General features: G+C 36.6%; 6 protein-coding genes and 1 pseudogene across 8 annotated transcripts; 4 read left to right on the forward strand and 3 right to left on the reverse strand.

Moving 5' to 3' along the window:
- The first annotated feature begins 19,645 nt into the window (after positions 1-19,645).
- LOC125471558 (acyltransferase Pun1-like) lies at positions 19,646-21,259 on the forward strand. The gene has a single exon (XM_048572112.1). It carries the CDS (start codon positions 19,724-19,726, stop codon positions 21,140-21,142), a length of 1,419 nt encoding a protein of 472 aa, XP_048428069.1. The 5' UTR covers positions 19,646-19,723; the 3' UTR covers positions 21,143-21,259.
- A 25,011-nt stretch (positions 21,260-46,270) lies between these two features.
- On the reverse strand, positions 46,271-50,829 carry LOC103964201. 3 transcript variants are annotated; one of them, XM_048572119.1, is made up of 5 exons: positions 50,673-50,829; positions 49,613-49,840; positions 48,698-49,108; positions 48,479-48,549; positions 46,271-47,171 (listed from the first exon to the last, which is right to left on the reverse strand). In XM_048572119.1, the coding sequence occupies exons 4-5, from the start codon at positions 48,496-48,498 to the stop codon at positions 46,520-46,522; spliced, it is 672 nt and encodes a 223-aa protein (XP_048428076.1). In that variant the 5' UTR covers positions 48,499-48,549; positions 48,698-49,108; positions 49,613-49,840; positions 50,673-50,829; the 3' UTR covers positions 46,271-46,519. The 3 variants fall into 3 exon arrangements, with proteins under 3 accessions (XP_048428076.1, XP_009375376.2, XP_048428079.1); XM_009377101.3 differs by lacking the exon at positions 48,479-48,549 and having other exon boundaries at positions 46,277-47,171; XM_048572122.1 differs by lacking the exons at positions 46,271-47,171; positions 48,479-48,549; positions 48,698-49,108 and having other exon boundaries at positions 49,529-49,840.
- Positions 50,830-50,958: 129 nt separating this feature from the next.
- Positions 50,959-58,080, reverse strand: LOC103964222 (annotated as a pseudogene).
- A 45,459-nt stretch (positions 58,081-103,539) lies between these two features.
- Positions 103,540-105,355, forward strand: LOC103964221 (acyltransferase Pun1-like). The gene has a single exon (XM_009377129.3). It carries the CDS (start codon positions 103,675-103,677, stop codon positions 105,106-105,108), a length of 1,434 nt encoding a protein of 477 aa, XP_009375404.2. The 5' UTR covers positions 103,540-103,674; the 3' UTR covers positions 105,109-105,355.
- An 11,170-nt stretch (positions 105,356-116,525) lies between these two features.
- Positions 116,526-118,254, forward strand: LOC103964220 (cytochrome P450 714C2-like). The gene is made up of 4 exons (XM_048571855.1): positions 116,526-116,802; positions 117,169-117,395; positions 117,546-117,776; positions 117,853-118,254. Exons 1-4 carry the CDS (start codon positions 116,526-116,528, stop codon positions 118,252-118,254), a joined length of 1,137 nt encoding a protein of 378 aa, XP_048427812.1.
- A 546-nt stretch (positions 118,255-118,800) lies between these two features.
- Positions 118,801-121,158, reverse strand: LOC103964200 (cytochrome c oxidase-assembly factor COX23, mitochondrial). Its single transcript, XM_009377100.3, has 3 exons — positions 120,997-121,158; positions 119,446-119,522; positions 118,801-119,158 (listed from the first exon to the last, which is right to left on the reverse strand). The coding sequence occupies exons 1-3, from the start codon at positions 121,085-121,087 to the stop codon at positions 119,111-119,113; spliced, it is 216 nt and encodes a 71-aa protein (XP_009375375.1). The 5' UTR covers positions 121,088-121,158; the 3' UTR covers positions 118,801-119,110.
- A 10,029-nt stretch (positions 121,159-131,187) lies between these two features.
- Positions 131,188-135,372, forward strand: LOC103964219 (rac-like GTP-binding protein RAC2). The gene is made up of 7 exons (XM_048572129.1): positions 131,188-131,634; positions 131,773-131,860; positions 132,693-132,802; positions 132,958-133,021; positions 133,383-133,447; positions 133,554-133,619; positions 134,020-135,372. The coding sequence occupies exons 1-7, from the start codon at positions 131,491-131,493 to the stop codon at positions 134,116-134,118; spliced, it is 636 nt and encodes a 211-aa protein (XP_048428086.1). The 5' UTR covers positions 131,188-131,490; the 3' UTR covers positions 134,119-135,372.
- The last annotated feature ends 8,807 nt before the right edge of the window (positions 135,373-144,179 follow it).

Genomic DNA, 144,179 nt, shown 5'->3' on the forward strand with positions numbered 1-144,179 from the left:
TAGCTCCTTTGCTCTTCTGGGTTCTTCTTTGGCTACCTCTAGATTTAAAAAAAAAAAAAAATTCATAGAAAAAACCCAACTGGATTGAAACCGAACCGAAAAAACCCAAAACCGAAAAAAATCAAACCGAAAAAAATCAAACCAAACAGAACCGAACCCACCTCTATCGAGATGTACTGGGCGTCACGTGAAGGTGATGTAGCCAAGTGCGCAACAAAAGTGGTAATAATAAGAATATGCGAATAATTAAAAACCAAAACTAAACTTATTTAACTAGAGATAATATGTAAGTGTGTGAAAGTGACCAAGTATAAGATACACGCATATCAAAGCATAGGTAAAACAAAAGTGTAGTCGAACTAACTAAGTACTACTTATACAAACAAGGAGAAGATCCCTACTTTTATTTATGGAAACGTCACAACCGCCGTGTAGTCCTTGTGAGCCACCAAAGAAGAACAGCTACCTAGAACTTGGAGGGGCGCAAAATAGAAGGATGAGTGGGCAAAAACAAAGCATTTGAAAACCTATTTATCTTTATGAACATAATAACCCCTTTCCGTAAAACCCGTATAGTTTCCAGAAAATACTACTGCGTAGGTATGAAAACCAATGCACAAGAGCAGCGAAAACTGAAGTATGCCATGTCATAATATCTCAGCAATAATAATTGTAAGCCAGGTGTAAAACCAATATAAAATAGTATACCAGTTGGAGTCACCTAATGTGACCTGTACGACTGGACCTATAGCTCATCAACATATGTATGCGTATGCGTCGAAGTCACATAATATGACCTGTATGACAAGCTGGGTGTAAATAAGTACGCTCAAGTGCTACGATCACGTGAAAGCTGTGCAATAGATCACTGGTCACCTACGAGTTGGAACTACCTATTGTGGTCTGTACGACAAGCTAGCACCAAAACTTGGATCCGAGGTAAACGTGCGGTGCGGGAGGTGAACAATCATGTGAAAGTTGTGCCCTAGCCTCGGGCGGGAGCACTAACACCGAGGTGCAGCATAATAAGTTCTAACTTACTTGAAGCTTACCTGAGCCTCAGCAACATCAAATAGTATAATTCACAATTCATACTAACGCAACAATATAGTAATAAGAGGTATAGACATGGCATACAAGGCATAAATTCATTTAAAAATGTTTTCTGGAAATCGTAAAGCATATACTATAACAAATGCTCACTCACTGATAAGTAGCAGGATCGTAGCCCCCTAGCTTCTCTTGTCCACGCTCGTCCTTGGGGTATGTCTCACCTTATACGAAATAACTAATTTAACATTAATTCGATAGCACATAAGCAAAGCCTAGGATTAATTCTTCATATGTTGCTCAAATGGGATGTTTGAATATACCAACGTGATTTACTCAACAACACGAAGATCCCCAAATTTTTTACAAAATTTTTTGGATGTCGGACGTGCCTTTACTTGCTGACCACGCGCAGGCACTTGCCTAGCACACGGGACAGAAACCCTAATGGCGTTAGGAATATTCCATTGAAATAGTAGAATATTTTGTTAAATTCTAACGGTGTTACCTGATGCCGTTAGAATATTCCGCCAACTTTGATGGAATATTCTTCTTCTTCTTTGGTGGACCTCGTCAGTCTCCGCTGTCCATCGCCGTCTGGTTCACCGGTTTCTGGAAAATTTTCCAAAGCTTATAACTTTGTCATTTCTCAACCAAAATCCATGAAATTTATATGGATTTGAAGGTCTTGAAGAGTAGAACACATTCGTACCTAATAAAAGTTCAAAATCCAATGGAAAAATGGTCTGAAATTCCCTTGATACTTCCGGCCAACTTTGCAACCTTCCGAACTTGCCTATACTAATGTCCACTTCACTCCAAAACTACTTCAGAGGGTCAGGAAAGTTGGGTGAATACCTTTCCAAGCCTTAAAATCTCGAAACCACATCGGGATCGCATCAGAGCAAACTTGACTCCTCGCTAGAGCTTCTGGTTTTTCACGTTCCTGTCGTCCATTCGATGAGCTAAGGGTATAGCTGAGTTCGTGAAGTCGAGAGGAGAATGATGGTGGTTTCCAAAGGCTCGATCCATGAGAGTTTGATGATGATGGTGTATGTGGGTGTCACGGTGCAGAGAGAAGAAGGAGAGGGAAGGCTCGAGAAGAAGAGAGAGAGTGTGTACGTGTGTGTGTGTCCTCCTGATTGGGCAGAAGAAGAAAATGTTAAGCCTTGATTGGGCTGCTGTGAGAGAGGGAATTATGGTGATTGGTTTCTTATTTTGGTATGTTTACACTCTATACGTTCGTAACTTCCTTGTTACAACTCCAATTCAGCCCTAACTCATGTCAACAGGCTCGTGACGTTGAGTACCATCTAATTACGATAGCGAGGAAATTAATTTAAAACTACATATGTACATCCACATCACTAAGCCAATGAGGACAATATCATCACTTTACACACTAGGGGAGAAAATATATATAATAATTTGGGACGGGTCGTCACATTGGCGATATTGCTTCGACTCTCGATAATTTCTTTCGCTAGGGGTGAGGTCTTGTCTTCTCTAAACCATTTGTACAAGTTTGATCTTCTTTGTAATTTTAACAGCAGTGGACCACTTGTATGATAATCCTCTTGTCTTACGTATCTTTTGGCATAAAGAACTTTCAATCCAATGAATGTTCCAAATTAAACGAACTCGAGAAATAAAATAAGCAATAGAGCAAAACACTTTTGTAAGTGATGTATAAAAATATTTGCATGTACATAAATTAAATCACAAAAATTAAAAAAATTAAATTAAATTACTTAAATTGATAAAAATTAAATTAGTGAAGAAAATACCTTCAAATTTGTTCTTCACCGATAATCGTATACAACAACCCTATAGAAAACAAATTTAATTTTGTTAGTTTAAATTCACAATGGAAATTTTGTAATAAAAATCATATCGCTTACTAAATAGAGCAAGATAGATCGAGGAAAAGAGATGAGATCGAGATTGAGGTGGAGGTGAAGGTGGAGTTGGAGATGGTGATGTAGGGAGATGGACGGAGTGAAGGACGAATTTGAGAGAGATGGAAGGGAGATGGAGGGAGTGGAAGGTGAATTTGAAAGAGATTGAGGGAGTGGAGGATGAACATGAGAGATGAAGGAAATTGGAGATGAGGCAGCTGCTGCAAATAAAAGTTTGCAGTTTCTACCTCTCACGGCTGGGTATTCTTATTATAAACACAGAATCTTTGTGTGACGAAGACTTCGTCACGCATTCATAAACCGTCGATAAAAAATCTTAACCTAATTCAATTTATGCAATGAAGGATTCATCGCGCAAATCATATTCGTGCGACTAATGTCCAATTTGTCCAGCGAAAAACCTTTGTGTGACCAAACAGACTTTTGTCGCTCAATCTACCTTTACGCGACAACAAACCTTCGTTGCGTGTTATTTATTTATTTTTTTAATTTAGTTAACGTGGACTGAATTTTTACTAAATTAAAGGCAAAAAATGAGATACTTAAATCCCCCGTATAAGGTAAATCAAATTAAGCAAATAAATACTGAAAGTAAATATTGAATCCAAATACAAATTAAAAAAATATTTAAAGCTACCATCCACGAATGTTAATATAATCCGACTACATACTAGAAAATTATTTAATTCGTCCATAACATCTAAATAAAACACCTACGTGGTGGTTCTTGTGCATTTTGGTTGGCGTCACGTTTCCACTCTCGGTAATGCCTCTAGAATATGTCATCAATGGAATTAAATTACTAATTGGCACTTATTGATAACTCATCCAACAAAGACTTCTTCAGGTCCTCCGACACTTTTTTTCAAGACGCCCACTCCGTAAGATATTTGTTCCGCAATAATGCCTTCATGTCGTGGACAAGCATGGCATGCGTTTTCCACTCGTATTCCTTAAGTTGCATATCATAGTGGGATTCTTCCGTGGTCTAATGTTTTCAATAATTTTTTATGGCCCTCGTTTTCACGAGACAATACCCTTATTTTGTCCCGCAAAGGACACTTGAGCGACGAAAGCTACTTCATCGCCTAAAGTTGTCAAGCAAGTAATTTTTTCCACTAGTCTAATAGATCTTCTCAGGTGCCTTGATGTTTGTCGATTGATTGAGTAAATTGTTGTACCATTCTCTCTTCTATGCATGTTCGGTTTTCTCACATTTATCTTTTCCATGCATGTTGTACCATTTTTGGTTCTAATAATTTTCTACTTCTTGTTAGGGTTTGGCTTCATGTCCCCTCTAACTTATTCTATTTTTATTTTTTTCTTCTTCAATATATTCACAATAATGTCTTTTTTCATGATAACAATGCTGGAGAAAGTGACATTATTGTTTTAATTAAAAAATAAAGAACATCATGATCATCATGGAGGTTTTTGATGATCAACCGTGTTTGTAGCATTTGAGTGGCCCATCTCTTGGACGATACTACCCATTGCAGTGAGATCTCCTAACACAAACGAAGAAGGACCTAGAATTCCTTGCTTTTAGAGATTTGACTGTATCCCTTTAGGCCTCAATACCAGATTTTCAAAGAGATATATCAACACCAGATTTTCAAAGAGAGATAAGAAAAAGACCAAAAGCCCGCTCAGCATTACTGACAGTACCACATTTGCTGCTAATGCACCTGCAGCTACTTCTGCTTCTGCCCTTTTTTTACTCTGTCTTAAAGTTGTTTCTTATATGTGGTGTTGGAACTTGTGTTTTATGTGGGACTTGGAGTCTCACATCGCCCAAACCTTCTTTGAACATCACCTTTATAAGTGAGTGAACTCACTTATAGTTTGAATTGAATTGGGCCAAAGCCTTGGACCTTGAGTCTTAAACTTGGAGAGTTTGGGTATATATATTAAATATCAAAGATGGGCCTTGGGCCTCTTGGGCTCGGATGGACGAAAAACACAAGTTACGTTTTTTATTTTTTGGATTTAGTTTTTTCCAAAAGGATAAAATTGATTGAACAGTTACATTCAGTTTTTATTTTTTAAAAACTGATAAGCATGAACGGTTGTATTTGATCAATTTATGCCATTATATATATATGGCAATAAAATCAGAAACCGATGATCAATTTCATTTTTCCTCCCTCCATATTTCACAGAGAAACGCTCAATCAATTCGCCAATAATCCAAGTTCGTGTGCAAGAACTTGGATTAGATAGTTGTATCCTGCAAGATAGACGTCCATTTGAACTACTGCACTGGTGTAGGGGCGTATTTCTGTCTTAGGAGATTGTTACTGCAAACCTCTATCTTCCTAACCAAGTCAGTATTTTGTGGTTTATTAATTTAGTTTTATTAATTGTTTATATTGTAAAATATATATATATATATATATATATTGTATCCTTGTGAAATTTCTATTCGAAATAAACTGTGCAATTGTTGTATAATATATACTTAACATATGATTGGTTCTAGCAGAACTGAACTATTATGATATGAAATGATTGAACTTTGTTAAACTGGTTAAGGCTACCTTTGAGTTTACCATCAAAGTCAACCTTTTTTTCGTAAGCTTACACGCCAACCCTTATTTCTTAAACAAAGTACTCCAAATGGGGGCAAAAAAATAAGGAGGAAGACTCTCTAACATTCTATTCACATTCTCTTCCCTCCTCTCCTTTGACATTTTATATTTTATCTTATTGTCTTTATAAAAAATATTAATATAAAATGTTGATGCGACTTAATCGTAACCGTTCAAATAAGGGTGATGGAAGAAGAAAAAGATTAGGAGGAGAGAAAAGTCTCCTCCAAAAAATAATCCACACGCCACATTTTCTACTGCAGATTTGGGGGGAAGAGATCTTATGACAACATTATTATTATTATTATTATTATTATTTTTGTTTTTAAGTAAAATAGTAGATCGCCTGCCCTGGTAAACGCTCATAAGGTCCTTGCATCATCTCATGTTAAATTTTAATTCCGAATCTCACAAGACTACATAAAATACAATACTTCGAGAGGGATGGATGTATTGAATTTTGATGTTATTATGTTTACCAACTCTTTCCGCATATCTTTGAATGGTTCGGATATGTATTTGGAATAGTTTATGATGAAGCAAATGCTTCTTCCATCCTTTAAGTGAATATATTGTCAAGTGTTGCGAGAGAAAAGTTAGACGCTTTACAATTGACACTCTACCTTCTTTTTCGATACATACAAAGATAAATTTACATTAAATGATGAAGGGTATAAATTAATACTCTATTCTAAATTAAACTAAATTATACGGATACATGTGAGAATGACATGTATTGAGAAGGTATATGATCAAGTGAGGGTCAACACTTGCTCACAAGGAGAGATTTTTCAGTGTGACTTGGCACACAGGGTCATACATCATGTGTCACTATACAAATGATGTAATATGTGTGTTAAATGGTTAATAATATATAAAAAAAAAATTTCCACCACTTACATAAAAACACGTGGTATACAACCTGTGTTCCTGTCACAATAAAAAGTTTCTCGCTTACAAGAGCCTAAAACGAAAACAAATCCAACCGTCAGATGCTTGTTTCTAGTTTATTTTTTGGGTCTATGTGTTAATTTAATTAATCGGACGCACATCAACACGGGAAATATTTAAAGGGAAAAATGGTCAGCGGATGTTAAACCATCTCTACGGTTTTTTATAAATTATCTATATCTATATATATATCTATATATATATATATATATATATATATATATATATATAAAGTCAGAACACTAAAATGGTGAAGTTTTCAAATATACAAAAAATGCCCCTCCAACACGGGAAATATTTAAAGGGAAAAATGGTCAGCGGATGTTAAACCATCTCTACGGTTTTTTATAAATTATCTATATCTATCTATATATATATATATATATATATATATATATATATATATATATAAAGTCAGAACACTAAAATGGTGAAGTTTTCAAATATACAAAAAATGCCCCTCCCTAAGAGTGCTACTAAAATCACCTCGTTGTCATATTTTTCCATCTACCTTTTAACGAAAACGTTAATCACATATTTATCCTTTTAGCAAAATACTTTTAAATCCATATTTACAAAATCGTTATATTTAATTTTAATTAAATAAATTAAAAGAGAATAAAGAAAAAATAAAACTAAAACTAACAAAAATAAAAATAAATCCATCAGCCTCCCAAATCATCCACCATGGACCAACGACTATCATATCCCCAATCATCCATCACCCTCCCCAACCACAAACACCACCCGATTCTCCCTTTGAATTCCAATCCTACACCTCCACCCTCTCTTCCTATTCTCATGTACGAACAACGACGACAACCTAGATTTCCAAATTGAAAAATACCCAATTCCAATTGGAATATAAATCCATTTGGAGCAGTTTGCCTCTGTATTAGAGCAATCTCCCCCATGTTTCTCTCTCTTCACTTTATGTGCTTCTCTCTTTATCCCCCTTCTGTTTCTCTCTCTTTCCTAAGGAGATGCTACCAAGTAGGTGTCAAAGGTTTTGGTTTTTGATGAGGGGTTGGGAGGAGATTTAGGGTAGTGGCAATTACAGAAGCATGTTGGTTTTCTTTAAACACATATTAATATTACTCTTTGAAAAAAAAAATAAATACATTAGAGGTTGGTGGAGGAATAATTTTATAATTTTTTATGACGGGTGAAATTATAATGTGGGTGTAGAAATAGAACAATGAGTTGAGTTTATCAGCACTCCTCTCTAATTAGAATGTTAAAATGAACTTCAAATGGTGAACTTTCAGTTTACCAAGAATGCCCCTCTCTAATTAAAATGTTAAAATGAAAATTAATTAAAAATTCTCAAAAATAAAAAGATTCTTACTTAGTGGGCATTTTTATGGTTTCTTTCTCTGAATTTTTAAAATAATTATAAAATCAGTATTTTAAATAAATTAATTAAAAATTCTAAAAAATAAAAGATTCTTACTTGGTGGGCATTATTTATTGTTTCATTCTCTAAAATTTTAAAATAATTATAAAATCAGTATTTTAAATAAAATTAAAAAATAAATTAAGATCAGTATTTTAAATAACTTTGGCAAGGCGTAGGTCTGGTAATTTATGACATGACCCGTTAACCCGACATGAAACGGCACCAAACTAACAAATTATCGGATCGACACGATAATGAATCGAGTCGTTATCGGGTAACCCGATAAGTACTTGTTAAGATAATGGGTTAGTCCGGGTATACACGTGGGTAAACCGATACACGATAAACAAAATATTAATTTAATAATTTTATACCTCTAAAAATACTATCATAATTATATATATATATATTAAATTAAATTTAGAAAATTTGAAAAAGGAGGTAATATATTTTAGGAAAAATTAGGTTACCATCCCTTTTTTTCCTACCCCATTGATCAAAAACTTATTCCCTTTCAATTTTTGATCAATGTCCTTAGATTTTAATAAACGTCATTAATTATTTCAATATAAAATATTTTTTATTTCTAAATATATTCATTAAGTTTTTGAAACGTTACATTTGGTATATTTATATTTATGGCTAAATTTTTTTATCATATATTTTTATTTTTAGTTTGTACCCATGTTTAATTTGAAACACTTTTTTTTTTTGTTTTAATTCGTACCATTTTTCTTTTCAGTTTTAATTTGTACCCATATATTAATTCCTTTTTGTACCTATATTTTTTAAATTTTTATTTTTATTTGTACCCATATTTTTTAAATTTATTTGTACCCATTTTTAGTTTTGCTAAATGTACCCATGCTAATTATATCTATTTATTGATGTTTTAAAATATATCAATAGTTATTTTTAAAATATGTTAATAATTATGCAGGTACATTATTTTTTTGCTATAATTTTTGTGAAGATCAATATTACACTAAAATTGTTTTTAAGTATTTATTTATAATTTAAAAATATTATTTGAATTTGTTTAAATTTCACGATTTGTTGGACATTAAATGCATAAATGCATGAGTTAAATCTCTTAAATGAGGCTAAGGACCTCGATCAAAATATCTAAACAAACAAGGTTTCAGTCTAACAATTAAGTTGATTAGGGACCGGAATCAAAATGGTCCTATATTTTAATATATTTTTATAGGTATGATACTTTGTTTTATTTCCTTTCATAATTATTTTGGTAAACTTCTCATAATTTGAATGGTTTTTCTATACTTAGTTTATGAGGAAGAGAGTTCTGATGTGGAAAATCTTACTAAAAACATCATCAACATAACTCTCGAAGGTAATAAATCAAGCCAAAGTTCCAATACAATTCTCCCATTGTGATCGACGAAAATTGAAGGATTTTGTAAAAGGAATAACATGCAAGCTTTGAGTTCATTGGCAAGGTTTTAACTTTTGAGAAAGGCTTTGCAACCTTGAAAAGAAAAGCTCCTTCACTTTACATGTCCTTGCACATTAGATTTTTTGTAGTAGACTAGTAGTGTACTGGTGCTTTTTTATTAGGCTCTTATTTTGGAGTGTAGATGTAGTACTTAACGACAAATGTGTTTTTATGTTTTGAAGTAATATTGAAGTGACAATTGATGTGAGATTTATACGCACACAAATTAAACCCTCTTTTTATCAATTGTAGTGAAGAATGTAAGTAGGGATCGTTCTGGACCGGGGATTAGGAGGGATTGTTAATCACTTGGAATTGACTCAAAAACGTAGAAACACAATATAAAACACTTTACTAGACTCAAAGAATGGAAAATTAAACTTTAAAACACCAAAACAAACCAAAAGACTCAAAACAGCCCAAAAACACTCAAAACTGCCTTAAAAACACAATCTGGGCAGTTTTGAACACTAGACACAACTTTGGACGAAAATTGGTTTTAACTTGACCTAAGACACTTAAAAACACAAACTAAAGTGATTTCTAACTATTATGACTCAACAAAGTAAAGGGGGATTTTGATTTTGACGAATTTGAAAACAAAACTTAAAACTTTGTAAAACGAACAGATTTTAAACGAATTTGGATTTAATGAATGGATGGGAAGCTAGCTAAGGGGTTCATCTCCACACATGTTATACTTGCACACAAAACGATTTCTAATTGCTTTTCAATAAACCATGAATTCTCAACGCCCCAGATTAACCGTGAATTGCACTAATTAACCCTCAGATTTTCCTAACGTTATTGAATTGGATGATTGCATACGACAACCCAAAACATTCCCCACAAGTCCCCTACATGATTGCATAATAGAGATACAAGCAAGAATCATTAAGTTCTATGAAAACCATAAGCATTGACGAAGCACTTGTTACTATGATTGCATGAAACTTATGCCAAGAATTTACTTAACGCGATTGAGATCATCAACCTTTACTACTTGTGAATATAATTCCATAACGATTAGGTGAAATTTCCTTATATCCTAGCATCCAATTTATGCATGATAATTAAGCGTGCACTCTCAACCAACACACACAAATCAATGTAATTCACATAGATAAGTAAATTGAATTCACAACTTATGAAACGCAATTAGAAGTAATCAAATCATATTGCAAGCATACACATGTGTTTCGAATCCCCCCCTAGCCAAGGGGGGGTTTAGTTCCTCATACGCACAAAACAAAGAGTATTGAAATTAAACATTGAAATCAAAGGAAAAGAAACACCTAGAAATTCCAGCGACGCGAACTTGAATTGCATGAACTTCCGAGCTTCCTTCTCCTCCTCCTTGGTGCGGCAAGGGTCTAGGGACAGGTTTTAGGGCCTTAGGTGTATGGATGTATGGTTATGGAGGGATGTCTAAAACTAAGGAAAGGGGTGTTTGGTGGCTGCGGCAAGGGTGTGGGGAGATTTGGACGAATTTCTGGAGTGAATGAAGGTATATGAGAGGTGGTCATCTGATCTAGGGGTTAATATGAGTATTTATAGGCACTTAAAACCCTAGGGTAATCAGATATGGACTTGAATAACCCAAATCCACTAGGAAATAGGCTTAGAAATCAGAATTAGAGAGGGATAATGCTTCCTAGGTGTGGCAGGTATGGGATAAGGTGATAAGGTTTCTAGAATGCCTTGCAAGGCAAGGGAAATCAGATTTCTAGAAGGGTTTGGGCGCCACCTTTGTAGGAGATAAGATAAGGTTCCTAAAATCATGCTTTAAGTGCCAAATTTGTAGGGAAAAAGAGATAAGGGTGCAGCACCTTCTTAGGGATAATGTTTAGGGCTTCTAGAAAGCCTAAAACTAAGGGGAATTGGATAAAACCCACGACAAGGATAGGATAGGGCATCTAAGGCTTCTAGAAACCCTCCAAGATAAGGTAAAGTGCATGGCATCCCTATAGGATTAGGATAAGGTGTCCTAAATGGATAAGGACTCCTCATTGTACTTGGAAACTTTGCCTATTAGGATTAGGAAACCTTGTCTTCATCATTCCTTCTTCATCTTGGACTCCTTTTCCTTCTTGGACTTGGAAAACTTCTTTGTTGCTTCACTTGAGACCATATGGATTTTGACTTTCCTACTTCAAGTAGGAAACCTTATTTGAGTAGGAATCTTCATTCTTCTAGGAATCCATCTTCAACTAGGAACCCCATTTTCATTAGGGACTTTCCTACTTCAACTAGGAAACCTTGCTCAAGTAGGAATCATCATCTTCAAGTCTTCAATTTCGTCCATCCTCTTGGCTCCAAGCATATGATGTCCATTCCAAGCTCTAATTTGCTCCAAAAGGCTCCAAAATGCATCCTTTTGCATACTTTGCCCTTAAAACCTGAAAATACATAAAACTAGCTTAAAAGACTACTTTACTAAGGAAAAACACTATAAATGCACAAGAACAAGCTAAACTAAGGTGCATAAATATGCTCCTATCAAATTCCCCCACACTTAGCTTTTGCTAGTCCTCGAGCAAAACAAAATGAAACAAAGTAAACAAACGAAGTAAAACGAGTAAAACACAACCTACACCTTCCAACAATCGCCTCAGGGATTTCCAATGCACATGACATGTTAAAAATGATTATTCCCACAGATTTTAGCCATCTTTACGCTTAAGCATTTACTTAATCATAGTCACTACTCATTAGTTCACAAATAACCAATTAAAACATGATTTTGAATGTAGTAACATGCCTTAGAGAATTTCCTCAATTCCTTACTAGATATGCGCTCAATTTTCACACAGATTTTCTGACCACACAGCCTATACTAGTTATATGTGAGAAGATAGATGTAAATATGAAAACGAATGCTCACATATATGTATGACAAAGAAAGCACTTTTCGGAGTTAAATAGCATGTTTATCAATATGATCTCATGAATGGAATGCTACTACTTAGATGCGAGAACCAGTGACACCATATGCTCGTACCAATTTTAAACTCCACAAATTGAAACACATAACACTCAAGATTAAAGTCAAGGGTTGTAACGGGGCTTGGGGTATTGGCTAACAAAGAAAGGTAAAGGATAAAACAAACGTTCTTTAAAGCAATTGTAAGCAAAGTAATGAATTTGACACTTAAACTCTCTTCAGATGGCCGAAATCAATTAGTACACACAAGGGAAGATTCATGCAACATTTAGGGTCTAATTCACTCTTTTGGACCCCTTCCTTCAACAACCCACACTTGTGAGTTCATTCTCACTTATTTTTCAACTCTTTTTCTTTCTTTTCAACACTTTTCTATTTTCTTTTGATTTTTCTACGAATTTCTCTTCTTTTCTTCTTTTTTTTTTTCTTTCTTTTGTTTTTTCGTGCCCTATCATCTTCCCCCACACTCGTTTCCTGCCATATATTGACCAAAGGAGTTCACCCTAAGTCGTGCTTTACTATCCTTTAAGAACAAAGGTATGGAAAGTCCTAATCTAGGCTAGGTGAGGATAATGTGGCTAACAATGAAAATAGGCTAAATAAGGCTCAACGGGGTTAAACCTACAAAAACACATGCATGGAATGATGGCTTTTTGGCTATGGTGGTAACTACTAACTTCATCTTGAATTTATGCAATTCAATAACATGTTTTGAATGAAATTGGCATGAGTTCTAGTATTTGGAACTAAATGATGAAACGCCTTCTAAGTAGTAACCAAGCAAAGAATAATGAGATCATGCAACGACTTTAGAAAACAAGAATGCACAGATTTGAACTCTCCAAATAAACGTTTAGGCTCAAGTCTCACAAGGTTGTAGCATTTGTTTGAGTTCCTTCCTTCAAGCATGTTACAAAAACTAATTTTTTCTTTTTGATTACATGTGAAGTCATAAGTTATAACCACAACCAAGCATGAACAAAGAGTAAATCAAACTTTCATCCATGTTAATCATTCTCTTTAACAGTCATGCAATTACAAACCGAATCCTCATCATTGTGTTGGAAGGTACCCTAAGACACAAACAAACACACAAAAACAACTTAAAACAACTCTTTTTGGGTTTTCAAAACAATTTTTGCAAAATTTTTTTTGTAAATTTTCGGATTTTCTGAACAAAAGACATAAAAACACTTCAAAACAGCCTAAAAACACCTAAAAACAGCAAGAAACAACATTTGAAATTATTGGTGACAAAACCCTACGAATTTGCATCAAAACACTTTGGTTACCCCCCCACACTTAAATCAAACATTGTCCTCAATGTTTCAAGCATAGACTCACACAATTAACAAACAAACAAACAAAACAACAACTAACAACCTAACATGGCAGAAACGAAATAGCAACAAAGAGAAGAGTTTAGGAACACAAATCTGGAATTGGAGTGCTTTCTCGGTCTTCCTTTGTTGAATGCATGGGTTGCCTCCCATATAGCGCTTGCTTTAACGTCGTACAGCCGGACGAAGACCTCATTTTAAGCTCCCTTAGTGCCCACGGCATGGAGGTGATTTTGAATGGGAGGTGATACTTGAAATGATCCGGTAATGGATTAAATTCAAGATTGGGTGCCTGAATCATCAACAACCTATTAGTATAAAACGAAATTGAAATTGGAGGAGGTGGCTTACCTATGTCCTCCAACAAGAACTCAAGGATAAACACATCTTCTTTGAATGTTTCGGGAACTTTGCACTTGGCCAGATTTGGTGTGAGGATTGTTCCTTGTCCTGTGTCATAAAATTCAACTTCTTTGGGGTTGTTTGTCGCAAGAACATCCTCTTTGATGAATTCTTGATATTCCCTACTTTTCACCTTTTGAAGGGCTTCCAATATGTCTTTTTCACTTTCTTCTTCCTTGGAATTCATGAACCTGCAAGGAATAGGGACATTTGGTGGAATGGGGTTAGAAATAATTAAATTTGGAACAACCTTACCTATGGTGGGCGAATTGGGATCTTGAGGTGGCTGCGGCAAAGGTGTTTCCACCCTTGTCATGGTTTTGTCCAACTCCTCTTGCTCAAATTGTAATCTTTCATCTTCCTTGTGATGTGATTTTGATGGTTGAGGGTCCGTTCCAACCTCTTTGCCACTTCTTAACGTGATAGCATCGGTGGTTTCAAATCCTCCCTTCGGATTTACAATGGTTGAACTAGGGAGTTTGCCTTGGTCACGAAATTGTCCTACGAACTCCGCTATCTGCCCAATTTGCTTCTCCAAGTTGTCCACCCTCTTGTCTTGGATTTGCCTCTCTTTGTTTTGAGTTTGGACTTCCTGCGTCAAAGTAGTAAGTAATTGAAAAATCTTATCATTATCACTTGAATTACCTACATAGCTTTGGGCAGGTTGTGGTGGCTGCATAGGTGTTGTATAGAACTCCTCATATGGTTGCCAATATTCTCCTTGTTGAGCCTCATTGACTTGGTTTTGTGAGCCCTGCACCGAAGAAATTAATTCATTAAGAACTTGATTATAATCTATTGACAAACCTGAGTTTGGTTGGGCATATTGTATATGAGGTTGTGGTGGATGCATAGACGTTGAATAGAACACCTCATATGGCTGCCAATATCCTTCTTGTTGAATATGTTGAGGTTCCCACCACATAGAGTTTGAATGATCACTCCAATCTGAATTATAAGTATTGGAAAACACGTCATTCCTTGATTGATTATGATCAAATGTACCAACTCTTTGCATTTGGGACCTTTCCATGAGCTGTGACAAAAGAGAAGCACTATCAAGTGCCATGTCTTGCTTCTCTAGTACCTAAAATCAACAAAACAAAACTAAAATATAGACAGAAACAAAATAAAACTAAAGAGGAAGTAATAATCCAAGGGATTAGCAAAGTTGCTAATCCCCGGCAACGGCGCCAAAATTTGATGTGAGATTTATACGCACACAAATTAAACCCTCTTTTTATCAATTGTAGTGAAGAATGTAAGTAGGGATCGTTCTGGACCGGGGATTAGGAGGGATTGTTAATCACTTGGAATTGACTCAAAAACGTAGAAACACAATATAAAACACTTTACTAGACTCAAAGAATGGAAAATTAAACTTTAAAACACCAAAACAAACCAAAAGACTCAAAACAGCCCAAAAACACTCAAAACTGCCTTAAAAACACAATCTGGGCAGTTTTGAACACTAGACACAACTTTGGACGAAAATTGGTTTTAACTTGACCTAAGACACTTAAAAACACAAACTAAAGTGATTTCTAACTATTATGACTCAACAAAGTAAAGGGGGATTTTGATTTTGACGAATTTGAAAACAAAACTTAAAACTTTGTAAAACGAACAGATTTTAAACGAATTTGGATTTAATGAATGGATGGGAAGCTAGCTAAGGGGTTCATCTCCACACATGTTATACTTGCACACAAAACGATTTCTAATTGCTTTTCAATAAACCATGAATTCTCAACGCCCCAGATTAACCGTGAATTGCACTAATTAACCCTCAGATTTTCCTAACGTTATTGAATTGGATGATTGCATACGACAACCCAAAACATTCCCCACAAGTCCCCTACATGATTGCATAATAGAGATACAAGCAAGAATCATTAAGTTCTATGAAAACCATAAGCATTGACGAAGCACTTGTTACTATGATTGCATGAAACTTATGCCAAGAATTTACTTAACGCGATTGAGATCATCAACCTTTACTACTTGTGAATATAATTCCATAACGATTAGGTGAAATTTCCTTATATCCTAGCATCCAATTTATGCATGATAATTAAGCGTGCACTCTCAACCAACACACACAAATCAATGTAATTCACATAGATAAGTAAATTGAATTCACAACTTATGAAACGCAATTAGAAGTAATCAAATCATATTGCAAGCATACACATGTGTTTCGAATCCCCCCCTAGCCAAGGGGGGGTTTAGTTCCTCATACGCACAAAACAAAGAGTATTGAAATTAAACATTGAAATCAAAGGAAAAGAAACACCTAGAAATTCCAGCGACGCGAACTTGAATTGCATGAACTTCCGAGCTTCCTTCTCCTCCTCCTTGGTGCGGCAAGGGTCTAGGGACAGGTTTTAGGGCCTTAGGTGTATGGATGTATGGTTATGGAGGGATGTCTAAAACTAAGGAAAGGGGTGTTTGGTGGCTGCGGCAAGGGTGTGGGGAGATTTGGACGAATTTCTGGAGTGAATGAAGGTATATGAGAGGTGGTCATCTGATCTAGGGGTTAATATGAGTATTTATAGGCACTTAAAACCCTAGGGTAATCAGATATGGACTTGAATAACCCAAATCCACTAGGAAATAGGCTTAGAAATCAGAAATAGAGAGGGATAATGCTTCCTAGGTGTGGCAGGTATGGGATAAGGTGATAAGGTTTCTAGAATGCCTTGCAAGGCAAGGGAAATCAGATTTCTAGAAGGGTTTGGGCGCCACCTTTGTAGGAGATAAGATAAGGTTCCTAAAATCATGCTTTAAGTGCCAAATTTGTAGGGAAAAAGAGATAAGGGTGCAGCACCTTCTTAGGGATAATGTTTAGGGCTTCTAGAAAGCCTAAAACTAAGGGGAATTGGATAAAACCCACGGCAAGGATAGGATAGGGCATCTAAGGCTTCTAGAAACCCTCCAAGATAAGGTAAAGTGCATGGCATCCCTATAGGATTAGGATAAGGTGTCCTAAATGGATAAGGACTCCTCATTGTACTTGGAAACTTTGCCTATTAGGATTAGGAAACCTTGTCTTCATCATTCCTTCTTCATCTTGGACTCCTTTTCCTTCTTGGACTTGGAAAACTTCTTTGTTGCTTCACTTGAGACCATATGGATTTTGACTTTCCTACTTCAAGTAGGAAACCTTATTTGAGTAGGAATCTTCATTCTTCTAGGAATCCATCTTCAACTAGGAACCCCATTTTCATTAGGGACTTTCCTACTTCAACTAGGAAACCTTGCTCAAGTAGGAATCATCATCTTCAAGTCTTCAATTTCGTCCATCCTCTTGGCTCCAAGCATATGATGTCCATTCCAAGCTCTAATTTGCTCCAAAAGGCTCCAAAATGCATCCTTTTGCATACTTTGCCCTTAAAACCTGAAAATACATAAAACTAGCTTAAAAGACTACTTTACTAAGGAAAAACACTATAAATGCACAAGAACAAGCTAAACTAAGGTGCATAAATATGCTCCTATCAACAATGTGGTATGTGCAAATTTAAGAAAAAAAATATTTTTCATAATAGGTAGGATCATTTTACCTGTTGGGTAAAGTGACCCAACCTGTTAAGATAATAGGTGTGACACAATACGATCTATTAAGATAACATGTGTTACACGAAAGTGACACGAAAAAAGGCAAACATGACTTGTTTGCCAGGCCTAGCAAGGGGCTAGTCTATATATTTAAATCCAGCATCCTAAAATGGTGAAGCTTTCTAAACCCCCAAAAGTACCTCCGTCAAAGAAAAAAGCAAAGCAGAATTTATAAATGAGAGGTCTTTAATTCGATTCTTGCCTTGTTAGCCTATTGTGAGGCTTAACCCCACTCCTCCACCCCCTTAATATACATAATATCGTTTGCTAAAAAAAAAAAATAGAGACAGTAAGCCACTTTCAGCATCGAAGAGACGAAAATAAAAACTACCTAAAGTACCTAACCCCCAACGGGAGCCGCCGCCCCCCTTGGATAGAACTCCACTCCTCCATGCATCTCCTTCCATTAGCAGAAATGATTATTTGGTGCAGATTTTTCTCCTTATGTTTGTTGTTAGTCAAAGAATGCCGACGAAGGAAGGAGGAAAATTTCCAAATTGGCGGACTGCAATTTCATATTGCAAACGATTCATGAGTTTGTTAACGCTACATCTTATAGGCCAATTTTTTTTTTTTTTTTAATTTAATAGGGGTGCAATGACTCATGAAATTGGGTAGTGTTGGATAATATAAACATTAGAATCATTGTACACATATAAATTCAATCAATTCGAGAATATCCATATGCATCAAACAAATATATCAATAAACAAAGTAGTAAATAGAAAATAAAAAAGAATAATTTGGCTTGTATATCAAGAGAGGCGTGTTTTTCACTGTTCTAAAGCCGTAGACGCCTTGTTATGTGCCAGTTATAATGGCTATCTACAACTCCAAGATACAACCCTTGAATTTTACAGAGTATTTAATCCATAAGCATGATTACAGTAGACAGCTGCCAAGTAGTGATCAATTGCCCATCGATGATAGAGATGAATAGGAGGATAATTGGGAATATAGAGGAGGATTACTGTAGTAGGAAGAAAAGGAAAATAATTGAACGTATCTTTTAGGTTTGAGGAATTCTTTATTTATTAAACTTTTTGTTAAAAAATAAAAATAAACTTTGTACACCATTTTGTAAAGGACATGCTTATCCGCATTAGACATGACACTGCATATTTATTGTTTTAAATAAATAAATAAAGGTTGAATTTTTGGTAAAATAAATTAATTAAATAACCAACAAAGAGTTGTTGTTTTTCTCCTTAGAATCCAAATAAGCCCAAACCCTAACTCCAGTAATAAAGTTCTCTTTTCTGCTTCATACAAGTGAGGAGAAAACAATTGTTGTGAGATATGCATTTAGTCTTTTTCAATCTCATGAATAGAAAATTGTATTTAGCCTCAAACATCAACAAAACAGAAATAAAATCTCATACATTATTAAAAAGAGCTATCAAATGTTGAATTTTCATTATTTGCAAGATGTTGGATTCTAAGAGCGTCTGAATGAGACTCTGAGGATGAGAAAAGGTTTTTGACTGCAGCCTACACCATGTTGGACATTTGTTGATGAGTTGCATGTAATATTGTTTGTTCAGGTTTTAATTACTCTCCTTTTCTATGATTTTTCATCAACTTGATATGACATATGTTCAGTTTTGTATTCTATGGTCATAATGTGTAATGTTGTTTTTTTGAGTAAGAATGTGTAATGTTGTTACAAAAGTGTAATGCAAATTGTGAAGTGTGATGTTGTTGCAAAATTATCTTCACAAATGAAAATATCAAAAATAAAGTAAAAATTTGTAAATCAAACCTAGTGTGTGATTAAAAAGGTGTAAGTAGCGGGTAGCGAGCAGAATTAATAAATGTCTCTCGTGTGCGTGTTAGTACGTGTAGATAGACTAGTATTAATTAATCAGATGCACATCTACACGAGGGGAACTATTTAAAGGGAAAAAATGGTCAATGGATGTTAAACAATCTCTACGGTTGTCTATAAATTATCTCCAAATCGCTCTGACAAACTACTTCCTCCTAATTCATTTTCAACCTTAATCTAGACCCCAAACCTCTCAAACCCTCATCTCCTACTCGATCAAGAATGGCAATTAGACATGGAACAATGCTCAGTAGTTGTGATATCGATTCACTGGTGGAAATAACCTCAAGAAAGACCATCAAACCATCATCTCCAACTCCTCCTCACAATAGAATTCTTAAACTCTCTCTTCTGGACCAAATTATGCCTCCTACTGTATATGGAACTATCCTATGGTTCTTCCCAAACCACAATGCTTCTGATTTTGCTTCCAAATCTTCAGAGAGTACTACAACAAAATCTAAGCGCTTGCAGGATTCTCTATCCAAAGCTTTAGTTCAATTCTATCCAATGGCTGGCCGAGTCAAAAGCCCCGCGTTAATTGAGTGCAACGATGAAGGGGCTCATTTTCTTGAAGCCCGAGTTAACTGCCAGCTTTCGGACCTTCTCATACAACCCAATCCGGAGTCACTCAACCACTTAATGGCCCAAAATGATCCTAAAACAGCCAACGAAGCTTTGGGATCTACACTTTTGCTTGTTCAAATCAGTGTTTTCAACTGTGGAGGAATTGTTATTTCTGTGTCCGCTTCACACAAGATTGCAGATGCAGCATCACTTCTCACGTTTGTGCGAGCATGGGCAGCGATAAATCGTGATGGAGTCCTCGAACTGCAATTGGGGACACCGGAGTTTACTGGAGGGTCTTTATTGCCGCCTAGAGAGCTATCCTTGCCGTCCAGCAAGGTAAATTTGGAAATCCCAACTCAAAGTTTAGTTACAAGAAGGTTTGTATTCAATGTCTCGAAGATAGTCAGTCTCAAGGAAAAAATTGGAAGTTTTGTCCAAGCCTTCATCCCATCAACCAGCCATCTTGTTTTGGCTATCATTTTGAAATGTTCTATTGCTGCTTCCCGTCAGTGCAAGCCCGAGAGTTCAATCAAGCCAACGGTGCTGTCCCAAATGGTGAGCTTCCGCAAAATAATCGTCCCGGAGATATCAGAAAATGTCATGGGGAATTGGTTTTGGCCAATTCAAGTGTTGTTCAAAGAAAATGAGATTGAATTACACGATTTGGCGAGCAAAATGAGGCAAGGATTGACAGAATTTCGCAATGAGAAGGCCAGCAGATTTAAAGGTGAGGATGGATTTTTGGTGATATCTGAGTGTCTTAGAGAGAGGAATGATATTAACAGCGTAAATGTTTATAGAACCTCAAGTTTGTGCAAACTTCCTCTGTATGAAATGGATTTTGGATGGGGGAAACCTGCGTGGGTCACCAGCCTAAGTGTCCTCAAGAACCTAATTTTGTTGGTTGACACAAAAGAGCAAGATGGTATCGAAGCTTGGGTGACCCTTGATGAACAAGAAATGGCCATATTTGAGTCTGATCAGGAGCTTCTTGCATTTTGCTCCGTCAACCCCAGCATTTGCCATTCAGGGTTGGTCCTGGGTTTTCCGAGGCCCATGGCGAAGATCTAAATTACGCTCTTTAGGCATTTGGTCTATTTTTATGTTAATGTTGTGAATATATTTTATATGATATTGGTTGTGTAAATCTATTGTAGATTCGTACATAATCCTATGAGATTTGGAAGTTTTTTCTTTGTACAAGTTGTATTACTTGGAGAGCAAGTTTCTCTCTCCCTACTGTTTGCCATAAATAAAGGCATAAGGCATTGAGAAGTAGAATTCCTCAAGGCAATGAGTAATATTGGGAATTCCAATTCAGTATTTCTTGCTGGTATTTCCTCGCACCCCTACAATAGAGCATCATGTGTAGATCCTGGACGTATGTCGGGATCGAAGCGTGATATTTAAACACTTAGGGGGAAGTGTTGTGAATGTATTTTGTACGATTGTGTATCCCTTGATACATATATTCATCTCTTTCATTAATTATATTTTGATGTTTTATTTATCTTTTTCTTCCTAACTTTAATGTATTTATTACATTTAATCTATTGTAGGCCTAATTTACTGAACTATATAAAGGACAGAGAGAGGGTGCGGCAGATAGAGAGAGAAGAGAGAGATGTGCAATTGTGAAGTGTGTGTGTGTGTGTGTGTGTGTTTTTTTTTTCTTTTTTTTTAGCCAATTGTGAGGTGTGTGTTGTATCACCCCATTGTGCCCTTATTTATAGTAGTAGGGAAGGTTAAATCCTTACCTATTAGGATTACAACTCTAATAGGAATTAAACTACTAAAGGGAATATACAAGATATCCTTAGGTTCATAGGATTTACATAATCACATTCCTAATCTAATAGGACTGTAACACTCCCCCTTGAGTGTATAAATATTCAAACAAATGGCGCATCAGGTCTTTAGTAATGAAGTAAGTACAGTTAATGAAGTCGTCGGCATAATGAACAAATGCGAGTCTCAAATCAATGGAAGAATGTATAAAAGGTAAAACTCACAAAACCTTGCTATGGTAAAACCTAATGTGGGATAAAAACCCATAGACTAAGGAGAAAAGTGAGAAGTTGCATTAAGTCAAAACTATACGTCTTCTGGACGCAAGTAGAAGAGCTCAGGGTATAATCAGCCCAGGATGGGTACCTAGTCAAAACCTAGTTAGGTAGCAAAAACCCCAATGGGAAAAATGCTCTTAATCGTAGGGAAAAAGAGTACATTAAGATCAAGTGAGTATACTTCTAGAGACTCTCCCTGAGTTTGATAGAACTTCCAAATGAGAACTACAAGCATTGCATATGAATAGTTAGGGATACCAATCCTTTGGACAAGCTTCTGGAAGGTTGACTTCGGCAGTGATGTAATGTAGAGGTTGGCAAGGTTGTCTGGGATTGACTTGCATGACTTCAATCTCTTTATGCTTTGCTGCTGTAGACGCAATATGTCTTGGTGTTGACTACATCGATGTATCATGTCTTGGTTGGGTTGATACATGCGGCATAATCTTCATGGATCGTGCGGTGGTCCAGCAATGTTTCCACGGTGGTGCGGCGGCGATGTCGCTTAAATCCCAATATTTTTTTTTTCGAATTCTAGGGTTAAAAACCCTAATTGCTTCTAAATTAATTTCGATACTTTGACTCACAAATTCCACATAGCATAATTGCGTATTGCATGAACAAGTATATATGTTGACAAAATAGAGGGAGGAGAGAGATGTGTAATTGTGAGGTGTGTGTTGTATCACCCCATTGTGCCTTTATTTATAGTAGTAGGGAAGGTTAAATCCTTATTAGGATTACAACTCTAATAGGAATTAAATTACTAAAGGGAATATACAAGATATCCCTAGGTTTATAGGATTTACACAATCACATTCCTAATCTAATAGGACTGCAACATAATCCTAGTTTTCATTTCATTCATCATAATATATTTTTTTTGTAGACATTCAAGTAAACTAATTTTTTATGTAATATATTCCTATACAATTTGTATTCTTCATTTAGGTACATTAATTCATTTAATATATTTCGGTACATCCATCGATACAGACATTTCGGTATACATTGTGATATTGACATTTAGGTACATTAATTCAATATAATGCATTTTAGTACATACATTTGGGTTCATTATAATATATTTCTGTATAAACATCAATTTCAAACATTTTGGTATAGTCATTCGTACATTTATGTGTTTACATATTATTTTTATGTGTCACTAAAATGTGCATATTAATAAAAACAAAATTGTAATGTGGATACATTAAATATAAATACACATTAAATAACAAAAATATAATATATATATATATATATATATGAATTTTAATAAAAATACATTTCAAATGATTAAAATTAATATGTAATCTAACACTATTTTTTTAATTGTAAATTTCTATCTTTTCGAGGACAAATGTTAAAAAACTCCCATTATAGTATTATTATAGCAAGTTCGATCCCTCGAGTTTCAATCCTCTCGTCTTGTATCGCTTTGATTCTCGCTTTTTCATCTCTTCTGCATCTTCTTTGGTTTCATTTCTCTAGTTGTAATCCCTTTTTTCATTTATTTTTTATTTTTTATTTTTTTTAAAGGGATAAACTGATGGCTTCACTACGACAGTCTATTTTTTCAAGGCCAAGAAGACTCACAAAAGTATTTCAGTCTCCTCCTGACCACCATCGTTTGATTCATTAGCGTTAGAAAATCGAACCAGGAAAAACTCACAGACTCATTCCAGGCTCTCCCTAGTTTATTCCTTGATGTTGGTTAGTTTTCAGCATGAGGTTTTATTTTAAGGAAAACTAATGAAAAAAACTTGAAAATTTGAGTTTTAACGAAAATGACAAAATAAATGATAAAGTAAATAGTATCAGGATTGACTTTTTAGTGTAAAAAAGTGATTTTTCGTTAAAGTGAACAATACCGAGAATTTTTCGTTAAAATTCCCTTTATTTTATTTTCATGTAGCTTCCGCTTCTATTCTTTCCTTGTTCTTGTTTCCATGTGTCGGTTTTAGTTTATTTTATTTTTCTTGGGTTTGGCAAGTGCTATTTCTATTTGTTAGTATCCTTTGTTGATGTTACGAATTCTTAGGGCCTGTTTGGTATCTTATTCAAAAAAATTTATTATTTCTCAAAACATTTCTTAAAAACATTTCTTGAAAACAGCTTTCTTTAAGACTCAAAAACTTGTTTGGTATGCGATTTAAAAATTTTAAATCTTACAACTTAAACTAGATAAAAAGATCCAAAAAGAGGGAGTCCTAGGAGAGGGAGAAAGAGGAGAGAGGAGGAAAGAAAGTTAGAGTTGATTGAAGGAAAGAGAAAGAAGAGAGAGGATCGGAGGAGATAGAGAAGAAAATGAATGAGAGAAAGAACTGAGATAATGAAGAGAACAGATTGGAAAATTGACAAAAAATGTCAAAAAAAAGAGGCGGACAAATAAAGAAGAAGAAGAAGAAGAAGAAGAAGAAGAAGAATAAGAAGAAGAAGAAGGGGAGAGAGAGAGAGAGAGAGAGAGAGAGAGAGAGAGAGAGAGAGAGAGAGAGAGAGAGAGAGATTTGGAGTGAGAGGGAAAGAGAGAAAAAAGAAATGAGTAATTTTAAGTTTAAAAACTATAAAAAGTCACTTTTTGTATTTTTAGAGAGTAGACTATATTTTTGAATTAGTCTTAAATTCAGTTTTTAAAAATAATCCTGCCAAACAAGTTTTTAAGGCTTAAAACTTGAAAACTATTTTAAATTTAAAAAGTTAAATTCAAGTAGAGTACCAACAGGTCCTTAGTTTCTTAATTGTCTTCATCATTACCGTACTGTGATGGTGTTTTCAAGTTGTCAACTTGTCATTGTGAAGGTAGAAAGAGCAAAAAAATGGGGTCAAACAAACATTGCCCTCTCGTGCTTTGTCTGGACAAGCATTGGCTGCATACGCTTGATCCAAGATGGATGATGACCGTGTCATCTTCAATTGACAACAGCATGTTGGACCTTTGATGAAAATGTATTGACGGCTGCAGTGATGATTTGTAATGATGGGGGCGCTAGTTTTCTTTCCATACACTTCAACGTTAGTATTGGTTTCGCCATTGACAAGTATATAATTAAAACTAAATTATCAATTTTGCACCTTAGATGTCAGGGGAGTTGTTACATTTCCAGTTTTAAATGAAGTTGCTCTAATTAATAGTTGACTTGTGTGTTTAAGAAACAAGAGTGGACTAATGACTATTATGGTACACCTTAACAGTAACATAATTCAATAAAAAATAATTTTGTTCTTATTGTAGAGTAAAAAATAATCAAGAAAATTATAAAGGTGACATGTGGACTTTTGGGTAAAAATAACAAAATTACCCTCGAGGCATACCGGGATTCCCACGCACATACAACGGACAATAACAGCTCAATCAAGGAAAAGTCAATGGTGATCAAAATGGTATTTATCCAAATCCCTCTCATTACTCGTCATCAAATCCTTATTCAAAAGGTAACTCCCAAATTTCCCATTTAAATTAGGATTAATTGCCACGTTAATTGCGAGATATTATTTCACATAATATCTCGCAATTATTCACACAATTCCACCATATATGTGAAGGAAGATTTGTGAAAAACATGTTCATTTAAGCAACATCAATAGCATGCAATTAACAATTAAAGGCGGAATCATGCTTGTATGCACTTAAAACAAAACATTTACCCATGAAATTCAAAGCCTAGTAGATAGGTGAACCAAGACTCAACTCAAAACAAAGTGAGTTGAGAAATCAATACCTTTGTAGATTCCTCTTTGCATAAGCAAAGGCTAATCACCCAAAGAGAGGGCCTTCATTCCTTGCATCTTAGATCCATGGATTTGGATGGATGAAAAGGTTTCTCCAAGTTCCCAAAATTGAGAACCTCTAATGATTCATCACCAAGGCATAATGAAGAAGAAATGAGTGACCTTGGAGGAGTTTGATTGCTAGATGATCCCTCCAAGGTGGCCTAAATTTTAGAGAGAAAGGAGAGCTTGTGTTCTCATCCTTTCCCCAAAAATTACCATATGTAAATTTTAGGCTATAAAGTCCTTTATATAGTCCCTTCAAATAAGTGACCTAATGGACCAAAAGCCCTATTCTTCTAACATGGCAAGCCTATAGGGTTTATTGGGCTTTCAAGCCCTTTGTTTATTCAAGTTGTCATACAACTTGAGTTAATGGGCTTGACATTCAAATCCCATTGGGCCTTGCGGCCCAAAACTAACCCGAGGTCTTTAACGAACTTATTCGTTTGATTAATTAACATATTAATTAATCCTAGCCTTAGATAAACAATTAAACCATTTAATTATTCTTACTCATCTCCGTTGTTTCTTCAAACTCTACCTTACTCGGTGAACGATCCATTAGGTTCCTTTTAGCGAGGCAGTGGGCGATTAAAACTCTTTCTAATCGATTGTGAATTGAAACTTACTTTCAATTCTCCCGTTAGTGATAATACACTTTTAGGGCTTCCACAAACCATGGTTGACGCCTAGCAGCATGTCATGGTTACCCAAGCTAATCAGAAGAGGTGGATAACCTATTCAGTTTTAGGATTACAAATGCAATACAGTCTTTCTCTAATACAATACTCTTGACCACATTGTTTGGTTTGATAGTTTATTCATGTCTACTATCCAATGTGAGTCTTGTGCTTATATGATTACCTTGAATGTGATTTGGAACACATTCCTAAATCTCATTCATACTTTGGCCAAAGATTCTTAATCATATCATAGAGTATTCTCCCTCAAACAGTTTGAAGGTTAGAGATCCCTTGTTGCGCATTCACTTGCCTCCATGGCTAAGTGGCTTAACCCCAACGATGCCATGGACACCCTCATGATGGAGTGACTTTGACATAATCAAAGATTAAGGACCTAACCACAAGACAACTGTGATGCCTCAGGTCAAAAGACTAATTTGCATTATCCCAACCATGAGTTCTCATGTGACATGAATATGAGAACTCTTCGTTGATCGTGTTCAGTGAACTCATTCTCTATTGAGCACCTACGTACTTGTCTTGATGTCACACACACCAATGACTCGAGACTAGTCACTCTCCCTGAGAGAAGACATAGCACGTACTGATCTTAACGGACTGTCAATGCCCAATTGACAATCCTATGATCAGGAACGTTTAGGATGTGTCAACGAAAGAATGGTCTCATGAATCTAACTTCTTTAGATCGCATTCTTCCAATCACATATTCCTTGGACTTATCGTTTAAGCATATAACATTTATATGAGACGGCTCAAACAATAATGTTTGCCCCTAATATTAAACTAGATTAGTTTAACATGTGAAATGTCCATAAAGTATCATCATATGATTGGTTTTAGGGCACATTTCCAACAATCTCCCACTTGCACTAGAGCCAATCAGCTTAGTCATCAGTGATGATACCTCTTCTGTAGTCATTTCATAAATGGCTGAGTAGTAGGCCTAGACAATGGATATCTATATGTTATCCATAGAAGTAACCTTGAGAATAACGACGTCACCATTATACATGATTCTCAATCATGTGGTTCAGTCTCTCATTTGAGTTCGGACCTTGATGAGACCTTGATTCCCTGGCTTGAGCTATCGCCCCATTAGTGTCATACACTTTCTGGTTGGAACCGAATGGAGAGTTCATGAATGAACTTTCCCATCCAAACAACAATGTTGTAAGCTTCTATATGGCAATATATTTTGCATGCATGATGGAACACATTAAAGTCATTTACTTTTAACGTTTCCACCCAAATATCTCTTTAGTCATAATAAAGAGATATCTCATTATCACTTCATTCATAATGAAGAGATATTCTATTATGGATTAGATTCATAATCTAGATATTCTATGATGGATTAGATTCATAATCTAATACATTTACGCTTCCATTACGTTACTCTAATTCTTCCTCATTCTTGAGGAATCCATCCTTAGTATTTCTTAAATACCTAAGGATTCACTTGACAGTTGCCATGGTTCTGATCCTGGGCTTGCACTGATATCATCTTGTACCGTTCTAGGTACAACTTATATCAATGTTTTCATACAATATGTAATACATAAATCACGTTTCTGCGTATGCATAAAGGATTCTATTTACGCATTATTTCTTTGGGAGTCAAAGGGTACATTCCCTTTGAGAAGAACAACTTCCTAGTCTCATTAGAATTGTCATTCTAATTGAAGTTTATCATCATATAAGAAACTTCCTAGCATCTCATTGTCTATTTTAGGGATTGATATAATCCAATTATATCTTGAAATCTATCATTATAGATTTCCATCCCATGTATATAGACTATGTCTCCCATATACATTCTATCATTATAGAATGTTTAAAGTCATAACTTTAACGATGAAGAATTCCTTTCATTTTCAAAATTAATATATATCATGTATATATATTCAAATTTAGGAATATGATCAACTCCCACTAATCTTTTGTAAACCTAGTAAACAAAAGATTCATTTACATCTTTATGAGAAATCAAACAATTGATCTTTTCTCATAAGACGCTTATAGCTCCCACTAGCTTGCTAAGATCCATGATGGATGGATCTCTACAACTAACATGTCTTAGAAGTATATATCATATATATATGGGTAATTGATAATGTCCAACGAACTAAATCTTATTTATGTTCATTCTTCTCCTAATGGAGAAATTCAATATCTTACGATGCTACTTTCCTTGATATTTTTTTAAGGAAATTAATCTAAAGTGTTACTTTTTCCTTGGATCAAATCTAAGGATGTAAATACTTTAGACGTCTTACTCATCTACTTACATTTCTTGAATTCTTTGAAACCTTTTGCAAAGTATTCGGACTTGTGTTTATTCAAAATAAACTATAGTCCAACCAAGAGTGATCTTCGGTGAATGTCATACAACATGAGTAGTATTATGTTGTGGACAAGTGCCACTAACATCTAAGTGAATTAACCTTAACAACTTTGTGATTCTTTCTTCTTTCCAAAAGAATAAAGATTCGAACATTTCGCCTCTATACAATTTTAACAAGAAGGTATTGGATCCGGATCTAACGATCCAAAGCATCCATCTATGACCAACTCGTAACTTATGTTTTAGAGGTATCACAACTCAGTTAGGATTAGTCACTACTTTGCAACCTTTTGGGTTTTAAGCATCATCGTATTCTAAACAGTTAAACTACCACATCATCTCTACTATAGAGACAATTAATTAGATTACCATAATCTAAGCATTCATTAATAAAGATCAATGTTTTGTCAAACAAAACATTCATCCATCTCTACAACTGTGACGGAATTATGTTCCTTTAAAATTGGGACGTAAAGACAATCTTTGGTTTTTCCAATTTCTTTGGTAGTTCATATGAGGAAGTAAGTACAATCCGCTTTTGCAGAGATCTATATTTGATTCACGTTTCGAATGTGAAGTACTTTCTCTTCTCTCATTTATCTTCTACTTCTTATTAGCCACACTTTTACAACGATTGTAAAACATAGTTGCTAATACAGAATCATGTATTCAAGTAGAAGAACCAACTGTTTTGAATTATTCAAGAACATTTTACAACACCTTCGAAAGGTGTGTTCTTGACACTTGCAAGACATTTCTTGCAAATACCCCTTCCAATGTCCATCCTTTCATAAAGAAAGTTTGTTCCCTTGGAGTTATTTTGCCTTCTTCATTTGACTTCCCTTTTGATTACAATAGTCATGGTCCCTAAACTCCCACTATCTCTCTTGAAACTCATTTCAAATGTGTTATACACATCAAACGATTTGGAGAGCGTGCGGTTATTGTTCACTATATATTTTACAATAAACTTAGTGAACCATTAGGATAGGGACACAAAGGTGAAGTCCTTGCCTAGTTTCCGTCTCGTTAAGTGGTTTAACACTTCAACACTCAATGATTCAAAATCATCATAAGTCCATGTTGATGGACTATTTTTGTCAACCAACCATTATGTTCTAAACATAATTACAAACTTTCAAGAGTTGTTCAAGGCAACTCTCATTTCTTCATACAACAATTTGTAAGTGAAGAATCATGGCACATAAAGTGTCCATGCCCTTGTGCTTACTTCTCAAGTTCCTTGTTTATGTAACAAAGAAACAAGCACTAAAGTTTGTGTTGATTAAGGGTTGTTCAAAGCAACTCTTATTTCTTCATACAACAATTTGTATTTGAAGAATTATGACATTAAAAGTGTTGTCCTTCTCATGTTAGACTTATCTAACATATTCTTCCAATGATACATTATCAATAGGAAGATTGTGAGGATGAGACTACTTAGTTACATCTACAAGCCATTAAAGACAATCTATAGGATTGTAGAACTAAGTCCGGAAATTAAAGCATTCGGCTTTTCTTTGTCAAGTTTTGGATAGCGTTTGCAAATATATTGGTAAACAAATACATAACGAATATAAATTGATTGATTTTAAGCCATTTGATTCGGGTCTTTAAATCAAATAGCACCACCCACTATTTTTGGCAAATTCCATATCCCTCATCGGAATTCGAGAGTTTTGGAGGAAACTCTTAGTAGGGTATGGGAGGCTCACTATTACCAAGCCCACCTCACGATGATACGATATCGGCTAGCATTAATAATAATGAGAGAGTATGCTTACTCATTTGCATCTCTTGCAAGAACCCATCTTATTTGGCCTCTAGAGAATGTTGCCTCACAATGATATGATATCGGCTACATTTCACTTAGTTAAGTTATTCCCACCATGCTTAGTTCATGAAGGGGTTCAAGAATAGCCTCACAATGATATGATATCGGCCATCCTCGTTGCCTACACTCACCTCATCATATGCGTATAGACTCCTCCTGAGTGTAAGCATGCACTTTGTACTCCCCCATGATAGGGTGAAGCTGGTGTACAAGTCACAAACGATTGGAGCCTACCACGGTGGAAGGCCACGAAGAGATATTCAAAGCATCTCTCGCTTATCAACTTAATATTGATTTGGTTGAGGGTTTTTAGGTCTCATCACATATAAACATACATTTTAATCCAATTAAAACATTTTGGTCCTATTACAACTATTGGTCCATATGATTGATTTAGTAGTATATAATACTCCCACTATGCTTTTAAAACGGTTTTTAAAGCAAGACTATATGGTACTACTAACATAAGATTTGCATTCATTGATGGACTATATAGTTGCCTTAGGGCCTTAGGATGACTATGAACCTTTGATTCGATTCAACACGAGCCTAGTGTTGAATCTCGGTCTAGGGATGGTGATTGATTTTAGTTACGCGTTTAATCACATTAAGGTGTGTTGTCTTATTGGGCGTTGGACCCAACTACTCCAATTTCATGCATATCGAATAAAACAAGAAAGGAGTACTTCAAAGTAAATAAGAGCTTATGCTCTTTTACAACAATTGATCAAATCAAATTACTTTAAAGTAAAGAAGAGCTTATGCTCTTTTACAACAATTGATCATATCAAATTACAACCAAAATTTAATCTACACATTCCCATGGTTCAAACAAATTTGAAACGGCCTTTCACATAGCTCAATTATAGTAGGCTTAGGTTCATAATCACCCTTTCTTTAATTAATTAACGCTTTAACTAATTAAACTTGAATGCAACATTTTCATTTGGTTTTTGTATCCATAGAATTGATTTAAATGGAGCTAAATGAAATGAAAATCCAATTCTCATTTAAAGAGACAAAACAATTTTGTTCTCTACCTAATTTGGGCCAAAATGCTATGACCTCAACTTGTTTGGGCCATAGTGCAATTAACCTCAACTTTTGGGCTATTTTGCAAAAACTTAAACTTTTGGGGTCACTTTGTAAAAACACAAAAGTCCACTACTTCATGTAATTACAACTAGAACCCAAAAATTTTCACAAAAAATAAAACTTCATTAAAGGAGCAAAACAATTTGTCCTTTTAGTGATTTTGGACCTTTACGTAAAAACGTAAACTTTTGGGTCAAAATGCAAATACACAAAAGTATCAAAACTTTATATAATTGCACAAAAGCCCCACAAGGACCCTAATTGAGTAGGGTGGCTGATTTTGAAGCAAAGTAATAAAAAAAATTTCAAAGTTTTTTGTAAGTGGGGTGTGTGTAATGGAATAAATCATTACATACCTACCCACTAAAATTTCTTTAATTTTTCAAAACAAATATCTAATATATTTAAACATAAGAAATATTTCAAAACAAAAACTTTATGAAATAAATCAAAACTTTGAATCAAAACACCAAACCTTTTGTTCTTGGCAAGAACATATCAAGAACAATGAAGAACTTCCATGAAAACCCATAAGAGCTCCATGAACATTCTTCACCCAAAAACATACCAAAACCACTCAAACTTAAGAGAAATAACATACAACCATACTAGGGTACATAGGGGTTCCAAAAGTCACTTTAAAACACTTTTAACAAGTCAAACAAGAACCCAAAATTCCACCCTTTGGATTTGGCCGAATTTCCCCAAAAACATGGCACCAAATTTTAGCTCCAAAATTCATGCTCATATGAACTACATCTACAACATTTGAGATGGCAAATTTTCTAACAAAATTTACATTCAAAGAAGCAAGAATAAAGCTTGTAACAATTACAACATTCAAATCACAAACTATGAACTACAAAACCCAAAAGGATTCACCAACTACTAGACTTAGGCTCTTGATACCACTTGAAGGAAGATTTGTGAAAAACATGTTCATTTAAGCAACATCAATAGCATGCAATTAACAATTAAAGGCGGAATCATGCTTGTATGCACTTAAAACAAAACATTTACCCATGAAATTCAAAGCCTAGTAGATAGGTGAACCAAGACTCAACTCAAAACAAAGTGAGTTGAGAAATCAATACCTTTGTAGATTCCTCTTTGCATAAGCAAAGGCTAATCACCCAAAGAGAGGGCCTTCATTCCTTGCATCTTAGATCCATGGATTTGGATGGATGAAAAGGTTTCTCCAAGTTCCCAAAATTGAGAACCTCTAATGATTCATCACCAAGGCATAATGAAGAAGAAATGAGTGACCTTGGAGGAGTTTGATTGCTAGATGATCCCTCCAAGGTGGCCTAAATTTTAGAGAGAAAGGAGAGCTTGTGTTCTCATCCTTTCCCCAAAAATTACCATATGTAAATTTTAGGCTATAAAGTCCTTTATATAGTCCCTTCAAATAAGTGACCTAATGGACCAAAAGCCCTATTCTTCTAACATGGCAAGCCTATAGGGTTTATTGGGCTTTCAAGCCCTTTGTTTATTCAAGTTGTCATACAACTTGAGTTAATGGGCTTGACATTCAAATCCCATTGGGCCTTGCGGCCCAAAACTAACCCGAGGTCTTTAACGAACTTATTCGTTTGATTAATTAACATATTAATTAATCCTAGCCTTAGATAAACAATTAAACCATTTAATTATTCTTACTCATCTCCGTTGTTTCTTCAAACTCTACCTTACTCGGTGAACGATCCATTAGGTTCCTTTTAGCGAGGCAGTGGGCGATTAAAACTCTTTCTAATCGATTGTGAATTGAAACTTACTTTCAATTCTCCCGTTAGTGATAATACACTTTTAGGGCTTCCACAAACCATGGTTGACGCCTAGCAGCATGTCATGGTTACCCAAGCTAATCAGAAGAGGTGGATAACCTATTCAGTTTTAGGATTACAAATGCAATACAGTCTTTCTCTAATACAATACTCTTGACCACATTGTTTGGTTTGATAGTTTATTCATGTCTACTATCCAATGTGAGTCTTGTGCTTATATGATTACCTTGAATGTGATTTGGAACACATTCCTAAATCTCATTCATACTTTGGCCAAAGATTCTTAATCATATCATAGAGTATTCTCCCTCAAACAGTTTGAAGGTTAGAGATCCCTTGTTGCGCATTCACTTGCCTCCATGGCTAAGTGGCTTAACCCCAACGATGCCATGGACACCCTCATGATGGAGTGACTTTGACATAATCAAAGATTAAGGACCTAACCACAAGACAACTGTGATGCCTCAGGTCAAAAGACTAATTTGCATTATCCCAACCATGAGTTCTCATGTGACATGAATATGAGAACTCTTCGTTGATCGTGTTCAGTGAACTCATTCTCTATTGAGCACCTACGTACTTGTCTTGATGTCACACACACCAATGACTCGAGACTAGTCACTCTCCCTGAGAGAAGACATAGCACGTACTGATCTTAACGGACTGTCAATGCCCAATTGACAATCCTATGATCAGGAACGTTTAGGATGTGTCAACGAAAGAATGGTCTCATGAATCTAACTTCTTTAGATCGCATTCTTCCAATCACATATTCCTTGGACTTATCGTTTAAGCATATAACATTTATATGAGACGGCTCAAACAATAATGTTTGCCCCTAATATTAAACTAGATTAGTTTAACATGTGAAATGTCCATAAAGTATCATCATATGATTGGTTTTAGGGCACATTTCCAACAATATGTCCGACCACTATTCTCCAAATAGTGTCGGCCATTTCCCTATAAATAGCCATATTCTCCCACTAAAAAGCTAAGCCATTTGCTACCCACAAACTCCAAATTCGAAATTTACAATGACTAGAAATTCGGAATACACAACGAATGGAACTTCCTACGTTCAAGGATTTTGACCAAGCGATGGAGATCGAGGCATAGCCCCACCATGACAATCCACGAGGCTTAACACAATGGCTAGTGGAGCAGCACCACCCTTATGGGGAACCACCGTGGCAGCTACCACAGCAGCAACCACTGTGGCAACCCTTGGGTAGCCCTTTGCCTACGGTGAATAGGCAACCATGTAACAGCAAGCCTAGGCCCACACTACCTCGTAGTAGCAAACCCAGGCCTGCACCATAAGGCCACAAGCCCAATGCAAAGCAACCCACATTCAGTAGGCCCACGACGTTGTAATGATAGCTGAAGCCTAGGCAGTTGCTCAATTGGAGTAGCCCAGTACTCGCGGGCCCAAGGTCAGTGCGAGCCCAACATACTCCAAAGTTGAGCCCAAGACCTGCAAGCCCAAGGCACAACGTAGGCCCGAGGAGCACCAAGGGGAACCGAGCACATGTGCACTCCTATGGTTCGGTCCACTCAACCGTTATGACCCGCTCCGATAACCCAACCATCTCTAACGGTCCAACTCGGGGTCCAACCTACTCCTGTGGCCTTCCTAGCCATCCAAACCGGTCCAAGACTGGTTCAGCCGTCCCAGCTTCATATTTCTAGACTGACCATTGAACCGGGGGTATTTTCACCCCATTTCACCGTTGATTTGACATTTTCCAACTCAAATCTCACTCCCAGAGTCCTTTACACTTCCATTACTAAAGGAAACGCATATCGTCCAAGCTTTTCCAACACAAATGGCGAACAACACTTGTCTCGACAAGTCATAAGTTGACAAGTGCCTAAGCACTGTAAACGACCTTGGTGAATTAGCTCTTGTAGCCTGTCGTAGACGAGGTGTCCCGAAGTAGGACGAAGGCAGATAACGAACCTTTCTAGCAGCGTCCCGGCAAGCAACCACTCGACCAGTCACAAACCGAGCATTCTGGTAATGTACACTCTCGACTGGACCCCCGAGATAGCGTATACTTTTGTCTTAGCTCGTGGAGAAGCGTGCACTTTTAGTTAGGCCTACGGACTAGCATACATTCACAGTTGGGGCCATACTCTTATAATCAACATGAGCAACATTCTAGGCTAAGTGTTCATTTGCGGCTAGGCCTACAAGGAGCATCCTCCACCTTACATCGGAGTAAGTAGCACGACAAACGGAGAGAAGCAATTACTCAATCTGGCTCAAGTTCAACCGCCAACTTGCATGGAACTCGCTCACCTGCTAAGAACGTACCACATGCACTGCAGCCGCGACATAGACGAGTTGAACATATGGAAGAGCAGCTTAGACAAGTAGGTCACGACTGGGGGCAGCAATTGCACGATTTCCAACGCAACGAGATCATTGACAAGGCATTACGACGGGACATGACCAATATAAGTAGGTTACCTTTCACAAACGAGATCGAGCAGGTAGATCCTCTTATGTGCAAGATATTCGCCATCACTCTACGAGGTGAAGCGTAAGATTGGTTCTATACCTTGCCGCCATAATCCATCTGGAGTTTCGATGAGCTTACCTTGGTGTTCACCAAGGAGTATTCATCTTATAACTCGATTAATAAGAAGTTCGACCATTTGTTCAACGTTAAGAAGAACCCAAAGGAGTCACTGCATGATTATGTGAAAAGGTTCAAAGTAGAGAAGGCAAAGATAGTTAGATGCAACGACTCGATAAGTAGTGTAACTTTACAAAAAAGACTCCCAACAAACCACCCACTATTTGAAGAATTGGTCATGAAAGAAGATCTAACTCTGGCAGACTCTTTCGTTTTGGCAGAGAAGCGTGCACTTTGGGCAAGTCTTGGCAAGTAGACAAAGCACCCGAGCAACCTTGAAAAGAATCGGCAGTAGCTCAATGACCGATCCCCAACTAAAGGAAGACATGAAGCAATATAACAAAAACAGGCAAGAGGCCAAGTGCAATGATAAATCCCTAACTAAAGAAGGCTCGACGTCGAAGAACTATTCTAAGTTCTCGATCCTAATCTACCAAATCCTTTGCGACATCAAAAATGAACCATGGTTCAAGCTACCGAAGCAATCAAATAGAGATACCTCTAAATTGGACCACACCAAGTACTACACAATCTATCGAGGTCCTGGTCACAAAGTTAACAACTGCTGCACTTTGAGGACCTAGAAAAGCTGCGGAAAAAAGGTAAGGTCGACAGATACTTGGACAAGTCAGCTGCGTATCCTAGAAAAAACGCAGATGTCGAATAAGAGCTGTCAACCAAGACAATTCGGATCAATAACATCTTCCCTGAATCCGAGCACTTGGGGACCACCAATAACTCTAAGAAGAGGAAGATCCAGCAGACTCTACTAGTCGCACAGGTCCAGGCAGTTAAACACCTAGCCTAAACCCATCATTGGTTTCATCAAGCAGGATGCTGAAAGAGTCGATTTCCCACATGACGATGCACTAGTGGTATCTGTCCAACTAGCACACGCTATAGTCGACAGAATGATGACTGACAACAGAAATGGGGCTAACTTACTTCAGCTCTCAATAATTCAGAAGATGCGCTTAGAAAACACAATTATACACATACTAAGCCACCTATCTCCGTATAATGGGATTCTGGGGCGACCTTAGTTGATAAAACTGAACGCCGTAACCTCTGTCAAGTATCAAAAAATTTGATTTCGTATCCCGGGATGAGGAATCGGAGAAATCAAGTCTGACCAGGCCACATCTCAACGATGCAGTGTGAAAGTATTGAAGGAGTAAGAAAAAGAAGACCTTTAACCCCGTAGAGGCTACCAAAGCCCAAAAGGATGACAAAACTACCAAATAACAATTACAACAGATGTATCATGAAGATGGTGCCCAAAATCAATACGCCAACAAATGGGACGGGACGGAAAGCCGAAGAGGACATCGAGCACATCATTCTTGATCCCCAACAACTGGAGAAGACTGTTAAATTTGCTCACATCTAAGCCCGAAAAAAATGAAGGAACTCACTGCTTTCTTTAGGGAAAATGATGACGTCTTTGCATAGTCAACTTCCGACATGCCCGACATCGACCCCAAGATAGCTTGCCACAAGTTGCATGTCGACCCCACTGCCAAACCAGTGATCCAAAAGAGACAACATTTTCACACCTGAATAAGTGGCGATCATCAAAGTGAAAATCGAAAAGCTATTGGAGGCTAGGTTCATAGAAGAGGTAGCATACTCAACATGGCTTGCCAACGTCGTGCTAGTAATGAAGAAAGAGAAGGGCAATGGAGGGTTTACTTAGGCTACACCGACCTCAACAAAAGAATACCCAAAGAACCATGATCCAGTTCCCTGGATCGATCTACTTGTACATTCAACTTCCGAGAACCAGTTACTTAGTTTCTTGGATACATACTCTGGCTACAACCAAATAGCCATGCACGAGCCCGACAAGGAGAAACTGCGTTCATGTTCGAGCGAGGCACCTACTGCTACAAGGTCATGCCTTTTAGCCTTAAGTACATGGGAACCACTTACCAACGATGGGTAAATATGATGTTCAAGAAGCAAATTAGAGTAACCATGGAGGTCTATGTCGACGACATCATGGTGAAGGGCAAGCAGCAATCAGACCACATTGGTAACTTGGCGGAAACTTTCGACATCCCTAGAAAGTATAAGATGAAGCTTAATCTCGCTAAATGCACATTCCGAGTATTTTCAGGCAGATTCTTAGCGTACCTAGTAACCCAATGAGGAATCGAAGCACATTCCAAGTAGATTCGAGCAATCCTAGAGATAAAGTCTCCAACTTCCTTGAAGGAGATCCAAAGCTTGACCGGACGAGCAGTCATGCTCAACCGCTTCCTCTTGTATTCTACCGATCAATACAAGCCTTTTTTCAAAGCAATCACGAGGGCATAACGATCGTTTGAAACTAAGATATATAAAACCCAAAACAAAAAATTGATTAAGCAAGACAACACATAGTCTTGAATTCTTATTTCGATGGACTTCAAATGGATTGCAAAAATGCTTATCTTTCCTTGTCGATCCAAACAATCAAAAAGCTTTATCTTGTTCCTGGCCAATCATACCTAAAGTTTCGTAGTTTTCAACATTTAGTACATGAAGTATCTCATATGGACAATAACTAGACATCATGTGTCAATAAGGATCCCATGTGGATATTAAAAGTAAAAATTAAACATTACCAAAAACAAAAAAAAGTCTTCTTCCTCAAACCCCCCGACACACCCCTCCCTTCTCCATCCCTTCGTCGGCGCCGATGCACACTCGAATTCTCACCCGATTGCTCATCAGAGTAAAATCCCATAACCAAATTCTTAGCAAAGCTTCCAACCACAACCAAAACGAACCCAGTTACAGCCGTCGAGAAAACCTTCTCGAAAACCCTATCCGAAAAACTCGAACTCTCCAAACCCTTCCCCGATTCACTCTCATTCTTCATCTCCAATTTACATCCTCGAATCATCCCAACCGTCATGGCCTCAGTAATCCTACTCAGTGACACCGAGAACTCCTCCAACCTGGCAATTTTTGAAATCTGATTTAAACTTTGGCGCATTTCGTCCAAATCAGAATGCTAAATTCCTTCAAATCCCCAAAGACAACACCAATCGTCTCGGCTGAATCAGAGACCATTTCGCCCATAGAAATTAGGGCTCCTACGAGCTTCAGGAACCTCTTCCTCTTCCTGGCCATGTGGCAACTGGGCTAGCGCCGACGAAGGCGGATTGGACGCCCTGGAGTCGTAGAGAGAGGGAGAAGGTGAAAAAGAGTGGATCGGGTGGAGGGGATGGAGAAGACGAAGGGGGTGGAGGGGTGCTTAGGTGGAAGGGATGGAGGGGTGCTCAGGCAGAGGGGATGGAGGCGTAGAGCCGTGGAAGGGGTGGATGGAAAGGATGGAGAAGGGAGGGTGGGTCAGGGGCTTGAGGAAGAAGACTTTTTTTTTTTTTGGTTCTTTTTTTTGTAATTTTGTAATTTTTTTGATGTTTAGGGGCGTTTGTTGCGCCGGACCATCTTTTCCTACCATTTCCGTCCCACTCTTTTTCTCTTCTCTCATCGTCCCACCCTCTCCCTCTTTTTTTCCTCTTAGACCTCTCAATTCATGTCTCTTTCTCATTCCTGGTCAAACTCCTTATTGATTCTAGTCTCTATTTCTCTGTCCTCCCTCCCTCTCTAGCTATGCGTTGTTCGAACGGAACTTCACGGCTTCAATTTTCCTGACGAGTTGCAGGTTTCCCGATGTATTTTCCGGCCAACCCTCGTTAAATTGGATGAAGTTAGCACCGCCAAAAAATTCATCACCATCCCTGGACCGAGATCTTAGCTTTGAATGCTCGAATCTGTCATGGATTTGAAGAAGCCCAAACAGGCCGAAACTTCCAGGCCATTTTTCGGCCACATTTGACCACATTTTAGCCTCGATTCAGGTAAAATCGTAATCTTGTCACTCCCAGCTTCAATTTGGTATATTTTATATGAAAGTTGGTTGTGAAATGGATCTGAAAGAGAGTCGGAAAGTTAATGATTGATCTAGATGACCAGAGATGGCGAGTAGTTTGTCGGGAGTGGTCGTTGAGCATGACGAGGACGAGAAAGAGAGGATAGTCTTAGCTAGTCCCATGGTTATTAGGGGGTCTCGCTAAGACCCCTTAGTGAAGGGTTTTGTCCATGCTAGTCCCCTTTAGTCTCATTAATGTTAGTCCCAGCATGCAACAAACACAGTATTGGACTAATAGCTAGTCCAGTCCAGTCCAGTCCAACTTAGTGAGGGCAAACAAACGCCCCCTTAATGTTTAATTTTTCTTTTAATATCCACGTGACACCCAGTCATTGTTCATCTGAGCACCATATCATCAGTTAACGGGAAAATTAACAACTAGACTAGCGGATGTATGATATTGTCTCAAAATTAACACTTTAGGTATGACTCTGAAACGAAAAAAACGTACTAAATGTTGAAAACCACGAAACTTAAGAGTAGTAAACTAAGATTTATCTTATTTTTCTTTTATGTAAGGTGTACCCATTGTTTTTTTAATATAAAATGTACCCATTATTTCATATAAAACTTACCACTTTTTTGTATAAACAGTTTCAACTTTTTGTATATAAAATGTACCGTATAAAGATTATCAATTTTTTTGTATGTAAAGTGTCATTAATATAAGTAATGACAAATCATGGGTTTTATATAAATATAATTTAACTTAATGACAATTTATATATATGTTTATATAAGTATAATTTATTTTTAAATTTTTTCAATCCTACAAATCATGAATTTTATTTAAAATCTCATTTATATAAGTAAGTACAAATATCAAATATCAAATTCTAATTTAAAATTATAATAAACTACATAGAAATGCATTATTGTATCAATGTCAAAGACTTTGATCAAAAATTGAAAACCAATAAAATTTCAATAAATAAAAAGTTAAATATGGATCCCATCCAAAATCACCTATGAAAAAATAAAAGGAAGAAATGAAGAAGAGCGGAGGAAAAATGGCAGACGAGACGAGATAAATAAATAAAAGTTACACAAAAAGCAAACAAAAACTATTTCAAATCATTTCACTTTGAAAACTAAAACCGACTAAAACGGAAAAAACAAATAATTATCAAACAACTCCTAAATTTCTATCTTCGTCTTGCTTTGCTTTATGTCGACTTGGAACAACTCAGTAAAATTATTCAGTGGGTTCTTATCGTGCAGCAGGCTTCATTTTAGGTAAACTCCTTTCTACTTCAATCAAAGAACTAACATGCTATTTCATATCATTCGAAATTTGATCTACCGAACTACAAAATTGTTATGCACTCCTGGGGCATCCAAAGGGATTGCCAAACCAAACTGATTTTTCGCATGTTACTGTGATCACTGTTAGTGTGTAGTATTTAGCTACGTTATGTAGGATAACAATAAGAAGAGGATTGTGGAATGTGAATGTTCTTCTTCTCTGTAGAGGTTGTAGAGAAATATATATTTCTTCTAATTGAAATGAGCACACACACATGCACTGTTTACAACTGTTTTGCTTTAGCTGGATCCAAAACACAACACATTTGATCTCAGCCACACATCTAGCAAACTTTTAGGATCACTACACATGACTAATTTAGCCTTACACATTTGAGCCTTACACTTGTCATTTTGAAGACTAAGTGCATACACAATTAACATTAAAGGACTTCTTATTTACTTATCAGCTCATTACTTACAATTCTACACTCCCCTTTATGTTTTGAGCTGATTTCACTCCAAGTTTATCTCTGAGATAGCAAAACCGATCCTTAGCCAATGACTTGTGAATATATCTGCTAGCTGCTCATTTGTAGGACAATAAACAAGATCAATAATTCCTTCTTGTAGTGCATCCTTGATGAAATGATATCTTCGATTAATATGCTTAGTGTTTTGATGAAACACAGGATTCTTTGTGATGGCAGTTGCAGCAATATTGTCACACTGAAGTGGAGTAGCCTCAGTTTGAAATTCACCAAAGTCCTCTAACACAAATATAAGCCAAATTGCTTGTGCAGTTGCCTCTGATGCACTAATATACTCTACTTCAGCAGTAGAGAGTGCTACACAATTTTGTTTGATTGAAGCCCAAGAGAAAATTCCACTACCAAAGGAGAAAGCATACCCTGTGGTGCTTTTATTGTCATCAACTGAACCACCCCAATCACTATCACAAATAACCGATTAGAATTGCATTTCTACCTTTCACATACTCCAAGCCATAGTCAAGTGTTCCTTTGATATACCTGAGAACCCTTTTGGCTGTACCATAGTGTTTGTTGGTAAGACAGTGCATGAACCTTGCAAATAAACTAGCTGCATACATCACATCAAGTCTTGTAGCTGTGAGATACAATAGGCTTCCCACAATTTTCCTATATTGTTCTTCATTTGCTGGACCACTGCCATCATGTTTGCTAAGCTTCTCAGTGATAACCAAAGGTGTAGCAACAGATTTACACTCACTCAAGCCAAATTTGTCCAACAAAGATATAACATACTTTCTTTGATGAAGAAAAATGCTTGTGTGTGTTTGGATGACTCCCATTCCCAGAAAATGATGCAAGAGCCCCATATCTGTCATTTCATACTTTGTCATCATATCTCTCTTGAATTCCTCCAACATTTGTTGACTATTACCCGTGTACACAATATCATCTACATATAGAGACACAATTAAGATTTCTGCTTCTCTTCTGGTTTTAGTGTATAGAGTGGCCTCACTTTGACTTTTCTCAAATCCACATTGAGTGAAATAAGAATCAATTTCACTATACTAGGCCCTTGGTGCCTATTTTAAGCCATACAAAGCTTTATGAAGCTTGTACACTTTGTCTTCACTCTCCTTGACTACAAAACCATCTGGCTGTTCTACATAAACCTCCTCTTTGAGTACTCCATTCAGAAAAGCAGACTTGACATCAAGTTGATATAGTTTCCAACTTTTCTGTGCTGCCAATGCAACTAGTGTTCGAATTGTATCAAGTCTAGGCACAGGTCCAAAGGTCTCATTATAGTCAACACCTGGTTTCTGAGCATATCCTTTGGCTACTAGCCTTGCTTTATTTTTCTGCACTGATCCATCAAGATTAAGCTTGGTTTTGAACATCCACTTAACCCCAATTATAGGTTTATCAGTAGGCCTGTCCACTAGCTTCCATGTTGCATTTATTTCAATCATTTGCAGTTCATCTTTCATAGTTATCATCCATGATTCATCCTTAGCTGCCTTATCAAACTTTTCAGGTTCCACAATGCAGAGATTGCATTGAGCTAGAACATCATCCAGGTTCCTCCACCTTAATGGAGTGTGGTCAAAAGCTTGAGATTTTCTCATACTGCTACTCACATCACTTGCTGATTCATGAGAAGATAATAAGCTTGGTGTTTGGGCATAGTTCTGACCTTTAGGAGTTGTTCCAAGTGATGTACCCTTAGGCATATCAGGTAGCTCATCATGATTAACCATAGTTACATAATTCTCAGAGATCTTCTTCCACTCCTAGGTTGCATTCTCATCAAACACAACATCTCTTGAGAGTACAAGTTTCTTAGTAAGAGGATCCCCTTTTCATAAGTGGCATAACCTACAAATATGCCCTTGACACTCTTTGCATCTAGTTTTTGTCTTAACTCACTTGATATGTGTACATAACACAAACAACCAAAGATTCTAAGATGTGCAATCCCTGGTTTTCGACCACTGAATACTTCAAATGGAGTTATATCTCCAAGTGCTTTTGTAGGACACCTATTCAGTATGTAGACAGCTGTGTGTACAGATTCTGCCCATAAATAGTAAGGTAATCCTTTATCATGAAGCATGGCTTTTGCCATTTCAACTACATTTCTGTTCTTTGTCTTTACAACTCCATTCTGTTGTGGAGTATAAGCCATAGAGACTTCTTTGAATACCTTCATCTTCACACAACTTGTTAAACTCACAAGATGTGAATTCGCCCCTTCTGTCACTTCTCAGGCATTTTACTTTAAAACCACTCTATAACTCTACCATAGATTTGAATTTTCTAAAACAATTCAATGCATTTGACTTGTATTTGAGAAAATAAACCCACATCATTCTTATGCAGTCATCTACAAGAAGCATAAAATACTTGTTTCCGGCTATGGATTCATTTTGCATAGGTCCACATAGATCCACATGAATCAACTCTAGTGGGTTGCTTGCTCTCCATGCCTGATTCTTTGGGAACCACTTTCTATGTTGCTTTCCAAGCTGACAACCTTCACATACTTCATCAACTTCTTCTAAGTATGGAAGTCCATGCACCGTTTCCTTCTCTTTGGGTTGTTTTAATCCTTTTAGATGCAGATGGCCTAACCTTTTGTGCTAGATCCAAGTAGATTGAGACAAGCTTGTTTTGAGAGCTATATGATCATCAGGCAATAATGCTAAAGGATAACGTCTATTCCTCTTCATTTCTACTTTAATTACAAGGCATTCCAGTGAAGGACCATAAAAAATGCTGCACATTTTACCTCCAGACAACAAATAATACCCATGCTCATCCATCTGTCCCACACTCAGTAAGTTCTCCTTCAATCCAGGTAGATACATTACCTCCTTGATGTATTTTCTACCCTTACTAGTATCAATTACTAGAGTCCCCATTCCAGCTACATTCATAAGCTCACCAGTTGGCATTTGTACTTTGCCTATTACATTTGTCCTTATATCAACCCCCAATTGCTTATTTCCAGTCATGTAGTTGCTGCAACCATTGTTAACATACCATTCACCATTGACAACTGATTCAGAGATAGTCTTATTTGCATAGAACAATTTTCCTGTCACCTCTATTTGATTAGCACTATTTGCCTTTTAAACTGATTTGTCTGCAGTACACTCTCGAGCTTAGTGTCCAAACCTTTCACAGTTATAGCATTTAGGCTTTCCCTTATACCTACACTCACGAAAGTGGAATTTAGAGCATGCCCTGCACTGTGGTTTTGTGACTGCCTGACCCATTAACTGTGGATTTTGTGCAGGATTAGCATGAAACTTCTGCTGGAACTTGGGTTTTGAATTCTATTTCTTGCCCTTAGAATTCTAGTTCTTCTGGAACTAAGATGGACCAGATTGAGCTCCACTTTGTCCTTTTGGACTCACTGAGAGAGATGTAAATGCCTTCCCAGTAGTATCAACAGTATGCAAATCAAACCGTTGTTCTTGGCTCTTTAAGATTGCAATTACCTCTTGCAATTCTACAGTCTCCAAACATTTTGTATTTTCTATAATCAAACAAATAGGACCATATGGTTTACTTAGACTAATCATAACCTTTTGTACAAGTCTTTCATTAGAAAGAGATTCACCGAATGTTTTCATCTGATTAATCAATTCATTCAACCTTGTAGGATAACCAGATAGAGATTCATCATCTCACATCCTAGCATATTCAAATTCTCGTCTAAGATTTTGAAGTTTTACCCATCTAACCTAATCATCACCGTGGTATTCTCCATACAATAGATCCCACGCCATCTTAGCTGAATTGACATTGGCAATTCGAGGGAAGATCTGGTCAGAGACTGCATTTTGTATGATTCCTAGAGCCTTCGCGTCCTTCATGAACACAACATTTATTTCTTCATCGACTGCATCTTCCGATGACTCTTTAGTTTCCTTCTTCTTCTTCTTCTTCTTCGAATCGGGGGTTGTAATCCCGTTTTCTACCAGATTCCATAACCTAAGAGATTTGAAAACCGTAACCATCTTAATTCCCTAGAACTTGTAGTTCTCACCGGAAAAAATGGGATTTCTCACCTCTGAGCTTCCAGATCCAAACATATTTGGCCTGAATGATAATGAAACTTCAGCGACCTTCACCGAGCTTCGAGTGAGCTTCAATTTAGCTCAGTGACCTCACAGATTCACACCTAGACTCGGTTGATCCAACCTGGCTCTGAGGCTATGTTAGTGTGTAGTATTTAGCTACGTTATGCAGGATAACAATAAGAAGAGGAATGAGGAATGTGAATGTTCTTCTTCTCTGCAGAGGTTACAGAGAGAAATATATATTTCTTCTAACTGAAATGAGCACACACACATGCACTGTTTACAACCGTTTTGCTTTAGCTGGATCCAAAACACAACACATTTGATCTCAGCCACACCCTAGCAAACTTTTAGGATCACTACACAGGGCTAATTTAGCCTTACACATTTGAGCCTTACCATTGTCATTTTGAAGGCTAAGTGCATACACAATTAACATTAAAGGACTTCTTATTTACTTATCAGCTCATTACTTACAATTCTACAATCACTATGTTTAGCAATCTCCTTCAAACTAGTCCACGATTTTCTCCTCCGTTTGTTTGACGTGCTAGTTGTGTTTTCAGCTATTGAGGTGGGACTGCTCTTAGGTTCAGTTGGTTTCTTGGTCGCCGAATTGTTTCTCCTTCTCTTCTTCCCTCCCAACAACAAAGTAATTCCAGTCTTCACCGCTGGAGTTGCAAGTGTATCCACGCTAGGAATCTCTGTGCCAGCTGAAGGAGCTACTTCATTAGCTTGACTAACGTCGTCTTCGCCTGCAGGAATGTTGACTGTAGGAATCTCTCCGCCTGTGGAAGGAGCTATCTCATCCACTTTACTAACCTCATCGCCTGCAGTGGCCTTCTTTGAGTTGACAAACTTCTTGGAGATGGACCTAGCGAGGTTTAGTTTCGAAGTTGTTTTGGCCTTAGGGGGGCATATCGTTTTCATATGTCCATTCGAAGTCCCTTTCTTCAAATTCCGATGTGAACAGAAGTGGCATGTATACACTACATTGTTTTGAGAGAAATGAATAAGTTTCTTACTTCGTTGCCGTGCCTTTGCTCTATTTTTCTCAATTCGAACAGTGCAGTTGAAGCCAGGCTGAAGAACTGTTTCACATCTGCAAATTAGTGAAACGCTAATCACAGGTCAGTACCTTTTAATATACTTTATAGTATCATTCATTTGAAAATGTATATTGTCCAACATTATAAAACCTACAGGCTACAACACACATTACACGCATCCAAGGACAAATTGATTCCAATAATTTTTTTAATGCAACGTAATGGCTGACTCATTTCAGAGTCAAAGTCATGGGAAGCTCTATGCTCATCTCAAAAGCACTTCAGTTTGTTTGAAAACATACATTCAAGGTGACATAAAATCCAAAACACGAAGGTTTACTAATATCTTTATTTGTGTTGTCAGTGTTGTGTGATAATTACACAAACGGACAAGCCAACATCAGTAAAGCAAAAAATGATACATGCCTCAGTCAGATTCACGTTTCATGCCAATACAATATACAGTGCAAACCGAGTTAGGCAGAAAAGAAAACCCTGCAATTGCGGTTTGTGAGAACTTTGTTAGGATTTTATCTATTCATGGGTTAACCAATAACAACCTTTCTGAAAATTAAAATAAACAAACATGTAGTTGACTAGGCTTCCAGGTTAGACGAGTCAGAATCCTATTCTCTCTCCACCTTTCGAGCCTAACATTCCATTAGAAGTTTCTTAGTTTATATATCTGACTTTAGATGGTGAATCCTAGATGCATGTTGTTCCCATATAACTATGTTACAATTAAGAATTTCAGAACTCCAACACGTTTAGCTACGCGACCAGAAACGCTACCCCCATTGCCATACCAAACAGTTTCAAACCTATCCAAACCAATAAGAGTTCCATCTTTATGGTGTACAAAGCTTAATCAAGGCAGAATGTAACTTCAGTAAGCATCATGATTACAATCAATTATCTTTGTGGAATGCGGGTATGGTTAAGCTAAATATGAGGCTGTATTATGAAATCATACAGAAGATACACAATCCCACGAAACTCAAGACTCCTTATAAAGATACGCAAGTCCATAATGTCCTGTTATAGCTGGATTGGTTTGGTTCATTTTGGTAGAACGAATCTATCTCATTGGTTTCATAAATTTCTATTGCAATCCAATCCAAACGACTTGGATGGGACTAAAGCGAAAGGCCCGTTTTCTTGTTTCTTTTTCTCCACAGCTCTAAGTCATGCCACATTCAAAGAGCTAATTTTGTATCAGGGACAAATTAACTACTACAAACTATGCAAGCCTATTAACACCGAAAACTATTAACGCAAGCAAGTGAATCAAAAGTTGCGCAAACTTTCAATCACAAAAATATTACAATGATCATATGAAACCAATAGTTCACAATCTCACCTTAACAGTGAGCAGTTCATGATCGCTTCCTAACGGAAATCAAATCTTCCACCATTTTTTCAAAACCAATCCTACAACATGCAAAACCCACAAAATTGAACTAAAAAGGCAATTAAATTTGCAATTAAATCCACTTATAACCACACCAAATTCAAATACGATAAACCCTCTTTTTCTTTTGGGGTTTTTCAATCAAGAATCTAAAGATTTTTGGCATACCTCTGGCAAGGGAAGAGAGAAGGTTCAGGGGGCACAGCGATGGCCTCTTGGGCAGCGGCCAAGGTGCGCCCAAAGAATGCACCCAGAGAAGGAACAGAAGCCTCCGTGCCAGTCCACACAGCGAGTCTCTGCAAGTGCTCGAGCTTCAGCACGGCCTTGGCATTGATGGAGGAACCGCCCTTGGTTTGCTTTTTCCCGGTCAATTCTTCTCTCAGTGATATGTTGTTGGTAGACGTGAATGCAGTGTTTGGCACCCTCTTAGCTCCTCCTCCTCCTCCTCCCCCTCTCCTGCCCATAGGGCGTGCTTTGTTTTGGGGCGTTTTCTCTTTGGGGAATTTGTCGAACAGTTGGACTGCGCCGTTGGTATGATACTACCAGAGACATCTTTTCTTTTTGGTATTTTCATCGGACCTGGACTATTGCACAGCAGACTTTTAGAGTAGCTGATTCTGAAAAAAATTGGTATTAAAATAAGTTGGGAGCTATTTTTGTGTTTGATAAATATTAGCTTCAGTTTTTTTTCATAATTTTGGATGAAAAAAACCCAAAAACAAGAAGTTGCAAAACCCAGCTTTGAAAAACCGGTTTTTTTTCATAATTGTTTTACATAAAAATTTACCAAACACTATAATAATGCTTTTTTTTTTTTTTCAAAAGCACTTTTACAAAAAAGTTTACAAAATACTCTACTGCTTTATTTGATAGCTGCTTATTCTCACAGCATAGCAGAAACATTTTTTTTTTTTCAAAGCACAATAATACCAAACCAGCCCTTAGTCCTCAAACTATTTTGTATGCTCCCAACAGTGTATAATCCCAGTTTAAAAAGAAAAATGTAGAGGCAAAAGCAATTGCCTCTTGCCTTCAGACTCTGGCTGGTGACCATATCATATATTAATCTCTTTATGCACAAACCTTATAGCGAGCACGATTTCCTGCTTGAATAATGTGCCTAACTCCCACTTTGAACTCCGAGCATCTTGAGCAACGAGGGCTCACCAGCTTCTTCTCAACGTCTTCGAACTTGGCAGTGGCCAAAGGAGCCGTCCCAACGTTCTTGTTAGAACTGGGTGCGTCAATTGTGAGCATTGAAACCGCATCCCGGGCGGCATACCATGAATGACCACAGGAAATACACTCCAGCTGAAAAATGAATGCGAAAGTAAATTCCATTTGCAAGAAGGAAACAAATGATATAGCCGTTACAATCTAAAGTACCCTTGAAACAACGTTCATGCATTAAGCTTAGGGACTGAAAAGCAAATGAGGCTACAGACATCCATGGCGACGTCATCTTTTAGTGAAAAAAAATCAAATACTGGAAAGAGAACTCAATGATAGTTTGCCAGAACCAGAAAAAAAATTGGTAGATAGAGATAATGTACAAACGTTTTTCATCCATCATCAGCACCTACTTTTAGTCAGAATACAGCTAATATCAAAAGTTTAGGGACTGAAAAGTATGCAATTCAAACTTTGAATGTAGCCAGCAAAGCCAAACGCCTTGGCAAAATTAGGGGCGGTACAAGGCAACATAAGAAACCAAATAGAACACTGATGTAGTGATCACAATGTGTAATTAAGCTGATCATAGACTTTGATACACACGTGATATCCAACGTTATAATTTAATGGGAAAAGTGGTTTTGAGTTGCCAAATCAATGCCCACCAACCCATAGTTGATGCTTGCCTATAGAGTCTAGACAGTAGGTAAGAGACTTTCAGATTACTCAACTTAACCCCTACTCCGCGGTTGGTACGATACTACTAGAGACATCCTTTCTTTTTGGTATTTTCGTCGGACCTGGACTATTGTACACCAGAGTTAGTCCTCAAACATTACCCGTTATTTTGGATGCTCCTAACAGTGTATAATCCCAGTTTAAAAAGAAAAATGTAGAGGCAAAAGCAATTGCCACTTGCCTTCAGACTCTGGTTGGTGAACATCATATATTAATCTCTATATGCACAAACCTGATACCGAGCACTATTTCCTGCTTGAATAATGTCCCTAACTCCCACTTTGAACTCCGAGCATCTTGAGCAACGAGCATCAGTCATCTGTTTCACAGGCAGAAATCAACGAGCACAGAACGTATATACTGCAGAGTGCAAGGTACTCAAAACCGACTACAGGTACAAATAAAATCATCCTGCATACGCTCCCAATCATCAGGCTCCTTCTTTGCTCTCTTCATCAGCCGTTAAACCCTCTTGAAATAAAAACCATGAAAGCAAGAGCAAGCTACAAGTATTATCCCTTTTGCGTACACCAAGAGTTGGCCATTGCAACTACATCTTGTCTGATCATACATGGATACTCAAAAGATATCATGTCAAGAGGCCATACTCAACCCAGGGCAGAGGGAAACACAGACGCATTTTATTCTATTCTCAACTGAGACCTTCATACAAAATGAGAGAGAAAGTGAACAAGTAAGCCTAGTCCCAGACTCTCAGCTAAGGCATAAATACCTAGAGATCTGCTGAAGCAATCTTGACTCTACATCTTTCACCTGAAACTAATGTATTCATTCCACATAGAAACATCCACAAAGTTACTCTTTAGATCTTATGTAACTTTATTGAAAATATGCAAAACAAAAGAATAAACCAACTCGAACATGCCTTAATTCAACAGAAATGAAATAGTTTACATGAATTTCTGCACTATTCCGTAATAGGTCACCTTTCATTAAATTATCTGTCTTGAACAAGTAGAAGTTTGTTTCAGATGACCAAATCGTCCCAGGAAATTGTCATCTTTAATGACAAAATTCGAGCAGTCATGGAAAAATTACACCTCTTTACATGTTATAGACAAATTCTTCACAAAGCATGTTTTTGCTTCCACAAAAGGAATTGAAGTTCCTTGATTTTAAAAGAAAACAAATCAACTTGCAGAACCTAAAAGCTAAGAGTACCACCAATTTCTCTATGGCTATCTGCTTTGAAGACTAGTCGGATCTAAAGCTAAAAGTACCAACAGATTCTCTATGAATAACCCATTTCAACCCAAACACCAAAATATCAAACATATTCATGATCTTTCACTTTCCTCGGTAAATGCTCCCCCCCACCAGTTGAACAGCCTTAACAAACTTTTCTCTGATAAAAACCTTACATGGACATGAAAAGAAAGGAAGGGGAAAAAAGGACAACATCCAAAGATATAAGAGACATGTGTCTACTCGTGCTGCTGGCATACATACTTCCATCCCTCCTAAATTCGCAAACAGTAAGTTAGGCTAAAAAGGAAGAATTAGTCAGCAGAGATGTTACAAATATGTCCAGTGAGACCAAAAGCAGCTAAAGGAAACTGAATCTGATCAAAATCGAATAATTAATCTTCCTTGAGAATCATCACCAAAATGAACCGCCTATAAATCAAGCCATGATAAAAGACCATACCTTTAACTCACCAGGTGACATGTTCACTATTGTTAAAGGTTCCAATTCTTGATTTAGCAGACGACGGGCTAGGAACGAATTTTTCTGCCAAGAAGAGAATAAATATAAGAACTAAAAAAGGAGAGAAAAAAGACATTTGAAGAAGAAAAGAAGGTCGGACCTCAAACAAACAAAAAATATAGTATTATTTTTTTTAATGGAAAAATGCATTGTTCTTTATAACAAAGTTGGAAGGTCTTTTAAAGAATATGTTATCTGCACGCATATGCATGACCATGAGCATACAAACACACAGAACCTTCTGACCTGGAGATTGAATCCCAGTTGCCGCAACTTCTGGTTATACTTTTGGAAATCAGAGGAGAGGGATTCATGCGAGGCCTTCTCTAGAGAAGTAACTGCACAAACAGCATCCTCTGGCCAGAGAAAAGACTTGTTGCCACTCTGAATAATACAGTAAAGTTAACAAGTGAGTTATAACATTTCTAGATACTCTACTCCTGATTTCCAGTGCACTCCCTTCGTCAAACAAACCAAAGGATAACTATAGAGCTGCCAAACTGAGGGTGAATTGCATACCTTGAGATTATCCTCAGATCCATTCTCAACTTCTGTCGACTTATGGTCACCTTCATGATCAATATCATCAGAACCAGATTTTCTCTTTTCAACAATGCTCGTGGTGTCAGCAGAGTTGCATACATGGTACCGAATATTTTGAAGAAGTTTCTCCATCCATCTGTCACGTAGTATCTCCAGTTAGTGCCATGGACTTGGCTAAAATGGAATGACATTCTGAGTTACTTGTTGAGCAGCTTCCAGGTGTTTCCGCTTTTTGATTTTGGGTAGCCCTAGCAGTTGCTTCTTCCAGCCTAGAAACGTCAAGGGGTGATATATTCTTTTTAATCTGACCTCTTTTAGTCTTCAACTGATCATCCTGATAACCAGTGTTATCTGCAATCTCTATATCAGGAAGTTCTCCCAATAGTTTAATAGTTTTCTGAACTAGCAAGTTAATCTCATGTTGCTTATCCTCTTCATAGTCTCTGTCAGCTTCCAGAGTTTTTTCCCTTGGGTGTCATACACCTTTTGCACAATGAAGCCAGGATGCTGTTTACGACTTGGCAGCTGTTTGTTTAACGGAACAAAATGCACCAAACATTTATGCATTACAGATTCTGCAGGAACCTCATCACGATGGAAACTATAAAACCACTCCCTTGCATCAGTTGACTGCCAGTTCCACCAGCTTTTTTCTCTACCTCTTCAGGACGATAAAGCCACTGTCCTAATACCATCATGCTCCCACCTCCGGTCCTACTTATATCCTAATTAATCCCCAGCTCCAGCAGTCAGAAAATTAAAGATAAAGTCATTGTGAATATGAAGGAGACGAAAGAGAATAACCGCTTACAAAGAAAAAAACAGAAAGCAAATCTGCTGCCCATAACTTCACAATAACAAGAAGCCCACCAAGAAGCTTAATAGAACACTGACCACCATGCCAAGAATTTCAAGGCAAAATATTTGAGCAAAAGGTATATATTTAAATGGTCAAGGGTGAGGATAAAGTGAATCACAGGGTAAAAGTGAATAACAATACATGAAGTAATCAACATGCTTATCCCCACGCAATTAGGGCTGGTTTGGTATTGATGTGCTTTGAAAAAAAGTTGCTTCTGCTGTGCTGTGAGAATAAGCAACTGTGAAATAAAGCAGCAGAGTGTTTGGTAAACTTTTTTGTAAAAGTGCTTTTGAAAAAAAAAAAAAGCAGTATTATAGTGTTTGGTTAACTTTTATGTAAAACATATGTGAAAAAAAGCTGGTTTTTCAAAGCTGGGTTTTGCAGCTTCTTGTTTTTGGCTTTTTTTCACCCAAAACTGTGAAAAAAAGCTGAAGCTGAATGTTTACCAAACACAAAAACAGCTCCTGGCTTTTTTTTATACCAACTTTTTTTAGAATCACCTTAGTACCAAACCAGGCCTTAGCCTGTATATGAGAATGTCTCTATGTATATATAACCCCTATATCTTTGTTATATCTATACATGTCCTTTGGCCACAAAATGCACACCTGCCAATAGTTTAGTTGTTTTCTCAACGTGATCTTAAATCAACATCTACTAGAAGAAAAGTAGGTGACCCGATCATGGAAACCTTCATCATATAAAAACCCCTATAGTTAGTTGTTTTCAACCAAAAAGATATCAAATTTTCACCACCTTACTAAAAAGTAGCCATGTTTCACAATCTGAACAACTAATCACAACCTGAATTTCACTTCTGGTCTACTATAAATTTTAGAAACTTGGGCCTCAAGTGATGACACGCAAATACATTGAACAATGTGAAAGGCAAAATGTTTAAAAGAATAAAAAATAGTATCCATAGACAAAAGTGATAATATGATTTCATAAAGCAAGTACCTTGATAATTGCCACATAAGGCTTTTGTCTTGTATCCTCAGGAGTTAGAAGAACCGGATCCTCCTACAGAGTGACTACATGATCAGCCAGAAACACTAAATGAAATAAACGACTGATACCTCATATGAAAAATCTAGAGGTAGTCAGAACCTAGGGTATATGAATCAAATAAATGAACTTTTCAAATCTAAACCATTTGAAAATTATATATACACAAACACCTGTCACACGATATCAACAACAACAAACACGATATCAACAACAACAACCATCAGGTACACAGAAGGGAAAAAAAAAAAGACCCACAAAACCATCAGGTACACAGAAGTTCAATTGACAACAACATTTGTCAAACATCCTGAGCATAAAAATATATAGAAATATTACATGAACATGAAACACTTTATGAGAATTTTTTCTGTATGTACAAAAGCATACATTACACCAACAGCAAGAAACAGAAGGAAGAGATATTCAATGAAAAATCTTTACATAGAAACGTAATTTGAATTTTTTCAGCATCTTCTTGTCAAGGGACAAGAAGAGTATGGCTGCTGGAAACTCAAAACACAGAAAGTCTATAAAAAAAAGCACTCAAATCCGAAAGCTTTCATGTATCCAGAGCTGCACTCATCCCATGTTTCCATAGCAATCAGCTGAGGACCTATTTGCTTCAACATCGTAACATTTTCTGGTTCAGAATCCAACATGCAAAATTAGTTTTACACTACAAATTGCATGTAGAAATTTATCCGGGAGGGGAAACATATAAAATATCAAAAAATAAAAAAAAGGGAAAAACAGGAGCTGTGTTTAAGTAATAGACAATGAATATAAAACTGAATTGATTGTTGGTCGTACGTATTAGATATAAGTGATTGCAATCGTATGCAAAGACGATGAATTACAAAAGTGATTTAATATCTTTTTTTTCTACGGGCATTAAATTCTCAAGGCCTTGTCTGATGATAAGAATGAAACCAAAGATCTTGAATCAGAATCCAGAATCTCTGGAATTGAAAGTTAACTTTGTTTGCAAAGAAATGAAATCCTACCAGTGAAAAGCAATTTGTAGCACAGGCTTTTAGAATTCACCTAGCAGCTTCGAAAACATTGGTTTTGATATCCTTTTCTCTACGAGCACTAATTTTTAATCAAATGCTAATTGAACTTATAAATTTCTATTAGGTTTTAAACATTGGCACGTCAAGGTTGTGCACATTAAAAATGTTGTTTGTCACCAATTGCAATGTAAAATTGACAATTCGCTATCAGGTGGTACTTGTTTGCAAAAGTACAAAAATTATACAGAAATTTGTTATTCCATTTACTACACACAGAAAGCAAAATTATATTTCATATACTCTTATATTTTTCTCCTCAATCCACATATAATTCAAAAACCTTTGTGTTTAATGTTTATACTTTTGTCCACCGCAATGAGAGTAGTCAAGAACTAATCTCCATCTTCCATACTTGTTTTCTCTTTGGCATAGCAGAACTTCAGTGGTTCATTCTCTTTGCACTGATCACCATGGAAAAGAGGAAATTTGTTTATTTATTTTTCAAATGCAGAAGACGTCAAACTTCTCACCCAAACATTGAAGTAAAAGCATACAAATGAAGCCATATAGAATTGTTTGAAACTAAGATATATAAAACCCAAAACAAAAAGCTGATTAAGCAAGACAACACATTGTCCTAAATTCTTATTTCGATGGACTTCAAATGGCTTGCAAAAATGCTTATCGTTCCTTGTCGATTCAAACAATCAAAAAGCTTTATCTTGTTCCTGGCCAGTCAAGAAAAAAAAAAAAAAACACACAAAATGAAAAGAAATGAAACAATAACAGATAAAACAATCGTGGATAACTAAGAGCAAAGCAATTGTAATTTTGCAAATCGAATCTACTAAAATAAAAATCCAATCATATATCAAAATGAGGGAGATCAAAATGTTATATCTCCACATACGCTTATGCTCATGTGAGAGGCCTTTTTTAACCATGGGCACTACACACCGTTAAAGATGACGAATGCATGCAACATATACATTGGATGGGTATGTCTGGTTTCAATCTAATTAAACTATATCAATCATATCGCAGGCAACAGGCCTATATTCTAATTTCCTTCAGAAAAATCAATGGACCAATCAATACAAAATTTGGATGACCACATTATGGGCATGAACAATTTTCTGCAGGGTTATTTGTCCTCATGATTGGATATGATTTATAGTTTAACTTCTGTGGCATAATTAGTGCAATTATTTTAATTGTGTAAGGTTTTTGGGTAATCATATTGCATTGCATTAGAATCAGAAGTGTGGGAGCACTTTGATCCTCTTGCAATAAGTATTCATTTTGTTATCTTCAGAAGGATTTTTTATTTTTCCCATTTAGATCTCATGTAAAACTACTTAGATGCATCCCTACAGTAACATAGGAAAGAGATAAGTAAAAAAAAAAAGAAATATGGATAGCCTAGGTTTATTAGAAAACAATGACACAACACTCGAAAGTAGGTAAGATCATACAAAATACCATACCTTTTCTATAAGAAAAATCCACATGAGAAATGCCTTAAAGTTCTCCATTCATCTGCAAAGAAACAAAGGAAACTGTTATGCTCTACAGTTTGTGTTCTTTCTCGCAAAACTGCCCATTGCTTTACAGTTTCATCCCATGTTTATCCTTTTGAATATTCCGTTGGAGGAGACTGGTGAGCATGTGGAAGAAGATGGATGATTTCAATCCAACTGGAAACTGAAAGGTGCAAATGTAGTGGGGGGTGAAACTCTTCCGAATTTTTCTCTTCCTCTTCATATTCTTCGCCATCCTCATTGTCCTCATAATCTTCATATTCATCGCCTGACCGACCATATTCCTATGCCAAAACAACAGATATCAATTGTTAAACTAATTATTCCAAAAAATAATAGAGTATCGTGATAAAAAATTTACATACAAAAAGTCAACAGTTGAAGATTGGAAATTTGGTTACATCTCTATCATATCCCCGCATTCCCTTTTGAAATAAGCAATTACTAATACAGAGTACCTGAAAATCAGCACACAAAAAAAAAAAACTCTAATTTCGATTATGCTGAACAATTATGAATATGGAAAAAAATCACACAAACAATCCCTACTTTTTATCACAAACTTAATATGCAGTGGCCTAAAACAATGCAAAATCTAATCAAGTTCATTAAATTCAATATTAATTATACATCAAAGACACAATCTTTCTGTATCCTAAACCTAAAATACCATACAAAGACCATAAATTTCCGAATTTCCAAGCAGCAATTCAATCTCTCAATTCGTAAACAAATTCTTCCAGAAGAGAGTGATGTGGGGTAGTAGGAGGAGGGAGGACGCTTCATGCAAAGAAGCTACAAATTAAACTAAGCAAATTAATTTTTTTTTGGTCGAAATTAGCAGAAGACCAAACTTACGCAAAAAAAAAAAAAAAAAATGAACGGTCTGGTCATTGAAATTGAATTACTTGTCCAAGCCATTTTGGCCCATCATACACCATCTTCAAAATACGCACATCAGCTTCGAACTGCAAATGGATGTCCGTTAACATACAAAATAACGAAACTTTATTTGGATGAAGATCTTAAAACACAAAGCAATTTCATATTGTTGAACAGATCGTTAATTTAAACCTGTAGTAATTCATAACATTCACAGCTCTTCATCAGAAATGAACGACTCCAAATTAAACTAAGCAAATTAATTTTTTTTTAGAATTCAGTCGAAATCAGCAGAAGATCAAAATTATCCAAAAGAAATGAACAGTCTTGGCATTGAAATTGAATTACTTGTCAAAGTATTTTTTGCCTAGCATCCACTATTTTTAAAATCTGTAAATCAGCTCCGAGTTGTAATACCTTATCGAAATTGAACAAAAATTGAGCAAAATGAATAGGAAATATAAGACGATGAAAGTGGATGAAGAAGAAGCATAAAACAGACGATGTGAGAAACGGCTATGTGCGGTTGAGTTTGTTTCTCCTTTTTCTATGAATATTGGGGATTGAGTAAGCCGTTGTGGCCTCTTGAACGTGCGGTCGGTTGCAGTTTCCATTGTAGCAACTGCTTGTAGAATGTCTTTCATCTGAAGGGTCACAATTTGTTTGAATGGGGGATGTCTTTCATCTAACGGTTGTAAAAACATCTCTGAATATTATATTGTGTGTATTACGATTTCAGCCCTATTATAGTTGTGTATGACTATTTTAACCGTATTCTATTAAGATGATTTTGCGTTTTTTTTTTTTTTTTTTTTTGAAGTGAGGGCATTCTTGGCATTTTGAATGCTTCACCAAACTGACCTTCTCCCTTTATATATATAGATAGACTAGCCTCTCTGCACGCACTAACGTGCGTGCGAGAGGCATTTTTGTATCACGGGCGCTACGCTCCCCTAAAGGTGTATTGTGTTAGTTTTTCCCATTGTAATTGTCAAGATATACTTTAAATGTATTGTGCAAAGAGGAACTTTTTTTATTATGCACATCCTAAAAAGTTATCATGTTTTTCGTTTTTACTTTGTGTAAAGTAATGATTTAAATGTTATTCATGCACTTATCAAACAACATACGATTTTAGATGCAAGTTCCTACCTAAAGCCTATGAACAATAGCAAGTATATGTAAATAAAAAAAAAAAATAGTAGATGAAAACAGTAAGTACTCGTAGCAAAATACAAAACAATTTAAATGTCAAAATATAAATCCTACATAACAATATGTACATTATTCACAATACTCATAGAGTCTATATGTCACTGTTTCTTTTGAAAAGAAAGTTTACATATTGACATCAATGATGCAATTTCCACCCATTTGTTCATGATTGATGCTTCAAATTTTCATTGCCAATCTACAAACGATAGTGAGAAAATTAAAAATCAAATAAAAATAGTTAATTGATAAGTGAGAAATGCATACTGAAAGGTTATCGTTAATAAAGCTGTTACCTATTAGGAATCACCATAATTAGCTGGAATGAAGCAAGACTTCTTTGTATACTACATTCCGTGTAAATACACCTTGTTGGCCTACTATGGAGCCACTTTTTACTAACACGGTTGTGGTTGACTTTGAGACCCCCCTCGATAAAGCCACATATAATTGTCCATGGCTGAAGACATGATCTGGAAGGTAAATGCCTACATGTGGTATTGTCTGACCTTGAGATTTGTTTATAGTGATAGAGAAACTTAGTTTCACTGGAAATTGCTTTCTTGTAAGTTCAAATGGAAGCCCAGCAGTATCAGTACTTTTGAGAGGGATTCTTGGTAAGAAAACTCTGGATCTGGCAAATTGTCCAGTTAGAATTTCAGCATCAATAAGATTTCGGTAAGAACCACGACACAATAATCTTGTACCATTACACAATCCTAATTTCGGATCAATATTTCTTAAAAGCATGATTGGAGCACCTCTTTTCAGAGTTAACTTGTGCGGAGGCAAACCACCAAGTGAGATTGAATTCAAGAACTCTGGCTGATACAAATTCCTTACGTCATCCTCAACTGAATCAAATGAATACATTGTCTCTTCTAAACCCGGAAACATATTGATTATCTTTTCATTCAACATATCAACGTCTTCATTTGTAGGAGTTACCACTGCCCTTTCCACCATGTAGGTTGCATCATTTATATGATCCTCTAAGTCAGGGAAGATTTTGGCAATTAATTGATTAATGGAATGCTCACTCTCCAATGGTATCACCATGCATTCAGGTAGTTTTACCATATAATCCATAATAACATCTTCATTCCCATCACCAACACGAAGTAAAAATTCTGAAAATTCACAATCATTTATGGATCTCATGTTTTGTTTGAGTTTTAAAATCTTTACTTGTGACCAAAATGATGCCTTAACAACACTTGCTTGGATTAGTTCGGACTTGGTTCCTTTCCGGATAACAGGAAGAACTTGTCGAAAATCTCCTCCAAATATCATTATCTTCCCCCCAAATGGTAAGTCAATATCTGTTAAGTCTCTGAACGTTCGATCGAGTGCTTCAAATGCATGACGATGCGTCATTGTTGCTTCATCCCAAATAATTGCCTTTGCCTTTTGTATTAGCTTTGCTAAATCAGATTGTTTACCGATCGAACACATCGATGATGTATCGAGACTAAGTGGTATCTTGAATTTAGAATGTGCTGTCCTCCCACCAGGCAATATCGTAGCTGCTATTCCAAATGATGCTGTTGCTAATACTATGTGCCCCAACCTTCTCAAGCTTGCTAACAATGCGCGATATAAGTAAGTTTTTCCAGTTTCACCGGGACCATCCACAAAAAAAGTTGCATTATCCGATCGTTGAACTGCACCCATTATTATGTTAAACGCACTTTTTTGGTCATCATTTAAGCGTTCAATTGCATCAAGACCTTGTTGTGGAATACATATGGATATTTCATCTTCAATACATCCGGTCATTCCTGAACTTGATTCATTTCCTCTTGTCATTTGGGGCAAATCAAACTCGTTTATACTTTTGTTAAATTGAACCAAAAGTATGTTCAACTCACGCAAGAGTATGTTGGTAGTAAGTGTGGGAGTTATGTTAGTCATGGAAACATAATCTTCCATCATGAATGGACAGAACTCATCCCATAACCCTCGAACACCAATTGGTGCACAATATACCAATATGGTGACGAATAATCTTCTTAAAGCCGACGACATCTGAATTGTGGAGGCCTCTAACAAACATTGTCGAATACTGTCATCTCTTTCTAACAAACCTCGTTGTTCTGCTGCCTGCTTAAATGTTGGATGCAAAACCCCATTAACTGTTCTCAAGTTTGTGAAGGATGTTGGTCCTCTAACATGATTAAGAAGAATCCGAAGGTAAAATTTTTCGCCTTCAGCAGGTGAAACTGCATATATTCGCCCAAATCAAATATTATATATATATATATATATATTTAGTAAAATTTGATATAATATATAGTAGTAAGAAAAAGTTAAATTGTTTTTTTTTATTTCATAGACACACTGAAATGCTTTTGTTTTTGTTTTATTTAATTTAAGTATTTACTTTAATATTTAAATTTTCTCACTCAAAATGTAGTTTCTTCTCTTCGACATATGCATGGAGTTGTGCATAATGTGAATGAGGGCATAATAGGAAAAAAAAATATGCATTCTTGATTCCCTCACCCTCCTGAAATTCAAATACCTCATCTATACCGGAATTCCACTCCTCCAATTTCAAGAATTGCATTCCTTGTTTTGGGTGGGGTCCAACACACTATTGATTCCCTAATATTTAGTAAACACTGAAGTAATCCGTAATCGAAATTTAATTCTTTTTTTTTTTTTATTCCCATTACTCTTACGTAAACATGCTCTAGAAGAGCTTTTTCATAGGATTTAAGTTCTATATTTTATATTTTGATTACATTTTAGTAATTTTCTTCTATAATGTACCACGGGAATGATTTTGAGGACCATGCAGAGCTCTAATTAAACTTTTTATCTCCTGCGGGAATCGGCTTAAAAGTGGGATATGGTTCCTCATGATGCATATGAATTAGTAGCAGATAATTCCTAATTAAAAAATTATTATTTTTGCCATGTGGTGTGCCACGTTAGCAGCCACGTCAGCATTTAACGGATCAATGGATGAAAAATGTAACGGAGGTATTATTTTGAAATAAAATAGTACTTAAGGTTTGAAATTGAAATGTTTTGAAGATATTGTAAGAAATTGAAATAGACCCTAAACATGAGGTATGAAAGTGTAATTTATCCTAAAAAAAAAAAAAAAAAAAAATCTCTCTCCCTCTCTTCTATCCCTACCTACACACACAAAGTGTGTGTGAAACGTGGGATGGAAGAGAGGGAGAGAGGTTTTTTTTTTTAATTTTTTTAAGTCGAGTATTATTAGATTAGAAGTCTCAATACGTAGGTCCTGTTATTTAGTACAAATTCGGATTGTATCGGAATAAAATTCGATCCACCGACTTATTCTACTAATACATTTAAAGTATATCTTGACAATTACAATGGAAAAAATAGGAAAAGTACCAACTAACAAAACCGAAGGGAGCTAATGTATTTACCCTCTTTTCTTTTTTTATATTTACTGTAACTTTTATTTTGAACAATACTGTAACTTTTTTAATTCCAGTGTTTTTTTTTTTTAATTTGTTTTTAACACATGTGGTAAAGATGATTTTTTTAATTTGTGTTCTTAAATTGCCCACTACTGCGTATCAAATTGTGAGGGTTGGTTAAGCACGTTCATGTTTTTCTTTCAAGTTTTTTGTTTTCATTCCAACATTATTTTAAATTTTCTTATGTTTAATTTTTACTGTAACTTTTTTAATCTTAGGTTTTTGTATTTATATTCGTTTTTTACATATATAGTAAAAAAAAATTTAATTTGTGTTTTTCCATTAAAGTTTTCATCTTTGTTTTTTTTTTTTTGTATTTATATTCATTTTTTACATATATAGTAAAAAAATAATAATAATAATTTGTGTTTTTCGATTAAAGTTTTCTATGTAGTTATTTTATTTTGTTTTTTTACCAATTTGTCCTAGTTTTTTGAAATTTTTTAGGTTTGATAGTGAAGAAAACATAGGGGCATTTTTGACATTTTGAAATGCTTCACCTATTTGGGCTTCTCCCTTTATATATACTCCCTTTATATATATAGATTTATATATATAGATTAACGCAAAAATGGTTTCCGTGCCAAATGTTTACACAAAACATCTTAAAAATATCTTAAAGATGGTTTCCGAACCAAATTTTTGCGTTAAGATATTTTGGGATCTTATCTATTGTTAAGATGTTTGGTACGTGCCCCTAAAAATGGTTTTGGGTTAAGATTTTTTGCGTTTGTAAAAACACGGGGTATTTCTAAAAAATTAGGACAAAGTAGGTTCTTGGAGCAAAGTACAAATGCTAAATTTGTGCCAATTTAAGTGGTGTGCAAATTTTACCCTTTAATTTAATACAAATTCGTTTGAGATCAGGCCATGAAAACAGCCTTTTTTGTTTCAATTAATGGTTGTTTGTTTTCTTACACCTAACGCTAGAGTACAATGAAACACAAAATAGGCTAGGAAATCATTCATCATATAAGAAAGAACTTCGTACATAAGCAGGACCATCCAAATAAGATTTCAGGCAAAGAGGATGGTGATACACGAAATACATAGTTATTCTGATTGTATGTAGGAATGATAAATATGTATTCGTCCATAAAAAAGAATGAAAAATAGGAGAAAAGTGCCAACTAACAGAATCGAAGGGAGCTAATGTATTTACCCTCTATTCTTTATTTGTCCCTCTTCTTTCTGTTGCATTTATGTTGGCGTCTTCAACCACAGCATACAATCTCAGTTTCCTATTGAGAAAAACAGAGGCATAAATATCATCTTATCCTCACAATACCACAAAATACAGCTTACTACATATTGGATTCTATTTGAACACTTTATTTTACCAAAATCTGTAAAAGATGAGTTGATTAAAGCTATAATTTGTTCTATTTTTGTAGACCTATATATTGAGTTGGTTAGATTGGGGATTCCAATTATTGACTGGAATTTGGATGTAGAATTGTTGGATAAGATCTAAGTCTTATTGATAATAAGGATCATTAAATGTATCACACATATGTTTTTAATGATAATAATGATCATGAGGCTCCCCTAATGTAGTGTTATGAGGAAAGTGGAAAAGATAAACTAAGTTCATGATGATACAGATAGAATATGTATTCATGGATAAGATACCTTAATGATGTTATGTGCAATTTTCTGGATAGGTCTTCATCTATTTACCTAACTATTGTGATAGTTAAAAGTTGCTTAATATGCTCTAAAATTAATGTAATTTAGTAAGGCTAAGTAAAAGCCAAAACCAAAATGACATAGTAAATTCAGTGCATAATATATGTCCATAAATGCAAATAGATGCTTGTAATTTAATTGATCTGTAAATGACATTGCAAGCAATACTTATATGGAACAAAGAAATAATACAAATAAATGGCTAATAGTTAGGTATATAAGATCCAGAAACCTTTCTCTGCATACAAAAAATCTAACAATGCGAAAATTAACCCACAAATACTTAATGTTAGCCTCTTCAATCAAATTCTACTTAACCCAAGACAAATCCAATCCTAATCAGCGAACATGACTTGAAAATTTGCTGGCTTTCTTTATCGTCATGTATGGCAAATAGACAGCAAGCGAATGCTCAAACCTGGAATGTGTAGCCACTGGTATTCTCCATGTGTATCACTCCTGAAACACGTTAAAAGCTTTGGCAAGTAAGCAAACTGCAAATGTGGACAAAAAATTCAAAGAATCTCAAGTAAGAGAGATGAAGAACCGTCACAACCCAGAGGTTACGAACACAACCGAGCAGATTGGTTGGCAAAAATATTAACTGCCTATAGAGTGTTCAACCATCTTAGATCCGGATCCTGCCGCCCCAACTCTATCGAGAGCCCTAGGATGATCAAAGGGTGTTAATGTGCAGCACAAAATTCGAAGCTAGTTGAGCATCGTCGTCAGATAAATAATACAATACATCAAATTAAATCTGGGAAAAAAGACAAACAAAAATAAACCATACCTGACATCAATGGGTCACCAGTCTGAGTGACAATGAAGCTGAATCCACCAATCTTTGGTGGGATGAAAGCTCAAGAATTTCGGCAGTTGAAGAAGGCCTTTTGTAAAGAACTGGTAATTGTGTAACTTCAATAACTGCTATAAATGTCTCTGGCATTCCAAAATGGCTAAAATTAAGCTAGAAACAGAATAACCAATACACAAAAGAGAGAGCTTTCTACAAATTGGTTCAAAACCCATTAAAAAAATCTCGTAAAGATAAATAATTTCGAATAGTTCAAATGATAATCAAGTAAAAATCTCCAAATTATTATATATTAAAGCGGGCAATTAGTTAATAAATCAAAACATTAGTAGATATGAACAATTCAATTAGGCATAGAGAACCTGAATTGAAGCAGAAAGTGAAATTTTATGGCGAAAACCCATTGCAAAATTTTGGCAAAGATAAGAACATTGTTTGAGAAAATTACCCAATTTACACTTTTGTATGCACTGTGGTGATCGAGAACGTGCGATGGAGGGCGGTTCCATCTTCAGTATGTGCAACTGTTGATATGGAGTGCTTCGATTCCATCTGGAGTAGTTGTGGTCGATTATCGTTTTTTTCATCTGGAATAGTAACTGTATGCTTAATCTAATGGGTGAAATTTAATTGAAAGTGTGGGTGATTTGATCCAATGGTCGGAATCATGAAAGTGTGGGTGATTTGATCCAATGGTCGGAATCATTATTGAGATGTAATTCCATATTTTTACGTTTTTAACCCTATTTTTATGAGCAGTTATCCATTAGCCTTTGTATGAAATGAGGACATTTTTGACATTTCTGAATGCTTCACCAAACTGGCCTTATATATATAGATATAGATGATAACAATGTAACAGTTGTGAAGGAAATTGGCCTATGTAAGTCTCTAAATTTGGGGGAGGCTTCTTTAACGTCCAAGCTTGCTGGGCCTATGTAAGTCTCTAAAGAAGTATTATTGCTCCTGAAACTATACATGGTCTGTATTAAACTAACTCTTCTTGATGCTTGATGCTTGATGCTAGTTGCTGCTTATCCAGATTGGCAAGATCGTGCTCGTGCTGAGGCGCTCGAGATTTGTATAAAAATCTAGACGGAGATATGCTCCGGAGAATAAAAGTGGTTTGTCACAAATTATATTCTCTCTTAGAATTGTTAATAATTAACTTCGCCGATTAACCCCAACAGCCTAGTCCTTAACTTTTATTTAGCTAATTTCCCATGAACTACTTTAAATAAGACCTAATTATGAAATAGACAATTTTGCATACCAATGACACAAGAAAGTTGATTACCGCCTTTCATCTGTCTGCAGCTGAAAATGGTGATTCAGGAGTCATTGCGTCTTTACCCGCCTGCATTCTTTGTAACAAGAGAGGCCCTTGAACTGTCACATTGAAAAATATTGTCATTCCAAAGGGTGTAATCCTGCAAATACCTATTCCATTTATACATCAGGAGTTCAGGACCCTAATGTATGGGGTGCAGATGCACATAAGTTTAAACCCGAAAGGTTTGCTGGTGGAACTTTTAAGGCTTGCCAGTTTATGCAGGCTTACATGCCATTCGGAACAGGTCCTCGTATCTGTGTTGGCCAACACTTAGCAATGACACAACTTAAGGTGATTCTTGCTTTGACTCTATCAAAAGTTTTGTTTCCCTGTTTCACCAGCATTCCAGCATTCACCTGTTTTTCACTTGGTTACTAAACCTGAGCATGGTGTTATTCTCAATGTAAGGAAGATTGAGAAGCTCTAGGGCTCAATATGTCTATTTACTTCTGTATTTGCAAATATTGTTAAATTACTTCTATATTCATAACGGTAAAATATTTGGGATTTTTATATATTATTCATCTCTGTTACGGATGCAAGTATACATATGATTTACAAAAGACTAAACATAATAATTATACAATTATAGGAAACCGAAGTATAAATTCAACTAGGAAACCCAATTAGCAGGTAATGCTGACGTGAACACTCCCCCTCAAGGTGGTGTATAGACATCACCAATGCCCAACTTATCAAGTGAATTATGATAAACTCTACTACATGCAGCTTTTGTAAGAACATCCACCAATTGGTCTTTAGATTTTACAAATAGTACACAAATTAATCCAACCTCCAACTTTTCTTTGATAAAGTTTTGGTCTACTTCAACATGTTTGGTTCAATCATGTTGAATTGTATTGTGTGCAATGTTGATTGTGACCTTGTTATCACAATGCAATCTCATAGACTTTTGTGGTGTAAAACTCATATTTGAAAATAAATTTCGAATCCAAAAGAGTTCACAAATGTCATGGAACATACCTCGAAACTCTGCCTTAGCACTAGATTTGGCAACAACATTCTATTTCATGCTTTGCCAAGTGATGAGACTGCCTCCAATAAATGTGAAATAACCTGAAGTTAAACGCTTATCAGTATTAGTTCCTGCTCAATTTGCATCGGTATGTCCAAAAACATCCAAGTGACTATCCTTAGACAACATCAGTCCCTTCCCTAGAGCAGGCTTTAGGAATCTCAAAATACGATCAACATCACTCCTACGTTCAATACTAGGAGCAGGGATGAATTGGATAACCACACTTACTACATATGCAATATCAGGTCTGATGTGTGCCAATTATTTTAACCTTCCAACAAGGTGCTGGTAATGTTCCTTGTTGGTGGGTATCTGATCTTCCTACTCACACAACTTGTGGTTCATCTTTACAGGTGCATCACCAGGTTTACAAGCAAGCATTCTTGCTCACCCAACTTGAGTTTTCAAACATCACTTCAGTTACTTGCCCAACATGTTTTCATAATTTTAAAAAATACTTTGTCACATCGTATCTTTGGTTGTGTGATATACGTTCACATTTAGAAAATTCATCATAGCAAGCTTGACCAATATGCACTCCACTGTGCCTTTCAAGGGTTTGTAAGGCAGCACAACGGATTGAACTGTTATCACCCAGCCAATTGGCAAAAGGTATTTTCTTGTCTCATAAAAAATATATGTTCGATTTTTTTGAAAGAAACTAGCATGTTAGGGTGTAAACCTGTAGACGTTCTTATGCTAGAAAAACACCACTTAGGCATTTACCCTGATTAGGTTCTTCATGATAAGGTAGATATTGTGGAGTAAAAAATAATCCTGAAAATCCAAAAAACGATACATAAATTTTTTTTTCGAATAAGACAAGATTGCCCACATTAAGTGGGTATGGCTCACAAGTATTCCCATGCGCAATTCAACATCCCTGGACCTTAAGCAGCTATCTACGACATTACCAAGCTCCCTTGCTCGTGGCATGGAAAAGTTGAAGGCATTAAAGATAAGATTAATCACCAAAACCATATCTTTAATACATTCCTGATTGAAAATAAACTCAAATAAGTAAGGAATCCTCATTACAATCAATCCATGATACTTACCTGATAATTCTAAAATTCTAAGATATTATCTCATGATTAATGTTTTAGAATTATCATTTCCTCATCCATCATTCGGATAACTCACCTTGGCCAATCAGAAGCTGTCACATGTAGGGCAGAACCCTACCATGGCCAGCCACTTCCCTATAAGTACCTCATCTCTACCAGTTGATGGTAAGCTTTATGCTACGCACACTAGCCCTACTCACTCACTCTTTTTAGAATTACTAACTTAGGCATCAGAGATCCATTAGCTGAACGCCCCCTTAACCTCGTGGGTGTGTGTGGCTTGGGCATTGATCAAGGCGTTGATTGTTTTGTAGGTGTTAGTCCAAAAATGTCACATGCCAATCCAACCAAGTCTCAAGGCCCAATTGTCATGCAAAGCCTACATTCAAGCCCAAATATATGCCAAGGCACGAGATCGACGAGGACTACATTTACAAACATGCCATGCCATGGTGATTAAGCTGGATACTCACGCCATGTTCATACTTATTCATCACGCCATGCTTTCTTATGCTAATCACTGCCATGCTAAGCCCAAGTCACATATTCAGGCCTTGTTAAGTGGATTGTGGCGTGGATGGTTACAAAAGGTTATCAGGCTACGTGGAATCGGGGTCATGGAAGACTTTAGGCTGCTTGGGGGTCCAAAGATCCAAGCCTAGACCCTTTGTATTTCATGAAGGCATCATTGAGAGAGAATTAGCCTAGTTTACCCTTTTCCCTAGCAAGCCATCTCCTTTAGTTAGAACTAAACTAGATTCTTGCATTAAATGTATGATAAGCCTATCAAGTCAAGCATTTAATGCTGACTTCCCCTTCCTAGCCTGCACAGACAATTAACGTGTGAAAGTCATGGGGCGCACTACTAGAATTAGCACCTGCAGAAAGTCGCCCTGGGAAAGGCATGTCTCAGGAATAAGCAAACTGTAGATCTTAACAGTGCAACTATTTTACACTAAAAGGGGAATAATATGAGGCCTAGGGAGAAAGAAGGCTAAGACCAAGCCATAAAGGGAGATTCCCTTAAAGCCTAGAGAAAAGCCCTTCACTTACATAAAGAGAAGAGGTAACACATAACAGATGAAAGGAGTTAGAACACTTAGAAAGGAATACAGAGAGAGTAAGGAGAGAATGCAAGGGAGAGAATAACACAAGAAATAAGCCCAGAGAGTTCCATTTAGTCCAGAAGCATACTTCAAGCCTCAAGCATCACCATTAATGCAACCTCAGAAATCTCCACAGCCTTGCATCAAACATCTCAGTTATTAGAAGCTTGCTATCACCTTAGGAAAGCCTAAATCATGCAGCCCAGAATGCCATATAGCCATGTAAATCCCTTCTCTCTCATGTAAACTGATAATCTTCTAACTTCCACACGACGCTTCACTTAAGTAAGTCATTATCTTGATCAATCATGCTATCTTTGAGCCATTGATATTACCGGGGTATTTTCTAAGACAAGCTATCTCTTTCGAGATATCCCGGGACTTGTCATGAATTCGTACCAAAGGAGACAAGAAGACATTCTCAAAGTCTAAGTCTGCCTCGACGTAAAAGTACCCTAACAAAAATTAGCGACTCTACTGGGGATAGGTCGCAATCTTCATTCAATGGCTTTAAGATCCAGAAGAAACACTACCAAGAGTGGCAACGTCTCAGACGTAGGTGAGGTTGCTTCTCTAGTAGACGAGTCTCAACGTGAAAGCCAGCGCCATGAAAGTCATGAAAACCTCGACAAACATGACATGCCAGACATCATCATAACCATTCATGCCTTGGGTGAAGCCCAAAAAGAAATTGCTGCATCTGTGAAGAAGTTGAAAAACTCAATCCCGAAGCCAAGCTAGAAAGCCACTAACAAGGATTGCACGCCCAGGAAAAAGGCTTCCCAGTAAGAGTCAGCTACTGTTGGTGGCAAAGGTCATGAGAAAACACCATCCTTTGTCACTTAAGAAGACCTCATAACCATGCTTGAAAATGAGCTACATAAGAGTTCGGAGGATTGGAAATATGTTCCTGAGCCACCATATCCAACCAGCGTTCATGCCATATCCTAAGGGATACGAGACACCCAACCTTGTTTTCTTTGACGAGAGAAATAACAGCCCTAAGGAACATATAAGCTATTTCATTAATGATTTGGGTCCTTATGCTGACAATTGCAACCCCTATCTTAGGAAGCTCTCGAAAAGCCTAACGGATCAAGCCTATACTTAGTACACCACCCTCACACCAGGTTCCATCCGGACTTGGGAAGAGCTGGCAGGTAAGTTTTATAAAAAGTACTTCCAGCATGAGGAAAGGATCATGACAACTCAGCTCAACAATATGCGTTAAAAGCACGGGGAAGATCTGATGACTTTTGTCAAACGTTTTCGAGACCTCGCCCTTAACTGATATGACAAGAATGACGAGGAAACTCTTGTAGAGATTTGCATCAGCAACATTGTAGTTGACTGCAGTGAGTACTTGGAGAACATCGGTATCAGCTAGTTCTCGACGCTCCTGGAAACAATGTGAAAAACCAGCTTGTTAGTCAAGCCTTCCACGGGGAAATCCTGGAAAACTGATAAGAAGGAAACCCATCATGCCCTAGCTATGGATGACAGATCTAGTTGCAACCCATGAAAAATGAAGGAAATGGAGAATGATAGGGAAACCTATCCTCTACTAGCATGCAACGATGAGGAATTCTAAGCCATCTTTGAACCATGCTTGTAGATGGGGTCATCAAGCTACCTCGATCGTAGAAAATCCCTTCCAAGGAAGATAAAATGGATCCTAGGTACTGTCACTATCATCAGTATGTGGGAGATCTCTCTATTGTATGCCAAGCTTTGTGGAAAATTTTCCATGCAAAAATTCGCAAAGGGACACTAGAGCTTCCATGCAAGATGTAAGTCATAGACACTGACCCTCTGCTGAAATGCGAAGGGAAAAAGGTAGCAGCTGTCATCACATGCTCTGGACATGGTGATGCCTACCATTCATGGATCAACTACCCCAAGCCACCAAAAGTCATTTAGGAACCTTCTGGGAACATGGAGAAGGCTTACGGGTGAAAATACTCGGCCCGCAGAGCTATAAGACTCCATGGCCTCAAGCTGAAGGGTGGGGAGATGAGGATGAAAACCTTATGGATTTAGCCCCAAGCCTAAGTGACGAGGTCTTCGCCATCGATATGCCAGAAGAATACAACGAGGGAACCTCGGAAAAGCAACTGTTTAACTAGGAAATGACGGTTGTAACTCTATATAGCCTTCTCGACATAGAAGTCAACGTATTTGAGAGTTATCTTTCTCCAGAGCAAAAGCCTACTACAGCACAGGTCATTCAGGAAAACACGAAGCTTAAATCTTTCTTCGACCTACTTGAATATAGCCTAGAGGCAATGACTGCTGCTACTGAAACGCTTATGCATGTTTTCGAGGACTATAGCCCTCCATGCTACGCTGCCCATTGGCAAAGAACTTTCCTTGAGAACAATAACATCATTATCTTCACTGACGAAGACATGGAAGTGGATTTCCTTGACCACTAAAGGCCATTGTACCTAGAAGGGCATATTAATGACGTTTTCATCAAGTGAGCTTTGGTTAACACTGGTTCCTTCATCAACATTCTCCCCTTGGCAGTGTTTACTACAGCAGGCGTCCCAACGTCAAAGGTGGTAAGGTCTCAAATCTTTATCAATAAGTTTGGAAATAGTAGTGAGGAAACTATTAGATACACTGAGATCGACTTGAAGATTGGCCTTATTAGTTCATTTACTAAGTTTTATGTTATTGACATCAATGTGGCTTACCATGCTTTGCTTGGAAGGTTATGGATAAATAAGCACAGACTTGTGGCCTCCACCTACCACCAGTGCATCAAGGGAAGGATTGCTCTGAGACCTATTAGTATCCCAAGAAACCAGATGCCTTTCAACCTAAATGAGGTTCACTATTTTGATGCCGAGTTCTACAATAATTTGTCAAGTGCCAGAAGTGGGATATCACAGGCCTCAGGGACACCTTTATCCCTTTGGGAAGAAGTTCGTGATCTCAGTGAACAAGAATTCCTAGCCACAATGAAGAGAGGAAAATGCATACAGCCAGAGGCCAATGTCATTGCCTTCACTCTACCTTAATGTTCCAGGGTTGTGCTTCCCTATGGCCACGTTGTCTATAGTTTATGACAGGTTAGGGAGCCTAACCACATTGTGTAGGAAAACCCCGAGTATGGAGCAGTGTTCTAAAAATCGGCCTAGGCGGCACTGGGCGGTGGACGACAGCAGGGATTAACTCATAATCAGGAGCAAAATCGGGACAAGGATTAGACAAATGGGGTATCAGTCTAGGCGGTCCTTGGGCAGCCTAGGCGGGCAACTGAGTGGCCTAGGTGGTCTAGGAATTTCAATTTTGTTCTATTTTCAAGAATGCAGATTAGTTGCGTTCTTACCTTTCTGAGTTTCTGGTTCTCTGTTTGGCGAAAAAAAAGAGACGAAGACGATGAGAAATGGTTTTCTCTCTCTTCTTTTCACACCACGTGACCATTCTCATACTTTTTTTATTGAATTTTTTCTTAGTTCCTTTCTAATCAAGTTTGGACAGCTAGCATCAAGTTGCTTGCTTTTTGTAAAAAACCATAGGATGTCAGGCCCTAACATATTGATTTTTCTCATAGAAAATGATGGGGTGCCAAGCTGAAAATATCTTTACTATTAAGTATTGGGGTGGAGTCCCATCTTTATGTGTCCTAGTGTGCCATTTGCTTTCTACATCCACATATTTGACACTTTTATTTCTCTTTAAATTCAACAAAAATTCATATGATTTCTAAAAAAATATTTTGTAAATTACTACAGGCTTGTAATTATTTGAAGTTTTATTTCGTACCATCAAATTCATTAAAATACTAAAGATATATAGTAAATTTACCTAAACCCACCTAGGCGCTAAGCCCCAGCCCACTGTTCGATTAGCGCCTAGCGTCTTTTAGAACCTTGGTATAGAGTTACTGTGCGCCAAACAAGTGAAGTTCCTAAGGAAACTAAAGACATGCATGCACCTACTGTCGAGGACAAATCCCTGCAGATGATCATGATTGCACCAAAATGCATGCAAGATGGATCCACTACAGTGGTAGAAAAGCTTGAAAATGTAAACCTAAGTGATGATCCTGATAAGCTCATATTTAAATAAATTTTACATGAAATTCACTTGTCTTTTCTTAGTTAGTTCCTTATGTTTTTGAGCTATTTACTTTGTTTTTGTGTTTTGTAGGATTTGTCAAGTAAAGAAAAGAAAAATAGCACAAGTGGAATTTTAAGTAACAAATTCGTCAAAATTGCCTGTGCAGGTCAGGTGACTTTGGAAGCAAGTTGCGGACAGCTCAGAATGAATTAGAGACTACGCCTTATATGCTTAGAAAGCTACAGATGTCTATTTTCTGGAGCATTTCACGGATTGTTAATATCATTTTTCTAGAAAGCATTGAAAGCAATAAATCCAATAAAACTAGCAGCCAAAACTGATGCAGCCAAGAACAAGCCAGCTGACACCTATTCAAATATAAGAGGAAATGGAAAATTAAGTGGGAGTAATGGGCATAAAGGCTGCCCAAAGAGTTACAATTGTTTTAGCGTTTCCTCTCACTTATTGTCATCACTAAATGGCTGTTAGTGGGGTGAGTTATGGACAAAAAACTATGGCAGTAGAAAAGAAGAAAAGGGCTGCAGGTTGCAGTGGCAAAGAGTGGAAAAAAAGGTGGAAAAAAAAGGCGGCAAAGAGTGGAAAAAAAGGAAGGAAAGCAAGGAAAAAAGGCAAGGCTGCTGCGTTGGGGAAAGAAGGAAAGGAAGGAGGAAATCTTGGCATTATCTCGGTTTTATTTTCTCAAACTCATCTCTTTCTTTTGGTTTAATTTGAGAATTATGTGTAACTAATTTTTAGTAGTTAGGGGCTGTTTTGAAGCCCCGAATATGATGGAAAGTTTGTCATGACATTTCGTTTGAATTACTTTTATGAATGGATGAAAATTGGTTCACTACTTGTCTCATTGATGAATTCTTTATGTGTTTTCTACGGATGCATACTTAGTAAGCTTATCTAGGATTCTAATGCTATGAATATGTGTGTGCTTGCCCTTGTTGAATGAGGACCTACATATGTTCTAGAGTAGTACTTGTTAATTGCGATTAACATGTGAATCAATTTCGAGGATAAGTAAGACAACGCTAGCACTTACGATGCCTTATGATGACTCAAACTCTTTTCATTCTTAATGATTTCTACTTGTTAAATCTATGAACACACCATTCTAGATTGCATGTTAGGGACTAAGTTAAGTTGAAAACGTCATTCTCTTAACATACTGCATAAGAAAGAGTAATAGGTTGAGTTCTAACATTGAGCCAACTTGAGCATCTTCATCCGAAAATAAAAGGAATTTGAATGAAACATAACATGTTTGCATGATTATTTGGTGGTGGATAACACTTCCCCTAACTCGTTTTTCTTAATTTGCGAACTACTTAAAATCTGTTTTTGTCTTGTTTTTGTTCGATTTAAATCCCAAAACTTTGTGTGAATGTAGCTCTGTGTGTCTAGTATCTGCATATAAAATTTCGTTGACTTTAGATTAGTGTAAGTCGGTCTAATAATTATTTTTCGGTGGCTGGTCAGTAGGGACAACAGCCCAGTTTTTGTGACATTTTAAGTAGTTAGATAAAATAATCTTCTGCATGAAAGACCCTTATTTTCATATGCTACAATTGACAAATCTTATTGTTAATAAGGAAAATTAATAGGACATTTGTGTGCTACTTTGTGGTATGCTTTTAATCCTATCAAATTTTTGGCGCCGTTGCCGGGGATTGTTATTTCTAATTACTTATTTTTCAATTGTTTTCTTTTCTTGTCTAATTAGTGTTTTTGTTTTTGTTTTTATTTCAGGTACTCTTCGTAGTATATGCATACTTGAAGGTTGATGTGTTATATAATAGCACACAAATTAAACCCTCTTTTTGACAATTGTAGTATAGATATAAGTAGGGATCGTTCTAGGCCGGGGATTAGGAGGGATTGCTAATGCAATGAAAACGGACTCAAATATACAAAAATATGCTTCAAAACACTTAAACAAACTCAAAGGACTCTTAACTAAACTTATATGACTCAAAACAAACTTAAAAGACTCAAAACAACACAAAACAATCAAAAAGACTCAAACTAGACTCTAGGACTCAATCTGGACGAAAATAGAATTGGTTTGGACTTAAAAGACTCAAAAACACTAATTAGGACAAATTTGACACAAAGAAATAAAGGGGGTTGGGTTTTTGACGAATTTAAGATAAAAACAAGTAACTAAAAGACTTAATAGAGATTTGGACGAATTTGGGGAATATGGATGGGTGATTAGCTAGCTAGAGGATTCTTTTCCACACATGATACATTTGAACACAAATCTCATCGCTTGCATAAACCTAAACTGCACACGGCAACAATGCTCCTTGTTCACCTGAGCTTAAAAGACGACACACAATGCACATTGTTCACACGAGCTTAAAAGACGACACCCAATGATCCTTGTTTACACAAGCTTAAAAGGTGACACCCAATGTTTCTGGCCCACAAGAGCATAAACTGTGTATGGCAAAACAGAAAAAAAAAAATCAAAATCATCATCAAAATCACCATCAAAACAGTCAAAACCATCAAAAGCATTCGACCATTCCTTTGAACTACATCATGACTTGATCCCTCCTCAACCGAGGGTATGTAGGCAACTTGAAACTTCAAAAACTTCAAGTACAGTCACATCATCAACAAAAACACAAACACTTTCAAGAATAAAATTCAAGAATGTGAATACTTTATTTCGACTACAAAGTCGTATTACAAAATGAGCAAAAAACGAAGACGGCTTCTTCAATAGTCAACAAGGTGCTATTCCAAGTCATAGCTCCGTTACGGAAGCGATCGCTAAGAAGCTCAAATAAAGCCGACAAATTGTCACGAACATGGTGTGAAAGATTCAAGATAAGAATCCTCGACATACATGCCTTCTTCCTCATATTTGGTCGACCAAAATCTATTATCTCCCAAGATACTTCAAAAGACTATGACTTGATATGCATCAAGTTATCTTTTGCAAGAAGAACAAGCGCCTTAGAACCAATCAACGGTGCATAAAGCTTCAACGTCGTTCCCCTTTCTTGTGAATCGCCTTTCTTCGCAAGAATGGTGATGGTATTTCTCTTAAAGCATTTGAAAAATAGCATGGCTGCAACCAAAAAAACAAGCCATAAGCATAAGAGTACGGCGACAAGAAGAAAAAAAAATTGCTTCACTAAAGCAAAAGACATGTGAGACAAACCTCATGAGCGTTGAAATATGACGATGACAGAGTCACAACAACCAAAAGAAATCAGCCACAAAGCTTGAGCAACACAACAAAGAGGGCAGCTACAAGATGGTCATTCAAAGCACACTACAATAGCAAAGAAAACTAAAATGCTACGCAATCACACTACGCAACCCCGCAGCGATTACGCAAGCAGTTTCTTGCACTGCAGGGCAACGTCACCACTGAGGGAAACTTCGACCAAAAGGTAGTACAAAGCGTAACCCCACTGCAGTCTTTTGCACAGTACCACGCGGTAAAAAGTGACGCACTGCAACAAGCTTCAAGCAGGTACAACACACGACAGCAAGCAAAGTCAATGTGCACAACAAGGATTGCGTGACAAAAAACACACACCTAATTGCACTATAAATAAGAGTCAATTGCCTCATAATGTTATAGGGAAAATACATACCAAATAGCAGAATGAAAATCAAAACAAGGAAGCACATTCCAGCTACAAAAAGGAAGCAAATTCCAAGCAAAAAGGGCAAGGTGGTACACGGCAATAAAGGTGAAAATGTTGTTTTTCCTACAACAACAAAAACTAAAAATAAAAAAATAAAAATAAAAAATAAAAAAATCAGCAAGGAAGAGAAAAGAAAACAAAAAAAAAATAATAATAATAAGGAAAGGGCTTCAAAATTTCCATAAACATCAAAGGAAAGTACCTCTCCTTGCCAAAATACAAAAGGAAATCCCTCCAAGGCAAGGGCAAGTCTTCAAGTTTCCCAAATCAAAGGGGAAACACCCCCTTGAGCAAAAAAATGAAAAGGAAAAGGAAAACAATGCAAATTCTACTTACCAAAGGAAATCACCAAAGTTTTCCAAAACCTTGAAGAAAATCCCCTCGTTGCCAAAATTGAAGGAGGCTCCTACATAAGAAAGGAAAAGCATTTTTTTTCCCATACCCATAAGGAAAAAATTCAAGTCCCAAAATACACCAAATGTATTTTGCCAAAGATTATGGAAAATCACATACGCACAATAAATATGTGTTGATTTGTCCATTTTCAAATTTTCTTTCAAGATCAAGCCTCTACAGCCCTTAAAGAAAAATTTCATTTTCACTCAAGATCAAGCCTCTACAGCCCTTGAAGACAATTTTCATTTCATTCAAGGTCAAGCCTCTACGGCCCTTGAAGAAATGTTTTGTCCATGAAATACACCTCAATGGCCTTCATGAAGTTCATCATTTCAATTCAAGAAATACGCCTTAACGGCCCTTGAAGAAATGTTTGGTTTATGAAATACACCTCTACAGTTCTTGAAGATTCGAACTAATTCAAGATCAAGTCTCGACGACCCTTGAGTTAGAACATTCACATTGCAGGACTTCAAAACACATTTCCTACATGTGGCAAGCACATGCCTACAATGAGACTTGAAGTGGGGGAATTTGTACACATGTAAATTTAGTTGCATGCAAATGATGCATCACAAAGCTCCACGTGGCATATGACTCATGACAAATGGACAAGTCATCAATGACACGTGGCACAAATCAAGTAAAGGAAGCTCAAAAGCATTCCTAAAATGCGGCAAAGGGGAAGAAATCTCCTTAAAATTGGCAAGGGGCCCAAATTGCTCCCAAAAATGGAAAGAAAACTAAAGCATCTTCACAAACATGCAAGAATTGAAGATTGCTCGCAAAATAAGCAAAAAAGCCCTATAGATTTCGGCCAAGCAAGAGAAAGTGGCTGAAATTATGACACAAAACATGCCTAAATTCTCCCATGGACGAATCAAAATCCATCCAAAGGCAAGCTTTGAGAAGTCTATAAATACAAAGTCCTCAGACAAGCATAGGGGTCGACAATTTCTACATTGAAGGCCGAAATTCTCGCAAAAGGAGAACCTTTGCCAAATCTTTGAAGACTAATACGCCGCCAAAGCTTTATTCGAAGAATGCACAACCAAAGCCGAAGCTTTCTTTCAACCAAAGCGGAAGCTTTCCCTTAAAGAATCAACAAGCACTTGTGCTGATTCTTTCAAGACTTTGTTGTAAGCTTAAAACTTGTAACGACATTTGATTCAGGATCAAGTTGCCAAGACCCTTGAATCAATGAAATCCTACATCAACTCTATGTCGGAAATGTACCCTAAAGCCAATCATATGATGATACTTTACGGACATTTTACATGTTAAACTAATCTAGTTTAATATAAAGGGAAAAGATTATTGTTTAAAGCCATCTCATATAAATGTTATATGCCTAAAACGATAAGTCCAATGAATATGTGATTGGGAGAATGTGATCTAAAGAAGTTAGATTCATGAGGCCGTTCTCTTTCGTGTACATATTCTAAACATTCTTGATCATAAGATTGTCAATTAGGCATTGACAGTCCGTTAAGATCAGTACGTGTTATGTCTTCTCTTAGAGAGAGTGACTAGTCTCGAGTCATTGGTGTGACTAACACCATGACAAGCATGTAGGTGCTCAATGGAGAATGAGTCCACTGAACACGATCAACAAGGAGTTCTCATACTCATGTCACATGAGAACTCATGGTTAGGATAATACAAAGTAATCGTTTGACCTGAGGCATCAGAGTTGTCTTATTGTTAGGTCATTGATCTTTGACTATGTCAAAGTCACTCCATCAGAGGGTGTCTACGACGTAGTTAGGGTTAAGCCACTTAGCCACAAAGGCAAGTTAATACATAACAAGGGATCTCTAACCTTCAAACCGTTTGAGGGATAATACTCTATGATATGATTAAGAATCTCTAGCCAGAGTATGAATGAGATTTAAGAAGTCGTTCCAAATCACGTTCAAGGTAATCATACAAGTAAGGGAATCACATTGGATAGTAGACATGAATAAATTATCAAACCAAACAATGTGGTCAAGAGTATTGTATTAGAGAAAGACCGTATTGCATTGTAATACCAAATTGAATAGGTTTTCCACCTCTTCTGATTAGCTTGGGTAGCCATGACATACTACTAGGTGTCACTCATGGTTTGTGGAAGCCCTCAAGGTGTATAATCGTTAAAGGAAGAATTGAAAGTATGTTTCAATTCACAATCGATTTGAAAAGTTCTAGTTGCCCACTGCCTCACTAAGAGGAACCTAATGGATCGTACACCATGTAAGGTAGAGATTGAAGAAACAATGGAGATAAGTAAGGATAATTAAATGGTTTAATTATTTATGGCTAGGATTAATTAATATGTTAATTAATCAAACGAATAAGTTCGCTTTAGCTTTTGAGTAATTAGTAGACCTCAAGGCCCATTGGGTTTAGAACTGTCAAGCCCATTAACATAAGTTATATGACAACTTAATGACTAAAGACTCAAAATGGCCCAAACAACCCAAAGACTTTAGAAGGCCGGCCATATCATGAAAGGTTTTGATTCTTTTTTTCATTTAAGTGAAGTGACTATATAAAGGACTTTATAGGCAAAATTGGAGAGAACAAAAGCTCTCCTTTTCTCTCTAGGAGGCCGGCCCCCTTAGAGGGGATTTACTAGTATCAATCTTCCTCCAAGGTCACTCATCTCTTCTTCAAGTCCCTCCTTTGTGTGGAAACTTAGAGGTTCCCTTTCTTGGGAACTTGGAGAATCCATTCTACCTTTCCTCCTCCAAGAAATCCAGTGGAGCTAAGAAGTAAGGAATGAAGGCCCTCTTTCTTGGGTGATTAGCCTTTTCTTATGCAAAGAGGATTCAACAAAGGTATAATATTTCTCAACTCACTTTGTTCTTGAGTTGAGTCTTGGTTCACCGCAATTACTAGGCCTTGAATTTCATAGGTAAAGTTTTGTTTTGAGTGCATGCAAGCATGATTCCGGCTTTAATTGTTAATTGCATGCATAGATGTTGCTCAAATGAACTTGTTTTTCACAAATTTTTGCTTCCAGTGGTATTAGAGCCTAGGTCTAAGTTGGTGAATCCTTTTGGGTTTTGTAGTTCATAGTTTTTTTATTTGAATGTTGTAATTGTTACTAGCTTTATTGTTGCTTCTTTGAATGTAAATTTTGCTTGAAAATTTGCCATCTCAAATGTTGTAGATGTAGTTCATATGAGCACGAATTTTGGAGCTAAAATATTGTGCCATGTTTATGGGGAAATTCGGCCAAATCCAAAGGGTGGATTTTTGGGTTCATGTTTGTCATATTAAAAGTGTTTTAAAGTGACTTTTGGAACCCACTAAGTACCCTAGGATGTTAACCCTCTTTTGAGTAGTGAAATTTTGAGTTTTATTGAGTGAAAGCATTCATGGAGCTCTTATGGGTTTTCATGGATGTTCTTCAATGTTCTTGCTTTGTTCTTGTTGTTCATACCAAGAAAAAAAAAGTTAGTTGTTTTAATTCAAAAAGGGTGTTTGGTTCTTTATTTGTTTTTGTTAGTGATGGATGGTATGATTTTTCAGACAACACCCATACCTTTTTTTTACTATTCACACCATACCAATCACTTAAAACTTTCAATCACCTTTCAAACACTCAAATCAACTCACACACACCATCACTACTCACCATGATCGGCCTGTAACTACATAAAGTTTTGATACTTCTGTGTATTTGCACTTTGACTCGAAAGTTTACGTTTTTACGTAAAGGCCCAAAAGTAGTAAAGGACAAATTGTTTTGCTCCTTTAATGAAGTTTTTGCATTTGTTGAAATTTTTGGGTTCTAGTTGTAATTACATGAAGTAGTGGACTTTTGTGTTTCTACAAAGTGACCTCAAAAGCTTGTGTTTTGCAATATAGCCCAAAAAGTTGAGGTTATTGCATTTGGCCCAAATTAGTTGAGAACAAAATAGTTTTGTATCTTTAAATGAGAATTGGATTTTCATTTCATGTAGCTACATCTAAACCAATTCTATGGATACAAAAATCAAATGACAATGTTGCATTCAAGTTTAATTAGTTAAAGCATTAATTAATTAAAGAACGGGTGATTATGAACCTAAGCCTACGATAATTAAGCTATGTGAAAGGCCATCTCTCAAATTTGTTTGAACCATGGGAATGTGTAGATTAGATTTTTATTGTAATTTGATATGATCAAATGTTGTAAAAGAGCACAAGCTCTTCTTTACTTTAAAAGTACTCCTCTTTCGTTTTTTTTTTTTTTTTTTTAACAAACGATATTGTCTACACTAAGAGGGTTGGGCTAAGCCTCACAATGGGCTAGCGATAATGTGGTTCAAATTCGCCTTTGGCAAGAATCGAACTTAAAACTTCTCACTTACAAGTCAAGATTGATCTTTACAAAATATCTTAACTTCTTTTCTTCTTTGTTTTAATAAAGATTTGATTGAAATGTAAGTTTCTCCAGTAAAGTGACTTTCCATGCGAAAAGAAAAATGGAAATCTATAAAGAATGAAAGAATAGGTCTTTCCAGATCAACTTACTAAACATCTTAGCTTTTTCTTCTTGTTTGTTTTAATAAAGATTCCATTGTGGTGTAAAGTGTCTCCAATAATGTGACTTTAGCTTTTACAACTTTTATTTTTACCAAAAGCATGGATGTCATGGTTGATCTTTACAAAATATCTTAAAAATTTTCTTCTATTTGTTTTAATAAAAATTCGACTGGGAATTTTGCACTTACACCACTTGTGAAGGTAGGTAATGAGAATGATAAACATCATATCATTATGTGGTTGTTCTTGAACCCCTACCCAAACTTGCATGGTGGGAATGACTTAACTAAGTGCAATGGAGCCAACATCATATCGTTGTGATGCATCTTCTCTAGAGGCCAAATAAGATGGGTACTTACATGAGATGTAAATGAGTAAGCGTACTCTCTCATTATTTTGATGCTAGCCAAGTTCATATCATTGTGAGGTAGGCTTGGTAATAGTGAGTCTCCCATACCCTACTAAGAGTTTCCTCCAAAACTCTCGAATTCCAATGAGGGATATGAAATTTGCCAAAAATAGTGGGTGGTGCTATTTGATTTAAAGACCCGGATCAAATAGCTTGAAATCAATCAATTTATATTTGTTATGTATTTATTTACCGATATATTTGCAAATGTTATCCAAAACTTGAGAAAGAAAAATCCAAAGGCTTTAGTTTATAGACTTGGTACCACAATCCCACAGATTGTCTTGAATGGATTGTATATGTACCTAAGTAGTCTCATCCTCACAATCTTCCTATTGATAATGTATCATTGGAAGAACTTGTTAGACAAGTATATCATAAAGAGGACAGCACAAACAACAAATGCTTATTCCTTTGTTGTATGAACAAAGGAACTTGAGAATATTAGCACAAAGACATAGACACTTTTAGTGTCATAATTCTTCACTTACAAATTGTTCTATGAAGAAATGAGAGGTGCCTTGAACAACTCTTGAAAGTTTGTAATCATGTTTAGAACATAATGGTTGATTGACAAAAATAGTGCTTCAACATAGACTTATCATGATTTTGAATCATTGAGTGTTGAAGTGTTAAACCACTTTAGGAGACGGAAACTAGGCAAGGACTTCAACTTTGTGTCCCTATCCAAATGGTTCACAAAGTTTATTGTAAACTATATAGTGAATAATAACCGCACCCTCTCCAAATTGTTTAATGTGTATGACACAATTGAAATAAGTTTCAAGAGAGATAGTGGGAGTTTAGGGACCATGACTATTGTAGTCAATGGAGAAGTCAAATGAAGAAGGAAAAATAACTCCAAGGGAACAAACTGTCTTTATGAAAGGATGGACAATGGAGTATCTGTAAGAAATGTCTTGTAAGTGTCAAGAACACACCTTTCGAAGGTGTTGTAAATTGTTCTTGAATAGAATCCTTTATGCATACGCAGAAAGGTAATTTACGTATTTCATATTGTATGAAAAATGTTAATATGAGTTGTACCAAGTTCAGTACAAAACGATATCAGTGCAAGCCCAGGATCATAACCATGGCAACTGTCAAGTGAGTCCTTCAGTATTTAAGAAATACTAAAGGATAAATTCCTTAAGAATGAGGAAGAAGTAGAGTAACGCAATGGAAGCATAAATGTATTAGATTATGAATCAAATATCGTATCCATCATTGGATATCTCTTCATTATGAATGAAGAGATAATTGGATATCTCTTTATTATAACTAAAGAGATATTTGGGTGGAAATGTTATAAGTAATGACTTTAGCGTGCTCCATCATGCATGCAAAATATATCGCCATATAGAAGCTTACAACAGTGTTGTTTGAATGGGAAAGTTCATTTATGAACTCTCTATTCAATTCTAACCAAAAAGTATCTCTAGTGTACCCACACTACGACACTAATGGGGCGATAGCTCAAGCCAGGGAATTAAGGTCTCATCAAGATCCGAACTCAAATGAGAGACTAAACCACATGATTGAGAATCATGTACAATGGTGACGTCGTTATTCTCAAGGTTGCTTCTATGAATTCATAAGAGGTATCATCAGTGATGACCAAGATGATTGGCTCTAGTGCAAGTGAGAGATTGTTGGAAATGTGCCCTAAAGCTAATCATATAATGATAATTTATGGACATTTCACATGTTAAACTAATCTAGCTTAATATAAAGGGCAAAGATTATTATTTAAAGTCGTCTCATATAAATGTTATATGCTTAACACGATAAGTCCAAGGAATATGTGATTGGGAGAATGTGATCTAAAGAAGTTAGATTCATGAGACCATTCTCTTTTGTATACTTATCTTAACGGATTGCCAATTGGGCATTGACAGTCCATTAAGATCAGTACGTGCTATGTCATTGGCGTGACTGACACCAAGACAAGCATGTAGGTGCTCAATAGAGAATGAGTCCACTGGACACGATCAACAAGGAGTTCTCATACTCATGTCACATGAGAACTCATGGTTAGGATAATGCAAAGTAGTCCTTTGACCTAAGGCATCATAGTTGTCTTATGGTTAGGTCCTTGATCTTTAACTATGTCAAAGTTACTCCGTCAGAGGGTGTCCCCGACGTAGTTGGGATTAAGCCACTTAGCCACAGAGGCAAATGAATGCACAACAAGGGATCTCTAACCTTCAAACCGTTTGAGGGAGAATACTCTATGATATGATTAAGAATCTTTGGGCAGAGTATGAATGAGATTTAGGAAATCATTCCAAATCACGTTCAAGGTATTCATATAAGTAAGAGAATCACATTGGATAGTAAACATGAATAAACTATCAAACGAAACAATGTGGTCAAGAGTATTGTATTAGAGAAAGACCGTATTACATTGTAATCCCAAACTGAATAGGTTCTCCATCTCTTCTGATTAGCTTGGGTAGCCATGACATACTACTAGGTGTCACTCATGGTTTGTGGAAGCCCTAAAGGTGTATAATCGCTAAATGGAGAATTGAAAGTATGTTTCAATTCACAATCAATTTGAAAAGTTCTAATCACCCACTGCCTCGCTAAAAGGAACCTAATGGATCGTAGACCATGTAAGGTAGAGATTGAAGAAACAACGGAGATAAGTAAGGATAATTAAATGGTTTAATTATTTATGGCTAGGATTAATTAATATGTTAATTAATCAAACAAATAAGTTCGTTTTAGCTTTTAAGTAATTGGTGGACTTCAAGGCCCATTGAGCTTAGAACCGTCAAGCCCATTAGTTTAAGTTGTATGACAATTTGATGAATAAAGACTCAAAAGGGCCCAAACAGCCCAAAGCCTTTAGAAAGCCGACCATATCATGAAGGGTTTTGGTTCTTTTTGTCACTTAAGTGAAGTGACTATATAAAGAACTTTATAGCCAAAATTCATTAGGGTTCTCTCTTGAGGAAACTGGAGAGAACAAAAGTTCACCTTTTCTCTCTAGAAGGTCGGTCCCCTTGGAGGGGATTTACTAGTATCAATCCTCCTCCAAGGTCACTCATCTCTTCTTCAAGTCCCTCCTTGGTGTGGAAACTTAGAGGTTCCCTTTCTTAGGAACTTGGAGAATCCATTCTACCTTCCTCCTCCAAGAAATCCAGTGGAGCTAAGAAGTAAGGAATGAAGGCCCTCTTTCTTAGGTGATTAGCCTTTGCTTATGCAAAGAGGATTCAACAAAGGTATAACATTTTTCAACTCACTTTCTTCTTGAGTTGAGTCTTGATTCACCACAATTACTAGGCCTTGAATTTCATGGGTAAAGTTTTGTTTTAAGTGCATACAAGCATGATTCCACCTTTAATTGCATGCATAGATGTTGCTCAAATAAACTTGCTTTTTACAAATTTTTCCTTCATACTATCTTTGCCCTAGCTTTGAGGTGAAGACCATCCAAGTGTTGTTTCAAGCTCAAAACTTAGAGTAATTGTTCATTCGTTCGTCCGAGATCAAGTCATCGCGATCCTTGGATCAACAACCTATGCATCTACATCAAATTTGAAGACTGAATCAGAGGAAAATTGTAAACAGAGATTGTAACCCTATAAATTCATCAATACAAATCTACTTTGTAAAAGTGTTCTCGTTTCATTCGTTACAGAATTTTCGTGTTTACACCTAAGGTGTTAATTGTTTTACAGGTGCATTTTTGTCCAAGAAGAAGAAGGCAGAAATTTGCATCCACAAATTGGTGCTTTCATTGAGAGTTTGATTCACACGCTCGATGAAGATTCTCGCATTCAAGGTTTTTCGCTTTCTTGTTCATTTGTAGATTTTTTGTACATTCTTATTCCTAGAATTTTTTTTATAAAAATTCTTTGAATAAACGTAAAAGAAAAGTAAAATGACAAGAGATTCAGAAACCACGACGAATGGAAATTCCAACGTTCAAGAATTGGGACCACGGCGATCCACGAGGCTCAATGCGACGACAAGTGGAGTGGCACCACTACAGCAACCACCACAATGGCCACGACGGCAGCAACCACCATGGCCACCCATGGCAAGATCCATACCCACGATGAGCAGGCCACCTCGTAGCAACAGGCCCAAGCCCGTGCCACAAGGTAGCCATCCCAGATTGAGTAGGCCACGACCTAAAAGGTATAACATTTGAACGTAGCCCAACTTGCTGCCACTTCAGCAATCCAGCCCCAGGAGCAAGCCCAGGCCCAGACCCCAGCAGCCAAAGCCTGGCACACCCAGGCCTACTCCACGGAGCAACGATAAGCCCAAGCTTGCATCATTTTGCAAAGCCTGGCCCAGGCCCGCTATGCACAACAGCCGGCTTAAGCCGCGCCGAGAATGAGGCAAGCCCAGCGCTCATGCACACCACATATGGCTCAGCCACGCTAGCGATCCGATTCGCTCCAATGAACCGACCTACTTCCACGGCCCAATTCAAAATCCAACTTATTCCCATGGCCCAGCTTACTCCTGTGGCCTTTCAAGCAACCCAAACCAATCCAAGACCTGTTCAACTATCCCATATTCAGATAAATGGGGTAAAAATGCTCTCGGTTCAATACGTATACTATCCAAGCTCTTCCAACTTGAATGGTGAACAACACTTATCCCCACAAGTCATAGAGTTGACAAGCGCCCTAGCACAGTAAACAACCTTGGTGAATCAGCTCTTGCAGTGCACCGAGATGCAACATGCCCTAGATGAGGTGTCCTTAAAGCATGACAAGGGTAAGCGACGGACCTCTCTAGCAGTGTCCCGATAATCAGCCCTTCAACCATCCATGATACGAACGTTCTAGCAGTTTAAGCTCCGCATGGGTCCTTAGGATAATGTATACTCTCGTCTTAGCTCGTGGAGGAACGTGCATTTCTGATCAAGCCCACGAATAAGCATATGTTCATGGTTGAGGCCACACTCCAATTATCAACATGGACAACCTTCCAAGCGAAGTGTTCATTCATAACTAAACTCACAAAGAGCATTCTTCACCTTACATCAGAGTAGGCAGCACGGCGGATGGAAAGAAGCAGTTACTCAATCTAACTCAAGTTAACCAGTAGCCTACGAATAGCTCACTCGCTTGCCAGGAATGTGCCACATGCACCACAACCACGAGATAAATGAGTTAAGCATAGGGAAGAGCGGCTTAGACCAATAGGTCATGATTGGGGGCATTCGTTAGTTTCATTGCCCCAGTAGAGGCAAATTGAAAAAGAAGTTGAGAGGTTTCTGACTGAATGATAGCGTAATTTCCAGCGCAACGAGGCTACTGACAATGCGCTTCAATGAGACATGACCAACATAAGTAGGTCACTATTCACGGATGAGATCGAGCAGACAGATCCACCTCGCAGGTTCACTATGCCTCACTTTACTCCTTACAAGGGAGACGAAGATCCGGACCGACATCTCAAGCACTACCGCAGTTAATCCTGAGTTTCAACGAACTTTTCTTAGTTTTCACTAAGGAGTATTCTTCTAACCGCTCAATCAAAATGACATTTGACCATCTCTTCAGCATCGCAAAAAGCCCTTAGGAGACAATTTGCTACTATGTCAAGATGTTCAAAGCGGAGAAGGCCAAGATTATTGGCTGCAACGAAGACATAGCAACGGCAAGCATTCAGAAATGGGCTTCCTACCGAACACCCTTTATTCAGAAAATTAATAGGAGAAGAACTTACCCTAACAACTTCGTATACTTTAGCGGAGGCGAAGAAGCATGCACTATGGGACAAGGCCAAGAAATCTAACAAAACGAGTCGGAAAAGAAGCACATGGAATGTCCCCCGACCAGAGAAGACTCAACGCCTAAAACATTCACCAAGTTCACAGTTCCAATCGACCAAATTCTTCGTAAGCTCAAGAACAAACCTTGGTTTAAACTGTCGCGACCCATGAAAGACGATCTTATGAGGCTGGATCAGACAAAGTATTGCGCATTCCATCAAGGATCAGGCCATACTGCCAATGACTATTTGAAGTGGAAGCAGTACCTAGAGAAGCTGACAAGTGAAGGCTGGTGGGACAAGTATCTTGACAGGTCAACGACACGGCCTACGAAAGCAAGGGAAATCTCCATCACCCCCTGAACCTCGTTAGGGCTTTTCCAAATAAGTTCAAAGTCTCGAGCAACTCAACAAACAAGACTTTGCAAGCCAAGGATTATCCAGTTTGTTATGCAGTTTCTACCTTCCAGCACAGTTAATCCATTTCTTTATTCTCAATGAAGATTCAAGAAGTTATTCATAAGCCAGGGTCAACTGCTGTCTACAACAACTACTCAAACCCCCATCTGGGTCTGCTCTCCAATGCGAGAGGGTAGACTAATTGCTCTCTAGTGCAAAAGGGCAAACCAATTTTCCACAAGAGGATAAACTAATTGATCTCCAGTGCAAAAGGGCAAACCAATTTCCCGACACCCATACGGGTCTGCTCTCTAGTGCTAGAAGATAAACTAATTGCTTTACAGTGTGAAAGGGTAAACTAATTCCCCAACACTCATATGGGTCTGCTCGCAAGTGCGAGAGGATAAACTAATTGATCTCCAGTGTGAGATGGTAAACCAATTCCCAACACCCATACGGGTCTGCTTTCCAATGCGAAAGGATAAACTAATTGCTTTCCAGTGCGGTGTGGATGTGAACATACACGTTAAAAACTGGCCCTGGCCCTGGGCGAGCACTAACACCGGGTTTAGCAATGTATCATGAGCAGGTAAAATGTTTATAGTCATGCCATAGTGATTCGATAATTCTATTCAACATAACATTATTCATGGCCATAATTATAATTAAGGCATTAATAATAATGCGCATACCTATGCATCCCTTAAGATGTAGCATAACGTCATGATTTCTATCAATGCGCTAAATCTTATAAATGTCACACTAATCTAGAAGTATTGTGGAAAACTCTTTTTTTTTCAATGTATAAATGGAAACTAGCAATCATATTCATATATATATATATATATATATATATATTTATACTAGATAAAAGAAAAGGTCCACTCACAGATCATATCATCGAGTCAAACCTGTTTGAACTAGAATAGCCAAAGTCACTGATAATAATCGCATCTAAGTATAATAGTAGGACCTATTAGTAAAACTCCACTAAAACAATTAAATTTGGGAAAACGAAGTGCAATTTTGGAATCAGGACGTCGAAATACGCTAAGGAGGGCCAACAATCCTATACAAGTCAATCTAGAACATCCGCCCATGGATTTCTAATCCGTAACCTCCCAAAGTCCACACTATGCTTCTAGAACAACATGCTAAAGCTTCCTCACGATCCAATGGTCGGATCTCCACAAGTTGCTAGAATTAGGTTGCTATCAACGTTTGTTTTACAAACTTAGAAATTCAATTTGGGAAGATCCTTGCGTCGGATTCCCAATCCGTTAGTTCCTATGGTCCTCAATTATTATGTACTATAATATATTAAAGTTTGTTGACAATCCAATGGTCGGATCATCGAATCATAAAATAGTCAAGTGGCATAGTATTCCATACTAGGTTCAAACTATCGAATTATGACAAAAATTTATCAAATTAAAATCAGAACATCAAATTTAACTTAAAAAGGCAATGTCGGTCCACTAGCCATGCGCCACTACACGTGGCGGTCAGCCACTCCAATTCGCCGGAAAATCGAACAACTCCAAAAATTCCCAAATTTTACAGGAATGAAAATCTCAATGAGAGGAACAACTTTCATACCTGGGCTAAAGTCCAATTCGGCCGGGAAGTGGCCTAAAATTACCACGAATTGCCAGAAACCCTATAAAGGGTGTGTTTCTAGTCGTTAACTCTGGTGCTCTGCCGCACCAACCAAGGCTTGGGACTTGTTCCTGGGTTCAAGAGGAGGCTAATGGTGGTGGTGGTTGAAGGAATCACATTCAAAAATGACAAATTTCCGCCGATCTCAAAACGGTCAGGTTTAGGGTGGAACTTGAAGAAGGAAGGTCGTGGAGTTGGTTTTGGGTAGTGGCGACTGTCATTTCGCCGGGAAAACGTCGGAATCGGCATTGGGGTGTTTTGAAATCGGGTCTGGTCGGCGAGGAGAAACCAAATCAAGGGTAATCAGGTGCTCTTCCACTCCCTCATTTCCCCTCCGTTCTCTCCTCTCTAGTTGGTCATTCTCTCTTTCTCTTCTTTCTGATTGGGCATCCACCCTCCTTTCTCACCTTTCTCCCTTCTCTCCTCCGATTAGGTAGTAGCCCCCTATTTTCTCTCCTTTCTCCCTTCTTTCCTCTGTCCATCCTTCTCATTTCCTTCATTTCTCTCAACTAATATTACAATAATAATATAATAACTATGAGAGATATATATAAAATAATAAATAGTAATTTTTACAAAAGTACTTTTCAGATTTGTAGTTCTGTAAAATCCTATCATAACTCCATTTTCGATTCAGATTATGCTTACATAATCGTCCCGCCGAGAACTTTGAGAGTACGCTAAAATAGTAACTTGCAAGCGTCACTAAATGACAGTCAACAAAAGTCAAACATCCTCGCCTCTAAGGGCATTTTCGTAAAATCACTCTTTTAAAATTTATAAAATCATGAAATTAGGGATGCATTGTCACAAAAATCTTAGAATAAATTTATTAATTTGAATACTTTAATTAATAGACAAAATGTTAATTTTAGTATTAATTTCTCCCTATAATCTTACAAAGATTGATAATTCATCTTACACTTTTCAGATTTTTTTAGTTTTTCACAAAATAAAATGTTTTATTTTATATTTTTAAATAAGAGTACATTTGAAATTGGTACATTTATAAATTTTACATTAAAAAAATGGGTTCATTTTACATATAAAGAGGTGGTACATTTATAAAGTAGAATGGGTACATTATGGATAAATTATGGGTACAAATAAAAAATAAATAAACTACAAATAAATCTTTTAAAGAAAAGGTCACAAAAAGAAATTAATATACGGGTACAATTTAAAACTAAAAATAAATTTAGTACAAATTTAAAAAAGGGAATTGGTTACAAAAATTAAAAATTAAATATATATGATGCAAAGTATAGCCATAAATATAAATATACCAGATGTAACATTTCTAATACTAAATTAATATATTTTAAAATTTTATTTAATTATTGTAATATGTAAATATTTTATTATTGAAATAATGATATTCATTAAAACCTAAAGACCTAGATCAAAAATTGCAAAGAAATAAGGTTTTAATCAATGAAATAGAAGAAAGAGGGATGAAAACCTGTTTCTCATATATATATATTTCTTTGCAACTATATTAGTGATTAAATAACCAAACAATTTTCTACGGTCGGAAAATCTTTTTTTTTTAACTGCAAAAAAAAAAAAAAAAAAAAACCTTGTTATAAGTATCCTGCTGCAAAAATCCTATTACAAAAACTGCTTTGATAAATCAATTTATGCATCTGATAAATCTAGAAAGTGCAGTGGCAGATAAAAGGTTCAACTTCTATTTGATGCAGTCAACGAAGGGCAGGGATTAGCCTTGCCCAGAAAGTCAATGACAGAAAAACTACAATTATTGGGGTATTCAAATCACTTTGAAACAGTTACCACATTCTGCGGGTTTAGTTGTATTATCCTATAAATGATTATGATGATAATTCACATGTAAATTCAATTAATTAGATAATACTCATATACATCAAACACATATATCAATAAATAAAGCAATAAATAAAAAAGGAGTAAGTGTTAAGAACAGATGTAAAGGCAAGGAGCTTGGACAGAAACAAAGGCACGACAACTTCAATATGCAGGGAGAATATTTCAGATTATTCAATAAGGAACAAACATGACTATTAAGTAGCCTTACAAAGCAAACTGAATGGGAAATAACAACCACGATATTTCAGCCCTAAAATCGTGGAGAAGGACTAAGTCCAAAACAGAAGATAACACGTCCCTTTAAACTAGGGATTATTATGCATGAATGCAAACTATTACGACCTAGAAACTAGGAAAACCTAACCCTATCAGCTAGGTAATCTCAACAACTTTAACATCCTCCCTTAAACTGAATGCTATCAGCATTCAGCTTACCCCTGGACATTCACAGATACCCATGCGATCACACATCTTTACGAACACTTCGAGCCTCATTGGTTTTGTCAGAATATCAGCAATTTGCTCCTGAGTTGAGCACTGCACTAATTCAATAACTTCATCTTTAACAAGATTTCGAAGAAAATGGAATCGTACGTCAATATGTTTGCTTCGACCATGCATGACTGGATTCTTAGACAATTTAATTGCTGAAACGTTATCGCAATAAATCACTGTTGGTTTGCACTGTCCATGGTTAAGCTGCTCCAGTATTCTTCTTAGCCATACAGCTTGACACGCACTAGATGCTGCAGCAATGAATTCAGCCTCAGTAGTTGAGAGAGTCATAACTGGTTGTTTCTTTGAGCACCAAGAAACTGCACCTGAGCTCAGAGTAAAAACATAACCAGATGTGCTCTTTCTATCATTCTGATCATCGGCATAGTCACTATCCGAGTAGCCAACAAGTTCTTCAGTTCTTCCCTTTTTGTAGAACACTCCAAAGCTGACTGTACCCTTTACATACCGTAGTACCCTTTTCGTTGTTTGCAGATGTACTTCTGTAGGTCTATCCATATATCTGCTGATCAAACTCACGACAAACATTAGATCAGGATGAGTGGCAATCAAATACATGAGGCTCCCCACTATTTGTTTGTAGAATGTCCCATCAACTCTTTCTCCATCTTCATCTCTAGTTAACTTGGAACCAGGAACAATCGGATTGTGCACTGGATTGCACTGATCCATACTGAACTTCACTAAAACCTCCCGAGCATATTTTCGTTGATGGATGAAGATGCCATCCTTTCTTTGCAACACTTCAATCCCAAGGAAGAACCTTATCTTTCCCAGATCAGTCATGTCAAATTCATCCATCATGGATTTTTTTAAAGCTTTCAAACATAATTTCATCGTTACCAATGAAGATAAGATCATCAATGTAGAGGCACACAACCAATAATTTACCTTCATTGCCCCTTTTAACGAACAAGGTGTGCTTATAAGGACATTTCTCAAAGCCCTCTCGACCAAAATAAGTTTCTATTCGACTGTACCAAGCTCGAGGGGCTTGTTTGAGCCCATACAATGCCTTCTTCAGTCGATATACCTTGGCTTCCTGTCCCTTTTGTTCATACCCCGGTGGTTGATCCACGAATACTTCCTCATCTATTTCTCCATGTAGAAATGCGGATTTAACGTCTAGTTGGAAAATGCTCCAGCTCTTGCATGCAGCAAGTGAGATGACTGCTCGAATGGTATCCAAACGAGCTACTGGTGCGAACACCTCGGCATAATCTACCCCATACTTTTGACTGTATCCTTTTGCGACGAGTCGAGCCTTATATTTGTCTACTTCACCTTTGTCGTTGAGCTTTGTTCTAAAGACCCATTTGACTCCAATCGTTTTAACTCCAGGTGGAAGCTCAACGAGTTCCCATGTGTTATTCTTCACGATAGCTTTAATTTCTACATCCATGGCCTGTCTCCATTTGTCACTCTTTGCTGCTTCCACATATGTCAGGGGATCATTATCAGAAAATAGGGCTAGTTGACCCATATCGCTGTGTTCTTCATCAAATAGGCCTTCTTCATCAGAGAGGCCCTGACCACTTACATAATCCTGCATCCATGTTGGTGGTCTTCGACTTCGTCTTGTATGAAGAGAGTTCCCATCATTTGAAGACTCACCTCCTTCAAATGAGTCACCTGGATCATCTGACCCCATGCTTTCTTGTTCATCACTTACTTCCCCAAAGTTTTTACCTTGTTCTTCTTCTTCCTCCCACTCGAGATCTGCTAAGATAGCTTCATTGTGACTTTCATCCCAGTTCCATCTTTGGTCTTCTTCAAACACCACGTCTCGACTTACAATTATTTTTTGAGCAACTGGATCAAATAATCTGTAGGCTTTAGATTCTTCACTGACGCCAAGTAGTACACACTTCAAACTTTTGGCATCAAGTTTGACTCTCTTGCTATCAGGTATATGGACATGGGAGAAGCAACCAAAAACCCTAAAATAACTTACTGAAGGTTTGTAACCACTCCAGGCTTCTTCAGGAGTCTTGCTTCTTACGGCTAGTGTTGGGCTTCTATTCAAAACGTGCACTGTCTAGTTCACTGCTTCAGGCCAGAACTTCTTTGGAATTTGTTTCTCTGACAGCATGATGCGCACCATATTCATGATAGTTCGATTCTTTCTCTCTGCGACTCTGTTTTGTTGAGGTGTGTATGCAGCTGTTAGTTGTCTTTGAATACCGTTTACTTCACAGAATTGTGTGAATTCTTGTGAGGTAAACTCCCCTCCGCTATCGGTTCGAAGGTTCCTTATGAATGCACCAATTTCTTTCTCAACTCTAGCCTTGTAGGACTTAAAGCTTGCCAATGCTTCTGATTTTTCAGCCAAGAAATAAACCCAAGTTTTTCTGCTAAAGTCATCAATAAAGGTTATGAGATACCTTTTCTTGCTGTTCGATATTGGATTTATTGGTCCGCATATATCTGTATGCACAAGCTGAAGTACTCTGGATGCCCTCCACACGCTTTCCTTTGGAAAAGGATCGCGATGTTGTTTTCCAGCCAAGCAGTTTTCACAGACGTTCACAGGGGTCTTCAACTGAGGCAGTCCATGCACCATATTCTTCTGTTGAATCACCTTGAGACCAGTCCAACTAAGATGACCATAACGACGATGCCAGAGTTGTGTTTGATCTGCAGTTATCGTGGAAAAACAGTTTTTCTCCTTTGATGAACATCGACCAATTACGGTGAACATTCGATTGCATGCCATCTCGGTCTCCATTATTAGTCCTCTTTCAGGATGGTAAATCTTGCATTTTTTACGCTGCATGACGACCGTGAGATCCTTTTCTTGAAACTGCCCGAGGCTTAGTAGGTTGTTCTTCAATTCGGGCACAAAGAAAATGTCAGTAATCACCTGCACGATCCTATTTATTTCCATGCGAATATTGCCCTTCCCTAGCACAGTAAGACTTGTGTTATTACCCAACTTCACTGTTTCTCTAAAGTTATCATCGAACTGGGAAAACAATTCCCTTTTCCCACACATGTGATTGCTACATCCTGAGTCAAGAAACCACAGGTAGTCCCTTCCAGCATCTCTTCCAGCATCAGCGCCATCCACATATGCCATTAAAAGCATCTCCTCACTGGTCTCGACAAAGTTGGCCTTTGTATCTCTTGCTCTTTTGGGACATTCCCACTGGAAGTGACCTAGTTCATGACAGTTGTAACATTCTAGGGTAGATTTATCAAACCTACCCCTACCTCTTCCTCTTCCTCGGAACGAGCTTCTACCACCACTTCTTCCTCCTTGCTGAGGGCCATGTGTGATTTGAAGAGCTTGTTTTTCCACAGTGTGACGGCTGATCCGTTGTTCATGAACCAAAAGGCTGCTTTGAAGCTCGTCTATGGATAAGACATCCAAATCATTGGATTCCTCAATCGAACATACCACATAATCATACTTGGGAGTCATGGATCGTAGAATTTTCTCAATTATCACCACATCTTCCATCCTTTCACCATGAATTCTCATATTGTTAGCTATAGTAAAAGTTTTTCCAAAATAGTCATTCACTGATTCTCCTTCTTTCATGTGCAGCACTTCAAACTCTTTGCGAAGAGCTTGGAGTTGAGCGCACTTGACTCGTGTTGTCCCTTGGTATTTCTGCTTCAAGGAATCCCAAATATCCTTTGCAGTATCCTTCTTCATAATTGTCTCCAGAATGGAGCGATCAAGGGCTTGAAACAGATAATTCTTGGCCTTCATATCCTTCAACTTTTGGTCCTCAACCACCTTCTTTTGACCTTCACTAAGATCCGTCCCTTCTGCTACTGCAGGGATCCCATTTTCTACCAAATGCCAGTACTCTTTTGAACGCAGAAAGTTCTCCATAAGCATGCTCCAGTGATCGTAATGCCCATCGAATCGTGGGATAGCCGGCTGCACAAAGCTACTTTCGCTTGTCATGTTGCTCCTTCTTGCTGATTACAGTGGTACAAACGGTTGGTCAGGCCCCGTGATGGGGCTCTGATACCAGATGTTAAGAACAGATGTAAAGGCAAGGAGCTTGGACAGAAACAAAAGCATGACAACTTCAATATGCAGGGAGAATATTTCAGATTATTCAATAGGGAACAAACATGACTATTAAGTAGCCTTACAAAGCAAACTGAATGGGAAATAACAACCACGATATTTCAGCCCTAGAATCGTGGAGAAGGACTAAGTCCAAAACAGAAGATAACACGTCCCTTTAAACTAGGGATTATTATGCATGAATGCAAACTATTACGACCTAGAAACTAGGAAAACCTAACCCTATCAGCTAGGTAATCTCAACAACTTTAATAGTAAGAAATAATCCGGCATGTGATATCAAGAGGCGTGTTGTCACTGTCCTAAAGTTGTAGACGCCTCCCTATGTGCTGGTTATAACGGCTATCTACAACTCCAAGATACAACCCTTGGATCTCAGTGTCAGATCCATAAGCACGATCATAGCATATGAGGTGTCAAGTAGTGATTAGTTGCCCATTAATGATGAATATGAGTAGGAGGATTATATGAGATATAGGTGAGTACTGTAGTAGGGAAAGAAGGAAAACAATTGAGCGTATTTTAACGTTTTGAGGAGTTCCCTATTTTATAAATCTCTATATAGCATTTGATAAAAATAAAAAATAAAAAATAAATAAAAAAACATGACTTCTTTAATGCATATGACCCTTCATATTTACTATTTAAAATAATAATAAATAAAGTTTTTAATCTTTAATAAAATAAAATAAATAACCAACAATCCCCCACAAGATTCAGAACTCCATAGAAATGTAGAAGACATAAATATATAGATATGAATGGAAGAAATTTGGGCAACTTGTATACAATGCAATGGGTGTAGGTAGACTTCGGACTTGAACCTGCACTTAATGTTAACAACTTTCATCTGAAGGAATCATAGTGAACTATGTCTTAAACTAACTCCTTTTGACCAGAATACTAAATGTAACACACATGGTATAGATAAAAAACTTGGTGCAGGCTAGCGCTATTTATGGTTGTGTGCTTAATCTTGATTCTCATGAGAGTTAATAGAGAATAGCCCAATACTCACAGTCACAGCCTTACAATTACTCTCACTTAAGTGACTTCTCCAAGAGTACATGTGACTCGTACCCTACGGGAGATTGCCTGCCACGAAACTCATTAAGGGTTAATACCCTTCCTAACGCCAAATAAAATAGCACTATTGTCCTAGGGATGAACAGAAGCATATCATGGATATCCTATAATGAGTCACACAATATGGATTGTTTCTACCACGTTGAACTTCCTTCATGGGATCTCCAATCAAAGACGTTGGGTTTCTTCCCTAGGTGACTCCATTACAGGCTTAAGCACATCCCCCTTGACAATTTTGCATTTAGCCTCCGTGATGCGTGTAGATAAATGAATGACAAGTCATTTTATTATGATTAACCTTCGCAAGGAATATATAAATATTTTTTTGGTCATATATTTGCTCGTCGGCTCTCTTAAACCTGCATGTTATAACTAACTACACGCTAAAAAACATTTTTGTCATAATTCGTCATATAAGTAGATTAAGGTGAATAATCATTCATAGCCTCACTACAATAAACAAGAGTAAGAGAATCAAACATACCCACACATTAACGTGCTTATTAGAAAATTAATCCCATGAAAAATCTCGAATCAATAAGATATCAAAATTAAGAGTCATTATACGCACCTTGAATAAAAGTTCAATATTATTTGTTTGTTCTGGTGAGCAATGACATCAAAAATTAGGAAACTAACTCATACCGTTAAACAAACCCATACTGTTAAACAACGAAGAGAACATCCAACAATAATATAGATATCCACAGTATGCTTCAACATTAACTTCCACACATAACCATTTTATAATTACTTCGAATATGGTGGAACTCAACCCCCACATTGCTATAAATTAAAAAGCCTTTAAAGTTTTGTGTATTAAACCTACAGTAAGACTACATACCTTGAAGAGTAACTTACATGCCTCACTGAAGACAAAATATTAATCAATTCTTGTGGCCTCATTTTCATGATCAAAACTCAACAAAACAAAGCTCAACAAAGCAAGACTTAATTAACATAAAATTCATAATTTGTAACATCCAATGAAGAGATGAAAAAGTAAAACATAGATATACTTTCTAGGCTTTTTTTTCATTTTTATTTTTTAGTATAACCTAACATGATCAACAAGTACATTGTTTTGACCAAATCTGATGGTAGCATGACACCGATTTATATATACACTTTTACTTTTTATTTTATCATCAAATGCATTGAAAGGACTAAATACTCAAAAGTTAAAGGCCTGCAAAATCATTCATCTCAAATTACCCTTCTCTATAGTTCATCTATAATCACTCATAACAAAGGCATGCAATGTCACAAATTCACTACTTTGCAGCATGTTCACTAACACTGGTTGAAAAATAAAATGTTCGCCATACCATGAGAAAGAATGATCTTATGGTAAAGATCTCAAATCGCCATTCCATGAGAAAAGAACTCATAACACTCGATCATAATATATACATTTCCAGCCTATTTTTACGACATACAATATGAAACCCAAACTACCATGTTTTCGTGCAGAATTTCTAGATTCTAATCCATTGTTTAAAATGATCATAACTCAATTATTTCACAATAGCCGCATAGCACTAACATAATTATCATTCTGCTCAATAAACTTCCATTTAAAAAACACAAGCAGCTTACCAATTAAAGAAACAGTTTGCGGGTCCATTCTCAGGAAATGGCCTATATTTTCTTCAAGGTTCAAACACAATTTTCCCAAAAGCAGCGTTGCAAACAAACCTTTCCAGATGCAAATACTGAACACGAATTCCAAACCTTCTGCAGAAATTCAAACGTGCACTATAAGCAGTATTTTATATATATATACATACATACATGTATATATGGGGGTTAGAATCAAGAGACAAATTTTTTGACAAATATTTTTACACTTCTTATTAGCTCTTGAAGCCTTTTACGTCTAATGGTCATAATTAAAAGTTAACATGATAGTCATTAAACTAGTAGGTGATGTGGTAATGACATGGAAATAAGTAAACATAAATTACAATTAAATTATTATGAGAAAGAAATAAAACAACTCTCCATGTCCCTTCCACATTCATTTATTCTCTACCCTAGTTTAACTGATCTCCCATCTCATGTGCGTTTTATCCCTTCCATGGTCGCTGCTACAATTTTCTTACGTTGTTCAAATTCATGCCCTTGATTTTGATGATAGTTGATGCCTTTGATTCCAAATCCCATGATATGGGATAGAAAAAAAAGGATAGAGAAGGCAATAGCAGAGCCAAAAATTATTTGGTGGATGGGCTAAAACTAAATTATACTACGAGATCAAATGGTTAAATTTTTTTGTTACTTACATAAAGTTACACAATAACAAGCTTGAAAGCAATAATTTAAAGTAAGAAATTTAACTATGAATAAAGCAAGTTTCAACTAGATTTAACAAAGAAAACATTTGAAGTTGCAACTTATAGTAGAAAGAAATATACATCATCAATCTTGTCATAACAACTTAACAAATAAAAGAAAAAGTATATATTCAAGTTGTGTCCTTCGATCCTTAATGGAATTGAACGTGACCTGACAAATTGAAAAGTATCTATTCACAAGGTATGTCACTCTCTAATTTATCACCATCATCTTTTTTTTTTTTTTTAAAGAATAAATCAATAGTTCTTAACATCTTCATTGAACCTCACAAATTGAAAAGTACCTATTCACAAGGTATGTCACTCTCTAATTTATCACCATCATCTTTTTCTTTTTTAAAGAATAAATCAATAGTTCTTAACATCTTCATTGGACGTTAACCTAACAAATTGAACAACAATAATACAAGTTTATATAATAAATTATATTTCTAAGAAATCTATCAAATTATCAGAAAAAATATATTAAACTTGAAACTGAATTTTTAAAGTACGAACTCTTAAAATTAAAGCAATAAACAAATAAAATCATCAAGACTTAAGAATAAAGTAGTCAAAAACTTACCTATTGATAAGAAAAATCAATCAACTTTCTCGCTTGTATGCTTGGTTTACGTGAACTCCAAGCAAGAAAAAAGCCTTTTGAAAAATGAAAAGCGGCCACTGATGTACCCCAAAAGTAAAACATAAATTAAGAAAGTAGTCCTAGGAAACCAAAAATAATAAAATATTAAACCTACTTTTTAAAACCGGATGACTACTCCTAGGAAATCTAAACTAATCACTATAGACTACTCTCTAGAAACTAACCAAATAAAAAGACCTATAAACCTATAAACTAGAGATGAGTATGTACGATTGGAAATATAAACTATTAAATTTTGATATTTATTAAAGTAAATATTTTTTTAATAGTTAATAACTCTCACTTTTTCTAAAAAGTAGTCTTATAATTCAAAACATTTACTTATAGATAGGTTATAACAGTTAAAAATAATAAAATAGTCTAAATTATTAGTATTTTTAACATTAAACAACTAAAATTCCCTCTGTACTAGAGCCCACTTGTTACTGCCTCCGCCTTTAAGAGAAGGGATAAACCAGTGCAGATTATTCCTTATGAAAGACAGAGGCGATGGAGATGACAGAATAAAAATTAAAAAAATCCCATGATGGTTGATGCCTTCCTGTCATGTACTATAATTAGTAGTGGTGCCAAGAGGAGCAAAAATAAAAAAAATAGAAAAAGAATAAAAATAAAAATAAAAAAATCTACAAAATATGATTACAAAAAATCTCTTTGTTGAATTATGTGTCTGATAACTCTAGAAGATGCAATGGCATATAAAAGGTTCAACTTCTATTTGATGCAATAAACGTAGGGATAATTTAGTCAATGACAGAAAAAACAGAATTATTGGGGCTTTCAAATCACTATGAAACAGTTATCATCATAATCTACGGCTCTAGTTGTAGGATAAGAAAAATCATTATACTCATAATTTGCATGTAAATTCAAGCAATTAGATAATATTCATATGCATCAAACACATATATCAATAAACAAAGTAGTAAATAAAAAATGAGTATGATAGGGGTATGGCACAAGGTCTTCTGCTAAGGCTAAATATAGGGGTATGGCACTGCGCTTATTAGAGGTAACTTGGTTACATGGGGTATTAAGAAACAAAAAGTGGTGTCAAGGTCTTCTGCCGAGGCTAAATATAGGGGCATGGCACAAGGAATGTGTGAACTCCTTTGATTACGTAAAATTTTGCAATGTCTTGGTTTCAAACCAAAAGAAGCGATGAAATTGTTACGTGTCAATAGTTTGCAAGAGAAATAGTAGATACTCTTGTACGGCGTGATAGAACAAAATATGTGGAGCTTGATACACTTTGATGATTATGGAGAATCTCGAAAGGAAATTGTCTCAGTTCCATTCATAAATTAAGAGAAACAACTTGCTGATGTTCTTGCTCATGCAATGTGTAGTAGAGTGTTTAATGACTTACTTGTCAAGTTGGACATGTAAGATATCTATGCACCAACATGAGGGGAGTGTTGACTTACGTAATAAATTGTAAATATTTCAGAAGTCCTTTTTCACCAGGAGTAGGATTTGTCCATATTAAATTGTAATCATTCTATATCTTTTCTTATAGATTAAAGCATATATGCCTATATATTGTAAACCCTAAAGAATTAATAAGACCATCTCCAGTGGTTGGGCTAAAAACCAAATTTTTTAGCCGGAAAATTTAACTTTTAGCCCAAAAACCGCTTTTCTGCTCCAACCGTTTTAGTCTAAAATTTTAGCCCGGAATTATTAAAGAATGAACTTAGGCTATTTTTTTTGTTAAATTAAATTTAAAAAAAAATAAATATATAGAATATCGTAAATTAATTTTATGAACATTTTAATCTAAAAAAAATTTAAATTCCGATAAATATTGGGTGGAGTCCACTCCGATTTTTGGGCTAAATTTTGGGAGGAATTTGGCATTGGTTTAGCATTTAGCATTTAGCCCAAAATTTTCCCTTGGGTTGGAGTGGGTTTGGGGGGAAATTTTGAGGAGTAATTTGACTTTTAACCCACCATTGAAGTTGGTCTAAGGGTAATGAAATATTCAGCCTTATAAAGTTCTATTAACGCTATATGATGTGAAGATGACGTGCAATTTTGATGATTAAACTTGGGTCAACATTTGCTTGCAAGAGGCTAAAACGATTACAAATCCAACCGTCAGATGCTTGTTTCTAGTTTATATTTTTGGTCTTTTTTTTTTTTTTTTTTTTATAGTTAATGAACATTACTTAATCAGAGTACTTGCGCATTCTATCTATAATGTGAGAGATTTTTTGGTGTAATCAGAACATAGGATGCTATATCACGTGTCAGTATATAAATGGTGGGATATATGTGTTAAAATGCTAATAACTTAAAAAATAAATTTTCTCACCACTTATATGAAAAGCACGTAGTGTACCACCTGTGTTTTGATCATAACGAAAATTTTCTCCTACAAGGGGAAATATTAAAGGAAAAAAAATGGTCGGTGGATGTTAAACAATCTCTTCGGTTTCTATAAATTCTCCAAGATCGATCTGACAAACGACTTCCTCCTAATTAATTTTCTACCTTAATCTAGATCACCAAACCCCTCAAACCCTCATCTCCAACTCGATCAAAAATGGCAATTCGACATGGTACAGTACTCAGTAGTTGTGATATCAATTCACTGGTGGAAATAACCTCAAGAAAGACCATCAAACCATCATCTCCAACTCCTCCTCACAATAGAATTCTTAACCTCTCTCTTCTGGACCAACGTTTGCCTTCTACTTTATATGGAACCATCCTATGGTTCTTCCCAAACCACAATGCTTCGGATTTTGCTTCCAAAATTTCAGAGAGTACTACAAGAAAATCTAAACGCTTGCAAGATTCTCTATCCAAAACTCTAGTTCATTTCTATCCAATGGCTGGCCAACTCAAAAGCCCGGCGTTAGTTGAGTGCAATGATGAAGGGGCTCATTTTCTGGAAGCCCGAGTTAACTGCCAGCTTTCAGACCTTCTCAGACAACCCAATCCCGAGTTACTCCACCGCTTAATGGCCCTAAATGATCCTGAAACTGCCAACGTAGCTTTGGGATCTACACTTTTGCTGGTTCAAATCAGCATTTTCAACTGTGGAGGAATTGTTGTTGCTGTGTCCCCTTCGCACAAGATTGCAGATGCAGCATCAGTCCTCACGTTCGTGCAAGCATGGGCAGCGATAAATCGTGATGATGGAGCCCTCGGACAGCAATTGGTGCCGCCGGAGTTTATTGGAGGGTCTTTGTTGCCGCCTAGAGAGCTATCCTTGCCGTCCATCAAGGGATCCTTGGAAATCCGGAGTCAAAGTTTAGTTGCAAGAAGGTTTGTATTCGATGTCTCGAAGGTAGTCAGTCTCAAGACAAAAATTGGAAGTGTTGTCCAAACCTTCATCCCATCAACCATACAACTTGTTTTGGCTATGATTTTGAGATGTTCTATTGCTGCTTCTCGTCAGTGCAAGCCTGAGAGTTCGATCAAGCCAACGGTGGTGTCCCAAATGGTGAGCTTCCGCAAAAGAATCGTCCCGGAGATATCAGAAAATGTCATGGGGAATTGGTTTTGGTCAATTCCAGTGTTGTTAAAAGAAAATGAGACTGAATTACACGATTTGGTGAGCAAAATGACGCAACGAGTGACAGAATTTCGCAATGAGAAGGCCAGCGGATTTAAAGGTGAGAATGGATTTTTAGTGGTATCTGAGTGTGTAAGAGAGAGGGCTGATATTTTTAATAGCAATAACAACGTAAATGTTTATAAAACCACAAGTTTGTGCCAGCTTCCTCTGTATGAAATGGATTTTGGATGGGAGAAACCTGCGTGGGTCACAAGCCTAAGTGTCCTCAAGAACATAATTGTTTTGGTTGCCACAAAAGAGAAAGATGGTATCGAAGCTTGGGTGACCCTGGATGAAAAAGAAATGGCCATATTTGAGTCTGATCAAGAGCTTCTTGCATTTTGTTCTGTCAACCCCAGCATTGGCCATTCCGGGTTGGTCCAGGGTTTTCCAAGGACCATGGCGAGGATATAAATTATGCTCTTTAGGAATTTGGTCTATTTTTAAGTTTTGAGTTTTGTTCTTTTTATACTTTATTGGAATTTTCTAGTATAATAAAGATTATGATTGTATCCTATTTGTTTTCCTGTTTGATCAGTATTAAGTCTTTATTAATACGCGTCTTTAACGCTTTAGGAACAAGTTTTGACAAGATTTTATCTTTCGTTAGTTATGTAACTTGTAATGTTATGAATGTAATCTTATCCTTTATTTTTGTCAATGAAATAAGTATTATAGCAAGCTCAACCAATCAAGGTTCAATCTGCTTCATTTTTTTTTGTTTTTTAGATCAAACAATATATTTTGTTAGAATAGATGTTAGATAAGCCAACGACGGAGTTCGAACCCATGCTGTCATGCTAACACTGAATTCCTTATAAGTCATCTGTAAATTTATGGGGGCCAGACGCACATAAGTTCAACCCAGAAAGATTTGCCAATGGAATTCATTCGGCTTGCCAGTCTTCACAAGCTTCCATTTGGAAACGGTCCTCGTATCTGTGTTGGCCGACACTTAGCCATAATAGAACTTAAGGTGATGCTTTCTTTGATTCTGTCAAAGTTCAGTTTCTCCCTCTCGCCAACATACCCGCATTCTCCAGTTTATACCATGGTCATTGAGCCTGAGCATGGCATGATTCTCCACGCAACGGGAGTGTGAATCTGTGAAGTTTGAGAAGCTTTTGGGTTATATGTTAGATTTCTACTGTGTCTGAAAATAAATCCCCATCAGCAAAAATATGGGTTTTACATTTGCCACATCAATCAATTTGATGGATTGGCCAACGGATGTATGATACTATAATGAAACTCTAAATTAATGTAAGACATTTTAATGTTCAAAGCATTAAAGTATGAGTTTATTATGTAACTCAAAATTGAGGTAGAATGGGAGTTTTAACAACAAAACTTATTTTAACAAAAAACCACATTTTTACACTAAAAAGTCAATCATGCTACTATTCACTTTACTTTTTATTTTGTCCTTAACATTAAAACTCAAAGTTTTCAAACATTTTTCTTTAATTTGCTAAAAATGTAATTTAGAGTTTATTATGTAACTCAAAATTGAGGTAGAATGAGAGTTTTAACAAAAAAAACTTACAGTACTGTTCACTTTAACGAAAAACCACATTTTTAGACTAAAAAGTCAATCCTGCTACTATTCACTTTACTTTTTATTTTATCCTTAACATTAAAACTCAAAATTTTCAAACATTTTTCGTTAATTTCCTAAAAATGTAATTTATCCAATAAAGAACTGCCTTAGGTCCTGTTTTCGTGGTACGCAGAAGGAATGCGCCAAGGTGCTGAGGGACCCAGAACTTAAATTATATTGTGGATTCACAACAAAATTCAATTGCATATTTGACGAAAAATCGACTTTCTCGAAGGACCAGGACAGAAAAATTGCAGAAAAAGAAAGGGAGTATTCCTGAAATGCGAGAATCTTTGGCGAGGGAGATCAATTCAAGCAACCATCCCCTCTTATTTTTCGCAAACGGGGAAGGAAACCCAAAGCCGAACCTCATGAGATTGCGGTTGGAATCGCTCAATTCGCTCTTTTTTATGGTTGTCTTCTATGTTGATGGAAACACGAAAAGGAGAAGAGGAGGAGAGGTAAGAGTGTAAGGGCTAAATTAAAAAAATTAATTTGATTTTCTAATCCACATGTCATTATAATATTTGAGTGGGAGCCTATAATGTGCCACATCAAAATAGTAACGAATTTTTTAATAGAATTCAAACAGATGAACGATATTGATTGATTTTTAATTTCAGAAATTATCTTAATGGTGTGAGTCAATTTCAATGATCATTTATGATAAAAATTCTTTCTAATCTAAACTATATATTAATAGAACTCTCTTTGTCAATTAAAAGAAAGTGAAAAGATACTTAGTCATCTATCACAAAAAAAAAAAAAATAAGAACAATAACGTAATTTCACAAACTAAAATTTTGCTTTTTTTTTGTTAAAGTATCATATACAAATGATATTAACATCTTTAATTTAAAAAACATTAAAATAACAAAATTAAACCCGTTTCTCTCTCCCCCACTCTTATGCTCTCTCTTCTTTTATCCTTCAATTTTAAAATAAAAAATAATAAATTTCACAAACTTCGTGTATAAACATATATTAGTTTCTAACTATAACCGCTATGAGCAATCCAATTATTCATTTACGAAATCCAGAGGGTCCAGAAGGACCAGAACGTGTCCAATATAAAGAAAAAACCTCTCCTCCACCATATGTCCAAAAAAATGTGCGGTATTAATATAAAAATAAAAAATAAATAAAAGCCCTACCTCCCACCACGTCCTGTGAGGCTAGTTTATTAAAAATTTAAAATAATTTTTTTTTAAAAAAAAAGGCATTGCTTTTCCACATTTGAGCAATTTTCTTATTATCATCAAAGAGTTGACCTGCCATGTTCCACAGCGAATGGATTAATTTTTGCCCATTTGCCCTCGCGTATGTATGCATAGTCTTAAATAGTTCAGAACTTGACATACACTCCTAGATAGGGCTAGGTTCCGTTCCGTTTGATTCGGTTTTTGGCCAAAATCGAAAATCAAACCAAAATCACTATTTGGTTCGGTTCAATTCGGTTCGATATCAGTCTGATTCAGTTTTTTCATGATTTTTTTTTTTGGAATCTGAAAATTCATAAACAAATAAATCTGGAAATTGGTAAAGAAATAAATCTGCAACACCAAGAGCAACACAAACACATAATTGATCAAACTACTATCTTAATCCACAACTCACAGCAATAATTACATTCATTCATCTGAAATTCAAATAACAAACCCACAGCACAAAAATTGAACAAATTTGCAATACGAACCAAAACAACAACCCATAAATTTACACCAAAATTTCAGTCTCCCTCTCTTGAATTTACCCTAAAAAAACTCATAAATCGACAAAATAAATAAGAGAGAATGGGGATCTTAGCCTAGAGTGAGAAGATTGAGAAACGAAGTGACCAATCGTGAAGAAATTATAACTTAGATGTCGCAGGGATGTGGGTAGGCTATCGAGACGGCGAGACAGAGAGACGACGAGAATGGGCTGTCAAGATGAAGGCTGGATGCGGGTTATAGAGAAGAATGGAGAAATTGGAGGCAGGGACACGAAGGGAGTATGGAGGCAGGGGACGAGAAAAAGAATAGGGGAATGAAAGTACAGCTGCTACTGCTAGTGGCTAGGGGTGCAACTTGGGCGGGTTAGAAGGTAAACCCAACCCTAACCCAACTTTTACAATTCTGGTTCAGGTTTAGGTTGGGTTTTAATTGGGTTCATTCAGGTTCGAGTTTAATCGAGGTTCGGGTTTACTTGGGTTGGTTTCGGGTTGCCCAACTTTTTCAAGTTTTAATCGGGTTCATGCTAATAGGAGCATATTTATGTGACTTAGTTAGCTTGTTTTCTTGCATTTACATAGTTAGTTTTCATTTATTATAGTGTTTTAAGCTATTTTCGTGTGTTTGTAGGTCCTAACGGCAAAGTTGACAAGAAAGTGCATTTTGGAGCCATTTGGAGCAGTTTTGGGCATGGAATGGATAGTTTGCATATGGAGCAAGGTGGATGGACGAATTTGAAGTCAAAAGAGGCTAGGAACATGCTACAAATCTGGAGAAACAAGTTCAAGACAAAGAAGATAAGGAAAGAGCAAGAAACATGGAACATTATCCAATCTTATCTATCCAAACCTTGTCCTATCTTATCCTATCCTAATCTTTTGCTACCTTAATTCCAGCTACAAAGAGGACTCATTTTCACATTAAATCACCTAAATATCAGGTTCTAGAAGCCCTATTTTTGTGCCCTAAGTTTATGCCACATGTAATCCTTTTAGAAGTTCTAGAATTTGCCACAAAGACCATTCCTTGTCCTCCCTGGAATCTGATTGAAGGTGTCCTTGTTCTTTGGTGATTTGGAGTCCTAATTCCTCTCATTTTCAGCCCAATTTCGTGCCTTCCCTTCACCCTATAAATACATTATGCCGCAGCACTCATAAGCACCACCCTCTACCACAATTTCATACCACACCATCCACCACACCTCAAGAGCCTAAATTCAGCAAATCCCCATTGTGCCGCAGCAAAGAAGGAAGGAGGAGCCACCTGGAGTGTTTCTAGGTGTATTCTATCTTTGTTTTCAATGTTTTAGTTTAATTATCTTTGTTTTGCGAACATGAGGAACTAATTTCTTTATGGTTGGAGGTGAATTCGAAGCCATAATTATATGTTTTATATGAATTAATTACATCTAGTTATTATTTCTTGAGTCTTGAATGTGATTTGCTTATCTGAGTTATTAAAACTTGTTTATGTATGTTGATTGAGGATCGATACTTGGTTTGCATGCATGAATTTGATGCTAAAATATAAGGGAGTTTTACGTAATAGTTATTCGTTTATATTCACAAGTAGTGGAAGTCACTAGTCATGATTGTGTTAAGTGAATCCTTGGCAGGAGTCTCATGCGTTTCATAGTGATGAATGCCTTGTCAATGCTTATGATTTTCATAAAACTTAATGACTTTTGATATGTATCTTTATTATGCGTTTCATATAGAGAACTTGAGAAAGATAATTTGATTGTAATGAGTATTCATTCAATTCAATGAAATAAGGAAAATCTGATGGTTGGTTGTGCGATGCAATTAACTTGGAGCGTTGTCATTCATAGTCTAAAGGAATAATAACTGGAAATTGGTTTGTATGCATATGTCATGTGTGGAGAAGGACCCTCTAACAAGCCTTTCACCTTTAATTCAACCAATTTAGTGTCTAACCTGTTTAGTTTTGCAATCTGCCTAGTTTAGTTAATTTCGTCAAAATCAATCCCCCTTTAATATTTAGTATTTTAACTTAGTTAGAATCTGTTTAAGTTTAGTTCTATTAGTGTTTAGAGTTAAGTTAAGGTCAAAATTCGTCCAAATAACCTTTTAGTTTTTATTTGTGTTAGTTTTGTTTCAATTCGTCAGAATCTGTCCATATTGAGTCTTTTGAGTCTTTTTAGTTCAATTTTCGTCCAAATCACTTTCTAGGATCTGTTTTGAGTCAATTTAACTTAGTTTGTGTGTTTTGAGTCTATTTAGTTTGTTTTGAGTTTTAGTTTTCTTTTTTTGAGTTTACTTAAGCGTAATTGAGTCTAAATTGAGTAGATTAGCATCCCTTCTAATCCCCGGCTTAAAATGATCTCTACTTTCATATACTACAATCATAGGGTTTTAATTTGTGTGCTATTATATATCACATCAAATTTTGGCGCCGTTGCCGGGGATTAGTAAAATTGCTAATCCCTTAGTTTGTTTGTTTATTTTTCTTTTGATATTTGATTTAGTTTTATTTCTTTGATTTCAGGTACTAGAGAAGCAAGACATGACAATTGCTAATCTTCAAGCTCAAATAGCGAATCTTACTTCTCAGTTATCTTAGTATGTCGAAGGGTCCACAATGCAAAGTGTCCCTACATTTGGTGCTTCTTATAGGCAAGAATATCAAGCAAATCAACATCCACAAAGAGGTTGGGAAAATGTCAATACCTGGGGTTATCAAGATCATAATCAATCAGGGAACTATTTGTTTTCCAACATGTACAATTCAGATTGGAGTGATCATTCAAACTCTATGTGGTGGGAATCTTAACAAGTTCAACACGAAGGATATTGACAACCATATGAGGAGTTCTATTCAATGCCTATGCAGCCACCAGAACCTCATATACAATATGCCCAACCAAACTCAGGTTCGTCAATTGATTATGATTAAATTCTTGATGAATTAATTTCTTTGGTGCAGGGCTCACAAAACCAAGCCAATGAGGCTCAACAAGAAGAATATTAGCAGCCATATGAGGAGTTCTATACAACGCCTATGCAGCCACCACAGCCTCCCCCACAAAATACCAACCAAATTCAGGTTCGTCATTGGATTATGATAAAATTCTTCCAATACTAACTTCTTTGGCATAGGAAGTACAAAATCAAACCAAGAAATTATAAAATCAAGCCCAAGTGATGAGCGAATTGAAGAATCAAATGGGAGTGGTCATGGAATTCATGGGGAAAATGCAAGAACAAAGTGAACTATCCAACTCAACTGTTGAAATTGTTGAAGCTATCACCTTGGAAAGTGGCATCGAGGTTGGAAATGAACCCAAGATGTCCAAACCAAGCCAAAAGATGGATGAACAACTGCTGCTCAATGAAGAGAAGGATAACAAGGCCACGGCAAGGGAAGAACCACCTTTGCCACAGCCACATATGCCCTTTATGTCGTCCACTACAACCAAGGTAAGCCCAAATTCATTTTGTCTTAACCCCATTCCACCCAATGTCCCTATTCCTTGAAGGATCATGCAATCCAAGGAAGAAAAGGGTGAGAAAGGCATCTTCGAAACCTTTCCAAAGAATCAAGAGCAAGATGTGGCTGGGGAATGTCTAGAATTCATCAAAGAGGATATACTTGAGACAACAATTCCCAAAGAAGTTGAATTTTATGACACGGGACAAGTCATAACTCTCAAAACACCAAATCTGGCTGAATTTTCTAGTCCTACAACTTTCGAATGGGTGTTTATTCTTGAGTTCATGTCGGAGCACACAGGTAAGCCACTTCCTCGAATTTCAATTTTGTTTTATACTAATATGTTGTTAATGATTCAGGCACCCACTCTAGAATTTAAACCATTACCGGATCATCTCAAGTATCACCTCCCATTCAAAGATCAATTCCATGCCATGGGATCTAGGGGAGCTTAAAAGGAGGTATCGTCCGGCTGGAAAACGTTAAAGCAAATGCTTCTTGGGAGGCAACCCATGCATTCAAATAAAGAAGACCTAGCAATCTCCAGCTCCACAGTCAAATCTGCGTTCCTAAACCCTACGCTTTATTGCTTTTACTTTGCCATGATTGTCATGTTTTTTAGTTACGTTGTTTGATTGTTTGCGTGTGAGTCTATGTTTGAAACATTGAGGACAATGTTTGATTTAAGTGTGGGAGGGTAAACAAGTTGTTTTTGCATGATTTTCGTGGGATTTTATCACCTATCACTTCTAAAGTTGTTACTCACTGTTTTTAAGTGTTTTTAGTGTGTTTTGAAGTGTTTTTATGTGTCTTAAACAGAAAATACGAAAATTTGAAAAAAATATTCGAGAATGTTTGAAAAACCCAAAAAGGGTCGTTTTTAGAGTCGTTTTTGTTTTTATGTTTGTTTGTGTCTTAGGGTACCTTCCAACATAATGATGAGGATTTGGTTTTTAATTGCATGACTGTTAAAGAAAGTTACAAACATGGGTGGAAGTTTGATATGCTCTTTGGTTTATGCTTAGTTGTAGTTGTCATTAACGAATTCACATGAAATCACAAAAAGAAAAAAAATCAGTTTTTGTAACATGATTGAAGGAAGGAATTCAAACTAACGCTACAACCCTGAGAGACTTAAGCCTAAACTTTATTTGGAGAGTTATTAATCTGTGAATTCTTGTTTTCTAAAGTCATTGCATGATCTCATTATTTCTTTGCTTGGTTGCTACTTAGAATGCATTTCATAACTATAGTTTCAAATACTAGAACTCATGCCCATTTCATTCAAAGCATAAAATTGAGTGCATAACATATAACAAGATGAAGTTATTTAGTTAAAACCAGAGCCAAAAAGCCTTACCCTTTGCATGTGTATTGTACGTTTAACCCCTTTGAGCCTTAGTTAGCCTAATTTTCTTTGTTAGCCCACATTATCCTTACCTAGCCTAGAATAAGACTATCCATACCCTTGTTCTTAAAGGATAGTGAAGCATGACTTAGAGGGAATTCCTTTTGATCTACAATTTGCAGAAAAATAAGTGTGGGGGAAGGTGTTTCTTTGGAAACCTATGGGGATGTAAGTTTAGTGTGCCAAAGAAAAAAGAAAAGGGCACGAAAGAAAAAAAAAAGTGAAAAAAGAAAGAAAAATAGTGGAAAATAAGTGAGAATGAACACACAAGTATTGGTTGTTGAAGAAAAGGTCCAAAAGTTTGAATCTGGCCCTATTTGATGTGTGAATTTTTCCTTCATGTTTAGAGTTGATTTCTGCGTTCAAAAATGAATTCTAAGTTTTATTTCATTACTTTGCTTACTATTGCTTTAAGAACTTTTGTTTATCCTTACATTTCTTTGTTAGCCAATACCTTAGCCCCGTTACAACCCTTAGACTTCGATCTTGATTGTTATGTGTTTCAATATGTGGAGTTTAAAATTGGTACAAGCATATGGTATCCCTGGTTCTCGCGTCTAAGTAGTGGCATTTCATTCATAAGATCATATACATGTTAATAATTCCAGAAAGTGCCTTCTTTGATTATACATATGTGAGTGCTAGTCTACATGTTTATATCAATCTTCTCACATATACCTAGTGTAGGGAGTGTAGTCAAAAAATCTGTGTGAAAATAGAGAGTATATCCGGTGAGGAATTGAGGGAATTTCTCTAAAGCATGTTACTACATTCAAATGTTGTTTTAATTGATTAAATGCGAGCTAGTGAGTGGTTACTATGGTTAAGTATATGCTCAAGGGTAGGGATAACTAAAATTTATGGGAGTAGTGATTTTTAACATGTCATGTTGCATTAGAAATCCCTGAGGCAATTGTTGGAAGGTCTAGGTTATGTTTTGTTGTTTTGCTTTGCTCGAGGACTAGCAAAAGCTAAGTATGGGGGAATTTAATAGGAGCATATTTATGTGACTTAGTTAGCTTGTTTTCTTGCATTTACATAGTTAGTTTTCATTTATTATAGTGTTTTAAGCTATTTTCGTGTGTTTGTAGGTCCTAATGGCAAAGTTGGCAAGAAAGTGCATTTTGGAGCCATTTGGAGTAGTTTTGGGCATGAATGGATAGCTTGCATATGGAGTAAGGTGGATGGACGAATTTGAAGTCAAAAAAGGCTAGGAACATGCTACAAATCTGGAGAAACAAGTTCAAGACAAAGTAGATAAGGAAAGAGCAAGAAACATGGAACATTATCCAATCTTATCTTATCTTACCCAAACCTTATCCTATCTTATCCTATCCTAATCTTTCACTACCTTAATTCTAGCTACAAAGAGGACTCCTTTTCACATTAAATCACCTAAATATCAGTTTCTAGAAGCGCTATTTTCGTGCCCTAAGTTTATGCCACATGTAACCCTTTTAGAAGTTCTAGAATCTGCCACAAGAACCATTCCTTGTCCTCCCTGGAATCTGATTGAAAGTGTCATTGTTCTTTGGTGATTTGGAGTCCTAATTCCTCTCATTTTTAGCCCAATTTTGTGCCTTCCCTTCACCCTATAAATACATTATGCCGCAGCACTCATAAGCACCACCCTCTACCACAATTTCATACCACACCATCCACCACACCTCAAGAGCCTAAATTCAGAAAATCCCCATTGTGCCGCAGCAAAGAAGGAAGGAGGAGCCACCTGGAGTGTTTCTAGGTGTATTCTATCTTTGTTTTCAATGTTTTAGTTTAATTATCTTTGTTTTGCGAACATGAGGAACTAATTTCTTTATGGTTGGAGGTGAATTCGAAGCCATAATTATATGTTTTATATGAATTAATTACATCTAGTTATTATTTCTTGAGTCTTGAATGTGATTTGCTTATCTGAGTTATTAAAACTTGTTTATGTATGTTGACTGAGGATCGATACTTGGTTTGCATGCATGAATTTGATGCTAGAATATAAGGGAGTTTCACGTAATAGTTATTTTTTTATATTCACAAGTAGTGGAAGTCACTAGTCATGATTGTGTTAAGTGAATCCTTGGTAGGAGTCTCATGCGTTTCATAGTGATGAATGCCTTGTCAATGCTTATGATTTTCATAAAACTTGATGACTTTTGATATGGATCTTTATTATGTGTTTCATATAGTGAACCTGAGAAAGATAATTTCATTGTAATGCGTATTCATTCAATTCAATGAAATAAGGAAAATGTGATGGTTGGTTGTGCGATGCAATTAACTTGGGACGTTGTCATTCATAGTCTAAAGGAATAATAACTGGAAATTGGTTTGTATGCATATGTCATGTGTGGAGAAGGACCCTCTAACTAGCCTTTCACCTTTAATTCAACCAATTTAGTGTTTAACCTGTTTAGTTTTACAATCTGCCTAGTTTAGTTAATTTCGTCAAAATCAATCCCCCTTTAATATTTAGTATTTTAACTTAGTTAGAATCTGTTTAAGTTTAGTTCTATTAGTGTTTAGAGTTAAGTTAAGGTCAAAATTCGTCCAAATAACCCTTTGGTTTTTATTTGTGTTAGTTTTGTTTCAATTTGTCAGAATATATCCATATTGAGTCTTTTGAGTCTTTTTAGTTCAATTTCCGTCCAAATCACTTTCTAGGACCTGTTTTGAGTCAATTTTACTTAGTTTGTGTGTTTTGAGTCATACAAGTTTAGTTTTCTGTTTTTGAGTCTACTTAAGTGTAATTAAGTCTAAATTGAGTGGATTAGCATCCCTTCTAATCCTCGGCTTAAAATGATCCCTACTTTCATATACTACAATCATAAGGTTTTAATTTGTGTGCTATTATATATCACATCACGTGCAAATTTTGAATTAAAATACAAGAAATACCAAAGTTAGTACCGAAAAAAAAAAAAAAAAAAAAGAGGAACACTTCATTGTCCAAAGCTAGTACCCAACTCAAGTCTTGTCCTTCGAAGCTCCTGCAGAAAAATCAAAGTGTGGCTGCCAGAAAAACAATTGCTTTCTGCAACTCCATGCACTTTTTTATCATAATCCATCAAAAGTCACTAGTGAATCCTCCACAAAGGTGCAAGGGTCATTGAGAAGCATGTTGCATAGCTCAACCCAATTGGGTTTGGTTAATCGGGTTGGGTCGGGTTGGACAAATGATCAACCTAACCCAACCCAATCAATGAGCGTGTTGAAATCGGATTGGGTTCGGATGGGTTATAACTAAAAAAAACCCACTTGTTCGGGTTTAAAATCCGGTTGAACATGGGCAGGTTCGGGTTGGCCCACCCCAAGTTGCATCCCTATTGGCTAAGGCTTTCAATCTTTATAAATAGTTTAGTTGTACAATCATAACTAAACAAAAAATGTTGCCAAGTTGGGTTGAGCGAAGCTTTTTGAGCTCGAGGGGTTCGAACCCTCATGCCAACCGAATTTCGGAGAATTTTGAGAAATTCTATAATTTTTATAATTAAAAATTATAAAAAATAATTAAATATATATTGGTTAGGTTCAATCTAGTTCGGTTTTCGGACCTCAAAAACCCAAACTGAACCAACCAGATTCGTTTCGATTTGGTTTGGTTTTCGGTCCGATTTTTTTCGGTTTTAGGTTTTTCAAACCCACCCCTACTCCCACATATCAAATGGCGGGAGATGAGGTAGCTGCTGCGGTAGCAGCAAATAAGTTGATATTGTACTCAGTATATCTAGGTGGGTTTTTGGTATGGCTCCTACATCTTTTTGAACTTGTAGTTTTGAGGCCTAAACGGCTAAGGTCAAAGCTCCAAAAGCAAGGAATTGAAGGGCCTCCTCCTTCATTTCTCTTGGGAAACCTCCCTGCAATGAGAAAGAGCCTCATCCAACACAAGACCCAGTCGTCGACAGAAACAAGTACTAGTTGTGATGTTGATGTCGCTTCTTGTATTTCCCATGAATGGCCCTCAAAACTCTTCCCCTAAATAGAGCAGTGGTGAAACGAATACGGTAAGCGCTCTGTTGCTTATCTAACCTACTTTTTAACATTGAAACGAGAAATCTTTCTGGACGAAGAGCTAGTTGGCTTAATTTGCTTATTCCTTGTTAAGATGATGCTTCATCAGGAAAGAAAAAGTATCACACAAACAACTCAAATATTCATTGCAATTGTTGTTCATGATTAAACTTTAAGAAACATATATTGATAAAAACAATAATTGTTCAAACTTGGTGTCAGGAAGGAACTATTGGGCTCCATTTCATTTCCTTCGGCGTCAAAGATACTGATTTAGTGTAAGGTGTTTGTTGCAGGGCAAATATATGTGTGTGGACTCGCACGCAAACAGCAATTATGCATAACAGATGTAGAAGTGCTGAAGGAAATCGGCTTCTGCAAGTCCTTAAACTTAGGCAAGTCTTCATTAACTTCGACGGTCGGGGGGCCACTTTTCTGGCAGGGCCTTTTATCATCGAATGGCATAATTTGGGCACATCAAGGGAAAATCATTGCTCTCGAGCTATACCTTGATAAGGTAAAGGTATATTTTAAACTATCAAAATGCTGGACATCATTTTTTTTTTATGGTGGAGGGGAGATTCAAACCAAAGACCTCAAGCAGGGACGGAGTTAGAGAAAGATTTGAATGAGAAAGATTTGGATGAGAAAGATTTGCTGCAAATGATTCCAGAGGGCGCCAAAAGTTCTGCTGATTACAATGGCCTATCACACAATAAGTTCATTGTTGATAACTGCACGACTTTTTTTCTTTGCTGGCCATGAGACCATTGCCAGTACTGCGTCATGGAGCTTGATGTTACTAGCTGCACATCCAGATTGGCAAGCTCGTGTTCGTGCTGAGGTGCTTGAAATCTGCGGAGATAAACCGCTAAACAATGAGACGCTTCGAAAAATGAAAGTGGTATGTCACCAAACAGATAGTGCATTCCAAAATACACAAGGAAGTGAGAGCCTTACCGTCTTGCATTTTTGTGCAGCTAAAAATGGTGATTAAGGAGGTACTGCGTCTTTATGCACCGGCATTCTTTGTAACAAGAGAGGCCCTTGAAACTGTCACACTCAAAAACATTGTGATTCCAAAGGGGGTGCAACTTCAAATACGAGTCCCCTTTTTACACCAGAACCCAGATTTATGGGGGCCGAACGCACATAAGTTCAACCCAGAAAGATTTGCCAATGGAATTCTGGCGGCTTGCCAGTCTCCACAAGCTTACATGCCATTTGGAAATGGTCCTCGTATCTGTGTTGGCCGACACTTGGCGACGACAGAACTTAAGGTGATGCTTGCTTGGATTCTGTCAAAGTTCAGTTTCTCCCTGTCGCCAACATACCGGCATTCGCCAGTTTATACCAGGTTGTTGAGCCTGAGCATGGCATAATTCTCCACGCAACGTGAGTGTGACTTTCTGAAGTTTGAGAAGCTTTAGGGCTCATATGTTGGATGTCTTCTGTGTCTGAAAATAATGTTCCATATGCTGGATTTCTTGTGTCCAACTCATGCTTCTCCATGATTATAAAGGTTTGCATAAATTACCATCCATTACTAGCAAATATCGGGACGCACTATTCTGTTTTTCTTTATTGAGGTGAAATGATAGCGGTTTTATTAGAATGTAAAACTTCAAAAGGCACTAATCTGCACAACATATAAGAAATTTTCTCACTATAATGTCAAATATCAAATAGCCGGAAAGACAACGTTACCCTATATATAACTGTGTATATATAGAAAAAAGTTATCATGGCAGCCTGTAAAAATGTTTATGCTACTATACTAAGAATTCAAACCATTGATTCCGTCAATTATTGCCCGAACATGAACCCCGTACAGCAGGGAATACTACACAGGTAAGCTACTCGATGAAACATGGAACGCGTGGCCGAACAAATATACACGCGAATTCACAAATCAGATTTGGCTACAATGATCAAGCTGTTTTTTTTATTTCTTTTCTTGTGAAAACTCTGCAATGAAGATGAGATACATACTACACAATAAACACCAACTGTCCAGACTTGGAAGTGAAAACCATGTCTAACATTGTTTGCAGACAATCTAAATCACTCGTCACAAATGAAAAGCAAATTCTGAGCTTCTAAATAACAAAGAATTGAGCCAGTTCTATTATTGTCTCAGTATCAAGTATAGCACTCTATAAATCTAATGCCACTCCTAATGAGCTCAAAAATAACTTTTGTGCCTTATGATACGAGCGGAAGATCCCAAAAAGAGTTTCAAGAGAAAAGTGACCTAGTCTTGTTGCGCTCCAATCGAGCTAACCTCTGTTGCAACAAAAAAACGTAAACCATATAAGAAACAAGCAGTGTACCAACATAAACAGATGATGCCTTCTGTCTTCAGAATGTTGGTGAGTATGTTGGCAAACAATAAGATTATTGAAATATATAATAACCAATTAGATTTATTTCTTGTCACAAAGAACCTCATAGGCATGATGGAAAACAATTATTTAACAATTCAAGCATTGAGATAGGATGTCCAGTCTTTAATTCCGAAGTATAATAAACAATAGACTACAGAGGAATTAAGTATCTAAAAGCATCAATACCTCCTTTTTCTTGCACTCTTTGTAAATATCAAAATGTTCTTGGCATTTGATCTTCTCCGAGTTATTTTCTTCCAGACCTGCAAAGTTTACAAAAGAAATGAATACTTCAAATAATTGAGCTTTATTTTGAGTGTGCAAAACTAAGTAAAACTCATGAACAACATAATTAATAAACTGGTTCCAACCCTCACTAACATCTTTCCATCCCAATATGTGTCCTTAAGACTTAAGTGCACATCTGTGTACAGCTACCAGCTAAAAACTAAGAAGTGTAGCTCTCTCCATCATTATCTGATAAAATAAAATGGGAATTTGGTGTGCATATATCAACACATACCCTTCAGTACTACCACAGGATAAAGGAGAAGGATATTGGACCTAGACATCAAAACTAACCAAGAAAGAAATCAACTAGAGGGAAATAAAAAAAAATGTCAAAAAACAGAGAAGATGGATAACTTAAAAGACAACAAAATGTAATCGACAAAACATAAGTTAAATACCGCGTGGAGGATTAAGAGAAGAAAACTATCTTAATCCAAAAGTAGTTAATAATGTATGCTTCTATGGTGTCCAATAAAACATAAGTTAAATACCGCATGGATGAAAAATCCTGCGGAAAATTTGTTAATCAAGTTGGTCTTCGAAATGCCTGGCCAAAAGGCTAATACTGGTACACAAAATATAAGCTCGAGAATGAGACATCATGTCAGTTGGTACGATGAGCCAACTCTAATAACAGCCCTTAGCTAGCAACTATCAACATTAAGAATAACCTTACAGAGAGACCAGAATACCAGAGTGGATGGGATGCAATTAGAAGAGCTTACTGGAAAACCACATCAACTTAACTATCGACCGTAATCTTCATTCCTAAATTCTCCAATTTAACCATCAATCCAGTTTGAAACAGCGTTTCAAACAATATGGTGGCAAAATTTTACGGTTCCACTTAACCCAGTGGGCACACCGAATTTAAGAATTTTCTCCACTTCGGCAGTTGTACAAACCAAATGATTCACCACTATACTTGTCAAGCAATGCAGTTCTTAAAAATGCATATGCAAACTGGGATAAGATATATATAATATAGATAATTCATCTAAACTAATCATGGGTATTTCTGTGCTCTCAAATTTATAAAATATTCATAATTCTAACACCTTTATACAATTTTCCACCAATAGAAATTTAAGTGTCTGGCCAAAATAACCTTTCAAGTGTTAAATTTTATGCAGCACCTTTCTACATGAATTGCAAACTAAACCCAGATTTACTGTCACAAATAAAAATATTAACTTTTGAAACAAACTCCGCAAAACTTCACAAACCCTAACTAGCAAATCGGATACCATAAACAAATTTTAGCCTCAAAACTCAAAATTAAGCTTTAATTAACAACCCCATCCCAATTATTATTTCATTTGAGGATAATTGGAGTTTAAAACAAAGTTAACTGATAATAATTGGGGGTAATCAAGAAAAGTTAACAAAAAGGTTAAATTTGAGAGGAAAACGGAAGAAAACAACGAAGGGTTGGAAGTAGTATACACTTTAAAGAGGCGGTGTACTGAGGATAACACTGAGAATCGGAGATTCTAGCAGCGCTTGGATACGGCGGTGTTGACGCTCCCGACGCCATTGCTGTTTCTAGTTCTATTCTGTGTGTCTGTCTCCCTCAATTAAGTTCATTCACACTTACCCCTCTTGTAATTCACTTTTTGAAGCCCTTCATCTTTTCATATTTCCCTTTGAGCCATTTAAATTATTTAATCAAACATTTTTTTTTTTTTTTTTTGTTAAAAATACATGTCTTCAAATATTATTGGGTTAGCAAATTGGATATTGCCTGATCAGTACCAAGTACAAGTAGTACTCTATTTGTTATAAAATCGACAGTATGTGTGCAGTAGAATAAATGAAATAAGACATAATATTTATGAGATTCCTCTACAATTAGTGTAATTGGAATACATCATTGTAGTATCAGTGGTGCTTTCATTGAGAGTCTAAAGTAATATGAGTATAAAGATAACTCTCTTTATTCTATGCTTCCTCTCTTCTTCCTCTCATTGATGTTATTTTCTGTTCTTACACTTTGGTCTTCCTTATATAGGCAAATGGATAGACAAGATGTTAAATCAAAACCTACCACACTCATTTAATGTCTTCACCTACTACACCCATTAAGCCTTTACCTACTACACCCATTAAGCCTTTACCTACTACATAGTGAACATCCTTATTTACCCTGCATTTTTACAACATTCCTCCTAGGATGACCATATGTAAACAACGGTTGCCTCGTTAAGATCTTAATCTGTTTTGGATGCTTCCCCTGATGAATATCTCCCCTTGACTTCAAATTCTTTAGGTTGAGCCATGTCAATGTAACACTTGAACTTTTGTGGGCTCATCATTGATCCTTCTGCTTCGGTCTCTTGCATAGTAGAAGTGGTGCTCAACCTTTGCCTTTGAATGATCCTTCAAAACATCGATTATCAGCTACTCATCCATGCTTGGCATCTTCAGTGTAAAGAGTCAACATCATATCATCTGTTCTAAGGTATTTGCTGAGGAAATCTGAGATCTAACAACAGTTAAAGATGACTACTTAAGAGCAATGCAAGATAAGCAATCAGGGAAATGTCCCAGGTAGTAGGTTCCTAATTGGAAGTTTGATTTCAGGTTCTGATTGATTGTTTTCTTTCTCCTTGTCTTGCATGTAAGAGTAAGGGCAAAGAAAAGACAGGAAAAAAGTATGATATGAGATACTTTTGCTTTCGATCTTGATGATATGAGATACTTTTGCTCTTGAAGAAAACAGTAGAAGGTTTTGACATTGATGCAAAACTTCTCGATAAAAACTATTTTCTTGTTGAGGAAATGAGTTGAGCATTTTGAGTGACTTGGTTGAAAAGGTATTCTCGGATAGGAAAAAAACTGAGTATTTTGAGATGCTTCGTTGAAAATGCACTCTTAGAGAGGATGAGGAGTTAGGCATTCTTACAGGTCTGCCTTGCTATAAAGGATGGAAGTTGACATATATAGGGATTTAAGCAAGTAGTGGTGCTATTCCTTTACGCTTGTCGGCAACAGTGGTGTAATTGGAACTGTAAAATTCACGCGTTTTGACTTTGTCAGAGATCTTTGATAAAGTTGCCCGTGATATTCGAAAAGCAGATATTGCGTCTAAAAAGTGTCAATGAACTTTATTCAGGAAATCTGGCTTTTGAAATTCGGAGAGCGGTACCTCTTCAATTTTTGAACAAGTGGCCATGTTGCCTCTTCTTTATAGATGCATCAATTATGTTCAAAATTTATGCTTGGAAAGTTGCTACTTGTAGAAATTTCCCCTTTTTGCATTTTTGATATTTCAATTTATCTGACCTCATTTTCCTTTATCATTTCTGAAAATGGCTTGCCCATCTGACCTTTGTTTCAATTTGAATGTTATGGAAGATGCAAACATGTCTCCTCAAGACAATATATGTCACTTATCCTTCTTATCTTCTAATGGTCCTCTTACAGTTGGGGACTCTATGATGAAGAATGACATAACCACTATAATGGTAGTTAGGAATCTTCTAACTCCTAAGGATAACAAGATACTTTCTAAACAGGTCCAATTAATTGGCTGTTTAGGACTCTTTGGCTTTTAGTGTTCAGTGTGCGAGCTTTATATCCAATATGGGCCAACATCTACTTGCTCAAACTCGCCAAGTCAAATCATTAATGGCTAAGATGGCAAGTCTTAGACAAGAGATCATAGGGCTCAAGCACAAAAATAGAGAGTTGCACATGCTTGCAAATAATTACTCAACGAGTATGAAAAGAAAGCTTAACCAACTGCATGAATCCGAAAGTTGGATTCAAGTGACCATCAGAGGTTTGTGGCTTTATTCCAAAGGCACTAATTACCTTCATCGTCTAGAGTTTTACCAAGTATTGAGGCTCCAAATAATCAACCTCTAGTGCCTCTTCTTCCTGGAGTTCCGCCAAGTACTGAGGTGTCACATGATCAATCTCTAATGCCTCCCCCTTCTGGGGTTCTGCCAAGTACTTGAGGCTTCACATGATCTATCTCAAGTGCCTCCTCCTTCTAGGGTTCTTCCAAGTAATGTATGTACAAAAATTTCCTCCCTTATGCCTGAAAACTTTTGTTCCAACTTGTTAGATATAAAAACCCTTGGAAAATGGAAACTTCTGGTTTCATAATCAATAAATAAATGAGGAAACGATGAAATATTCTAGTTCTAAGAATATAAATCAATGAACCTTTTAACAGATAGGAATAGTGTTATGCTAAATATAATAAAGCATATACTTCACTAAGATGTGGTACTTCTGGACCAAATATCAATTTATCGTTTCCCTCACGAAGATAAATGACCCTTCTTGGTGTCTAAATATTGGTTAATCATTTGAGTATTCAACTCATAATCTTCAATCCATATGGTTCTTTAATATCATAAACAACATGGATAAGATTCGTGTTGGCATATTGTTCGATCTGCAGCTCGTGACAATATTTCTTTCAACACTTTATAATCTTTCTAGACTTTTCAGGAGTTCCAATCTAATATCATCAACTCTTGCAAAAGATTTTAGTATGTTGCAACAATAACATAATGAAAGTACTCACTACGGCAATTTATACCATCCATTGGTATTGAGGACATAATTTATGTTCTACCCATCCGAGGCTTACTTCAAGCAATTTGAATCCTTCAGGATTTTCTACACTTCATGACACATTCTCCTTTGGAATTTGTACAAAGCAATTTGCTCCCATATATACTTGAGGGAATTTACTTATGGAGATATGATGTAGGCATCTCACAACCCTTCGTATATAGTTTTCCATTCATATGAACTCATTTACAGGAGTACAATTTCAAGTTTCAAATAGTAACCATGTGTCATATCATGTGGGTGGATTTCACTGTATTACAAATGCCCATATGTAACCTCATTGGTTCAACATCTTTTGGCTATTTGTATTATATACAAATATATAGGTCTATTTTTCCACGTTCTTACAAAATTGTTATGGAATTGCCTTTCTCCATTTTTGGCCAATAATTTTTCCTTTCGTCGACGAAAAAAAGAATGGGACTCAATGTCAACATAGCTCATTGACGAATTTAGTAGCTACTTGTAAAAATCAAAATTACCATTTGTTATCATCAATCCGTAATCTCATATTCTCATGTGCATGCGCATGCATAAAAAGCTTTTCATTTCTTTGGATATCCATTGCACTCTTTAATGGAATTACACTATCTCTTCTAGGATAGTCATAGTTTAGAGAATGCGGATCATAACCTCCTCTTGAGCGTTATAGAGCTTGGATTTTAATCTCCACTTTCGGGAGTTGAGTCATTGGAACCTATACGTCTATCATGCTTAATGCATGAGACATCAACATTCCCATGTCTGCGGATTGTCCTTTCTAGGACATGTATCCATGTGGCAACTGTCATGCTTTCGGCATGCAACAGTTATGCTTCAAGAATGCAATAGTTTAGTAGTGTCCATATTCTTTTTCTTTCGAATGACTGAATCTTTTGAGTCTGAGGGTCTGCCACGCTTTAGGCGTGCAACAGATAAATCATTTGCTGCCACATTATTTTGTCCAATAAGGACATCAATTCTTGCAGGCACATCTACAGCTAGTATATGTGACTTTATCACTTTCGTTGCATCATTAAATTCATCTGGCATTTGATTGGCGATACTTTGAAGATGAACAATTGTTCTCACTTCACTTTTACATTGATTGCTTCGTGAATCAAAATAAGACAAAGTAGGTACATCCCATGAAAATTCTCGTGATTCTTCTGGAATGATATTTTATTCTCGTTGTTCTTCTAGAACGGTCTTTTCTCCCCCTAACGGCGGGAAAAAGCTGTCTTATCAAAATAACAACCTGCAAACTGCATAGTAAACATATCCCCAGTCAAGGGTTCCAAATATTGAATGATAAATAGTGAATCAAATCCAACATAAATTTCCAGTTTGCATTCATACCTCATTTTAGTACGTTGTGGCAGCGCAATGGGCACATAGATAACACAACCAAAACTCGTAAATGTTTAATGTTTAGCTGGTGCCCAAACACAAGTTGTACTGAGAATTAGTAATGGTTGGCAATAGGTCTCAACCGAACTAATATTGCATCATGTAAAATGGCATGTCCATATGTAGAAAATGGCAATTTCATTTTCATGAGTAAAGCGCGTGTAATCAATTTCATCCGCGTAAAAAATGCTTCTGCTAAACCATTTTGGGTATGGACATGAGGAACATGGTGTTCAACATCAATGCCCAATGACATGCAATAATCATCAAAACTTTGAGATGTAAACTCTCCAACAAATATACATGGATTGTATCATTATTTACATGAATCAAGGATCTTCTGGTCCTTATTTAATAGTCTTTGGACTGAGACTCTGTTTGGGCCCAAAATATAGGTGTGGGCTGAGTTAGGAGTTGTTCTCAGCTTGGCAGGATGATTCTAGAATCATCGCGAATTCTAGTTATTATGGGCCGCTCGGTTAGGATCGTCCGAGTCCTAGTATGAGATAGATTGATGGGAAAGTCGAATCCTAGCATAACAAGGAGTCTCAATGGGATGAAGATGCTGAGATTTGAGAAGTGAATGTGGCCAAATAAAGAGTTTGGTTCAAAGTCCTAATGAAGGTAGGATTGGCCAAGACTTGGTTAGATTAGGATAAAGAATCCTAATCCGAGTATAGTTCTGGTTCAGCCATGACAAGATTAGGCTCATCATCGTCTTTTCTTGAAGATGGCATGGCTTCCCATTCTTACTTCTTGGGCATGGCTTGTCATTCCTGATTTTTAGGTGCGACTTTGCCTGTGGATTTGATCTCTTTTGGAAGAGATTCGGGTACCATATCTTCGTCCATATAGAACTTAGCATCTGCGAAGTGTGATTCTACCTCAATAAATGTCTTGGTGTCACCTTATATCACCTGTACTTCTTCTTGGTAGAACTTTAAGCATTGATGAAGGGTGGACGGCAATACTCCATTTTTGTGGATCCAAGGCCTTTCTAAGAGCAAGCTGTAGGAAATTCTTCCTCAATAGCTATAGCTTTGCCTTTTGAAGGCTCTTCTATCTCCACTTCAACCATGTGACAGGCAGCGGTAGTGCACTGTTGGAAGAAGTTATTTGGAAAGTACTCGTGAAAGAAGACAGGAATGCGCGGCTCTTACTCCATAGGTTCCTCTTATGTACGTTGGCTTAGCAGCTCTTACGCTCTTTTTGGGCTTCCTATTATTGCGGTAGCGTTTCTTTCTCCCTTTTTCCACCTTTGGCCGTGTGGCTTGTGGTCTTGGCTTCCTTGTTTTTTTGTAGGTTGTTAGTGTCCACCCTTCTTCATCGTCGGTAGGTACATTTTGGTCACTTACCCCCAATGATGGTTGTGTACAAGGTGCCATGTAGCTTGAGCATGGATAGGAGTGCTCAGGCGTCATTTGGAGAGGCACGAGATCGAATAATCTAAACACAATCGTAGTAGTATATGTTACGGTCACGTCTTCAAGGTTAAGTTCGATTTGCCCTTGCTGTGCTAGCTTTATGATGAGCTCCTTGAGGATGAAGCAATTGCTAACAAGATAACTCACGATACGATGATACTTTCAGTACCTAGGATTATTAACGTGATTCATCTCTTCGAGGCACTTGCATTCAGGTAACTTAATCACCTTCTTTTCTAGCAAGTCGTTTAGTATTGCAGCCACGTCAGACTCAGGAAAAGGGTACGTCTTCTACTCTAGTTCCCTCAAGGTGTTTTTGTACTATCTTGGGTGCGAGAAGGCTCACCTCTTTTATCTCTTTCGTTTTGTTTTTGGAGGAGATCTTGACTGGCACAAATAAGGTCTTGATAAGGGTAGTATAAACGGCAAAAGCTTCCTTGATGGGCTTTTTCCTAGTCCTGTCTACCTTTGGGCGAACACCTTATCCTTTTTTAAGTCGGTGATCGACTCATTCTTCCTATGATTGGCAATAGTTAGCTCCATATCATGGGATTGAGTTGCCAGCTCCTTAAATGTTCTCGGCTTTCTGCCTTGGAGGATGTAATGTAACCTCCAGTGCATGCCTTGAACACACATCTCAATGACGGAGGTTTCAGTTAGCTGATCTTTGCAATCTAGACTTAATGAACGTCATCTATTGATGTAGTCAACGATAGGTTCATCCTTCCACTACTTCGTACTTGTCAGCTCCAGCATATTTACTGTGCTGCGGGTGCTATAGAAACCGTTAAGGAATTCCCTTTCAAGCTGGTCCCAGCTGTTGATGCACTCGGGTTCAAGGTCGGTGTACCAGTCAAATGCGTTACCTTTTAGTGAGCGCATGAACTGTTTGACGAAGTAGTCTCCTTCCGTCCCAGCATTGTTACAGGTTTCAATGAAATGGGCAATATGTTGCTTAGAATTGCCCTTTCCATCAAATTGCATAAATTTGGGCGGCTGATAACCCATTGGCATCCTCAAGGCGTCAATTTTCTTGGAGTAAGGTTTTGAGTACAACACGGAGTCATGTGAGCTCATTTCGTAGTACGGCGTTGATGGTGCTTGTGATCATTTCTTATAACTGTTGGATAGAGAGAGATCTCATGAATGTGGTAGCTTGGTCCACCTCTAGCTTTTCTTCGACTTTCTCCACCAGAGGCTCTTCATTTTCGTCAGTTTCCTGCTTTGGTGGATCAACCTTCGGGTTAGCTTTCTTGTCATGCTGTGCCTCTAAACGGTTGACGAGTGTAGCAATCTATAAGTCATTTTCCTCCACGGTCCTTGTCAACCTTGCGATTGTTTCGCTCATTTGTGCCAGCTGCTCTTTGATTGAAGTCGCACCAGTAGTCATGACTTGCATGGCTACAGGATACAAGTTGCTGCTTGAGTCGGCATTGGAAGTCAATGACCTGGAGTACCTCCTCGAGCTTTCTTCCCTTGCTGCCCTTAGCGAGGCCAGGGTGATTACAGGCTCATGCCTCGAGTGCTCTTACTCATTCGGCAGAGTTGATGTAGGGGTGAAAGCATGGTATAAAGAGTTATTGCCTTGCTTCAGGTTGTGACGCCCAAAGTGCCACCACTTGTGGCAAAGATGTTCTTGTGCTTCGCGTTGGTTGTGGGAACAACTTGATCCTTTCTTGATGCCATGTGTGTTTCTTATGGATTTGAAGACAGAGATAAGAAGCAGAAAGGTCCTACTGGGCGTGCCAATTTGTAAACATGAAAATTCTGTAACGAATGAAATGAGGACACGTGTACAAAGTAGATTTGTATTCATGAATTTGTAGGTTACAATCTATGTTTACAATTTTCCTCTAATTCAGTCTTCAAATTTGATGTAGATGTGTAGGTTGTTGATCTCGCGATGACTTAATCACGGACGAACAATTGAATGATTGCTTCAAGTTTTGAGCTTGAAACAATGCTTGGATGGTCTTCACCTTAAAGTTGCAGCAAAGGTGATGTTAATGTGGGATTTTATTGATTCGAAGGTCTTGACGACTTATCTTGAATCGAACGTCATTACAAGTTTTAAGCTTACAACAAAGTCTTGAAGAAATTGGCACAAGTGCTTGTTGATTCTTCAATGGAATGCTTCGGCTTTGATCGAAAGAAAGCTTCAGCTTGGGTTGTGCGTTTTTCGACGTGAACTTTGTCAATGTATTAGTCTTCAAAAATTTGGCAGAGGTTGTCCTTTTCTGAGAATTTCGGCCCTTCAATGTAGAAATTGTCAACCTTGAATGTAGAATTGTTGACCTTGAATGTAGAGATTGTCGACCTTATGCTTGTCAAAAGACCTTGCATTTATAGACTTCTCAAAAGCTTGCCTTTGGATGGATTTGGCTTTGATTTGTATCTTGATTTGTCCATGGGAGAACTTAGGCATGTTTTGTGACTTAATTTCAGCCACTTTCCCTTGCTTGGCCAAATTATAAGGCTTTCTTGCCTATTTTGGGAGCAATCTTCAATTCTAGCTTGTTTTGTGAAGATGTTTTAGCTTTCTTTCCGGTTTTGGGAGCAATTTGGGCCCCTTGCCGATTTTAAATGATTTCTTCCCCCTTTTGCAGAGTTTTGGGGAAGTTTTATTCTTCCTTTACTTGATTTGTGCCACATGTCATTGATGACTTGTCTATTTATGATGAGTCATATGCCACGTGGAGTTTTGTGATGCATCATTTGCATGCAACGAAATTTACATGTCTACAAATGTTTAATAAAAATATCTTATTCAACAAACAAACAAACAAAATCATATTTGTTTATTTTTCCAGTTGCTTTTCATGCATATGCATGGGGATTGCACTTCTCATGCAATCCCCATATTTTACATTTTAAATTTAAACCTTGAACTATGGTCTAATATTGATTAATTTTTGGTATAAACCCATACACATTTAATCCTTAAATGGTTTGAGAAGTTGTTCTTTTTTATTGTGGGACTGAGTCTGCAATGGTACCCATAGCATTGACACTCATGCAGTCATGCTCATGGATGAAGAGGGAAGGAGAGAAAGATAAGAGATTTACTAGTCATAATAAATTGCACACCCCATATGCCCGTGATTTATGGTGAGGGGGAAGAGAGAATATGGAACAACAGAAAAAAGAGAAATAATAAAAACAATTTATTAAAAATTGGTATAGGAAATGTAAAAATGTCAATGTTTTATGAAAAGGATTAATATTTAATAACCATTGGATTTTTGTGAAGGGTTGATATTAAAAGATTAGGTCAGATTAGGAGAGAATGGATTTGGAGAAAAACCAAAGCTTTCATTAAGTACTTAAAAGGAGCAGAGGAGATGATTTTTAAACAATGCTGTAGGAACATACCTTTTGTTTGTAGATCGATGAGAATAGATGAGGGGGTTAAGGACATTTACCACTATTAATAAGAAAATTATCAATACTTAAGTAATAATTCAATCATTAATAATTACATCATTTGGTTTATAAAATTTAGTTTACAAATTTAGTCTCTCGCATTTTTTTTTTTAATGTTTAGCTGATATATAGCTACTGTTCATTTTGAATTTTTTAAATTTAACTCTTTTTTTGGACAAGAATGCTTATTTTGAATTTGACTCTCTAAAATAGAATTGTAATTGTTTTACAGCATCTCTTGGAGATGATCCATGTTAATTGCATCATTAACCCTAAAAGTGGAAAATAGTAAACGGTAGACAGTAAATTGTAGTAGGCACATAACATAAAGGAAAATGAAATGTCAAAGGCAGCCGGGAAATTGAAATGGAAGTTGGATTACTTACATGCACTCTATTTAATTAAGATGGATAATACTTGTGTTCTCTTTGAGAGAATCCACTTTGTCCTCTCATTATGACTATCATAACTTTATCGTATAAATATTATAATCAGAATTCTTCATTTTCTTTATTATCATCTAAAGATCATATATACAAAAGATCATTCAATTTGAAGATCTTTTAGTCATTCATAAGCAGCATCCTGGCTAAATGATCTCCAAATTAAATAATTATGTAAAAATTTGACAAAAAAAAAATAATTATGTAAAGAAATGATCTTTAGATGATGATAAAAAGAATGAACACCTCCATTTCTAATGGTTGTATGATAAAACTAAGTTAATCTCAAGAGGAGGGGAGACAAGTAAGCTCCTCCATGAGGGAGAGACAAGTATTAAGATTATGACTTATTTCCAATGTGGGTTTGCCTTTCCTTTCCTTTGCCTCTCTTTGCCTCTATGACAGCTCAAATTAAAGTGATCTCAATAATCAAACCATCTTTCCCTTCCTCTCAAAAAGCTCTAAGAAAACTTTTGTTGCAAGTCTCTCTCTCTCTCTCTCTCTCTCTCTCTCTCTCTCTCTAACAACCTTCATAATGAGATAGAAACACTGAGGCTTCTCTAAATTGTATTCTTGATTTTCTTCAAGAAAAACATTTGAGAGTGATATAGAGATAGGGTTTTAATCATTTTGTCACCTCAATTTAAGCACACGTGTAGCTAGCCAGGCATATGGCTAATGCTAGAACAACAGCAGCAGGTGCAGCAGCTCCAGCAGCATCAACATCAAAGTTCATCAAATGTGTGACAGTTGGAGATGGTGCTGTTGGAAAGACATGCCTTCTCATCTCCTACACTAGCAACACTTTCCCTACCGTATATATTTTCTTACCTTCAACCCCTTTATGCATCTTTTTTTTCCTTTCTGTCATTTTCATTGAATTTTTCATATTTGTTTCCCATTATCTTTTGTTTTCTCATCAGTCATACATGATCTTTCTTTGTAATTAACAGGATTATGTTCCAACTGTTTTTGACAACTTCAGTGCCAACGTTTTGGTTGATGGGCAGACTGTAAATTTGGGTCTCTGGGATACTGCTGGTTCTCTCTCTCTCTCTCTCTCTCTCTCATGTATATTTTGCATGCTGAATGGGAATTTTAAACTTTGGTTGCTAGCTTGTACTATAGTTTTCTGCCAATTTTTTTTTTTTATGACAATTATTGGTACTTTTGTTTGATTTTAGCATCACAAAGGTATCTGATAATTCATTTTGGTTTAGTTAAAACAGCTTAAGACTGCATCTTTCAGCTTCATGCGACTAAAATGAACAAACTATCCGCTTAAGACTGCATCTTTCAGCTTCATGCGACTAAAATGAACAAACTATCTAAAACCTATATATCTGTCAGCATCATTTTTCAGTCTGTATCCATGAACCATGTGTTCTTCACAATAAAACAAAGAATAAATTGTAAAGCTTTCATCCTAATAAGTAGGATATGAATGCCAATTCTTTGAAATTAGAGTTTTTTTTTTTTTTTTTTTTTTTTTTTTTTTATACAAGCTAGGAGGAGAGAACCGAACTTAGGACCTCGAACGTTGGGGTAAATGCTCTTACTTCGTAAATGTTGATAGCCGCTTGCAAAAGTAGAGTTGTTTAAAAGAATTAAAATTAGCGAAATGTGTGATGCCAAGCTTTTTGTAAAGAGAAAAAGGTGGAGTGAATGAGCATTACTGTATGAGATCCTAAAAGGGTCTTTCAGATTCAGCAAGTCAGGTTCCATGAAAACAGAAAAACTGAAATGTTATGCATATATTTGAGAAAACATGCCTGTAACAAACAAAGAAAATCAGAATTAAGCTTTTCCAAATTATATATTATATATATATATATAAAATATGATTTTCTATCTGTGTGAATTAATTTTGCAGGTCAAGAAGATTACAACAGATTGAGGCCTCTTAGTTACAGAGGAGCTGATGTGTTCCTTCTTGCCTTTTCCCTCATAAGTAGGCCTAGCTATGAGAACATATCAAAGAAAGTGAGCTTCTTTTTTCTCTACTTTAGCTATAAAATTCATCTTAAGAATCACTTTATCTAAATTGCATGTACCAAATGTATATTCTAATCAGATTCTTGTTTTCTCTCTCTTTTTTCTTTTTCTTTTTCTTTTCTCCTCTTGTTATGGTGGAGAAGTGGATCCCTGAGCTAAGACATTATGCCCCATCAGTGCCTATCATTCTTGTAGGGACAAAACTAGGTAATCCACTCTTTCCACTACCAATTGCTACCTCTGCAAATTGGATTGATCTTTCCACTACCAATTGCTACCTTCGCAAATTGGATTGAGCTAGTTTATGTTTCTTTTTTGTTTATAAATTTCTCTATGCTCTAAATAATGGAGAATGCTGTAAATGTCGAGTCCAGTTGAGTCCAGGAGTATTTTTCTCGAAGCAGCGTGAAGTGTTTTTTGCCACGAAATAATCTTTTGAGAGGTTTATTTGTTGAAGAGCCCTAAAGGTTAAAATTTGAACGCAGCAGAGCAGCTCATGTTTTTTGAATTCCTCTGTGTTTATGTCTTTGCTGTTTTTCAACAACTTATGGTTTATTTGCTAGGGCAGATCTGAGGGAAGACAAACAATTCCTAATGGATTACCCCGGGGCAGGTACCATCTCTACACAACAGGTAGATTTCCACTTCAGCTACTTTGGTCCTTTTTAATGCTGTTTGTGTCATTGCTACTGCATTAATCTAATTTAATCATTCTTCTGCATTTTTTCTAATATTTTAGGGTGAAGATTTGAAGAAGCAAATAGGTGCTGTGTCGTATATAGAGTGCAGCTCAAAGAAACAGCATGTAGGTCTCACAAAAATATATATACATACACGTGTGTGTATATGCGTGTGTGCACGCTCATGAAATTCACACAAGATAAACATGGAAGGAAAAATGTGGTTCTTTTATGTTCAAGTCAATACATGGTCTTCTTGAGGAACTTCTTCAGGAACCTAAGGATTAATTTCAGTATATTACTCCGAAATTTGCACCGAAGTTCATGTCTATACACATGGTAATAATTTGGACACATTGTTGACTCACGAAGTAAGGGTACTAAAGTGTCCAAATTGAAACCGTGTATAAACAGTGCTCTTTGGTGCAAAACTTATGGTACTAAATTGGGATCGGCCCTAGTAATCTGTCACTAGGTCTTGTGGCTTGTGCTGATGAGTTGAAAAATTATTGTTAAAAATTGCAGAATGTGAAGACTGTTTTTGATGCAGCTATCAAGTTGGCTCTCTATCCTCCAAAGTCCGAGAAGCAAAAGAGGAAATTGAGCATCTGCAGCGTTCTTTAACCTCTCTCTCTCATTGAGAGCTTATTATACACTTTGTTCATTCTTTCTATCCCTCATTCTCTTTCTGGGTGCTTCCATCTCTTTTCAGAGAGAAAGTGTGCAATATTATTGTGTTGTTTACTTAATTGTAAGGTTATTGTTTACTCTTTTCTGAGAGAAAAAGTGTGCAATATTTGTTGTGTTGTTTACTTAAGTGTGTGCAATATGTGATCAAATTATGTATATTAGATGCGTCAGTATTAATTTTTAGATGGCCTGCATGGAGTGGTTCTCACTTACAGATCTCCCAGCCTCTTACACTAGCAGATTCCCTGTGAGAAGAAAACTTACGTAGTTCTGCCACCAGCTAACGGCTCGAGAGATGGAGATACTGGTCGCACCATCTCAGCATTCCATACGACGTCATCCTGGAGCCCCAAACTGGCCACCAAACCACCAGCAGAGTTTGAAATTTGCCCAACTTAGCTTTGAGGCCAAGCGAAGTGCCCATCTGCCATCGAGTTCAATTGCACTCCTATGTCAGGGTACCCCAGTGGTGTCGAAATCCATCCACAAATAGCATAGGGACAATCCTTTATAAGGTGAAGGGCTGTTTATCCTTGAAAACCAGAGTACCTAAAAGCGATCCATCCCAACATGTCTTCTCACCAAATTTTCCCTACTAGGAATGATATCTCAACAGATCCTCCATGCGCACATCTTCACCCTTGCTTCCCATAGATTTTTTCCACAGAACTTCACAAGGGTTTGGATTGATGGAAGAAGAAGCTACATCATGAGCCTCTCCTATCCAACTAAGAGCAACATAATAAGCACTCCTAACAGTGAAAAGTCCCTTCAAGTTGAAATGCCAGATCAATCTATCCTTTGGCTTACTAATGCTCAGAGGCAGGGAGCAAAGAAGAGGCAAATTCCACTGTGGGGGAGCACCAATGATTAATTCCTCCCTTTTTTATGTTAAGCATATCCAAGAAAAACACACTCCAAAGCACATGGATCCAGTTTACTCGGTTGCTCTTAGGAACATGAACAAACACCACACATCCAAACACACATGGTGCAGATTTGGAGGTGGAAGGTAGCTTGCAATGATGAGTGACAGTTTGGAGTGGTGTTTGAAACTGTAGAACACCGGAGGGAACGAGGTTGATAAGATATGCAGCGGAGCAGACAGTCTCCCCAAAAAAAGATCGAGGCATGTGAGCTCCAAAATGACAGGCACAAACAACTTTCAGTAAGTGTTGGTTCTTTCTACTCCATTTTGTTACGGAGTATAAGGACATGAGCGTCGGTGTTCAATACCATTATCCTGTGAAAAACTTTTGAAGCTCATAATTAACAGATTCTCCTCCATTATTTGAATGACAAACCTTAATTTTAGTATCAAACAGGGTTTCCACCATTTTGTGGAACTGCTGGAACATAGAGCACAATTCACTTTTAGATTTCACAAGACACATCCAAGTCATATGTGTGCAATTATCTATAAAAGAAACAAACCATCTAGCACTAGTAGAAGTAGATCGGAATGAATGATCATAAACGGTGGGTCACTTTTATCATACTTTTTTTTGCAAGTTCACGAACATCACATTTGAAACTCGAATCACTAAAACTATAAGATAACGAAGGAAATAACTTTCAAAGATATCCAAAAGACGCATGGCGTAAACTTTGATGCCAAAACCAAACTTCTAATCTTTGTTTCTCAGATGCAGTATTCATTTTGTTGGTGGTCATGTCCAAGTAGTAGAGCTTGCCCTTCCTAGTGCCATACCAATTATGTTCCATGTGAGAATCGCCTGGAAAAACAATGTTTTGGCCAAAAAGTTATAGCACAGTATAAGGTATCAGAATTTTGTCCAACAGATAATAACTAATAAGCTATAATCCACTGGGGAACACCTAAAACTGAATCTGCAATCAATGAACCTGCAAGAGAAATAAAGCCATCCCCTATTACCCGGGAAGGGTTACCATTCGCATTAGACCACATATTGAGTGGATGTGCGAAGATCTTCGATTGATCCGGGATCACAAGTCATATGATTTGTCACCCCCGAATGATCAATCAAAACAAAGTCAGTGTTATATGAGGAAGTAGCCAAAACACAAATTTTAGTTTTCAATTGAGGTTCTATAAATTCTAATAGCACAAACAAATTTAACAAATCAACAAGTAGAAATGTGGCGTATTGTTTTTCCTTAACTATTTAGATGGTCAGGGTTCGAATTTTCATGTTATTGTGTGGAATTTTTATATTATTTTGTGAAAACTTATGCATTTAATAAAAAATAAACTAAAAAGATGATGGAAACGAGTTTCGAACCCATTTCCTAGGCCGCTGTAACGAACCAATAATACCATTTGTGCTAAGACTCTAGTTTGTAATATTCTACACATACTACTATATTTATGCAAATGCATGCAAATTTGAAAAATCGGGGGCCCTTTTGATTTGGGGCCTGTGCGGTGACACCTATTGCACCCCCTCAAGGCCGGCACTGAAAGTAAACAAGCACGACAATAACCTTGTGTACAGACTAGGATGGAGCTAGAAATTTCTTCTAGTGGGGGCAACCCGAAAAACAACTAAGAAAGCCTTATTTGAGTATGGTTTATTCCCAATATCATAATAGGGATGATTTCAAATGATGATGTATTCCAATGTTACAAAAATTTCATATAGTAGTGGAAAGTGGCAAAATGATGAGAAAAATATTAATACATGATAGGCGGGAGAGGGGTTTTTCGGTTTGAATGACAGAACAAGAGCACTTCTGCTCATATAATATTTGATATGAAATATAAGTAGTATGAATATGTTAGATATTAAATACATATTTTTTCTTCAAATATAATGCATGTATATTATATAAGGTTTTTTGGTCAAAATGGTCTCTGAGATTTGCATAACACATACCTTTGGTCCCTAAGATTTAAAATCAATAGAAGTGGTCCCTGAGATTGTCCACCATCCATTATTTTGGTTATTCCGTTAAAAAACTCTGTTAAGTTGAGAGTATAACACATATGTGAAATCCCGTTCCTAGATTTCACTGTTATATTCTACGTATTTGTATTATTGCGATTTTATATTAATTTATTTGAAATTAGATTTCAATTAAACCAGTAACGAGAAGTGAAGTTTGGAAAATTATTATTTACTCGTTGACCTTTTGAAGTCACAAGTAACATTTTCGAATAGATCTTGAACCCACGAACGCATAGGCGAAAGCCGGTTTGCAAGTCCGAATTATAACGGTATAGTTACGGACGTTTGAAATTGTGAACTATAGATTGTGGGAATTATTTAATTCCCACATGTGGGTTAAAGGTTAAGTTAGTTGAATAAAAATGGAACCAATCAGATTTTTAAAGGGGTAGAAACAGCCCAATCAGAGGGGAGCAAGGAGGGGAAAGGAGAGAGACCCAAGTTGGGTCATTTTTGACCCGCAAAACTCCAATTTTGACCCGGCCATATCTCCTTCATCCGAACTCCGTTTTGGGTGATCTTGGCGTCCAGGAAAGCCCTTGATGAGCCCTACATCTTTTTGGTGTTAGATTTCCCAATTTCTTTCTTATTTTTCCAGTTCGAAGCCACAAACCCACGGGGGTTCCGGCGACTTTATCCCTTTTTCCGATGGCTCCGGCAAGTTTCACCGTCTATGACCACCACCAAAAGACTCCCCTCAGCCCTAGGAACAAAGCCTAAGCGGTGTTGGAGGCGTCAAAGTTCAATTGGATGCCAAATCGAAGCACACCCACCTTAGGGTTTCCGACAGTTCGTGGCCAATTTGGGGTGTTTTCCGGCCAAATTGGCCTTGGTCACAGGTATAAAGTTTACTCTACTCATTGAGATCTTCATTCCTGTAAATTTTGGTAATTTTTGGAAATAGTTGGATTTTTCCAGCGAGTCAGGGCGGCCGACCGCCACCTGCAGCGGCGCATGGCCAGGGGCCGTCGATGTCACTCTTAGGCTAAATTATATGCCTTGAGCTCAGTTTTGGTAATTGTATGACATAGGTGATATGGTTATTATCTTAATTTCTTATATTAGTATCGTTTGTGAATATGAATTGGTATTATAATTATGATTTCTATTGAAATGTGAATTTTATATATTTAGCCATAGACCTATGCTAATTAACTATGATTTGGTTTGTGTATTGATGATGTTGTGATATAGGTGTGTTTGATTAACTTGTTATTAATATGAATAATAATTATGATGAATGTTATGACAATTATGGGAGCTAATTATTGTTTGATAATTATTTGGATATGCTTGCCAATTGGATACCTATTTGAACTTGGCACTATTATATAGCATGGGATGGAGATGGAAGTCATGAGATGAGTTAGGTACTTTATTAGATTTTTAGTAGAAATAGTAATTAAGGGAATTCCTTGTGTTGTGCTCCATTTGACTTGATGCTGGTTGATATGTGGAATCGATAGCATGTATGCGTATAATTATGTTTAATGTGTGATGGTGAGATTGCATCACGTAGTAGTTGATACATGGATGGTCCTGCTTGGTATATCCGCGATGGGGGAACCATATGTATTCAGGGGTGATCGTGCTAGGTATATTCGCGATGGGTGATCACTGCCAGCACAATGAGTTATACCTATGGTCCTGCTTGGTATATCCCCGATAGGGACCATTCTCATTCTAGAGGTGATGAGGATTAGTTGCACATGGTACATTTTGGGCGATCATATTGGTTTGGTTTCGTTGAGTGGTCCGGAACCCGAGGTTGTTGAATTTCATGGAGTGGCCTAAAATTCCATTGTTTGGAGAAGTAGACTTGGCCTAATTATGTAACTTTAGCCTTAGTATTATATATATATATATATATATATATATATATATTTGTGTCAATGGTTTCGAGATTTTGTAATTGAGTTAGAAATATGTTGGACATCTGAGTGACTCCTTCAGGATTTTGATGATTTGATTATGATTTCATAAGGTATGAATTTAGAAGATATGAGAATGATTGTTTTACTTTGATCAAATTAATTAATTAATGCGGCTAGAGGATGGTTTTGTGTTAGTCGGCTCTTAAATATGATGTGCATTGTGAATTGCAATGTCATGATGAGACATAATGATTTATATGTTGGATGGGAGAGATATCATGTTTTCATGGGGATTGGTTATGTAGCTGAGTCCAGGAATTACATGTTGTCAGGTTATATTGAATGATTGAGGAATGCTATGCTTTTTTGCTTGAACTTGGTAGAATAAACGTCTGGTTTGTGGAAATGAACTACGAATGGCTTGATCCCTATTTGAGGGTACGTAGGCAGTCTAACGAGGAGGTTAGATGCAGCCATAAGGTAAACGAAAGATTTCTTTGCAATTTGATTCTCGAATTGTGATTGCCATATTCCTGAGATGGGGTATGTGAGTTATACAAGTGTTTAGATGACGTCATGTGTCGATCCTGGACGTATGTCAGGATCAGGGCATGACAACATAACTTTGGTCCATGAGATTTGCATAACACATAATTTTGGTCCCTGAGATTTGCATAACACATAATTTTGGTCCCTGAGATTGTCCATCATCCATCATTTTGGTCCTTCCATTAAAAAGCTCAGGGACCACTAAACAAAGTTTTTTAATGAAATGACCAAAATAATGGATAGTGGACAATCTTAGGGACGATTTCTATTGATTTTAAATTTCAGGAACCAAAGTTATGTGTTATGAAAATCTCAGAAACTATTTTGGCTAAAAAGCCATTATATAATTATAGTCTGAAGCTAAACAAACAAATTACTTGAGTGTGGACATCTGCCCCCAATGAGCCTTCATTGGCTCCGTCAATGGTACGGACGAAGAGTGAGTAGTCCGCCTTGGATTGTCCAAAATTTGCACATTGGAGGGATGTCGAAAACTTACTGAACTACTGGTGGGATGATTGCTTTAGACCATGTAGTGATTTATGCAATTTACATATATATGCATCCCCCTTTCGTCCTAAACCAGTGGAACTGTCATATATACATCCTCGTCAAGGTCGCCATGCAAAAAGGCATTGTTTCCTTCGAGTTGGTGGAGATGCCAATTTTGAGTGGTAGCCATAGCAAGTAAGAGACAAACAATGCCAAGAGCAAATGTTCCACCATAAAACCAATTGCTATATGGAAGTAGCCCAATTACTTAACTTGCAAGGTCTTTCATTTCTCGATGTGGGATTAACTCTCAACGCACATTCTCACATGTGGCAAATTTTCAAGCCTAACAAGTGGACAACACAAACCAGGCGATGTGGATCACATGTGGTTGTAAAACTTCATACCAAGGACAACCTACTCTAATACCATATTGAAAGTGAAATGTTTATGTATACTACCACTTTGAATTGGTACAAGAGTTATATATTATACATGAAACAATTTAGATCGTAGTAAGTAGCCTATACAATATCTTTCCTTTCCTACAGTCTTATAATCAAGGATAAATTACAACATACAAGATGAGGGAAATCAGTCCAAATCTTGTGCATCAAAATAAAATTTACTGGCCTAAAAGGTCAAGAGCTTTTATCATTATCTTGCGCATCCTCTATCTTCCGTGCAATAAGAGGAAATGTCAAACCTCCAAATGGGAAAGGCTTGGGTCCTACTAAAAAGTACATGCCGGCTATTGCGTGGAAGCGACATAGTTCCTTAACACCGTCGTCATCCTTGGAACTGGATCCTCTTCTGAACTTAGGAAGCTAAGTATTTTAAGCAAATTACACGAATCGTTAAAATTTGATACAACAATTGTAATAATTATAATTTTTATAGAAATTCATGTTTATAAATGTTATATCAAATTTCAACGGTCCGGATTTTTAGCTCAACCTCTTAAGCTCAAGAGGGATCCGGTTCTTGTCATCCCTTCGTACAAGCAAATTTATACAAACTACGAGGCCATCCATGATCCCATCCCAGTAAATGAGATTGAGGTACATAAGATATGGTGAAATTCTTTTGACTTCAATTTCTTAACTGAGTTGCAGTCTTTGTTTGGCATTAATATATGTTGTCAAATTTAAGGATGGGTTCAGTACAATTACTGTATTAATTACAGTACTAAACTTTTTATTTGCAAAAAAATAATACTAAACTTAACACAATAATCATGTTAATTTTTTGATCCAGATCTAAATGCACCTTAATTTATATGCTAATTCTTATTTATTTATTTATTTAGTAAAACTTTGTTTTATTTTATTTTGCAGAGAAAAAACTTTTTTTTTCCTTTTTTTTTTTTTTTTTTTTTTTTGCTTGAGAGGTGAAATTTGGTGTTAGGTTATGTGAAGGGCAATCTTAAAATTTTAGAAATAAGAGAGTATAATGGGGAGGAAAAATCCATTCCGATTCCCCAACCACCCCGGAATTCCCACCCTTGTTAATTTTTAGCATCATCTTCAATTCATTCGATTTAACAATTAAAAATTAAAAGAAATGTGTGACAAGTAAAAAATAGGTATGTTGATAACACTATGAATCAGTCAACTCGCCTTTTACTTGCACCATTTGTTGTAGGATGCATCTGTAGCAGCATGCTCGAGAGTCGCACCAGTCAAATACCTATACATCTCGAGAGCAGCAATTCGCATCTCCTTGATCTGAGACCAAAGAACATAATTTTTGTGTATCAAAATAAATTATTGGCATAAGAAGTCAAGAGCATTTATCTTGTGCACCCTTTGTAATATGTTACTTTGACACGCGAAACTCAAACTTTTGTGCTAAAGAGTGTGGAGGTTTGAGTCCTCATCAAGGCATGAGAATGCTCATTAACTTAGAATAAGCTCGACAGTGGATCATGAAATCTTGATGATCTTCTCTATCTAATGAATGAGAGTCTACTTTGAAATCATCCGTCTGCACCCACCCCCCAAGTATATGCTTTAACAAAAATCACACGAGTGAATTGATACAATAGACCAAATGTGAAAGGCTTATTAGGTCCTACTGAAACTAGATGTCAACTGTTGCTTTGGAAACGACATAGTTCCTTCACACCATTGTCATCCTTTCGTACAAGCTAAAAGTCCATGCATCCTATCCCATTAAACGAGATTGAAGTACATAAGATATGGTGAAATTCTTCGACTTTAATTTCTTAACCGAGTTGCGTCTTTGTCTGGTATAAATATATGCTGTCAATCTAATAAAGTTCTTCCCTCACACCTCGTCCTGGTTTTCGTGACTGTCATGGAAATCCATGAACAGAAAACCGACTGGTCTTTGATAAGGGTGTGTGCAATTACCACCCAACGAAAAAACTTAGCAATTTACCGCCTAAAAAAGTTTGATGTTGATGCTAATGTACGGACTTGGATTCTCTCCTGAGCCCAAGGAGAGGATCCTCCTAACCAAATGACTTGTATCGTTGAATGAAAATATAACGGCTACAAACAGAGAGGTTCCTTTAAAATTATAATAATTATAACCGTTGGATTTTCATCTAATGGCCCAAGTCCTTTGATCAGGAGGATCCTCTTCTTGAGCTCAGGAAAGGGTCCAAATCCCTAATGTACCACTTCCGTCCATTTCAAAATTTTAATTTCTTCGTATTGTATCTAAAGTAAAACAAGTTAAACAAAATACTTTGCCCAATACAAAGAACAAATAATGACAATTAGCAGGAATAATATTTTTTTGATATTTTTTTTAATATGAGATTGTAATTGTTGTTTGTTATGCACCTTTTAAGGTGGGTGTCCCCTACTAACTCGAGGGCTCATGGCGTTCTTAAATGTGACATCTGCATGAGGTAATAATGAATCTCTCACTTCATTGACTTAATTTTTCATACAATCAGTCACTTTATGCACTTAGATCTAATTGCCCTTTGGTTTTGTGTATATCTTTTAAATTGAATAAATAATGGTTTTAGATATGAAATAGCCTGTATAAATGAAATTTCATTTCCAACATCAATTATCTTTTTCATGTCTTTCTTTTCCGTACAAAAACTTTCACATAGTAAAACACAAAGCAATTCGCAAAATTCTACAATCCAGTGCATATTGTAGGGTTAGATAATTGTATTCTGGTTCCGCATACATTATCGAACAAAAAGCACAAAAGTGGGGCGGTAATATTGTTCCAAAGACATAGCGTCGCTAACCTCTATTTGTCAATTAAGTTAATATCATTTTTCGTAATTATGTTATTATTGTTAATTCTGTACTACAAGTATATTTCATTAATAAAAGAACCAATTAGTTTCAAATTCTGTTATTATTTAACAGAAAAGTTGATAGAACTTAATAGAGGTGGCAAATGAGCACCAAAGCTACAGTCTGGGTGGGAATTTGTTAAAAAATTGTTTAGATGATAATTGCACGCACCCTTTGAAGATTAGGTGGTATTTGTGCAATTCCTCGAGACATAGTGAAAAGCGAGACAAGTTGAAAAGCATGAAGACACGAAAACCCTTAACTAGAAAAACACAGCCCTTAACACAAACTTTTTTTGGATGGTTGAAATTTTAGTTTATATAACAAATTGTTTAAAATTTATGTTCATATGACAAATTAAAAAGGGAATTATTATTAGTACTCCAAAAATCTCATTCTACACTCTTCATAAGTGTTTTTTTTTTTCCTAATTATAGTAAGTTTGGAATGCAAAATGAGATTTTTGGAGTGCTAATAACAATTTTCATTAAAAAATGTATATAAGTTTATATAACATTTTTTTAAAATTTCTATTTTTTAAACATGTGGCTTTGCTTGTCGGAAATAAATTTCTTTACCAAGAAAAGTTCAATTTAGATTAAACGTTCCAACAAAAAATAAATAAATAATAGATTACGTGTATGTACAGGCTGCACGTTGAACCATGTTAATCACGAATATGTTTAAAATTGTGCAGTACAGCCAATTTTTTAGTGACTCGAACCACCAACTATTCGAGCAAATTTGACTTCTCGTTCTGAAATTTAAGCCACCGGAGTCTCCTATTATAGGTGGTCCAATATATGGTTTGAGTATATTAAATTTTGAACAGCTGCTCAAAGATAATTAGAAATTTTTTA

The sequence above is a fragment of a genome, unplaced genomic scaffold (genome assembly GCF_019419815.1).
Source record: "Pyrus x bretschneideri cultivar Hongxiangsu unplaced genomic scaffold, Pyrus_bretschneideri_v1 Contig109, whole genome shotgun sequence".
In the NCBI taxonomy this organism is placed as follows: Eukaryota; Viridiplantae; Streptophyta; class Magnoliopsida; order Rosales; family Rosaceae; genus Pyrus; species Pyrus x bretschneideri.

Bases quoted from the DNA above. Each gene is read 5' to 3' on its own strand.
- LOC103964219 (XM_048572129.1), top strand. From the start codon at position 131,491: ATGGCTAATGCTAGAACAACAGCAGCAGGTGCAGCAGCTCCAGCAGCA. The intron at 132,803-132,957 runs GTGAGCTTCTTT...ATGGTGGAGAAG, and splicing joins ATGAGAACATATCAAAGAAA to TGGATCCCTGAGCTAAGACA. The intron at 133,448-133,553 runs GTAGATTTCCAC...CTAATATTTTAG, and splicing joins GTACCATCTCTACACAACAG to GGTGAAGATTTGAAGAAGCA.
- LOC103964200 (XM_009377100.3), bottom strand. From the start codon at position 121,087: ATGGCGTCGGGAGCGTCAACACCGCCGTATCCAAGCGCTGCTAGAATC. The intron at 119,523-120,996 runs GTATACTACTTC...TAAACTTTGCAG, and splicing joins GTACACCGCCTCTTTAAAGT to GTCTGGAAGAAAATAACTCG. The intron at 119,159-119,445 runs GTATTGATGCTT...TTGTTGCAACAG, and splicing joins AAGAGTGCAAGAAAAAGGAG to AGGTTAGCTCGATTGGAGCG.
- LOC125471558 (XM_048572112.1), top strand. From the start codon at position 19,724: ATGGCAATTAGACATGGAACAATGCTCAGTAGTTGTGATATCGATTCA.
- LOC103964220 (XM_048571855.1), top strand. From the start codon at position 116,526: ATGGCGGGAGATGAGGTAGCTGCTGCGGTAGCAGCAAATAAGTTGATA. The intron at 116,803-117,168 runs GTATTTCCCATG...TGTTTGTTGCAG, and splicing joins TGATGTTGATGTCGCTTCTT to GGCAAATATATGTGTGTGGA. The intron at 117,396-117,545 runs GTATATTTTAAA...AAATGATTCCAG, and splicing joins TATACCTTGATAAGGTAAAG to AGGGCGCCAAAAGTTCTGCT.
- LOC103964201 (XM_009377101.3), bottom strand. From the start codon at position 48,993: ATGGGCAGGAGAGGGGGAGGAGGAGGAGGAGGAGCTAAGAGGGTGCCA. The intron at 47,172-48,697 runs GTATGCCAAAAA...ACTAATTTGCAG, and splicing joins TCTCTCTTCCCTTGCCAGAG to ATGTGAAACAGTTCTTCAGC.
- LOC103964221 (XM_009377129.3), top strand. From the start codon at position 103,675: ATGGCAATTCGACATGGTACAGTACTCAGTAGTTGTGATATCAATTCA.